Source organism: Oncorhynchus mykiss, chromosome 2, assembly GCF_013265735.2.
Source record: "Oncorhynchus mykiss isolate Arlee chromosome 2, USDA_OmykA_1.1, whole genome shotgun sequence".
NCBI classification, from domain to species: domain Eukaryota; kingdom Metazoa; phylum Chordata; class Actinopteri; order Salmoniformes; family Salmonidae; genus Oncorhynchus; species Oncorhynchus mykiss.
In genome coordinates this window covers 95,178,228-95,320,294 of record NC_048566.1, presented here as the reverse complement: position 1 = coordinate 95,320,294, position 142,067 = coordinate 95,178,228, and the positions used below count along the sequence as shown (strand labels likewise).

General features: G+C 43.7%; 3 protein-coding genes, 1 non-coding gene and 1 pseudogene across 18 annotated transcripts in view; 1 reads left to right on the top strand and 4 right to left on the bottom strand.

Moving 5' to 3' along the window:
- The window catches only part of LOC110502458 (coiled-coil domain-containing protein 136), a 63,254-nt gene extending 39,580 nt beyond the window's left edge, over positions 1-23,674 (bottom strand). For 2 of the 7 annotated variants that reach the window (XR_005039147.1, XM_036960012.1), the window contains exons 1-3: positions 23,536-23,673; positions 22,794-22,847; positions 22,334-22,393 (exon numbers count right to left, since the gene is read on the bottom strand). Coding sequence is in view for 3 of the 7 variants with exons in the window: in XM_036960012.1 (XP_036815907.1) it covers positions 22,334-22,376 (43 nt within the window). In the remaining 4 variants the exon portion in view is untranslated. Of the gene's footprint in view, positions 1-21,860; positions 22,274-22,333; positions 22,457-22,793; positions 22,848-23,535 lie in introns of those variants that run through there. The other 5 variants (XM_036959988.1, XM_036959999.1, XM_036960003.1 and 2 more) reach the window with 5 other exon arrangements.
- Positions 23,675-49,022: 25,348 nt separating this feature from the next.
- On the top strand, positions 49,023-49,202 carry LOC118944198 (annotated as a pseudogene).
- Positions 49,203-59,260: 10,058 nt separating this feature from the next.
- LOC110500415 (transmembrane and coiled-coil domain protein 3) lies at positions 59,261-99,072 on the bottom strand. Of its 2 annotated transcripts, none has more exons than XM_036959981.1 (8): positions 98,822-99,072; positions 65,385-65,605; positions 65,132-65,221; positions 64,851-64,903; positions 64,085-64,330; positions 63,098-63,547; positions 62,400-62,535; positions 59,261-61,179 (listed from the first exon to the last, which is right to left on the bottom strand). In XM_036959981.1, exons 2-8 carry the CDS (start codon positions 65,535-65,537, stop codon positions 60,877-60,879), a joined length of 1,431 nt encoding a protein of 476 aa, XP_036815876.1. In that variant the 5' UTR covers positions 65,538-65,605; positions 98,822-99,072; the 3' UTR covers positions 59,261-60,876. The 2 variants fall into 2 exon arrangements, with proteins under 2 accessions (XP_036815876.1, XP_036815869.1); XM_036959974.1 differs by having other exon boundaries at positions 65,385-65,585; positions 98,822-99,071.
- A 6,552-nt stretch (positions 99,073-105,624) lies between these two features.
- On the bottom strand, positions 105,625-135,399 carry LOC110500385 (nuclear receptor subfamily 2 group C member 1-A). Of its 8 annotated transcripts, XR_005039137.1 has the most exons (15): positions 134,825-135,398; positions 133,400-133,525; positions 130,675-130,911; positions 127,321-127,399; positions 127,038-127,217; positions 126,527-126,695; positions 122,891-122,987; positions 120,724-120,917; positions 119,941-120,094; positions 118,181-118,302; positions 117,536-117,693; positions 117,232-117,369; positions 107,237-107,342; positions 106,620-106,901; positions 105,625-106,566 (listed from the first exon to the last, which is right to left on the bottom strand). XR_005039137.1 is itself a non-coding variant. In XM_021577771.2 (14 exons), the coding sequence occupies exons 2-14, from the start codon at positions 133,466-133,468 to the stop codon at positions 106,730-106,732; spliced, it is 1,854 nt and encodes a 617-aa protein (XP_021433446.2). In that variant the 5' UTR covers positions 133,469-133,525; positions 134,825-135,399; the 3' UTR covers positions 105,625-106,729. The 8 variants fall into 8 exon arrangements, 7 of the variants coding, with proteins under 7 accessions (XP_021433446.2, XP_036815854.1, XP_021433403.2 ...); XM_021577771.2 differs by having other exon boundaries at positions 105,625-106,901; positions 126,548-126,695; positions 134,825-135,399; XM_036959959.1 differs by having other exon boundaries at positions 105,625-106,901; positions 130,795-130,911; positions 134,825-135,399.
- On the bottom strand, positions 116,727-116,858 carry LOC118944165. Its single transcript, XR_005039477.1, has one exon. It is a non-coding gene; the product is annotated as a small nucleolar RNA SNORA70 (small nucleolar RNA).
- Positions 135,400-142,067: the final 6,668 nt, after the last annotated feature.

Below are 142,067 nucleotides of genomic sequence, written 5' to 3'. Positions count from 1 at the left end.
AGATACTATTTTACGGTATCTTAGTCACTTTAATTGTGTGTAAATATTGCATCACTCATCTCATATGTATAAACTGTACTAGATACTATTTTACGGTATCTTAGTCACTTTAATTGTGTGTAAATATTGCATCACTCATCTCACATGTATAAACTGTACTAGATACTATTTTACGGTATCTTAGTCACTTTAATTGTGTGTAAATATTGCATCACTCATCTCACATGTACTGTATATACTGTATTCTATACTATGCCACTATCTTAGTCCAATGCCGCTCTGACATATATGTATATATATTCTTAATCCATGTATTACTTATATTTAGGTGTATTTTGGGTATATGTTATGAAACTGTTAGATATTACTTGTTAGATATTACTGCACTGTCGGAGCTAGAAGCACAAGCATTTGCATTATCATTAACAGCAGACTCGTACATTTCCTCAATGAAAACAATGTACTGAGCAAATGTCAAATTGGCTTTTTACCAAATTACCGTACAACAGACCATGTATTCACCCTGCACACCCTAATTGACAACCGAACAAACCAAAACAAAGGCAAAGTCTTCTCATGCTTTGTTGATTTCAAAAAAGCCTTCGACTGAATTTGGCATGAGGGTCTGCTATACAAACTGATGGAAAGTGGTGTTGGGGGTAAAACATGCAGCTTAAGCCCCACCCTCTTCAACATATATATCAACGAATTGGCGTGGGCACTAGAAAAGTCTGCAGCACCCGGCCTCACCCTACTAGAATCCGAAGTCAAATGTCTGCTGTTTGCTGATGATCTGGTGCTTCTGTCACCAACCAAGGAGGGCCTACAGCAGCACCTAGATCTTATGCACAGATTCTGTCAGACCTGGGCCATGACAGTAAATCTCAGTAAGACCAAAATAATGGTGTTCCAAAAAAGGTCCAGTCACCAGGACCACAAATACAAATTCCATCTAGACACTGTTGCCATAGAGCACACAAAAAACTATACATACCTTGGCCTAAACATCAGCGCCACAGGTAACTTCCACAAAGCTGTGAACGATCTGAGAGACAAGGCAAGAAGAGCATTCTATGCCATCAAAAGAAACATAAATTTCAACATACCAATTAGGATTTGGCTAAAAATACTTGAATCAGTCATAGAGCCCATTGCCCTACCGATCCTCGACTTTGGCGATGTCATCTACAAAATTGCTTCCAACACTCTACTCAGCAAACTGGATGCAGTTTATCACAGGGCCATCCGTTTTGTCACTAAAGCACCTTATACCACCCACCACTGCGACCTGTATGCTCTAGTCGGCTGGCCCTCGCTACATATTCGTCGCCAGACACACTGGCTCCAGGTCATCTACAAGTCCATGCTAGGTTAAGCTCAGCCTTATCTCAGTTCACTGGTCACGATGGCAACACCCACCCGTAACACGCGCTCCAGCAGGTGTATCTCACTGATCATCCCTAAAGCCAACACCTCATTTGGCTGCCTTTCGTTCCAGTTCTCTGCTGCCTGTGACTGGAACGAATTGCAAAAATCGCTGAAGTTGGAGACTTTTATCTCCCTCACCAACTTCAAACATCTGCTATCTGAGCAGCTAACCGATCGCTGCAGCTGTACATAGTCTATCGGTAAATAGCCCACCCATTTTTACCTACCTCTTTTATTTTCTGCTCTTTTGCACACCAATATCTCTACCTGTACATGACCATCTGATCATTTATCACTCCAGTGTTAATCTGCAAAATTGTAATTATTCGCCTACCTCCTCATGCCTTTTGCACACAATGTATATAGACTCTCCTTTTTTTCTACTGTCTTATTGACTTGTTAATTGTTTACTCCATGTGTAACTCTGTGTTGTCTGTTCACACTGCTATGCTTTATCTTGGCCAGGTCGCAGTTGCAAATGAGAACTTGTTCTCAACTAGCCTACCTGGTTAAATAAAGGTGAAATAAAAATACATTTAAAAAAAACCTCTACTACATATATATCAACGAATTGGCGCAGGCACTAGAAAAGTCTGCAGCACCCGGCCTCACCATACTAGAATCCGAAGTTAAATGTCTACTTTTTGCTGATGATCTGGTGCTTCTGTCACCAACCAAGGAGGGCCTACAGCTTCACCTAAATCTTATGCACAGATTCTGTCAGACCTGGGCCCTGACAGTAAATCTCATTAAGACCAAAATAATGGTGTTCCAAAAAAGGTCCAGTCGCCAGGACCTCAAATACAAATTCCATCTAGACACTGTTGCCATAGAGCACACAAAAAACTATACATACCTTGGCCTAAACATCAGCGCCACAGGTAACTTCCACAAAGCTGTGAACGATCTGAGAGACAAGGCGAGAAGGGCATTCTATGCCATCAAAAGAAACATAAATTTCAACATACCAATTAGGATCTGGCTAAAAATACTTGAATCAGTCATAGAGCCCATTGCCCTTTATGGTTGTGAGGTCTGGGGTCCGCTCACCAACCAAGACTTCACAAAATGGGACAAACACCAAATTGAGACTCTGCATGCAGAATTCTGCAAAAATATCCTCCGTGTACAACGTAAAACACCAAATAATGCATGCAGAGCAGAATTAGGCCGATACCCACTAATTATCAAAATCCAGAAAAGAGCCATTCAATTCTATAACCACCTAAAAGGAAGCAATTCCCAAACCTTCCATAACAAAGCCATCACCTACAGAGAGATGAACCTGGAGAAGAGTCCCCTAAGTAAGCTGGTCCTGGGGCTCTGTTCACAAACACAAACACACCCCACAGAGCCCCAGGACAACAGCACAATTAGACCCAACCAAATCATGAGAAAACAAAAAGATAATTACTTGACGCATTGGAAAGAATCACACAAAAAACTGAGCAAACTAGAATGTTATTTGGCCCTGAACAGGGAGTACACAGTGTCAGAATACCTGACCACTGTGACTGACCCAAACTTAAGGAAAGCTTTGAATATGTACAGACTCAGTGAGCATGGCCTTGCTATTGAGAAAGGCCGCCGTAGGCAGACATGGCTCTCAAGAGAAGACAGGCTATGTGCACACTGCCCACAAAATGAGGTGGAAACTGAACTGCACTTCCTAACCTCCTGTCCAACGTATGACCATATTAGAGATACATATTTCCCTCAGATTACACAGATCCACAAATAATTCGAAAACAAATCCAATTTTGATAAACTCCCATATCTACTGGGTGAAATTCCACAGTGTGCAATCACAGCAGCAAGATTTGTGACCTGTTGCCACAAGAAAAGGGCAACCAGTGAAGAACAAACACCATTGTAAATACAACCCATATTTATGCTTATTTATTTTCCCTTGTTCTTTAACCATTTGTACATTGTTACAACAACATATGTATAATATGACATTTGTAATGTCTTTATTGTTTTGAAACTTCTGTATGTGTAATGTTTACTGTTCATTTTTATTGTTTATTTCACTTTTGTATATTATCTACCTCACTTGCTCTGCCAATGTTGACACATGTTTCCCATGTCAATAAAACCCCTTGAATTGAATTGAGAGAGAGAGAGAGAGAGAGAGAGAGAGAGAGGGACAGAGAGAGAGAGAGAGAGAGAGAGAGAGAGAGAGAGAGAGAGAGAGAGAGAGAGAGAGAGAGAGAGAGAGAGAGACCCGAGAGAACGTTACAGAGTCGTATGGGGTGATGTCATTGCCACTGCGCTTATTATTCGAGTCACTCAAACCCCAGAGGAAAGAAAGATAGGGAAACAAAAGCCAAGCAGAGAAAGAGTTGGATTTAATGAGCCGCTGTGTTATTTAAATGGAGAATCCGTGTCTGCTCTTTTACAGGGAAACTGGGAAAGTAGGTCAGAGAGATAGAAATATTGCAGAATGGGCCTCATTATTTGAGGATGCATAAAAGTGTGTGTCGGGGTGTCACGCCCTGGCCTTATTTATCTTTGTTTTCTTTATTTTTTTGGTTAGGTCAGGGTGTCACGAGTCCGACCGAGGGTGTTTCCCTTTCCCGGGCAGGTGGCGCTCGGCGGTCGTCGTCACCGGCCTATTAGCTGCCACTGATTGTTTTTCCTTCCCCTCCTTGTATGTTGAGTGGTAGCACCTGTGAATGTGTAATTAGTTTGTCTTTATTAGACAGCCGGCCCGCCTGGTTGTTGTGCGGGATTATTTCATTGTAAACCTTCGGCTCTGTGGTATAGGCACGTTGTGTCCCATTTGTACATTTTGATTCCCTGTGTTTTGGGAACGTAACGTTTTTGTGAGCACCCTGTGGTGCATTGGTGCGATTAAAGGACGCGCAGCATTGAACTCTCTGTCTCCTGCATTTGACTCCACACCCACGACACCCGGAGCATTACAGAATCCCGCACCTATCAAATTGATGGAGTCAGCAGGAGCAGCAGCCAACCCTCTCCCATCGATGGAGGAACGGGTTCTCCACCACACCACCGTCCTTCATCGGATCGGATCCGCGATGGATCAAGTGATGGAGAGAATGGACAGATGGGAGAGGAGTGGGCTCCTCTCTCCACCTTCGGCACCCACGGTTCCGGACTCCCCATCTCCCGACTCCAGCACCCTCCGTCTGACGCTACCGAGGGCTTATGATGGAGCGGCGGCGGGTTGCCAGGGGTTTCTGCTCCAGCTGGAGCTATACCTGGCCACCGTCAGACCCACTCCCTCAGGAGAAGAGAGGGTGAGTGTCCTCATCTCCTGCCTCACGGGTCGTGCCCTGGAATGGGCGAACGCGGTCTGGAATGGTCCAGACTCAGCGCGGGAGCACTACCCAGAGTTTTCCCGTCGTTTCCGCGCCGTGTTTGATCACCCTCTAGACGGCCGAGCGGCGGGAGAACGACTATTTCACCTCAGGCAGGAGAGGAGGAGCGCCCAGGATTACGCGCTGGAGTTCCGGACCTTGGCAGCCGGATCTGGGTGGAACGACAGGGCTCTCATGGACCACTACAGGTGTAGTCTCCGAGAGGATGTCCGCCGGGAGTTAGCGTGTCGGGACACCACTCTGTCACTGGATCAGCTGATTGACATGTCCATTCGACTGGATAATCTGCTGGCTGCCCGCGGGCGTTCAGAGAGGGTCCTGTGCGTTCCACCACCCAGCCCCTCCGCTCCCATTCCGATGGAGTTGGGAGGGGCTGCGCCGAGGGGTACCGGAGGAGGAGGCCTTCCCTGCACCAACTGTGGTCGGAGAGGACACACGTCTGATCGGTGCTGGGGGGGTCCGTCTGGGAGTAGAGATGGCAGGCGGAACGCTTCTCGGTCACCCCAGGTGAGTCAGCATCAAACTCACCCAGAACCCCCTGTTGGCCACATGTTTGTCTTAACTTTTTTCCTTCGCTTTTTTCCCTCTTCCCAGCATAGGGCGCTCGTCGATTCAGGCGCAGCTGGGAACTTTATGGATCGCGGACTCGCCCTTAAGTTAGGGGTTCCGCTGGTGCCGATAGATTCTCCTTTCCCCGTGCACTCCCTAGATAGCCGGGCATTAGGGTCAGGGATGGTCAGGGAGACCACGGTCCCACTGGACATGGTGACGCAGGGGAATCATAGGGAGCGTATCAGTTTCTTTATTATTGACTCGCCTGCGTTTCCAGTGGTGCTGGGGACTCCCTGGCTGGCCCGGCACAATCCTAAAATTTCGTGGAAACAGGGGGTTCTCCAGGGGTGGTCAGAGGAGTGTTCTGGAAGGTGTTTGGGAGTTTCCATCGGTGCCACGTCGGTGGAGAGTCCAGACCAGGGTTCCACGGTGTGCATTCCCCCCCGAGTATGCCGATTTGGCAATCGCTTTCAGTAAAGTGAAAGCGACTAAATTACCACCTTATCGACCGGGAAGGGATTGTACGATAGATCTCCAGGTAGACGCTGCGCTTCCCAAGAGTCACGTGTACCCGCTGTCCCAGGAGGAGACGTTGGCAATGGAGACATATGTCACGGAGGCGCTGGGACAGGGGTACATTCGGTCCTCCATTTCACCCGTCTCCTCAAGTTTCTTTTTTGTGAGGAAAAAGGAGGGAGGCTTGCGTCCGTGTATCGATTATAGAGGTCTAAACGCCATCACAGTGGGGTATAGTTACCCTCTACCTCTCATCGCTACGGCGGTGGAATCGTTCCACGGAGCGCAGTTCTTCACAAAACTGGATCTCAGGAGCGCGTATAGTTTGGTGCGTATTCGGAAGGGAGACGAGTGGAAAACCGCATTTAGTACTACATCAGGCCACTATGAGTACCTCGTCATGCCGTATGGGTTAAAGAATGCTCCAGCCGTTTTCCAATCCTTTGTAGACGAGATTCTCAGGGACCTGTGCGGGCAGGGAGTGGTGGCTTATATCGATGACATTCTGATCTACTCGGCCACTCACACCGCGCATGTGTCTCTGGTGCGCAAGGTGCTTGGTAGACTGCTGGAGCATGACCTATACGTCAAGGCTGAGAAATGCGTGTTCTCTAAACGAGCCGTCTCTTTTCTGGGATATCGCATTTCCACCTCGGGGGTAGTGATGGAGGGTGACCGCATTAGGGCCGTGCGTAATTGGCCGACTCCGACCACGGTAAAGGAGGTGCAGCGTTTTCTGGGTTTTGCCAACTACTACCGGAGGTTTATCCGGGGTTTTGGCCAGGTAGCGGCTCCCATCACCTCACTGCTGAAGGGGGGCCCGGTGCGTTTGCAGTGGTCAGCAGAGGCAGACGGAGCATTCAACAAGTTGAAGGCGCTGTTTACTGATGCGCCCGTGTTGGCGCATCCGGACCCCTCTCTAGCATTCATAGTGGAGGTGGACGCGTCCGAGTCTGGGGTGGGTGCCGTGCTATCACAGCGCTCGGGTACGCCACCAAAACTCCGACCCTGCGCTTTCTTCTCAAGGAAGCTCAGCCCAGCGGAGCGTAACTATGATGTGGGGGACCGGGAGTTGCTAGCGGTGGTTAGAGCTCTGAAGGTGTGGAGACACTGGCTTGAGGGGGCTAAACACCCCTTTCTCATCTGGACCGACCACCAGAATCTGGAGTATATTCGGGCAGCTAGGAGACTTAACCCACGTCAGGCAAGGTGGGCCATGTTCTTCACCCGGTTCCGATTTACTTTGTCTTATAGACCGGGCTCCCAGAACGTGAAGGCTGACGCACTGTCCCGCCTTTATGACACGGAGGATGGGTCCACCGAACCTACTCCCATCCTTCCCGCATCGAAGCTGGTAGCCCCAGTGGTATGGGAGGTGGACTCGGACATCGAGCGGGCGTTACGGGCTGAACCCGCGCCTTCTCAGTGTCCAGCGGGGCGAAGGTACGTGCCGCTTGGTGTTCGGGACAAACTGATTCGGTGGGCTCACGTTCTACCCTCCTCGGGTCACCCTGGGGTGACGAGGACAGTGGGGAGCCTTCAGGGGAGGTATTGGTGGCCTACGTTGGCTAAGGACGTTAAGGGTTATGTCTCCTCCTGTTCAGTGTGCGCTCAGAGTAAGGCTCCTAGGCACCTTCCTAGAGGGAAGCTACAACCCCTCCCTGTTCCACAGCGGCCATGGTCACATCTGTCCATAGATTTCCTAACCGATCTCCCGCCATCTCAGGGGAACACCACGGTTCTGGTGATTGTGGATCGGTTCTCTAAGTCCTGCCGTCTCCTCCCGTTGCCCGGTATCCCTACAGCCCTACAGACTGCGGAGGCGTTATTCACCCATGTCTTCCGGCACTACGGGGTGCCGGAGGACATCGTTTCTGATCGGGGCCCCCAATTCACGTCCCGGGTATGGAGAGCGTTCATGGAACGTTTGGGGGTCTCTGTCAGCCTGACCTCCGGTTATCACCCCGAGAGTAATGGGCAGGTGGAGAGAGTGAACCAGGAGGTGGGTAGGTTTCTGCGGTCGTATTGCCAGGATCGGCCAGGGGAGTGGGCACGATACCTTCCCTGGGCTGAAATGGCTCAGAACTCACTACGCCACTCCTCTACTAACGTGTCCCCTTTTCAGTGTGTGTTGGGGTACCAGCCGGTCCTGGCACCATGGCATCCGAGCCAGACCGAGGCTCCTGCGGTGGAGGAATGGGTACAGCGCTCCAAGGAGACCTGGAGGGCCGTCCAGGAATCTCTACGACAAGCGAGTGGACGGCAGAAGAGGAGTGCTGACCGCCACCGCAGTGAGGCCCCCGTGTTTGTACCGGGGGACAGGGTCTGGCTCTCGACCCGAAACCTACCTCTCCGCTTGCCCTGCCGGAAGCTGGGTCCGCAGTGTGTAGGGCCCTTTAAAGTCCTGAGGAGGATAAACGAGGTGTGTTATCGATTACAACTCCCTTCCTATTATCGTATTAACCCCTCGTTTCATGTGTCTCTCCTCAGGCCGGTGGTAGCTGGTCCCCTGCAGGACAGTGAGGTACCGGAGGTCCCTCCCCCCCCCGCTGGACATCGAGGGGTCCCCGGCGTACACGATCCGGGCCATTCTGGACTCAAGACGCCGGGTGAGGGGCCTGCAGTACCTCGTGGACTGGGAGGGGTACGGTCCGGAGGAGAGGTGCTGGGTACCGGTGGGGGACATCTTGGATCCCTCCATGTTGAGGGATTTCCATCGCCTCCATCCGGATCGCCCTGCGCCTCGTCCTCCGGGGCGACCTCGAGGCCGGTGTCGGCGCGCTGCGGGAGCCACGCGTCAGGGGGGGGGTACTGTCACGAGTCCGACCGAGGGTGTTTCCCTTTCCCGGGCAGGTGGCGCTCGGCGGTCGTCGTCACCGGCCTATTAGCTGCCACTGATTGTTTTTCCTTCCCCTCCTTGTATGTTGAGTGGTAGCACCTGTGAATGTGTAATTAGTTTGTCTTTATTAGACAGCCGGCCCGCCTGGTTGTTGTGCGGGATTATTTCATTGTAAACCTTCGGCTCTGTGGTATAGGCACGTTGTGTCCCATTTGTACATTTTGATTCCCTGTGTTTTGGGAACGTAACGTTTTTGTGAGCACCCTGTGGTGCATTGGTGCGATTAAAGGACTCGCAGCATTGAACTCTCTGTCTCCTGCATTTGACTCCACACCCACGACACCCGGAGCATTACACAGGGTGTGACATGGGGGTTTTATGTGTTTTGTCTTGTCTAGGGGTTTGTATGTTTATGGGGCTGTTCCCTGTCTAGGTAAATTATATGTCTATGGTTGCCTAGATTGGTTCTCAATTAGAGGCAGCTGTCTATCGTTGTCTCTGATTGGGAACCATATTTAGGCAGCCATATTCTTTGGGTATTTTGTGGATGATTGTTTCCTGTGTCAGTGTTTGTGCCACACGGGACTGTTTCGGGTTTTCACGTTTCTTGTTTTGTAGTTGTGTTCATGTTGAGTTTTCCTATTAAAACCATGGACACCTACCACGCTGCGTATTGGTCCGATCCTTGTTTCAACTCTTCAGAGGAAGAGGAGGAAATCTGCCGTGACAGAATCACCCACTTTAACAGGACCAAGCAGCGTGGTGACAGGCAGCGGCAGGATGAGCAGCGATGTCAGGATTATTGGACTTGGGAGCAGTATCTGGACTATATAACTTGGGAAGAGATAGACAGATGGGTGGTCGACCTAGGGAGAGTGCCAGAGCCCACCTGGGATTCGCTGGAGCAGTGCGAGGAGGGTTACAGGAGAATGGAGTTGGAGAAACGAGCACGGCAGCGCGGTAGGAAGCCCGAGAGTCAGCCCCTAAAATTTCTTGGGGGGAGGCACACAGGGAGTATGGCGAAGCCAGGTAGGAGACCTGCGCCAACTTCCTGTGCTTACCGAAGAGCGTGAGAGACCGGGCAGGCACCGTGTTATGCGGTGGAGCGCACGGTGTCTCTAGTGCGGGTGCATAGCCCGGTGCGGTACATTTCAGCTCCTCGGATCGGCCGGGCTAGAGCGGTGCTCAAGAGCTCCAGTGCGCCTGCACGGTCCGGTCTATCCAGTGCCACCGACACGCACCAGCACTCCGGTGGCAGCCCCCCGCACCAGGCTTGTCCAGAGCGTGTCCAGAGACCAGTACTCCCTGTTCCTCCTCCCCGCACTCGCCCTGAGGTGCGTGTCCTCGGTCCAGTACCGCCGGCACCACGCACCAGGCCTACAGTGCGCCTCGCCTGTCCAGCGCTGCTAGAGCATTCCTCCTCTCCAGCGCCGCTAGAGTCTCCCGCCTGTCCAAAGCCGCTAGAGTCTCCCGCCTGTCCAGAGCCGCTAGAGTCTCCCGCCTGTCCAGAGCTGCTAGAGCCGCTAGAGCCGCCAGTCTGCAAGGAGCCGCCAGAGCCACCAGTCTGTCAGGATCCGCCAGAGCCGCCAGTCTGCCAGGATCCGCCAGAGCCGCCAGTCTGCCAGGATCCGCCAGAGCCGCCACTCAGCCAGGATCCGCCAGAGCCGCCATTCAGCGGGGATCCGCCAGAGCCGCCATTCCGCCAAGATCCGTCAGAGCCGCCAGTCTGCCAGGATCCGCCAGAGCCGCCAGTCTGCCAGGATCCGCCAGAGCCGCCATTCAGCCAGCATCCGACAGAGCCGCCAGTCAGCCAGGATCCGCCAGTCGTCAGCCAGTCCGGAGCTGCCCATCATTCCGGAGCTGCCCCTTAGTCCCGAGCTGCCCCTCAGTCCGGAGTTGCCCCTCAGTCCAGTGGGGCTATTTAGTAGGGTTGCCAATCCTAGGTCGGCGGCGAGGGTCGCCGTTCCTAGGATGCCAAAAAAGCGGACTAAGACTATGGTGGAGTGGGGTCCACGTCCCGCGCCAGAGCCGCCACCGTGGACAGACACATTTCTCCAAATGTCACATAAAAGTAATAACACATCCGGAGTCATGGGATTACACCATCCACCATCCCCATACACATCAACCAACCACCACCCCATACACATCAACCATCCACCCCCCCATACACATCAACTATCTACCACTTCCATACACGTCAACCAACCACCACCCCCATACACATCAACCATCCACCCCCCCATACACATCAACTATCTACCACCTCCATACACGTCAACCAACCACCACCCCCATACACATCAACCATCCACCACCCCATACACATCAACCAACCACCCCCCCCATACACATCAACCATCTACCACCCCCATACACATCAACCATCCACCACCCCATACACATCAACCAACCACCCCCCCCCATACACATCAACCATCTACCACCCCCATACACATCAACCAACCACCCCCCCCCATACACATCAACCATCCACCACCCCCATACACATCAACCATCCACCCCCCCATACACGTCAACCAACCACCACCCCCATACACATCAACCATCCACCACCCCATACACATCAACCAACCACCCCCCCCATACACATCAACCATCTACCACCCCCATACACATCAACCATCTACCACCCCCATACACATCAACCAACCACCCCCCCCCCATACACATCAACCATCCACCACCCCCATACACATCAACCATCCACCCCCCATACACATCAACCAACCACCACCCCCATACACATCAACCATCCACCACCCCATACACATCAACCAACCACCACCCCATACACATCCACCATCCACCCCCCCCCATACACATCAACCATCCACCCCCCCCATACACATCAACCATCCACCCCCCCCATACACATCAACCATCCACCCCCCCCCATACACATCAACCATCCACCCCCCCCATACACATCAACCATCCACCCCCCCATACACATCAACCATCCACCCCCCCATACACATCAACCATCCACCCCCCCATACACATCCACCATCCACCCCCCCATACACATCAACCATCCACCCCCCCATACACATCAACCAACCACCACCCCCATACACATCCACCATCCACCCCCCCCCATACACATCCACCACCCCCCCCATACACATCCACCATCCACCCCCCCCATACACATCAACCATCCACCACCCCATACACATCAACCATCCACCCCCCCATACACATCAACCATCCACCCCCCCCATACACATCAACCATCCACCACCCCATACACATCAACCATCCACCACCCCCATACACATCAACCATCCACCCCCCCCATACACATCAACCATCCACCACCCCATACACATCAACCAACCACCCCCCCCATACACATCAACCATCCACCACCCCCATACACATCAACCATCCACCACCCATACACATCAACCAACCACCCCCCTCATACACATCAACCAACCACCACCCCCATACACATCAACCATCCACCCCCCCCATACACATCAACCATCCACCACCCCCATACACATCAACCAACCACCACCCCCATACACATCAACCAACCACCACCCCCATACACATCAACCATCCACCACCCCCATACACATCAACTATCCACCACCCATACACATCAACCAACCACCCCCCCATACACATCAACCAACCACCACACCCCCATACACATCAACCATCCACCACCCCCCCCCCCATACACATCAACCATCCACCACCCCCCCCCATACACATCAACCATCAACCCCCCCCCCCCCATACACATCAACCATCCACCACCCCCCCCCCATACACATCAACCATCCACCACCCCCATACACATCAACCATCCACCACCCCCCCCCCATACACATCAACCAACCACCACACCCCCATACACATCAACCATCCACCACCCCCCCCCCATACACATCAACCATCAACCACCCCCCCCCATACACATCAACCATCCACCACCCCCCCCCATACACATCAACCATCCACCACCCCCATACACATCAACCATCCACCACCCCCCCCCATACACATCAACCATCCACCACCCCCCCCCCCCATACACATCAACCAACCACCACACCCCCATACACATCAACCATCCACCACCCCCCCCCATACACATCAACCATCCACCACCACCACCCCCCCATACACATCAACCATCCACCGCCCCCCCCCATACACATCAACCATCCACCCCCCCCCCCATACACATCCACCATCCACCACCCCATACACATCAACCATCTACCACCCCATACACATCAACCATCCACCCCCCCCATACACATCAACCATCCACCCCCCCATACACATCAACCATCCACCACCCCCATACACATCCACCATCCACCCCCCCCATACACATCAACCATCCACCACCCCATACACATCAACCAACCACCACCCCATACACATCAACCAACCACCACCCCATACACATCAACCCACCACCACCCCCATACACATCGGCCTAGCAAAACCCAATTGCTTACTTGATTGTATTACTGCTCACTGTTGCCCCTAGTGGTCGGTTTTGACGACCTCAGGAAATGGACAGGCGTCTAATTTCAAAGTCAATCTTGAGCAATCTGGCTGTGTCTATGTGTGTGTGTGTGTGTGCCTTTTCTATTCATCTGTTCTGCAGGGATGTGCAAAGCAGAGAGAACAAAGCAGAGATGTGGGAATACACGCTTTGATCAGAAATCAGCAGCTCCCAGTCACCATTCTCTAGCTCTACTTCCTTTAATTGTGGGGGAGTTAGGGAGTACCATTACATAAAAGCTGCCAAACATCTTAAATGAAGGACAGCAATGACACAGTAAAAGAAGAAAGAGAAAGACACAGAGAGAGAGAGAGAAAGATAGAGAGAGTGACAGTGAGGGAGAGAGAGAGAGAGACAGTGAGGGAGACAGAGAGAGAGAGAGAAAGAGAGAGAGAGAGACAGTGAGGGAGAGAGAGAGAGAGACAGTGAGGGAGACAGAGAGAGAGAGAGAGAGAGAGAGAGAGAGAGAGAGAGAAAGAGAGAGAGAGAATGACGAGGGCAAGATGACAAAAACAAAGTCTTAAGCACCACAGAAACCCCATCGAATGTTGATCTGCCTTTCATCTGCCGGTCATTTGGTGTGCAGTGTTTTAAGGACAACCCTCTCGCTGGTGTATGTCTGACTACCGAATGATTCTACCTGTAAAATCAGTTTGCACTCAATTTGCAAATTACGGCAAAGGCACTCTGTTCAGAGGTGCTAAGTACTCTCGGCTGGGCCTTTAAATCAAAATCAAATCCAATTTTATTTTTCACTTGCTTCATGAACAGTAGGTGTAGACTAACTGTGAAATGTACAGAGAGAAACAAAATAGAGAAATAATAACACGTAATAATAAAAGTAAAAACAAATACACACGAGCCCAGTTCTCCCCCAATAAAGGTGCCACCCACCTCCTGTGGTAGATATGTACATATAGGTAAGGATAAAGTGACTAAGCAACGTGATAAACAGTAGCAGCAGCGTATGTGATGAATCAAAAAAGTCACTGCAACAAACATTCAATGCAGATAGTCCGGGTAGCTATTTGGTTAACTATTTAACAGCAGTCTTTTAGCTACGGGGTAGAAGTTGTTCAGGGTCCTGTTTGTTCCAGACTTGGTACATACTGTCGGTACCGCTTGCTGTGCGGTAGCAGAGAGAATATTATTTGTTGACGTGGGTGGCTGGAGTCTTTGACAATTTTTAGGGCCTTCCTCTGACACCGCCTGGTATAGAGGTCCTGGATGGCAGGGAGCTGTACGCAACTACCCTCTGTAGCGCCTTGCAGTCAGATGCCAAGCAGTTGCCATCCCAAGCAGTGATGCAGCCAGTCAAAATGCTCTCAATGGTGCATCTGTAGATCTTTTTGAGGATCTGACGGTCCATGTCAAATTTCCAGCCTCCTGAGGGGGAAGAGGCGTTGTCGTGCCCTCTTCACGACTGTGTTGGTGTGCGTGGACCATGATATATCCTCAGTGATGTGGACACAGAGGAACTTGAAGATCTCAACTTGCTCCACTTTGACCGCCCCATAGATGTGAATGGGGGCGTGCTCGGACCTCAGTTTCTTGTAGTCCACGATCAGCTCCTTTGTCTTGCTGACGTTAAGGGAGAAGTTGCTGTCCTGGAACCACACTGCCAGGTAACTGACCTCCTCCCTATAGACTGTCTCATCGTCATCGGGGATCAGGCCCACCACCGCCATGTCGTCAGCAAACTTAATGAGGGTGTTGGAGTCGTACGAGGCCATGCATTCGTGAGTGAACAGGGAGTACAGGCGAGGACTAAGCATACACCGCTGAGGGGTCCCCATGATGAGGGTCAGCGTGGTTGGATGTGTAGTTGGGGGCGGCCCGTCAGGAAGTCCAGGATCTAGTTGCAGAGGGAGGTGTTTAGGCCCAAGGTCCTGAGCTTAGTGATGAGCTTGGAGTGCGGAGGAGAGGAGGGGAGGAGGAAGGAAAAGACTATGTCGTGACTCGTATAGGAATTACGTCACCGGTTGGAAAATAATGAAGGAGCAGACGAGGAGGAGAGGGGAGGAGGAGAGGAGAAAGTAGAGGAGCATTGTGTGGGTATGGTGTTGAAAGCTGAGCTATAGTCAAGACCACCATTCTCACATAGGTGATCCTCTTGTCCAGATGGGAAAGGGCAGTGTGAAGTGCAATAAAGATCGCATCATCTGTGGATCTGTTGGGGCGGTATGCGAATTAGAGTGGGTCCAGGGTGTCTGGGATGATGGTGTTGATTTTAGACATGACCAGCCTTTAAAAAAAAAAAAAATGTATGGCTACATACAGGTTACCTTGGCGTTCTAGGACACAGGGACTATGGTGGTCTGCTTGAAACATGTACAGTAGGTATTACAGACTGAGTCAGGGAGGTTGAAAATGTAAATGAAGACACTTGCAAGCTGGTCAGCGCATGCTCTGAGTACGCATCCTGGTGTCTGGCCCTGTGACCTTGTGAATGTTAACCTGTTGGTCAAATTGCCCTTACAAATTGCCCTTACAAAGCCTGGAGGCTTTGTTTTGGGTTATTGTCCTGTTGAAAAACATACGACAGTCCCACTAAGCGCAAACCAGATGGGATGGCGTATCGCTGCAGAATGCTGTGGTAGCCATGCTGGTACAAGTACGCCATGAATTCTAACTAAGTCACAGACAGTGTTACCAGCAAAGCCTCCTCCTCCATGCTTCACGGTGGGAATACCACATATGCGGAGATCATCCGTTCATCTACTCTGCGTCTCACAAAGACACAGCCGTTTGATCCAAACATCTCAAATTTGGACTCATCAAACCAAAGGACAGATTTCCTCCGGTCTTATGTCCATTGCTCATGTTTCTTGTCCCAAGCAAGTCTCTTCTTCTTATTGGTGTCCTTTAGTAGTGGTTTCTTTGCAGCAATTCGATTCACGTAGTCTCCTTTGAACAGTTGATGTTGAGACGTGTCTGTTACTTGAAATCTGTGAAGCATTTATTTGGGGTGAAATCTGAGGCTGGTAACTCTAATGAACTTATCCTCTGCAGAAGAGATGACTCTGGGTCTTCCTTTCCTGTGGAGGTCCTCATGAGGGCCAGTGTCATCACAGTGCTTGATGGTTTTTGCGATTGCACTTGAAGAAACGTTCAAAGTCCTTGAAATGTTACGTATTGAATGACCTTCATGTCTTAAAGTAATGATGGACTGTCGTTTCTCTTTGCTTGCTTGAGCTGTTCTTGCCATAATATGGACTTGGTCTTTTACCAAATAGGGTTATCTTCTGTATACCACACCTACATTGTCACAACACAACTGATAAGCTCAAACGCATTTAGAAGGAAAGAAATTCCACAAATGAACTTTTAAGAAGGCACACGTGGTAATTGAAATGTATTCCAGGTCGCTACCTAATGAAGCTGTTTGAGAGAGGAGAGAGGGAGAGGAGGAGCGGAGGAGAGGAGGGGAGGAGGAGAGAGGGAGAGGAGGAGCGGAGGAGAGAGGGAGAGGAGGAGCGGAGGAGAGAGGGAGAGGAGGAGCGGAGGAGAGGAGGGGAGGAGGAGAGAAGGAGAGGAGGAGCGGAGGAGAGAGGGAGAGGAGGAGCGGAGGAGAGAGGGAGAGGAGGAGCGGAGGAGAGGAGGGGAGGAGGAGAGAGGGAGAGGAGGAGCGGAGGAGAGAGGGAGAGGAGGAGCGGAGGAGAGAGGGAGAGGAGGAGCGGAGGAGAGGAAGGGAGGAGGAAGGAAAAGACTATGTCGTGACTCGTATAGGAATTACGTCACCGGTTGGAAAATAATGAAGGAGCAGACGAGGAGGAGAGGAGAAAGTAGAGGAGCATTGTGTGGGTAGAGTGAACACTGGAAGCAGGTACCACTGTGTGTGGGTGATAAACAGAGCGTGGGACTACTGAGAGAGAGACAGAGAGAGAGAGAGATAGAGAGGGGGCAGAGAGAGGGAAGAGAAGGAGAGAGAGTTGGAGAGGGAGAGAGAAAGAGACAGAGAGAGAGAGAGAGAGAGAGAGAGAGAGAGAGAGATGGAGGTGGCAGAGAGAGGGAATAGGAGGAGGAGAGAGAGAGAGAGAGAGAGAGAGAGAGAGAGAGAGAGAATGATTGATTAATGGTGGGCTAGTGTGTGTGGGAGTAAGAGGTGGTGGGTGAGGATGGTGGGGTACACACAAATCATGACTTTGTATGTGCTCCTGTATGTGTGTGTGAGTGTGTATGGGTGTTTGAGTGTGTGCTTGTGTGTGTGAGTGTGTGCTTGCTTGTGTGCATACCTCACTGGTGTGTCTTGAGGTTATATTCTACATACTCAGTGCAGTATTCAGAATAGCCCACAGGTAGAACTAGACAAACGAAAAACCGAAATGGAAAGTCACTAAAACAGTACCATTACCACTGCACTCCACTTGAGCTCTCTCTCAAGCAAGCTTTTTTCATACTATATTGGCTAAAATAATGTCAGAGAAGTGTCAGGCCTGAGCCTGAGAGGAGTGGCCTGACATGAGAGAAGTGTCAGGCCTGAGGCAGAGAGAAATAGCCTGACAGGAGAGACGTGTCAGGCCTGAGGCTGAGAGATGTAGCCTGACAGTCAGTCTGGTTTAGCCAGGCAAGAAGAGCAGTCCCAGGAGCTGAGGTAACAGAAGAACCACTGACCTGCGTCAAGATCCATCTTCCTCCTCTAATTGACACGAGTCCTCTGTTTGAGATAGAGTTCCCCTTAGCATTACTAATTAAATGTGTAGATGCATTTACACTCTAGTTAACATTCGACTTGACTTGATATTCCTTTTAGCTAGTGAAGCAAAGAGACAAAGAGTGCATCTCTGTCAAACCCTGTTCTGGGTTCTGAGTCTGGATCCAAAGTAGTGGGTCAAACCCAGTTCTGCGTTCTGAGTCTACATCCAAAGTAGTGGGTCAAACCCAGTTCTGGGTTCTGAGTCTGGATCCAAAGTAGTGGGTCAAACCCAGTTCTGCGTTCTGAGTCTGGATCCAAAGTAGAGGATCAAACCCTGTTCTGTGTTCTGAGTCTACATCCAAAGTAGTGGGTCAAACCCAGTTCTGCGTTCTGAGTCTACATCCAAAGTAGAGGATCAAACCGGTGGTGTGAGGAGAATGATATAAGTATGACTTAACCCACATTAAACTCTGCAGGCCCCAGTTCAGTCAAGCGACAACAACAACAAGACATGGGAGAACAGGAATCACCACTCTGGCAAACCTAACAGGGGTCAGAAGGAGCCAACGGAACAACATCCAACTGACAACAACAAGACTTGAAACAGGAAGCTCCAATCTCAGCGGTGGCCAGAAGGAGCTTGAGCTGTCTGCTTCGAACCTCTGTATCTGATCATTTCCTGTGCGTGTGTGTGTGTGTGTGTGTGTGTGTGTGTGTGTGTGTGTGTGTGTGTGTGTGTGTGTGTGTGTGTGTGTGTGTGTGTGTGAGTGCGTGCGTGTGTGTGTGTGTGTGTGTGTGTTCTCCCTGTGGTGTAGAGACACAGACCTCCAGTGAGACAGTGTCTTCACTGGCCCATCTAACACACTGGGACTGGTCTGTACGACATGGAGAACAACAAAAGCATTCTCGGCATTCTTCTCATGATGAATAATTCATTAAGCAATAAGGCCCGAGGAGGTGTGGTATATGGCCAATATACCACGGCTAAGGACTGTTCTTATGCATTACGCAACTCGGAGTGCCTAGATACAGCCCTTAGACGTTGTATATTGGCAATATATCACAAACCCCTGAGGTGCCTTATTGCTATTATAAACTGGTTACCAATGTAATTAGAGCAGTAAAAATAAATGTTTTGTCAAACCCGTGGTATACGGTCTTATGTACCACGGCTGTCAGCCAATCAGCATTCAGTGCTCGAACCACCCAGTTTATAGTAAATACTATATCACTGTTATCCTGCTGCTCTTCTCCGTTTCATGTGACAGTTGAAGAGAGTCGTTGTACATGTACAAAACATGTATATTTTAGTCGTTAAGCAGACGCTCTCATGCAGAGTGACTCAAGTCAGTAACACGCATGAAACTTCAGGCTGGTACCAGCAGTCTGACACGGCCTCTTGAGGTAAAAATAAGTTTCAAAATAGAATGGGTTTTCATTGTGTGGTTTCATTATTTCTCATCAGTCCACATACGCTTGACAGATCCTACAGCTTCTGATAAATGTTACAACTGAAAAACACATGACTATTTAAAGTAGCCTAACATCACATCGAATCAAATGAATCACATCGAATCAAATGAATTATATAGAATCACGTCAAATCAAATGAATCACTTCAAATCAAATGAATCACATCGAATCAAATTAATTATATTGAATCACATCAAATCAAATGAATCACTTCAAATCAAATGAATCACATCGAATCAAATGAATCACATCAAATCAAATGAATTATATCGAATCACATCAAATCAAATGAATCACTTCAAATCAAATGAATCACATCAAATCAAATGACTCACATCAAATCCCAGTCATTGTCCGTTCACTTGTAAATACTGACAATATACACTTCTGTAACATGCTATACTACTACCCATCCATTAAAACGTGATGCTGTCACAACACATTGCATCAAATCACAGTCATCGTTAATAATTGACCGTTCACTTCTACTAATGGCCATGTTATCCCCAGTTTAAAACCCTGGCCATGTTATCCCCAGTTTAAAACCCTGGCCATGTTATCCCTAGTTTAAAACCCTGGCCAGTTTAAAACCCTGGCCATGCTATCCCCAGTTTAAAACCCTGGCCATGTTATCCCCAGTTTAAAACCCTGGCCATGTTATCCCCAGTTTAAAACCCTGGCCATGTTATCCCCAGTTTAAAACCCTGGCCATGTTATCCCCAGTTTAAAACCCTGGCCATGTTATCCCCAGTTTAAAACCCTGGCCATGTTATCCCCAGTTTAAAACCCTGGCCATGTTATCCCCAGTTTAAAACCCTGGCCATGTTATCCCCAGTTTAAAACCCTGGCCATGTTATCCCTAGTTTAAAACCCTGGCCAGTTTAAAACCCTGGCCATGCTATCCCCAGTTTAAAACCCTGGCCATGTTATCCCCAGTTTAAAACCCTGGCCATGTTATCCCCAGTTTAAAACCCTGGCCATGTTATCCCCAGTTTAAAACCCTGGCCATGTTATCCCCAGTTTAAAACCCTGGCCATGTTATCCCCAGTTTAAAACCCTGGCCATGTTATCCCCAGTTTAAAACCCTGGCCATGTTATCCCCAGTTTAAAACCCTGGCCATGTTATCCCCAGTTTAAAACCCTGGCCAGTTTAAAACCCTGGCCATGTTATCCCCAGTTTAAAACCCTGGCCAGTTTAAAACCCTGGCCATGTTATCCCCAGTTTAAAACCCTGGCCATGCTATCCCCAGTTTAAAGCCCTGGCCATGTTATCCCCAGTTTAAAACCCTGGCCATGCTATCCTCAGTTTAAAACCCTGGCCATGTTATCCCCAGTTTAAAACCCTGGCCATGTTATCCCCAGTTTAAAACCCTGGCCATGTTATCCCCAGTTTAAAACCCTGGCCATGTTATCCCCAGTTTAAAACCCTGGCCATGTTATCCCCAGTTTAAAACCCTGGCCAGTTTAAAACCCTGGCCATGTTATCCCCAGTTTAAAACCCTGGCCAGTTTAAAACCCTGGCCATGTTATCCCCAGTTTAAAACCCTGGCCATGCTATCCCCAGTTTAAAGCCCTGGCCATGTTATCCCCAGTTTAAAACCCTGGCCATGCTATCCTCAGTTTAAAACCCTGGCCATGTTATCCCTAGTTTAAAACCCTGGCCAGTTTAAAACCCTGGCCATGCTATCCCCAGTTTAAAACCCTGGCCATGTTATCCCCAGTTTAAAACCCTGGCCATGTTATCCCCAGTTTAAAACCCTGGCCATGTTATCCCCAGTTTAAAACCCTGGCCATGTTATCCCCAGTTTAAAACCCTGGCCATGTTATCCCCAGTTTAAAACCCTGGCCATGTTATCCCCAGTTTAAAACCCTGGCCATGTTATCCCCAGTTTAAAACCCTGGCCATGTTATCCCCAGTTTAAAACCCTGGCCATGTTATCCCCAGTTTAAAACCCTGGCCATGTTATCCCCAGTTTAAAACCCTGGCCAGTTTAAAACCCTGGCCATGTTATCCCCAGTTTAAAACCCTGGCCAGTTTAAAACCCTGGCCATGTTATCCCCAGTTTAAAACCCTGGCCATGCTATCCCCAGTTTAAAGCCCTGGCCATGTTATCCCCAGTTTAAAACCCTGGCCATGTTATCCTCAGTTTAAAACCCTGTCCATGCTATCCCCAGTTTAAAACCCTGGCCATGCTATCCCCAGTTTAAAACCCTGGCCATGTTATCCCCAGTTTAAAGCCCTGGCCATGTTATCCCCAGTTTAAAACCCTGGCCAGTTTAAAACCCTGGCCATGTTATCCCCAGTTTAAAACCCTGGCCATGTTATCCCCAGTTTAAAACCCTGTCCATGCTATCCCCAGTTTAAAACCCTGGCCATGCTATCCCCAGTTTTAAACCCTGGCCAGTTTAAAACCCTGGCCATGTTATCCCCAGTTTAAAACCCTGGCCATGCTATCCCCAGTTTAAAACCCTGGCCATGTTATCCCCTATATTCTCATTCCTTCATACCTGATGCTGTGAGTTCTCCATTAAATCTCCTGTAATCCCATAGCACACAGTAACTGCCACTCTGTCCAATCTCCACTCTGTACAATCTCCACTCTGCAGTCTCTCCACTCTGCAGTCCTGAAGCCTGACAACTCAGATATGGAATATGGCTCTCTTTTATCTGACACAAGAAAAACAGACTATCTCTCTCCTCCTCCTCTTCCCTCTCCTCAAACCACCTGACCACTTGTCCTTTCTCCTCCTCCTCCTCAGTTCAGCAGTTCATCCCTCTCTAATGACTGTTCAAGAACTTTCTCTGTGTTCCCCTGATTCTACACTTACCACTGACCTGTACAAACAAAGCAATTATCATATCATTTGATCATATCTGCTCTTTGGCCTAGTGCTGTTAAAGTAGGTTATACACACACACACACACACACACACACACACACACACTCATGAACACACGCACCGACAGCGGGTGCACAGACCTGTAGAGTCCAGCGCCTCCTCTATGAGGTCATCACAATCCATCTATGACCTCCCTGCAGCTGTAGAGATACAGAGAGGGAGACAGAGGGAGAAAGAGAGAGAGAGAGAGAGAGAGAGAGAGAGAGAGAGAGAGACAGACAGACAGACAGACAGACAGACAGACAGACAGACAGACAGACAGACAGACAGACAGACAGAGAGACAGCGAGAGAGAGAGAGACAGAGAGAGAGACAGAGAGACAGAGAGAGAGACAGAGAGAGAGAGAGAGACCGAGCGAGAGAGAGAGAGAGAGAGAGAGAGAGAGAGAGAGAGGGATAATAAAGGGGGAGGAGAGAAAGAGTAGGCGAAAGGGTCAGAAAACTCCTCCACACGCCCACCTTAGCTGCAGGCAAAGACAAAACACAGAGAGCTGAAAGTCCGTGCAACAACAGGCAAGCACACACACACACACACAGTACCTGGGGAGTAGTGGAGGGTAGTGGAGGGTCCCAGATAGCTGAAGAGTCTGCCCTCTTCTCGGGAGCGTGGGAGAGAAAGATGCGGAGAGAAAAGAGGTCGAGAGAAAAGTCTGTCTCTCTCTCTCTCTGAGTTGTTGCAGCACAGCCCTGTCTGTCTCTCTCTCTCTCGGAGTTGTTGCAGCACAGCCCTGTCTCTCTCTCTCTCTCTCTCTCTCTCTCTCTCTCTCTAAGTTGTTGCAGCACAGCCCTGTGTCTCTCTCTCTCTTTCTCCCTCTCTCTCTCTCTCTCTCCCTCCCTCTCTCTCTCTCAATTCAATTCAATGTAAGGGCTTTATTGGCATGGGAAACATATGGTAACATTGCCAAAGCAAGTTAAGTAGATAATAAACAGAAGTGAAATAAACAATACAAATTAACAGTAAACACTCACAGAAGTTCCAAAATAATAAAGACATTTCAAATGTCATATTATCTCTCTCTCTCTTTCTTTCTCTCTCTCTCTCTCTCTCTCTCTCTCTCTCTCTCTCTCTCTCTGTGTGCTCTCTCTCTCTCTCTCTCTCTCTCTGTGTGTCTCTCTCTCTCTGTCACTCCATCCCTTTTTCTACAACTGACTCTGGACAAGTGCTGTGTGTGACCAAGTTCTCAAAGCTTTTCTGTGCTCCCTCTTGCTCTCTCCTGCTCAAGCACACACTACCTTACACAGACGTACTCACACACATGTCCCCTCTGCCAAGTATATTTACCTTTAATGAGATCCAGACTGCGTGTGTGTGGCTCTGGAGGCTGGCAGTAACCTCTGTAGATTACTGATCATTTCCCCTTCATTGTTCTTTTCCCCTCCCCTGGGCTCTCTCTCTCTCTCTCTCTCTCTCTCTCTCTCTCTCTCTCTCTCTCTCTCTCTCTCTCTCTCTCTCTCTCTCTCTCTCTCCAGTGTTCACTACTAATGAACAGCTCTCAATCTAAAAACAGTGTCTTATGTATCCGCCCTCCCCTCACCCCCCGCTCGTCTTCTCTTTCTTCTTCTCTTTCTTCTTGCCTCCTTTCTTCATCTCTTTCTTTCTCTCTCTCTTTCTCTCTTTCTCACATCTGGTAGCTTATCTACGCAACAAGCCAGAAATGCATTATGCTGTGAGACAGAGTCCGAATACATGACTCTAGAGGACAAGAGGAGAGTAGAAGAGAAGAGAGAAGAGGAGAAGAGAGGAGCGAGGCACTTCCTTAACCTCTCGCTGGCCTCCCCCTACCTCTCCCTCCCCTCCCCTCCCCTCCCCCTCCTTCCCTCCCTCCCCAGAGGATGTTCATACCACTACACTGTCACAGAGCAGGAAGTGCTTACACATGAATCAAGTAGCATGTTTTAATCTGAACGATAAGTTGTTTTCCTATATTTGGACAGCACAGAGAAACCAACTCATGCATGTGATGTGACGAAACTGACAAAGTGCAAAGAATATTTTTGGTAAGTGACGATGGGTGCAATTGTGCTCTGTGTTTGTGTGTGACAAAAAGAGCGAAAGAGAGAGCGAAAGAGAGATAAACAACAAACAGACAGAGTCAGTAAGATAAGATAAACAACAAACAGACAGACAGAGTCAGTAAGATAAGATAAACAACAACAGACAGGGTCAGTAAAATAAGATAAACAACAACAGACAGGGTCAGTAAGATAAGATAAACAACAACAGAAAAAGTCAGTAAGATAAGATAAACAACAACAGACAGAGTCAGTAAGATAAGATAAACAACAAACAGAGTCAGTAAGATAAGATAAACAACAACAGTGTCAGTAAGATAAGATAAACAACAACAGACAGGGTCAGTAAGATAAGATAAACAACAACAGACAGAGTCAGTAAGGTAAGATAAACAACAACAGACAGGGTCAGTAAGATAAGATAAACAACAACAGACAGAGTCAGTAAGATAAGATAAACTACAACAGACAGGGCCAGTAAAATAAGATAAACAACAACAGACAGGGTCAGTAAAATAAGATAAACAACAACAGACAGAGTCAGTAAGATAAGATAAACAACAACAGACAGGTCAGTAAGATAAGATAAACAACAACAGAAAAAGTCAGTAAGATAAGATAAACAACAACAGACAGAGTCAGTAAGATAAGATAAACAACAAACATAGTCAGTAAGATAAGATAAATAACAACAGAGTCAGTAAGATAAGATAAACAACAACAGACAGGGTCAGTAAGATAAGATAAACAACAACAGACAGAGTCAGTAAGATAAGATAAACAACAACAGACAGGGTCAGTAAGATAAGATAAACAACAACAGACAGAGTCAGTAAGATAAGATAAACAACAACAGACAGGGTCAGTAAGATAAGATAAACAACAACAGACAGGGTCAATAAGATAAGATAAACAACAACAGACAGAGTCAGTAAGATGAGATAAACAACAACAGACAGGGTCAGTAAGATAAGATAAACAACAAACAGACAGAGTCAGTAACATAAAATAAACAACAACAGACAGGGTCAGTAAGATAAACAACAACAGACAGGGTCAGTAAGATAAGATAAACAACAACAGACAGAGTCAGCAAGATAAGATAAACAACAACAGACAGAGTCAGTAAGATAAGATAAACAACAACAGACAGAGTCAGTAAGATAAGATAAACAACAAACAGAGTCAGTAAGATAAGATAAACAACAACAGAGTCAGTAAGATAAGATAAACAACAACAGACAGGTCAGTAAGATAAGATAAACAACAACAGACAGAGTCAGTAAGATAAGATAAACAACAACAGACAGGGTCAGTAAGATAAGATAAACAACAACAGACAGGGTCAATAAGATAAGGTAAACAACAACAGACAGAGTCAGTAAGATAAGATAAACAACAACAGACAGGGTCAGTAAGATAAGATAAACAACAAACAGACAGAGTCAGTAAGATAAGATAAACAACAACAGACAGGGTCAGTAAGATAAGATAAACAACAACAGACAGAGTCAGTAAGAATAGATAAACAACAACAGACAGGGTCAGTAAGATAAGATAAACAACAGCAGACAGAGTTAGTAAGATAAGATAAACAACAACAGACAGGGTCAGTAAGATAAGATAAACAACAAACAGAGTCAGTAAGATAAGATAAACAACAACAGACAGAGTAAGTAAGATAAGATAAACAACAAACAGAGTCAGTAAGATAAGATAAACAACAACAGACAGGGTCAGTAAGATAAGATAAACAACAAACAGACAGGGTCAGTAAGACAAGATAAACAACAACAGACAGGGTCAGTAAGATAAGATAAACAACAAACATAGTCAGTAAGATAAGATAAATAACAACAGAGTCAGTAAGATAAGATAAACAACAACAGACAGGGTCAGTAAGATAAGATAAACAACAACAGACAGAGTCAGTAAGGTAAGATAAACAACAACAGACAGGGTCAGTAAGATAAGATAAACAACAACAGACAGAGTCAGTAAGATAAGATAAACTACAACAGACAGGGTCAGTAAAATAAGATAAACAACAACAGACAGGGTCAGTAAAATAAGATAAACAACAACAGACAGAGTCAGTAAGATAAGATAAACAACAACAGACAGGTCAGTAAGATAAGATAAACAACAACAGAAAAAGTCAGTAAGATAAGATAAACAACAACAGACAGAGTCAGTAAGATAAGATAAACAACAAACATAGTCAGTAAGATAAGATAAATAACAACAGAGTCAGTAAGATAAGATAAACAACAACAGACAGGGTCAGTAAGATAAGATAAACAACAACAGACAGAGTCAGTAAGATAAGATAAACAACAACAGACAGGGTCAGTAAGATAAGATAAACAACAACAGACAGAGTCAGTAAGATAAGATAAACAACAACAGACAGGGTCAGTAAGATAAGATAAACAACAACAGACAGGGTCAATAAGATAAGATAAACAACAACAGACAGAGTCAGTAAGATGAGATAAACAACAACAGACAGGGTCAGTAAGATAAGATAAACAACAAACAGACAGAGTCAGTAACATAAAATAAACAACAACAGACAGGGTCAGTAAGATAAACAACAACAGACAGGGTCAGTAAGATAAGATAAACAACAACAGACAGAGTCAGCAAGATAAGATAAACAACAACAGACAGAGTCAGTAAGATAAGATAAACAACAACAGAGTCAGTAAGATAAGATAAACAACAAACAGAGTCAGTAAGATAAGATAAACAACAACAGAGTCAGTAAGATAAGATAAACAACAACAGACAGGTCAGTAAGATAAGATAAACAACAACAGACAGAGTCAGTAAGATAAGATAAACAACAACAGACAGGGTCAGTAAGATAAGATAAACAACAACAGACAGGGTCAATAAGATAAGGTAAACAACAACAAGACAGAGTCAGTAAGATAAGATAAACAACAACAGACAGGGTCAGTAAGATAAGATAAACAACAAACAGACAGAGTCAGTAGGATAAGATAAACAACAACAGACAGGGTCAGTAAGATAAGATAAACAACAACAGACAGAGTCAGTAAGAATAGATAAACAACAACAGACAGGGTCAGTAAGATAAGATAAACAACAGCAGACAGAGTTAGTAAGATAAGATAAACAACAACAGACAGGGTCAGTAAGATAAGATAAACAACAAACAGAGTCAGTAAGATAAGATAAACAACAACAGACAGAGTAAGTAAGATAAGATAAACAACAAACAGAGTCAGTAAGATAAGATAAACAACAACAGACAGGGTCAGTAAGATAAGATAAACAACAAACAGACAGGGTCAGTAAGACAAGATAAACAACAACTGACAGGGTCAGTAAGATAAGATAAACAACAAACATAGTCAGTAAGATAAGATAAATAACAACAGAGTCAGTAAGATAAGATAAACAACAACAGACAGGGTCAGTAAGATAAGATAAACAACAACAGACAGAGTCAGTAAGATAAGATAAACAACAACAGACAGGGTCAGTAAGATAAGATAAACAACAACAGACAGAGTCAGTAAGATAAGATAAACAACAACAGACAGGGTCAGTAAGATAAGATAAACAACAACAGACAGGGTCAATAAGATAGGATAAACAACAACAGACAGAGTCAGTAAGATAAGATAAACAACAACAGACAGGGTCAGTAAGATAAGATAAACAACAAACAGACAGAGTCAGTAACATAAAATAAACAACAACAGACAGGGTCAGTAAGATAAACAACAACAGACAGGGTCAGTAAGATAAGATAAACAACAAACAGACAGAGTCAGCAAGATAAGATAAACAACAACAGACAGAGTCAGTAAGATAAGATAAACAACAACAGACAGAGTCAGTAAGATAAGATAAACAACAAACAGAGTCAGTAAGATAGAAAAAACAACAACAGAGTCAGTAAGATAAGATAAACAACAAAAGACAGGTCAGTAAGATGAGATAAACAACAACAGACAGAGTCAGTAAGATAAGATAAACAACAACAGACAGGGTCAGTAAGATAAGATAAACAACAACAGACAGGGTCAATAAGATAAGGTAAACAACAACAGACAGAGTCAGTAAGATAAGATAAACAACAACAGACAGGGTCAGTAAGATAAGATAAACAACAAACAGACAGAGTCAGTAAGATAAGATAAACAACAACAGACAGGGTCAGTAAGATAAGATAAACAACAACAGACAGAGTCAGTAAGAATAGATAAACAACAACAGACAGGGTCAATAAGATAAGATAAACAACAGCAGACAGAGTTAGTAAGATAAGATAAACAACAACAGACAGGGTCAGTAAGATAAGATAAACAACAAACAGAGTCAGTAAGATAAGATAAACAACAACAGACAGAGTAAGTAAGATAAGATAAACAACAAACAGAGTCAGTAAGATAAGATAAACAACAACAGACAGAGTCAGTAAGATAAGATAAACAACAAACAGAGTCAGTAAGATAAGATAAACAACAACAGACAGGTCAGTAAGATAAGATAAACAACAGCAGACAGAGTTAGTAAGATAAGATAAACAACAACAGACAGGGTCAGTAAGATAAGATAAACAACAAACAGAGTCAGTAAGATAAGATAAACAACAACAGACAGAGTAAGTAAGATAAGATAAACAACAAACAGAGTCAGTAAGATAAGATAAACAACAACAGACAGAGTCAGTAAGATAAGATAAACAACAACAGAGTCAGTAAGATAAGATAAACAACAACAGACAGGTCAGTAAGATAAGATAAACAACAACAGACAGAGTCAGTAAGATAAGATAAACAACAACAGACAGGGTCAGTAAGATAAGATAAACAACAACAGACAGGGTCAATAAGATAAGGTAAACAACAACAGACAGAGTCAGTAAGATAAGATAAACAACAACAGACAGGGTCAGTAAGATAAGATAAACAACAAACAGACAGAGTCAGTAAGATAAGATAAACAACAACAGACAGGGTCAGTAAGATAAGATAAACAACAACAGACAGAGTCAGTAAGAATAGATAAACAACAACAGACAGGGTCAGTAAGATAAGATAAACAACAGCAGACAGAGTTAGTAAGATAAGATAAACAACAACAGACAGGGTCAGTAAGATAAGATAAACAACAAACAGAGTCAGTAAGATAAGATAAACAACAACAGACAGAGTAAGTAAGATAAGATAAACAACAAACAGAGTCAGTAAGATAAGATAAACAACAACAGACAGGGTCAGTAAGATAAGATAAACAACAAACAGACAGGGTCAGTAAGACAAGATAAACAACAACAGACAGGGTCAGTAAGATAAGATAAACAACAAACATAGTCAGTAAGATAAGATAAATAACAACAGAGTCAGTAAGATAAGATAAACAACAACAGACAGGGTCAGTAAGATAAGATAAACAACAACAGACAGAGTCAGTAAGGTAAGATAAACAACAACAGACAGGGTCAGTAAGATAAGATAAACAACAACAGACAGAGTCAGTAAGATAAGATAAACTACAACAGACAGGGTCAGTAAAATAAGATAAACAACAACAGACAGGGTCAGTAAAATAAGATAAACAACAACAGACAGAGTCAGTAAGATAAGATAAACAACAACAGACAGGTCAGTAAGATAAGATAAACAACAACAGAAAAAGTCAGTAAGATAAGATAAACAACAACAGACAGAGTCAGTAAGATAAGATAAACAACAAACATAGTCAGTAAGATAAGATAAATAACAACAGAGTCAGTAAGATAAGATAAACAACAACAGACAGGGTCAGTAAGATAAGATAAACAACAACAGACAGAGTCAGTAAGATAAGATAAACAACAACAGACAGGGTCAGTAAGATAAGATAAACAACAACAGACAGAGTCAGTAAGATAAGATAAACAACAACAGACAGGGTCAGTAAGATAAGATAAACAACAACAGACAGGGTCAATAAGATAAGATAAACAACAACAGACAGAGTCAGTAAGATGAGATAAACAACAACAGACAGGGTCAGTAAGATAAGATAAACAACAAACAGACAGAGTCAGTAACATAAAATAAACAACAACAGACAGGGTCAGTAAGATAAACAACAACAGACAGGGTCAGTAAGATAAGATAAACAACAACAGACAGAGTCAGCAAGATAAGATAAACAACAACAGACAGAGTCAGTAAGATAAGATAAACAACAACAGAGTCAGTAAGATAAGATAAACAACAAACAGAGTCAGTAAGATAAGATAAACAACAACAGAGTCAGTAAGATAAGATAAACAACAACAGACAGGTCAGTAAGATAAGATAAACAACAACAGACAGAGTCAGTAAGATAAGATAAACAACAACAGACAGGGTCAGTAAGATAAGATAAACAACAACAGACAGGGTCAATAAGATAAGGTAAACAACAACAGACAGAGTCAGTAAGATAAGATAAACAACAACAGACAGGGTCAGTAAGATAAGATAAACAACAAACAGACAGAGTCAGTAGGATAAGATAAACAACAACAGACAGGGTCAGTAAGATAAGATAAACAACAACAGACAGAGTCAGTAAGAATAGATAAACAACAACAGACAGGGTCAGTAAGATAAGATAAACAACAGCAGACAGAGTTAGTAAGATAAGATAAACAACAACAGACAGGGTCAGTAAGATAAGATAAACAACAAACAGAGTCAGTAAGATAAGATAAACAACAACAGACAGAGTAAGTAAGATAAGATAAACAACAAACAGAGTCAGTAAGATAAGATAAACAACAACAGACAGGGTCAGTAAGATAAGATAAACAACAAACAGACAGGGTCAGTAAGACAAGATAAACAACAACAGACAGGGTCAGTAAGATAAGATAAACAACAAACATAGTCAGTAAGATAAGATAAATAACAACAGAGTCAGTAAGATAAGATAAACAACAACAGACAGGGTCAGTAAGATAAGATAAACAACAACAGACAGAGTCAGTAAGATAAGATAAACAACAACAGACAGGGTCAGTAAGATAAGATAAACAACAACAGACAGAGTCAGTAAGATAAGATAAACAACAACAGACAGGGTCAGTAAGATAAGATAAACAACAACAGACAGGGTCAATAAGATAGGATAAACAACAACAGACAGAGTCAGTAAGATAAGATAAACAACAACAGACAGGGTCAGTAAGATAAGATAAACAACAAACAGACAGAGTCAGTAACATAAAATAAACAACAACAGACAGGGTCAGTAAGATAAACAACAACAGACAGGGTCAGTAAGATAAGATAAACAACAAACAGACAGAGTCAGCAAGATAAGATAAACAACAACAGACAGAGTCAGTAAGATAAGATAAACAACAACAGACAGAGTCAGTAAGATAAGATAAACAACAAACAGAGTCAGTAAGATAAGATAAACAACAACAGAGTCAGTAAGATAAGATAAACAACAAAAGACAGGTCAGTAAGATGAGATAAACAACAACAGACAGAGTCAGTAAGATAAGATAAACAACAACAGACAGGGTCAGTAAGATAAGATAAACAACAACAGACAGGGTCAATAAGATAAGGTAAACAACAACAGACAGAGTCAGTAAGATAAGATAAACAACAACAGACAGGGTCAGTAAGATAAGATAAACAACAAACAGACAGAGTCAGTAAGATAAGATAAACAACAACAGACAGGGTCAGTAAGATAAGATAAACAACAACAGACAGAGTCAGTAAGAATAGATAAACAACAACAGACAGGGTCAGTAAGATAAGATAAACAACAGCAGACAGAGTTAGTAAGATAAGATAAACAACAACAGACAGGGTCAGTAAGATAAGATAAACAACAAACAGAGTCAGTAAGATAAGATAAACAACAACAGACAGAGTAAGTAAGATAAGATAAACAACAAACAGAGTCAGTAAGATAAGATAAACAACAACAGACAGGGTCAGTAAGATAAGATAAACAACAAACAGACAGGGTCAGTAAGACAAGATAAACAACAACAGACAGGGTCAGTAAGATAAACAACAACAGACAGGGTCAGTAAGATAAGATAAACAACAACAGAGAGAGTCAGTAAGATAAGATAAACAACAACAGACAGAGTCAGTAAGATAAGATAAACAACAACAGACAGAGTCAGTAAGATAAGATAAACAACAACAGACAGAGTCAGTAAGATAAGATAAACAACAACAGACAGGGTCAGTAAGATAAGATAAACAACAACAGACAGAGTCAGTAAGATAAGATAAACAACAACAGACAGGTCAGTAAGATAAGATAAACAACAACAGACAGAGTCAGTAAGATAAGATAAACAACAACAGACAGGGTCAGTAAGATAAGATAAACAACAACAGACAGAGTCAGTAAGATAAGATAAACAACAACAGACAGGGTCAGTAAGATAAGATAAACAACAACAGACAGGGTCAGTAAGATAAGATAAACAACAAATAGAGTCAGTAAGATAAGATAAACAACAACAGACAGAGTAAGTAAGATAAGATAAACAACAAACAGAGTCAGTAAGATAAGATAAACAACAACAGACAGGGTCAGTAAGATAAGATAAACAACAAACAGACAGGGTCAGTAAGATAAGATAAACAACAACAGACAGGGTCAATAAGATAAGATAAACAACAACAGACAGTGTCAGTAAGATAAGATAAACAACAAACAGACAGGGTCAGTAAGATAAGATAAACAACAACAGACAGAGTCAGTAAGATAAGATAAACAACAAACAGACAGAGTCAGTAAGATAAGATAAACAACAACAGACAGGGTCAGTAAGATAAGATAAACAACAACAGAAAGGGTCAGTAAGATAAGATAAACAACAACAGACAGAATCAGTAAGATAAGATAAACAACAAACAGACAGAGTCAGTAAGATAAGATAAACAACAACAGACAGAGTCAGTAAGATAAGATAAACAACAACAGACAGAGTCAGTAAAATAAGATAAACAACAACAGACAGAGTCAGTAAGATAAGATAAACAACAAACAGACAGAGAGATTGATGTCTCTTTATGATCCATTTTCATCAGTTTCAGAAATATCTGTGATACCATCAGATGAGGAACTGGTGACCTAATGTTGCCCACACACAAAAACAGGAAAGGAACAGTCACATGTAGAGTGAGTTCTGAGATGAAGTGATGCCCGTCGCTCACAGCGTCAGTTAAATCAAATCAAATCAAAGTGTATTTGTCACGTGCGCTGAATTCAACAGGTGTAGACCTGACAGTGAAATGCTGAATACAACAGGTGTCAGAGATCTGACAGTGAAATGCTTAGTTCTCACTGCAGTCAAGTTGAACTGAAACATAGATTTATCTAGCCTGAGTGCCCGTCTGTTTGTGCTATCACACATCTTGTTACTCCTTGTCATGCTAAAAATGACATGTGTGGCTTGAAAATTACATTAGTTAAGTTGGCAAGAGCGCAAACGGATCTGACACCAGGCTAATATTCAAAACAACAGATCTGGTGCCTTCTGAGTGGCACAGCCTTCTAAGGCACTGCATCACAGTGCTTGAGGCGTCACTACAGACCCGGGTCCGATCCCAGGCAGTGTCACAGCCGGCTGTGACTGGGAGGCCCATCAGGCGGCGTACAATTGGCCCATCGTTGTGGCAAGGATTTGATGTCTTTCTCCCATCGCGCTCTAGTGACCCCTTGTAGCGAGCCGGGTGCCTGCAAGCTGACTTTGGTCGCCAGTTTGTGTTTCCTCTGACACATTGGTGTGTCTGGCTTCTGGGATAAGTGAGCAGTTTGTCAAGAAGTAGTGCGGCTTGCCAGGGTCATGTTTTGGAGGGCGCATGGCTCTCGACCTTCGCCTCTCCCGAGTCCGCATGGGAGTTGAAGTGATGGGACAAGACTGTAACTACCAATTGGATATCACGAAAAAAGGGGTAAAAACACACACACAAAAACAGCAGATCTGACATCAGGCTGATATTCAAAACAACAGATCTGACATCAGGCTGATATTCAAAACAACAGATCTGACACCGGGCTAATATTCAAAACAACAGATCTGACATCAGGCTAATATTCAAAACAACAGATCTGACATCAGGCTGATATTCAAAACAACAGATCTGACATCAGGCTAATATTCAAAACAACAGATCTGACATCAGGCTGATATTCAAAACAACAGATCTGACATCAGGCTGATATTCAAAACAACAGATCTGACATCAGGCTAATATTCAAAACAACAGATCTGACACCGGGCTAATATTCAAAACAACAGATCTGACATCAGGCTAATATTCAAAACAACAGATCTGACATCAGGCTGATATTCAAAACAACAGATCTGACACCGGGCTAATATTCAAAACAACAGATCTGACATCAGGCTAATATTCAAAACAACAGATCTGACATCAGGCTAATATTCAAAACAACAGATCTGACATCAGGCTAATATTCAAAACAACAGATCTGACACCGGGCTAATATTCAAAACAACAGATCTGACATCAGGCTAATATTCAAAACAACAGATCTGACGTCAGGCTAATATTCAAAACAACAGATCTGACACCGGGCTAATATTCAAAACAACAGATCTGACACCGGGCTAATATTCAAAACAACAGATCTGACACCGGGCTAATATTCAAAACAACAGATCTGGTGCCTCCCGAGTGGCACAGCCGTCAAAAGCACTGCATCGCAGTGCTTGAGGCGTCACTACAGACCCGGGTCCGACCCCAGGCGGTGTCACAGCCGGCTGTGACTGTAATTCATATCGAAATAGATGACAGACATCCACAAATTAATTCACACCAAACCAAACGTAACATATAGTGTTTTTTGTTTATTAGATAGACAATTGTATTAGTCAAATGCACAGATGTATTTGCAGGGTACAGTGAAAACAGTACAATACATTCACAACAGATTTCCCGACACACTAAGTGTGTGAACTCAGGCCTCTACTCCACTACCACATATCTACAACACAAAATCGTATGTTATCGTGGGTTTTGGATGCATGTGTCTACGTTTGTGTTGCTTCACAGTCCCCGCTGTTCCATAAGGTGTATTTCTATTTGTTTTTTAAATCACATTTTACTGCTAAGTAGTACTTTGTGCCTCCCATAGTCTGTTCTGGACTTGTGGACTGTGAAGAGCCCTCTGGTGGCACGTCTTGTGGGGTATGCATGTCTGAGCTGTGTGCTAGTCGTTTAAACAGACAGCTCTGTGTTTTCAACATGTCAATACAACTCATGAATAAAAGTAGCGATTGAGTCAATCTCTCTTCCACTTTGAGCCAGGCAAAATTGACATGCATATTATTAATATTTGCTCGCTGTGTACATCCATGGGCCAGCCGTGCAGCCCTGTTCTGAGCCAATTGCAATTTTCCTCAGTCCCTGTTTGTGGCACCTGACCACACGACTGAACAGTAGTCCAGGTGCGACAAAACTAGGGCCTGTAGGACCTGTCATGTTGATAGGGCTGTTAAGAAGGCAGAGCAGCGCTTTATTATGGACAGACTTCTCCCCATTTTAGCTACTGTTGTATCATTATGTTTGACCATGACAGTTTACAATTCAGGGTTACTCCAAGCAGATTAATCACCTCAACGTCCTCAATTTCCACATGATTTATTACAAGATTTAGTTGAGGTTTAGGGTTTAGTGAATGATGTGTCCGAAGTACAATGTTTTTAGTTTTTGAAATATTTAGGACTAACTTATTTCTAGCCACCCATTCTGAAACTAACTGCAGCTCTTCGTTAAGTGTTGCAGTCATTTCAGTCGCTGTAGTAGCTGACGTGTATAGTGTTGAATCATCCGCGTACATAGACACACTGGCTTTACTCAGAGCCAGTGGCGTGTAATTTTTAAAGACTGAAAAAGTAAGGGGCCTAGACAGCTGCCCTGTGGAATTCCTGATTCTACCTGGATTATGTTGGAGAGGCTTCCATTAAAGAACACCCTCTGTGTTCTGTTAGATAGGTAACTCTTTATCCACAATATAGCAGGGGGTGTAAAGCCATAACACATACGTTTTTCCATCAGCAGACAACGATCGATAATGTCTAAAGCCGTACTGAAGTCTAACAAAACAGCTCCCACAATCTTTTTATCATCAATTTCTCTCAGCCAATCATCAGTCATGTGTGTAAGTGCTGTGCTTGTTGAATGTCCTTCCCTATAAGCGTGCTGAAATTCTGTTGTCATTTGTTTACTGTAAAATAGGATTGTCTGGTCAAACACCATTTTTCCCAGAGGTTTACCAAGGGTTAGTAACAGGCCGATTGGTCAACTATTTGAGCCAGTAAAGGGAGCTTTACTATTCTTAGCTAGCGGAATGACTTTTGATTCCCTCCAGGCCTGAGGACACACGCTTTCTAGTAGGCTTAAATTGAAGATATGGCAAATAGGAGTGGCGATATCGTCCGCTACTATCCTCAGTAATTTTCCATCCAATTTGTCAGACCCCCGGTGGCTTGTCATTGTTGATAGATGACAATCAGTTTTTCACCTCTTCCTGACTCACTTCACAGAATTCAAAATTACAATTCTTGTCTTTCATAATTTGGTTGCATATACTTAGATGTGTAGGGTCAGCATTTGTTGCTTGCATGTCATGCCTAAGTTTTCTAATCTAGCCAATGAAAAAAATCATTAAAGTAGTTCAGTGGGTTTTGTGATGAATGAGCCATCTGATTTAATGAATGATGGAGCAGAGTTTGCTTTTTTCCCCAACATTTCATTGAAGGTGCTCCAAAGCTTTTTACTGTCATTCTTTATGTCATTTATCTTTGTTTCATAGTGTAGTTTCTTATTGTTTTTATTCAGTTTAGTCACATAATTTCTCAATTTGCAGTACGTTTGCCAATCGCTTGTGCAGCCAGACTTATTTGCCATTCCTTTTGCCTCATCCCTCTCAACCATACCATTTTTCAATTCCTCGTCAATCCATGGGGATTTAACAGTTTTTACAGTCATTTTCTTAATGGGTGCATGCTTATTAATAACTGGGATAAACAATTTCATAAATGTGTCAAGTGCAGCGTCTGTTTGCTCCTCATTACACACCACGGACCAATAAATATTATTTACATCATCAACATAAGAATCATTACAAAACGTATTGTGACCTCTTATACACTAAATCAAATCAAATAAAATGTATTTATATAGCCCTTCGTACATCAGCTGATATCTCAAAGTGCTGTACAGAAACCCAGCCTAAAACCCCAAACAGCAAGCAATGCAGGTGTAGAAGCACTATATTAGGCCCAGCCTGTGGAACTTTGGTTTTCCTACATATGGTTAATCTATTGTGATCACTACATCCAATGGATCTGGATACTGCTTTCAAGCTCATTTCTGCAGCATTAGTAAAGATGTGACCAATACATGTTGATGATTTCATTCCTGTGCTGTTTATAACTACCCTGGTAGGTTGACTGAGGCACTGGTTTCAGTTTGAAGCTTTTTCTTGATTTAAATCACCCAGAAAATATACCTCTCTCTTGATATCTCATACATTATCAAGCATTTCACACATCACGCTCCCATTGTGCGGTGGGGGCAGGGTAAATGTCCCGAGCAGCAATGTGGGGGTAGAATGTCACAGGCGCAGGGAAAGCAGATAACTGCCGAGTGGTGGCCATTTATCAGATGGTCTGGAGGAAGAAGCTATTGGCCAGTCTGACCGTTTCTGCCATGATGCTCCTATACTGCTCTCGTCAAAGTGATGGAAGCGGGGAGAACAGGCCTTGGCTCGGGTGGTTGAGGTCCTTGATGATCTTACATTTGACATTTTAGTCATTTACCAGACACTCTTATCCAGAGCGATTTACAGGAGCGATTAGGTTTAACTGCCTTCCTTAAGGGCACATCGACAGTTTTTCACCTAGTCGGCTCGGGGATTGGAACCAGCGATACAGCCTGACAGTAGGCTCTCGATGGTGCTCCTGTAGAACACTGTGAGGGCCCTCTGGGATTGGAACCAGCAATACAGCCTGACAGTATGCTCTCGATGGTGCTCCTGTAGAATACTGTGAGGGCCCTCGGATATTGGAACCAGTGATACAGCCTGACAGCATGCTCTCGATGGTGCTCCTGTAGAACACTGTGAGGGCGCTCTGGGATTGGAACCAGCGATACAGCCTGACAGCATGCTCTCGATGGTGCTCCTGTAAAACACTGTGAGGGCCCTCAGGGATTGGAACCAGCGATACAGCCTGACAGTATGCTCTCGATGGTGCTCCTGTAGAACACTGTGAGGGCGCTCTGGGATTGGAACCAGCGATACAGCCTGACAGTATGCTCTCGATGGTGCTAATAGACTGAGGTACTATAACACTATAACAAACCCTGCTATTGATAATAGACTGAGGTACTATAACACTGCTATTGATAATAGACTGAGGTACTATAACACTGCTATTGATAATAGACTGAGGTACTATAACACTGCTATTGATAATAGACTGAGGTACTATAACCCTGCTATTGATAATAGACTGTGGTACTATAACACTACTATTGATAATAGACTGAGGTACTATAACCCTGCTATTGATAATAGACTGAGGTACTATAACCCTGCTATTGATAATAGACTGAGGTACTATAACACTGCTATTGATAATAGACTGAGCTACTATAACCCTGCTTTTGATAATAGACTGCGGTACTATAACACTGCTATTGATAATAGACTGAGGTACTATAACCCTGCTATTGATAATAGACTGCGGTACTATAACCCTGCAATTGATAATAGACTGAGGTACTATAACCCTGCTATTGATAATGGACTGAGGTACTATAACACTGCTATTGATAATAGACTGAGGTACTATAACCCTGCTATTGATAATAGACTGCGGTACTATAACACTGCGATTGATAATAGACTGAAGGACTATAACCCTGCTATTGATAATAGACTGAGGTACTATAACCCTGCTATTGATAATAGACTGAGGTACTATAACCCTGCTATTGATAATAGACTGAGGTACTATAACCCTGCTATTGATAATAGACTGAGGTACTATAACCCTGCTATTGATAATAGACTGAGGTACTGCAGTTTTGATAATAATACATGTAATCCAACATCTGTGTTCAATTATACAGTGATTTACATTCACCCAACATAGGATACAATCTACTGCTTGGAAACAGCTGCATCTGCTGTGTTTTAACCTCGAGCATGGCAGTGGCACTGGACTGTTGCTAAGCAACAAAAGAAGCGAATCTGAGGTGCCTTTGAATTAGGGCATTTGAAAGTGCTTGGCTGGCTTACGTAACTGATCAAATACTTGGACAGGAAGCAGAATTAGGCATCATATGTGTTTGGTTGAGGAAGATAACCCATGATCCTTGGGAAATTGTGAAATGTAAATCTTTTGTGTTTCAAAGTGCGTTGATACGTTGTATCCCTAGTGAACAGACCCAGGATCTACATTCTGTTATTTATAGTTCTATGGAGTGTGAGGTGAAGATAGAAATGTACTGTTGCCATGACAGCAGCAACAGGAAATGGTAAGTCATTTACTGCCAGAAGATAATAAATAATGTAAATAATGGCCTGAAAGTTTCTGCAGGACTTTCTCATCTTGGAAATAAACACACATAGATGAGAACACACACACACACACACACACACACACACACACACACACACACACACACACACACACACACACACACACACACACACACACACAATATGATATCAAGGTAACATAAAATGATTTTGTGATGTTGCACACATGATTATTTAATTTATCTCTATGCAAATATAGTCTCACCCTCACAATCCCCCTCCTCTAGCATCCCTTTTCAGCCCCCTCTTCCCCGTCCCATCCCCCTGTCCTGCTGTCCTCTTCCCCATCCAATCCCCCTGTCCTGCTGTCCTCTTCCCCGTCCCATCCCCCTGTCCTGCTGTCCTCTTCCCTGTCCCAACCCCCTGTCCTGCTGTCCTCTTCCCCATCCCATCCCCCTGTCCTGCTGTCCTCTTCCCCGTCCCATCCCCCTGTCCTGCTGTCCTCTTCCCCGTCCCATCCCCCTGTCCTGCTGTCCTCTTCCCCGTCCCATCCCCCTGTCCTGCTGTCCTCTTCCCCATCCCATCCCCCTGTCCTGCTGTCCTCTTCCCCGTCCCATCCCCCTGGTCTGCTGTCCTCTTCCCCGTCCCATCCCCCTGTCCTGCTGTCCTCTTCCCCGTCCCATCCCCCTAGCCTGCTGTCCTCTTCCCCGTCCCATCCCCCTAGCCTGCTGTCCTCTTCCCCGTCCCATCCCCCTGTCCTGCTGTCCTCTTCCCCGTCCCATCCCCCTGGTCTGCTGTCCTCTTCCCCGTCCCATCCCCCTGGTCTGCTGTCCTCTTCCCCGTCCCATCCCCCTGTCCTGCTGTCCTCTTCCCCGTCCAATCCCACTGGTCTGCTGTCCTCCACTTGGAAGCAGTGAATAGAACACACTCAATGATGAGATTACGTAAAAAGACAGCTCTCTCTCTATGTATCTCTATGTATCTCTCTCTCTCTCTCTATGTATCTCGCTCTCTCTCTATGTATCTCCATGTATCTCTCTCTCTCTCTCTATGTATCTCTATGTATCTCTCTCTCAATTCAATTCAATTCAAGGGCTTTATTGGCATGGGAAACATGTGTTAACATTGCCAAAGCAAGTGAGGTGGACAACAATCAAAGTGAATATATAAAGTGAAAAACAACAAAAATTAACAGTAAACATTACACATACAGAGGTTTCAAAACAGTAAAGACATTACAAATGTCATATTATGTATACAGTGTTTTAACAATGTACAAATGGTAAAAGGACACAAGATAAAATAAATAAGCATAAATATGGGTTGTATTTACAATGGTGTGTGTTCTTCACTGGTTGCCCTTTTCTTGTGGCAACAGGTCACAAATCTTGCTGCTGTGATTGCACACTGTGGAATTTCACCCAGTAGATATGGGAGTTTTTCAAAATTGGATTTGTTTTCGAATTCTTTGTGGATCTGTGTAATCTGAGGGAAATATGTGTCTCTGATATGGTCATACATTGGGCAGGAGGTTAGGAAGTGCCGCTCAGTTTCCACCTCATTTTGTGGGCAGTGAGCACATAGCCTGTCTTCTCTTGAGAGCCATGTCTGCCTACGGCGGCCTTTCTCAATAGCAAGGCTATGCTCACTGAGTCTGTACATAGTCAAAGCTTTCCTTAAGTTTGGGTCAGTCACAGTGGTCAGGTATTCTGCCGCTGTGTACTCCCTGTTCAGGGCCAAATAGCATTCTAGTTTGCTGTTTTTTTGTTAATTCTTTCCAATGTGTCAAGTAATTATCTTTTTGTTTTCTCATGATTTGGTTGGGTCTAATTGTGCTGTTGTCCTGGGGCTCTGTGGGGTGTGTTTGTGTTTGTGAACAGAGCCCCAGGACCAGCTTGCTTAGGGGACTCTTCTCCAGGTTCATCTCTCTGTAGGTGATGGCCTTATTATGGAAGATTTGTGAATCGCTTCCTTTTAGGTGGTTGTAGAATTTAACGGCTCTTTTCTGGATTTTGATAATTAGTGGGTATCGGCCTAATTCTGCTCTGCATGCATTATTTGGTGTTCTACGTTGTACACGGAGGATATTTTTGCAGAATTCTGCGTGCAGAGTCTCAATTTGGTGTTTGTCCCATTTTGTGAAGTCTTGGTTGGTGAGCGGACCCCATACCTCACAACCATAAAGGGCAATGGGCTCTATGACTGATTCAAGTATTTTTAGCCAGATCCTAATTGGTATGTTGAAATTTATGTTTCTTTTAATGGCATAGAATGCTCTTCTTGCCTTGTCTCTCAGATCGTTCACAGCTTTGTGGAAGTTACCTGTGGCGCTGATGTTTAGGCCAAGGTATGTATAGTTTTTTGTGTGCTCTAGGGCAACAGTGTCTAGATGGAATTTGTATTTGTGGTCCTGGTGACTGGACCTTTTTTGGAACACCATTATTTTGGTCTTACTGAGATTTACTGTCATGGCCCAGGTCTGACAGAATCTGTGCATAAGATCTAGGTGCTGCTGTAGGCCCTCCTTGGTTGGTGACAGAAGCACCAGATCATCAGCAAACAGCAGACATTTGACTTCGGATTCTAGTAGGGTGAGGCCGGGTGCTGCAGACTTTTCTAGTGCCTGCGCCAATTCGTTGATATATATGTTGAAGAGGGTGGGGCTTAAGCTGCATGCCTGTCTAACCCCACGACCCTGTGTGAAGAAATGTGTGTGTTTTTTGCCAATTTTAACCGCACACTTGTTGTTTGTGTACATGGATTTTATAATGTTGTATGTTTTACCCCCAACACCACTTTCCATCAGTTTGTATAGCAGACCCTCATGCCAAATTGAGTCGAAGGCTTTTTTGAAATCAACAAAGCATGAGAAGACTTTGCCTTTGTTTTGGTTTGTTTGGTTGTCAATTAGGGTGTGCAGGGTGAATACATGGTCTGTTGTACGGTAATTTGGTAAAAAGCCAATTTGACATTTGCTCAGTAGATTGTTTTCATTGAGGAAATGTACGAGTCTGCTGTTAATGATAATGCCGAGGATTTTCCCAAGGTTACTCTTGACGCATATTCCACGGTAGTTATTGGGGTCAAATTTGTCTCCACTTTTGTGGATTGGGGTGGTCAGTCCTTGGTTCCAAATATTGGGGAAGATGCCAGAGCTAAGGATGATGTTAAAGAGTTTTAGTATAGCCAATTGGAATTTGTTGTCTGTATATTTGATCATTTCATTGAGGATACCATCAACACCACAGGCCTTTTTGGGTTGGAGGGTTTTTATTTTGTCCTGTAACTCATTCAATGTAATTGGAGAATCCAGTGGGTTCTGGTAGTCTTTAATAGTTGATTCTAAGATCTGTATTTGATCATGTATATGTTTTTGCTCTTTATTCTTTGTTATGGAGCCAAAAAGATTGGAGAAGTGGTTTACCCATACATCTCCATTTTGGATAGATAATTCTTTGTGTTGTTGTTTGTTTAGTGTTTTCCAATTTTCCCAGAAGTGGTTAGAGTCTATGGATTCTTCAATTACATTGAGCTGATTTCTGACGTGCTGTTCCTTCTTTTTCCGTAGTGTATTTCTGTATTGTTTTAGTGATTCACCATAGTGAAGGCGTAGACTCAGGTTTTCCGGGTCTCTATGTTTTTGGTTGGACAGGTTTCTCAATTTCTTTCTTAGATTTTTGCATTCTTCATCAAACCATTTGTCATTATTGTTATTTTCTTTGGTTTTCTATCTCTCTGTCTCTCTCTGCTGTCTCTCTCTCTGCTGTCTCTCTCTCTGTCTCTCTCTCTGCTGTCGCTCTCTCTGCTGTCTCTCTCTCTCTACGTCTCTCTCTCTGCTGTCTCTCACTCTCTGCTGTCTCTCTTTCTCTGCTGTCTCTCTCTCGGCTGTCTCTCTCTCTGATGTCTCTCTCTCTGCTGTCTCTCTCTCTGCTGTTTCTCTCTCTGCTGTCTGCTGTCTCTGCTGTCTCTCTCTCTGTCTCTCTCTCTCTCTACGTCTCTCTCTCTGTCTCTCTCTCTCTACGTCTCTCTCTCTGTCTCTCTCTCTACGTCTCTCTCTCTGTCTCTCTCTCTCTACGTCTCTTTCTCTGTCTCTCTCTCTCTACGTTTCTCTCTGTCTCTCTCTCTCTACGTCTCTCTCTGTCTCTCTCTCTCTACGTCTCTCTCTCTGTCTCTCTCTCTCTACGTCTCTCTCTCTCTGTCTCTCTCACTCTACGTCTCTCTCTCTACGTCTCTCTCTCTCTATGTCTCTCTCTCTGTCTCTCTCTCCCTGCGTCTCTCTCTCTGTCTCTCTCTCTCGCTATGTCTCTCTCTCTGTCTCTCTCTCTACGTCTCTCTTTCTGTCTCTCTCTCTCTACGTCTCTCTCTCTACGTCGCTCTCTCTACGTCTCTCTCTCTGCTGTCTCTCTCTCTCTCTACGTCTCTCTCTCTGCTGTCTCTCTCTCTCTGCTGTCTCTCTCTCTCTACGTCTCTCTCTGCTGTCTCTCTCTCTACGTCTCTCTCTCTGCTGTCTCTCTCTCTCACTGCTGTCTCTCTCTCTACGTCTCTCTCTGCTGTCTCTCTCTCTCTACGTCTCTCTCTCTGCTGTCTCTGTCTCTCTGCTGTCTCTCTCTCTATGTCTCTCTCTGCTGTCTCTCTCTCTCTACATCTCTCTCTGCTGTCTCTCTCTCTCTACAACTCTCTCTCTGCTGTCTCTCTCTCTCTACAACTCTCTCTCTGCTGTCTCTCTCTCTCTACGTCTCTCTGCTGTCTGCTGTTTCTCTCTCTGCTGTTTCTTTCTCTCTCCTGTCTCTCTCCCTCTCTCGCTTGTTCTCTCTCTTTATGTCTCACTATGTCTCTCTCTCTCTCTGTGTCTCTCTCTCTCTAAAAGTACTTATTTTAACATATCATAATGTTTAAATGCAGTTTTTATGCATTTTACGCCATTTTAATGGTGTACAAATGATTATGTAAAAGTATGAGGTATTTTAAGAAAAAAAATTCTCAAATAAAATAAATCTGTTCTTTTTATTTATTTATTTTTTATTTTACCTTTATTTAACCAGGTAGGCAAGTTGAGAACAAGTTCTCATTTACAATTGCGACCTGGGGACCATATATCTGGGGACTGTATATTAGATATATTTTTCCACAGTGAAATAGGATATAAATAGCTGTGCCATTATTCTGAATGCATTTTGTAGGGCTAAACCTGTAGGGCTAAACCTGTAGGTCTAAACCTGTAGGGCTAAACCTGTAGGGCTAAACCTGTAGGGCTTAAACTGTAGGGCTAAACCTGTAGGGCTTAACCTGTAGGGCTAAACCTGTAGGCCTAAACCTGTAGGGCTAAACCTGTAGGGCTAAACCTGTAGGGCTTAACCTGTCGGGCTAAACCTGTAGGGCTTAACCTGTCGGGCTAAACCTGTAGGGCTAAACCTGCAGAGCTTAACCTGTAGGGCTAAACCTGTAGAGCTTAACCTGTAGGGCTAAACCTGTAGAGCTTAACCTGTAGGGCTTAACCTGTAGGGCTTAACCTGTAGGGCTTAACCTGTAGGGCTAAACCTGTAGGGCTTAACCTGTAGGGCTTAACCTGTAGAGCTAAACCTGTAGGGCTAAACCCGTAGGGCTAAACCCGTAGGGCTAAACCGGTAGGGCTAAACCTGTAGGGCTTAACATGTAGTGCTAAACTTGTAGGGCTAAACCTGTAGGGCTAAACCTGTAGGGCTAAACCTGTAGGGCTTAACCTGTAGGGCTACACCTGTAGGGCTTAACCTGTAGGGCTAAACCTATAGGGCTTAACTTGTAGGGCTAAACCTGTAGGGCTAAACCTGTAGGTCTAAACCTGTAGGGCTTAACTTGTAGGGCTAAACCTGTAGGGCTAAACCTGTAGGGCTAAACCTGTAGAGCTAAACCTGTAGGGCTAAACCTGTAGGGCTAAACCTGTAGGTCTAAACCTGTAGGGCTTAACTTGTAGGGCTAAACCCGTAGGGCTAAACCCGTAGGGCTAAACATGTAGGGCTTAACCTGTAGGGCTAAACCGGTAGGGCTAAACCTGTAGGGCTTAACCTGTAGGGCTAAACTTGTAGGGCTAAACCTGTAGGGCTAAACTTGTAGGGCTAAACATGTAGGGCTTAACCTGTAGGGCTACACCTGTAGGGCTTAACCTGTAGGGCTTAACTTGTAGGGCTAAACTTGTAGGCCTAAACTTGTAGGGCTAAACCTGTAGAGCTAAACCTGTAGGGCTTAACTTGTAGGGCTAAACCTGTAGGGCTAAACCTGTAGGGCTAAACCTGTAGGGCTTAACTTGTAGGGCTAAACCTGTAGGGCTAAACCTGTAGGGCTAAACCTGTAGGGCTTAACTTGTAGGGCTAAACCTGTAGGGCTAAACCTGTAGGGCTAAACCTGTAGGGCTAAACCCGTAGGGCTACACCTGTAGGGCTTAACTTGTAGGGCTAAACCTGTAGGGCTAAACCTGTAGGGCTAAACCTGTAGGGCTTAACTTGTAGGGCTAAACCTGTAGGGCTAAACCTGTAGGGCTAAACCTGTAGGGCTAAACCTGTAGGGCTTAACCTGTCGAGCTGATGTATGCGCTTTAGAATGTTTTTATTTTTATTTATTATTTTATTGAACCTTTATTTAACCAGGCAAGTCAGTTAAGAACTTAAGAACAAATTCTTATTTACAATGACGGTCTATTGGTCTATGGGCCAATTGTGCAGCGCCTTATGGGACTCCCAATCACGGCCGGTTGTGATACAGCCTGGATTCGAACCAGGGTGTCTGTAGTGACGCATGTAGCACTGAGATGCAGTGCCTTAGACGCTTGTTGTACAGCTTGGACAGGGCGACGGTCGGTGGATCTCTGGCGTCACCAAGTGGACAATTACTTCCGTTACTTTGTTTTACTGATACCAGAGATATTTGAAAAAAATCAAATGTTATTGTCAATATAATTATCTCCAAATTGTTTCCCCCACCAGTATTTCATGTATTATTATTCCAATTTAGCTGTTAATCTGGTTTTAATTCAACAAGGCTTTCTCTCGTGTCCGATTGGAGGGTGGATGACGCCGTGACTGAGGAACCTCCCAATGTGTTACTTTGTAACAGTCAAAAGTGATTATTTCCGACGTTGATCAACTCCCAGTTTATGTCACCGTTTTTAACAGTATGATCTTTGATATTTGGTTGAAAGTTTACAGAGTTCATTTTGGTATAACCATTAACGACTTTGACGTGTCCGAGAATCGGACCTACCCCCCGGAAACGTTACGGTATCGCTTCTCGGCCTGTTGGCTAAGATCAAATGTTGCCATTTAAAATGTGTACTACTCATCTAACAAAGGTGAAACATTTTTTAGACATGAAAAACATGTTAAAAAGCCACTTTGTTAAAAGGCTGTCTTCAGTCCCTTGTACAGGAGCGGGGTGAGTCTTTATCAAACTCGCCTCATCCTGCTCTTCTGAATAAATTACCGTCCCTTCCTTCGGGGCGCAGAGGAGATCCCTCTCCTAGGCGCATCGCCTTAGGCGCCGCAGCGCTGTCAGGCCGTGGCCGCCGGGACCTATGGTGTTGTGGGGGACCCTTCGCCTGGGGTGGAGGCCCCCCTTCCTTCCGTACCACCCCAGGGCTTCCGTGGCTACCATGGCCACTGCCTGGGGGGTGGTCTTTACGGTTTTCCCTACCAGCAGGTTGCGGGAGGACCACAGTGCTTCCTTCAAGCACGTGAGGGTGGGCCATACAGCACGAGCTGAGGCGTTAGGTCCTCCCCTGCTGGCAGACACGGGGTGATCAAGGGGCCTGCTTCCTTCCACAGGTCCCTGGCAGCTCTGCACTCCCAGAGCATGTGCCTCACCGACTCTTCTTGGCCGCAGCCTGGTCGGGGGCACACGGATGTCCTCGCCATGCCCCGTGAGTGCATAAACGGCCCTGACCGGGAGGATCTCGTGGGCGACCATCCAGGACAGGTCCCGATGCCGATTCAGGAGAGCAGGATGGGCCACGTTGCGCCAAACCGTTGTGTGCTCACCTATAGTGAGCCCGCGCACTGGACACACTGGTTCCCGATCCTGCACAAGAGAGAGAAGAGAGCGGTGTTTTGTTAAGACCGTGACTGTTTCTTTTTCCAGTTGAAAATGTCTTAAAAACTTCTGGAGCTGGACGTAGTGCGTGGGTAGCAGGAAAGAGACTGGGCCTCGCAGGTCGACTGGGATCAGCCTCAGGGTCCTGATGTAAGATCCCAGCCAGAACCGTGCGAGGGCCTGAGTCTTGTTGTTGGCCGGGGAGGTGGCAAAAGTCAGATGTAACGCTGTGTAGTGGCTGCCCAGGAGCTCTCCTGAATCGGCATCGGGACCTGTCCTGGATGGTCGCCCACGAGATCCTCCCGGTCAGGGCCGTTATGCACTCACGGGGCATGGCGAGGACATCCGTGTGCCCCCGACCAGGCTGCGGCCAAGAAGTGTCGGTGAGGCACATGCTCTGGGAGTGCAGAGCTGCCAGGGACCTGTGGAAGGAAGCAGGCCCCCTGATCACCCCGTGTCTGCCAGCAGGGGAGGACCTAACGCCTCAGCTCGTGCTGTATGGCCCACCCTCACGTGCTTGAAGGAAGCACTGTGGTCCTCCCGCAACCTGCTGGTAGGGAAAACCATAAAGACCACCCCCCAGGCAGTGGCCATGGTAGCCACGGAAGCCCTGGGGTGGTACGGAAGGAAGGGGGCCTCGACCCCAGGCGAAGGGTCCCCCACAACACCATAGGTCCCGGCGGCCACGGCCTGACAGCGCTGCGGCGCCTAAGGCGATGCGCCTAGGGGAGGGATCTCCTCTGCGCCCCGAAGGAAGGGACGGTAATTTATTCAGAAGAGCAGGATGAGGCGAGTTTGATAAAGACTCACCCCGTTCCTGTACAAGGGACTGAAGACAGCCTTTTAACAAAGTGGCTTTTTAACATGTTTTTCATGTCTTAAAAATGTTTTACCTTTGTTAGATCATTAGTACACATTTTAAATGGCTTTTACAGATTTGATGTTTTTACAAGGAAAGTACTTTTATTCATGGTTGTTTTCATTGGTTTTAACAACATGTACTTTTTAGCTAATTTAAATGTAACTTTCAAATGCTGTGTTTTATGCCTTATTGCCGTTTTTATGTGTATGAAATGATGTATAAAATGAATGAGCTGTTTTTAAAGGAATTGTGTCAATAAAACTTAAAAAAAAAAAAAAAAAAAATCTGTTCTTATCAGTTTCATATCTGATACGTCCCCTATCTGGGGACCATATATTACATTGATTTTTGGAATAGGGAGATGGAATAGGGGCTTGCTCCGTCCACTCCACGCATCGACCTGGTATTGCAGTACCTCCAGGAACGGTGCACCACCTGCCGTTGTAAAGGAAAAGTAACATACTTCTCTAGTGTTCATTTATCAGGACCGTGATGAATAATTACATTTAAGGTAGTTCATCTTAACGCCAATGATGACTAGATCGTGGTGGTCAAGTCAGTCAACTATTCTATTGACCACGACAGCTGATATGAATGGTGAGTTGCATCAAAATCAAAGTTAATTTGTCGCATGCACAGGATACAGGGTGTAAACTACAGTGAAATGCTTACTTGCAAGCTCTCCTAAACAATAATATACACGAATAGCTAAATAATAAAGTCGTTAAAAAAAATAGTTATGATTGGAAATATATACACAATAACAATATACAGTATAAACTATGAAATGTGCTTTAAGTCATGTACTGGTAAACATGGACTGTCACTCATACAGGTAACGTTATCTGATGTTTTGTCATGTTGTGTTGTTGTCTCAGGTCTCTCTTTATGTAGTGTTGTGTTGTCTCTCCTGTCGTGATGTGTGTTTTGTCCTAGATTTTTATTTATCCCAGTTCCTGTCCCCGCAGGAGGCCTTTTGCCTTTTGGTAGGCCGTCATTGTAAATAATAATTTATTCTTAACTGACTTGCCTAGTTAAATCTCTCTCTGTGCTCTCTCTCTCTCTCTCTCTGCTGTCTCTCTCTGTCTCTCTCTCTCTCTCGCTCAGCTGTTTCTCTCTCCCTCTCTATGTCTCTCTCTCTCACTATCAATTCAAGGGCCTTTACTGGCATGGGAAACATGTGTTGACATTGCCAAAGCAAGTGAAGTAGAGACTATACAAAAGTGAAATAAACAATACAAATGAACAGTAAACATTACACTCATTGAAGTTCCAAAATAATAAAGACATTACAAATGTCATATTATATACAGTGCCTTGCGAAAGTATTCGGCCCCCTTGAACTTTGCGACCTTTTGCCACATTTCAGGCTTCAAACATAAAGATATAAAACTGTATTTTTTTGTGAAGAATCAACAACAAGTGGGACACAATCATGAAGTGGAACGACATTTATTGGATATTTCAAACTTTTTTAACAAATCAAAAACTGAAAAATTGGGCGTGCAAAATTATTCAGCCCCTTTACTTTCAGTGCAGCAAACTCTCTCCAGAAGTTCAGTGAGGATCTCTGAATGGTCCAATGTTGACCTAAATGACTAATGATGATAAATACAATCCACCTGTGTGTAATCAAGTCTCCGTATCAATGCACCTGCACTGTGATAGTCTCAGAGGTCCGTTAAAAGCGCAGAGAGCATCATGAAGAACAAGGAACACACCAGGCAGGTCCGAGATACTGTTGTGAAGAAGTTTAAAGCCGGATTTGGATACAAAAAGATTTCCCAAGCTTTAAACATCCCAAGGAGCACTGTGCAAGCGATAATATTGAAATGGAAGGAGTATCAGACCACTGCAAATCTACCAAGACCTGGCCGTCCCTCTAAACTTTCAGCTCATACAAGGAGAAGACTGATCAGAGATGCAGCCAAGAGGCCCATGGTCACTCTGGATGAACTGCAGAGATCTACAGCTGAGGTGGGAGACTCTGTCCATAGGACAACAATCAGTCGTATATTGCACAAATCTGGCCTTTATGGAAGAGTGGCAAGAAGAAAGCCATTTCTTAAAGATATCCATAAAAAGTGTTGTTTAAAGTTTGCCACAAGCCACCTGGGAGACACACCAAACATGTGGAAGAAGGTGCTCTGGTCAGATGAAACCAAAATTTAACTTTTTTGGCAACAATGCAAAACGTTATGTTTGGCGTAAAAGCAACACAGCTGAACACACCATCCCCACTGTCAAACATGGTGGTGGCAGCATCATGGTTTGGGCCTGCTTTTCTTCAGCAGGGACAGGGAAGATGATTAAAATTGATGAAGATGAATGGAGCCAAATACAGGACCATTCTGGAAGAAAACCTGATGGAGTCTGCAAAAGACCTGAGACTGGGACGGAGATTTGTCTTCCAACAAGACAATGATCCAAAACATAAAGCAAAATCGACAATGGAATGGTTCAAAAATAAACATATCCAGGTGTTAGAATGGCCAAGTCAAAGTCCAGACCTGAATCCAATCGAGAATCTGTGGAAAGAACTGAAAACTGCTGTTCACAAATGCTCTCCATCCAACCTCAGTCTCTCGATGTGCAAAACTGATAGAGACATACCCCAAGCGACTTACAGCTGTAATCGCAGCAAAAGGTGGCGCTACAAAGTATTAACTTAAGGGGGCTGAATCATTTTGCACGCCCAATTTTTCAGTTTTTGATTTGTTAAAAAAGTTTGAAATATCCAATAAATGTCGTTCCACTTCATGATTGTGTCCCACTTGTTGTTGATTCTTCACAAAAAAATACAGTTTTATATCTTTATGTTTGAAGCCTGAAATGTGGCAAAAGGTCGCAAAGTTCAAGGGGGCCGAATACTTTCATAAGGCACTGTACAGTGCTGTAACGATGTGCAAATGGTTAAAGGACACAATATAAAATAAATAAGCATAAATATGGGTTGTATTTACAATGGTGTTTGTTCTTCACTGGTTGCCCTTTTCTTGTGGCAACAGGTCACAAATCTTGCTGCTGTGATGGCACACTGTGGTATTTCACCCAGTAGATATGGGAGTTTATCAAAATTGGGTTTGTTTGTGTATCTGTGTAATCTGAGGGAAATATGTGTCTCTAATATGGTCATACATTGGGCAGGAGGTTAGGAAGTGCAGCTCAGTTTCCACCTCATTTTGTGGGCAGTGAGCACATAGCCTGTCTTCTCTTGAGAACCAGGTCTGCCTATGGAGGCCTTTCTCAATAGCAAGGCTATGCTCACTGAGTCTGTACATAGTCTTAAGTTTGGGTCAGTCACAGTGGTCAGGTATTCTGCCGCTGTGTACTCTCTGTTTAGGGCCAAATAGCATTCTAGTTTGCTCTGTTTTTTTGTTAATTCTTTCCAATGTGTCAAGTAACTATCTTTTTGTTTTCTCATGATTTGGTTGGGTCTAATTGTGCTGTTGTCCTGGGGCTCTGTGGGGTGTGTTTGTGTTTGTGAACAGAGCCCCAGGACCAGCTTGCTTAGGGGACTCTTCTCCAGGTTCTTCTCTCTGTAGGGGATGGCTTTGTTATGGAAGCTTTGGGAATCGCTTCCTTTTAGGTGGTTAAACAGCTCTTTTCTGGATTTTGATAATTAGTGGGTATCAGCCTAATTCTGCTCTGCATGCATTATTTGGTGTTTTACGTTGTACACAGAGGATCATTTTTGCAGAATTCTGCATGCAGAGTCTCAATTTGGTGTTTGTCCCATTTTGTGAATTCTTGGTTGGTGAGCGGACCTCAGACCTCACAACCATAAAGGGCAATGGGTTCTATAACTGATTCAAGTATTTTTAGCCAGATCCTAATTGGTATGTTGAATTTTATGTTCCTTTTGATGACATAGAATGCCCTTCTCGCCTTGTCTCTCAGATCGTTCACAGCTTTGTGGAAGTTACCTGTGGCGCTGATGTTTAGGCCGAGGTATGCATAATTTTTTATGTGTTCTAGGGCAACGGTGTCTAGATAGAATTTGTATTTCGGGTCCTGGCGACTGGACCCTTTTTGGAACACCATTATTTTGGTCTAACTGAGATTTACTGTCAAGGCCCAAGTCTGGCAGAATCTGTGCAGAATATCTAGGTGCTGCTGTAGGCCCTCCTTGGACAGAAGCACCAGATCATCAGCAAACAGTAGACATTTGACTTCAGATTCTAGTAGGGTGAGGCCGGGTGCTGCAGACTGTGCTGGTGCCTCGCCAATTCGCTGATATATATGTTGAAGAGCTGCATCCCTGTCTCACCCCACGGCCCTGTGGGAAGAAATGTGTGTTTTTTGCCAATTTTAACCACACACTTTTTGTTTGTGTAAATAGATTTTATAATGTTGTATGTTTTTCCGCAATGCAGAGGATTTTCCCAAGGTTGCTGTTGACACATATCCCACGGTAGTTATTGGGGTCAAATTTGTCTCCACTTTTGTGGATTGGGGTGATCAGTCCGTGGTTCCAAATATTGGGGAAGATGCCAGAGCTAAGTATGATGTTAAAGAGTTTTTGGAATGTGTGGTCTGTATATTTGATAATTTTTGGGTTGGAGGGTTTTTATTTTGTCCTGTAGCTCATTCAAGGTCATTGGAGAATCCAGTGGGTTCTGGTATTCTTTAATAGTTGATTCTAAGATCTGTATTTGATCTTGTATATGGTTTTGCTGTTTGTTCTTTGTTATAGAGCCAAAAAGATTGGAGAAGTGGTTTACCCATACATCTCTGTTTTGGATGGATAATTCTTTGTGTTGTTGTTTGTTTAGTGTTTTCCAATTTTCCCAGAAGTGGTTCGAGTCTATGGATTCTTCAATTAAATTGAGCTGATTATTTTTTTTTGCTGTTCCTTCTTTTTCCGTAGTGTATTTCTGTATTGTTTTAGGGATTCACCATGGCGATGGTGTGGACTCAGGTTTTTGGGGTCTCTATGTAGTTGGTTGGACAGGTTTCTCAATTTCTTTCTTAGGTTTTTGCATTCTTCATCAAACCATTTGTCATTGTTGTTCATTTTCTTCGGTTGTCTGTTTGACATTTTTAGCTTTGATAGCGAAGCTGAGAGGTCAAATATACTGTTTAGGTTTTCTACTGCCAAGTTTACACCTTCACTATTACAGTGAAACATTTTGTCCAGGAAGTTGTCAAGAAGAGATTGAATTTGTTGTTGCCCAATAGTTTTTTGGTAGATTTCCACACTACTCTCCTTCCATCTATAGCATTTCTTAATATTGTTCATCTCTTTTGGCTTTGATGCCTCATGATTTAGTATTGCTCTGTTCAAGTAGACTGTGATTTTGCTGTGATCTGACAGGGGTGTTAGTTGGCTGACTGTGAACGCTCTGAGAGACTCTAGGTTGAGGTCAGTGATAAAGTAGTCTACAGTACTACTGCCAAGAGATGAGCTATAGGTGTACCTACCATAGGAGTCCCCTCGAAGCCTACCGTCGACTATGTACAGACCCAGCGTGCGACAGAGCTGCAGGAGTTCATTCATGACTATCTGTAATCATGGTAGTATCTACATTAATGTAGAAGTGTTTAGAAACATATTCTATTCTCATTAACAATATTTTAAAAGTGACTCCAAAATGACACAATACATTATTTAACATTATTTTCTATTGGTCACTAATTAATCTGAAACACAACCTGAACAAAAAACAAATGCATCCAACAAGTGTGCTGAGTCAGAAGGTTGATGTTGTCACTGGACCAAATACTACACTTTTTATGTAAACAAATATTTAGGAGTGTCATTAATTTGAGGCCTACCTTTTTGAGGAAAAAAATGTATTATTTGTTAAACAAAATATTTCAAATGTGTAAATGTATTAGTATAAAATAATAATATAATAATATATAATATATATAATAATTTCCATACAATATAGCTCAGTATATGAATTGTTTACTGTACACAGTCATTAGTGTGTGTGTGTGTGTGTGTGTGTGTGTGTGTGTGTGTGTGTGTGTGTGTGTGTGTGTTTTGCACTGTCAGTTAGGGGCAGGGGTCATCTGTGTTTTCCCCCATTGCAGATGGGAGAGAACTTAACAATCATGTCATGAATTATATATTATGACCAGTAGAGGCCGCTGTTGCACCACCAAAGTAACTATGCTTCATGATCTATGATGAAGCACTTACTCCACCTGGTGGGGTAGATCATATTAATCCATGCAAAAAGTCAGACATTAATAAACTACCAATTACTTCATTTAATTTAATTTAATCAATTAATTCATTATTTTGACCATTATTGTCCTCCACACCACTAAGGTAGTATTCACAACTTTTTCCCAAGCAAATCAAACCGTCAACCACAACACGTCCACACTCATTCAAACACATGGGGCAGGTAGCCTAGCGTTGGGCCAGTAACCGAAAGGTTTTTGGATCGAATCCCCGAGCTGACAAGGTAAAAACAAATCTGTCGTTCTGCCCCTGAACAAGGCAGTTAACCTCACTGTTCCCCGGTAGGTCCGTCATTGTAAATAAGAATTTGTTCTTAATTGACTTGCCTAGTTAAATAAAGGACAAAAATCATGGAATGGGTTTGTTAGATTAAAAATGTTTGTTTAATTTAAACAGAATTGTCACATACAGAAAGGCACATAATACATGAGAACAAAACAACAAGTCAAATCAAATTCATCATCATTGCATGAACATGTCCAGGTGCATCAAAACGGAGAAACAAAGAATCTCAGTAATGCTTCATTTTAACAACCCACCGTTTAGCAGGAAGTGTAGTTTACTTACAAATTAAAACGGTAATTACGTGATAATTGCATATCATACTTCGGTTTCGTTGAGATTCATTGAACCAATCAAGTACCATCTAAGGGTTGCAAAATTCCACTTCTGGAGTGACCTGAATATTGTAACCCTGGTTGTAAAATGAAACATTACCAGAATCCCATATTGTAAATAGTCAGCAGCAGATGAACAACAACACAAACAAACCAACAAACTAGAGGTGAAAGGTTATTAAAACAAACAAATATAAGATATGGTCCGTATTTGAAATGGAAAGTCCTCACACCAGTCTCTCCTCTCCTCACACAGATACCAGTTAGATACTAGTCCTCACACCAGTCTCTCCTCTCCTCACACAGATACCAGTTAGATACTAGTCCTCACACAGGTACCAGTTAGATACTAGTCCTCACACCAGTCTCTCCTCTCCTCACACAGATACCAGTTAGATACTAGTCCTCACACCAGTCTCTCCTCTCCTCACACAGATACCAGTTAGATACTAGTCCTCACACAGATACCAGTTAGATACTAGTCCTCACACAGGTACCAGTTAGATACTAGTCCTCACACCAGTCTCTCCTCTCCTCACACAGGTACCAGTTAGATACTAGTCCTCACACCAGTCTCTCCTCTCACAGATACCAGTTAGATACTAGTTCTCACACCAGTCTCTCCTCTCACATATACCAGTCCTCACACAGATACCAGTTAGATACTAGTCCTCACACCAGTCTCTCCTCTCCTCACACAGATACCAGTTAGATACTAATCCTCACACCAGTCTCTCCTCTCCTCACACAGATACCAGTTAGATACTAGTCCTCACACCAGTCTCTCCTCTCCTCACACAGATACCAGTTAGATACTAGTCCTCACACCAGTCTCTCCTCTCCTCACACAGATACCAGTTAGATACTAGTCATCACACCAGTCTCTCCTCTCCTCACACAGATACCAGTTAGATACTAGTCCTCACACAGATACCAGTTAGATACTAGTCCTCACACAGGTACCAGTTAGATACTAGTCCTCACACCAGTCTCTCCTCTCCTCACACAGGTACCAGTTAGATACTAGTCCTCACACCAGTCTCTCCTCTCACAGATACCAGTTAGATACTAGTTCTCACACCAGTCTCTCCTCTCACATATACCAGTCCTCACACAGATACCAGTTAGATACTAGTCCTCACACCAGTCTCTCCTCACACAGATACCAGTTAGATACTAATCCTCACACCAGTCTCTCCTCTCCTCACACAGATACCAGTTAGATACTAGTCCTCACACCAGTCTCTCCTCTCCTCACACAGATACCAGTTAGATACTAGTCCTCACACAGGTACCAGTTAGATACTAGTCCTCACACCAGTCTCTCCTCTCCTCACACAGATACCAGTTAGATACTAGTCCTCACACCAGTCTCTCCTCTCCTCACACAGATACCAGTTAGATACTAGTCCTCACACCAGTCTCTCCTCTCCTCACACTCCTCACTCATCTTGAAGTACACCTGTATAGTGTCCTCTGACCACTGTGGAGTACACCTGTATAGTGTCCTCTGTCCACTGTGGAGTACACCTGTATAGTGTCCTCTGACCACTGTGGAGTACACCTGTATAGTGTCCTCTGTCCACTGTGGAGTACACCTGTATAGTGTCCTCTGTCCACTGTGGAGTACACCTGTATAGTGTCCTCTGACCACTGTGGAGTACACCTGTATAGTGTCCTCTGTCCACTGTGGAGTACACCTGTATAGTGTCCTCTGACCACTGTGGAGTACACCTGTATAGTGTCCTCTGTCCACTGTGGAGTACACCTGTATAGTGTCCTCTGTCCACTGTGGAGTACACCTGTATAGTGTCCTCTGTCCACTGTGGAGTACACCTGTATGGTGTCCTCTGTCCACTGTGGAGTACACCTGTATAGTGTCCTCTGACCACTGTGGAGTACACCTGTATGGTGTCCTCTGTCCACTGTGGAGTACACCTGTATAGTGTCCTCTGTCCACTGTGGAGTACACCTGTAGTGTCCTCTGTAATAGAGGAGCTGGGCCATTCCACAAAATCAGTGTCTTTTGCGTCCAGTTGAAAGTCCCAGTTATTTTGTTGCTTTGGCAATCATTTCTGAAGATGATTATTTATTGTAATTAGTGATTCCTTTAGGTCTGTCCCTCATTTTAAGGAAAAGTTAGTTGTCCAACTGAAATGTGTCTCCCGTATTGAACCCAAACCCTCTGAATCAGAGGTACGGGGGGCTGCTGTACTCAACATCCACGTCGCCCGGGGAACAATGAGTTAACTGCCTTCCTCAGGGGCAGAATGACATATTTGTATCTTGTCAGCTCGGGGATTTGATCCAGCAAGCTTTCGGTTACTAGTCCAACACTCTAACCACTAGGCCGCCTGCCGCTCTAACCACTAGGCCGCCTGCCGCTCTAACCACTAGGCCGCCTGCCGCTCTAACCACTAGGCCGCCTGCCGTTCTAACCACTAGGCCGCCTGCCGCTCTAACCACTAGGCCGCCTGCCGCTCTAACCACTAGGCCGCCTGCCGCTCTAACCACTAGGCCGCCTGTCGCTCTAACCACTAGGCCGCCTGCCGCTCTAACCACTAGGCCGCCTGCCGCTCTAACCACTAGGCCGCCTGCCGCTCTAACCACTAGGCCGCCTGCCGCTCTAACCACTAGGCCGCCTGTCGCTCTAACCACTAGGCCGCCTGCCGCTCTAACCACTAGGCCGCCTGCCGCTCTAACCACTAGGCCGCCTGCCGCTCTAACCACTAGGCCGCCTGCCGCTCTAACCACTAGGCCGCCTGCCGCTCTAACCACTAGGCCGCCTGCCGCTCTAACCACTAGGCCGCCTGCCGCTCTAACCACTAGGCCGCCTGCCGCTCTAACCACTAGGCCGCCTGCCGCTCTAACCACTAGGCCGCCTGCCGCTCTAACCACTAGGCCGCCTGCCGCTCTAACCACTAGGCCGCCTGCCGCTCTAACCACTAGGCCGCCTGCCGCTCTAACCACTAGGCCGCCTGCCGCTCTAACCACTAGGCCGCCTGCCGCTCTAACCACTAGGCCGCCTGCCGCTCTAACCACTAGGCCGCCTGTCGCTCTAACCACTAGGCCGCCTGCCGCTCTAACCACTAGGCCGCCTGCCGCTCTAACCACTAGGCCGCCTGCCGCTCTAACCACTAGGCCGCCTGCCGCTCTAACCACTAGGCCGCCTGCCGCTCTAACCACTAGGCCGCTTGCCGCTCTAACCACTAGGCCGCCTGCCGCTCTAACCACTAGGCCGCCTGTCGCTCTAACCACTGTCACCGCCTGTCGCCCGGTCAACCCTGTTACATGAACCGAACTCTCGTTGTATGGCTGATTTAAAACCTGTTGGGGCTAGAGGGGCACAAGGAGATGTATGGCTGATTTAAAACCTGTTGGGGCTAGAGGGGCACAAGGAGATGTATGGCTTATTGTAAACCTGTTGAGGCTAGGGGGGCACAAGGAGATGTATGGCTGATTTAAAACCTGTTGGGGCTAGGGGGGCACAAGGAGATGTATGGCTGATTTAAAACCTGTTGGGGCTAGGGGGGCACAAGGAGATGTACGGCTGATTTAAAACCTGTTGAGGCTAGAGGGGCACAAGGAGATTTATGGCTGATTTAAGAAGAAATCATCAACCCTGTTACTTTATCTGGTACTTAATATAGTAAAACCCCCAAAAAATGTAAACTCTTGAGATGGTAAAACATGTTTGTTTTTATTAAGTTGAACATGTGCTCTTTATGACAGAATGTAAACATTTGTTGAAATCAAAGTTTTTTAGTTTAGTTTTTTAACCAAATGACACTTCTCAGAAGTCACTGAATCGGTGGAACGACCCAACTATCACAAGATGGTAAAATAACCCTGATATCACAGTGTTGTAGACTGTCCACTCTTCTCAGCTATTCAAATGATTTATTACTACTGGAATTCCGGTAAAAGCGCATGAATAAAATCCCGTGAGATATTTGAGTTTTGTAAGAGACTGAAGAAGTGACACCGTTCACGTCTTTATATTGTCTTGATGTTTATGGAGCGATAACCTGGTGGGAATACAAACTGATAACCTCATCGGATTGATTTTGTCTCAGGCAGAAGTCTTATCACAAAACCTCAGTGGCCCCCCCACCCCCCTCACCCCACCCCACCCCCAGACAGCACCTCCTCACTTCTCTATAAATTATTTTCTAAATAAAAACAACAACAAAGTCATAAAAAAAACATGTATCAAACAACATATTGCACTTTTAAAATGTATCCAATAAAAGAAGTAAACAAACCAAGTCAGTTTTAAAAGATGACAAACGTGTGACTGCAGGCAATAAGGAAGTCTGTCTGTAAGACCTGAAACAGAGTCCACAGGGTACATCCCAAATGGCATCCTCGCTATATAGTGCACTACAGGCCCCATAGGGCTCTGGTCTAAAGTAGTGCACTACAGGCCCCATAGGGCTCTGGTCTAAAGTAGTGCACTACAGGCCCCATAGGGCTCTGGTCTAAAGTAGTGCACTACAGGCCCCATAGGGCTCTGGTCTAAAGTAGTGAACTATAAAGGGAATAGGGTGCCTTATGGGACACAACCATTAAAAACAATAAAGCAAGATATATGTGTGTGTGTGTGTGTGTGTGTGTGTGTGTGTGTGTGTGTGCGTCCATGAAGACCGATGAACATCTCCGACCATGAGACGACAGTGAGGCAACAGAACTGTGCAGGCTTGATGATTATGTTCCGTGACCAATCCACCAATCCCATCAGAGACAAGGGAGATTGAGATCCTATTGTATAATGAACAGTAAGTCAGTAACCAATCCCCTTGTCTAAAACCATCAGGCTCGATCCCACCTCTTCTGATCTTCATCACTTACAAATACACCATTCTGATGGAGTTCTGACTGAGCCCGGAGATCATTTGTTGCAGTGTGACGCTGTGGACTGCATCATCCTCTTCTGACCAATGGAAATCTTAGGAGTGAACAGGAAGTAGACTCTCGTGATATGACTTAACATTGGGAGAACCAGCATTAATCAAGGATTACAACATTCTCGGCCTTCTCATTCGTGTTATGATGTCTGTTCTTGCACCTCACATTGACTTGATATTCAGTGTTATTCTGGCTGGTGAGATTAACCAGTCAGTGACCATGTTTTCACAGACCCATTCTCCCCTACCAGACAGCACCAGGACCAACGCTATACTGAAGAACCTCCCCACTGTAGGTTCTAATCACTTATAAATATACTATTTTGATGTTCTGCGCTCTGAGATCCGCCCGGAGATAATTTGTTGCTGTGTGTGGTTGTGGACAGCATTAGGCTGACACCAGGACACTCTCCACAGCACGCTGAAAATTCTCCCAATTCCTCCAGAATAGCGCCAGCAGACACATGCCCAGGAAGGTGCCCATCACGTGGCGTCGGCTCCTCAGGAGGGGTGCGGCGAACTTGGCGGCCGTGGAGACGCACACGAGGATCACGGTGACGAGGGCGAGCATGATGTTGATGCTCTTACCCAGAAGCACCCTGGCGTCACTGGACTCGAGCTGTACAGTTTGTTGTTGCTGCTGCTGGAGCTCTAGTTTAGAGACCCGCGTCTGACACGACTCTAGAGCTTCCTATAGGTCGGAGAAAGAAGGAGGGAGGGAGGGAGGGAGGGAGAAGGGGGAGGGAGAAGGGGGGTGAGGGGGAAGGAGAGAGAAGGAGGGTGGGGGGGGGCGAGGGAGGGAGAAGGAGGGGGGGGGGAGGGAGGGAGGTAGGGAGGGAGGTAGGGAGGGAGGTAGGGAGGGAGGGAGGGAGGGAGGGAGGGAGGGAGGGAGGGAGGGAGGGAGGGAGGGAGGGAGGAGGAAGGGGGGAGGGAGGGAGAGAGAGAGAAGAGTGGGGGAGGGAGAGAGAGAAGGGGGGGGTAACAGTGGTCAATAAAGCCTGTCTAGCAAACATAACCTTGGGTTTAAACAGAGGAGCAATGGGATTGATTTCATATTAAAGGAGTTTAATATGTCTAGTCCTCCTTCTCCTAGAATAGATGAGTACTTTATTGTTCATCTTGGAAAGCAAATAATTTGTCTCCCAACCCTCCCAGACACACTCATGACACATTTATGTAAGCACAGAGTGAACTGTAGTGCAGAGCCTCTGCCACAGTTTAGCCTTGCTCAAGGGCACATTGGTAGTTAAGTAAGTAGTAACTTGTCTCAGCCAAAAAAGCCCATAACAATGGCCCATAACAATGGCCCATAACAATGGCCCATAATGCAGGAGCTGTTTCTGTAGTGGGAGGCAGCTTGACGTTACAAGTTCACCACCAGGACAGGACGCTGTCTATCGTTTATTACCAGACCTTGGTAAAGGATTGTATGTAGCTATTATCCAGGGTGAAAGTACATTTCTTCCAGCTACAGGACCTCCTAGGCGTAACATGTTGAGCGGTCTAATCACTGAATCCCTATTTGAACCACAACCAGTCATGATGTTTTTATCTGTCAAATAATCACTTTAAAGGGCCCCAGTACAGTTTGGCTGCCTGCCCACTTTCGTTCCCACTCTAAAATAATTCTCGCAGCCATACAGTGCACTGTGCACCCTGCATTTGATGAATGAAAAGAGATCTCCCTGATTATCCATCTCCCTCTAGTAGGCCCGGTAGACTACTCTCTCCTCTCCTCTCCACCTCCCCTCTCCTCCCTTTCCTCCTATAGTACCTGTGTATCCCTCTCCTCTCCTCTCCTCTCCCCTCCTCTCCTCTCCTCTCCTCTCCTCTCCTCTCCTCTCCTCTCCTCTCCTCTCCTCTCCTCTCCTCTCCTCTCCTCTCCTCTCCTCTCCTCTCCTCCTATAGTACCTGTATATCCCTGGCTCTCTCGTAGGCCTGGTAGGCTACTCTCTCCTCGATGCTTGCCAGCTCCTGTTTCAGGTCGGCTGTTTCCGCCTGGTGGAGCTCTGTCAGGTCATTCAGCTGGTCCTCCAACCGCTCATACCTATCAGAAAATAGAAGAAGAATGGGTTATTCACTCATACCTAACAGGAAATACAAATGTATACACAATGGCGCTTGCTCATTCACCGGCAATTTAGGTACATAGCAACATGAACTGCTGGGGACAAGCAGAACAAAACAGCCAAATAAACATCTGTTTTCCCAGCTTGGCATTTAGAGGACATGATCTGTGTATTATACACGTACCACGCAAGGTGCTGAGCATGCCAGCCATGTTGTTCCAGCTGTTGTAGCTGATACTACTGTGTTTAAATGGAGGTTCCCAATGCTGTGTGTTCTGAACCTGTAGCTCACCTCCAGTAACATTCCTACAACATTCCTACAACATTCCTACAACATTCTTACAGCATTCTTACAACATTCTAACAGCATTCTTACAACATTCCTACAACATTCTTACAGCATTCTTACAACATTCCTACAACATTCTTACAGCATTCTTACAACATTCCTACAACATTCCTACAACATTCCTACAACATTCCTACAACATTCATACAACACTCTATAATGGGATCCAATTGCTGCTATAGTAACCCCACCTGTATCTTTCCTCCTGTAGCGTCTGGGTGATGAAACCGTAGTCTTTCTTGAACTGGGTCCTGAGTGTCTCCATGTCCTCCTCCAGCTGCCCCTGGGTCTCCCTGATCTCCCTCACCTCCTCCATGGTCATGTCAAGCCTCCCCTGGCCGTCCCCAACCTCCAGGCTCTGTCCAGGAGTCACTGCAGCCCCCGAACCCCCTTCTAGACCCAGCCCAACCCCATGAGCCAAGGTGTTCCCGTTGCTGTCCGCAGACAGGGACGTGCCAGAGGAACACTCGTCGTCGCTGGTGTACTTGGGGGTCGTTGTGGCGGCGGGGGTCGCGGTCTTCCCATCCCCGATGGTGGCACTGCCGCTCAGGGTCCGCCCAGTGCCTTCACAGCGGAAGGAATTGGGCGTGTCCAGGGAGGTCTTGAGGTGGGCGATGTTGTCGGCACTGCCAAACTTGTTCCTGGAGGAGAAGATTAACTTTTAATTATTTATCGTCATAGAAACACAGAGGTCAATGTATGATGTCATGGTGATTCCATATCCACTGAGACAAGCTGTCACTTCTGTCTGAGACCCAGAATCAATCCCAGGGGGCTTTGTTAGCTCACACACACACACACACACACACACACACACACAGATCAACGAATGGTGGCCTGATAAATCTGTATCCCTACACACACACACACACATGTCAATGAATGGTGGCCTGATAAATCTGTATCCACACACACACACACACACACACACACACACACACACACACACACACACACGTCAACGAATGGTGGCCTGATAAATCTGTATCCCTACACACACACACACACACACACACACACACACACACACACACACACACACACACACACACACACACACACACACACACACACACACACACACACACACGTCAACGAATGGTGGCCTGATAAATCTGTATCCCTACGCACACACACACACACACACACACACGGTTGGAGCAGCACAGCATCAGTACCTGAGGAGGTTGGCAAAGTCCCGGGGCTTGCTGAAGAAGAATGGCGGTGAGAGTGAGACGCCAGGCCCTACAGTCTTGATCTTGTCTGTGGGGTGTCGGCCACTACCGCTGCTCACGTTGGTGAGACTCAGCCTGTCCTTGGAGGTCTCCTTGGGACCGCTGTGGTGTTTGGAGCTGGCGTCCTTCTCACTGCTGTCCTTCATCTTCTTATGATACTGCTCCAACTTCTTCTGCATGTTGGCGATGCTGTGTCACAACACAAGTCACAAAAGACGGTATCAAACGCACGGTTGGTTTTGGTTAAAAAGAGGTATCAAGAATCCGGGGAATGTTTTCAACGTTTACAGTGTATTGGTGTGCTTGTTTCTGAAAGACCACTGTAGGTATTCAACATGCTTCTGACATATAGTTATTTAAGCAATAAGAGGAGGTGTGGTATATGGCCAATATACCACGGCTAAGGACTGTTCTCAACGCGGACTTCCCTGACACAGCCCTTAGACGTGGTATATTGGCAATATATCACAAACCCCAGAGGTGTCTTGTTGCTATTATAAACTGGTTACCAACATAACTAGAGCAGTAAAAATAAATGTTTTGTCAAACCCGTGGTATATGGTCTGATATACCACAGCTGTCAGCCAATCAGCATTCAGGGCTTGAGCGGTCCCGTTTATAATTGGATTTAAAGTGCATTTTGCCCAAAGTCACAACAGCACTTTACAACATAAAAACAAGGTTACAGAGAGGTAATATAAAACAGTACCTGTGGGCTGACTTCTGGTTCTTCTTCTCAAACACCTGCTTGATGCGTCCCACCTGCATTTTCACATTTAAATAATTAGACTTTCAGCAATCAGACGCTACTATCCAGAGTGACTTGCTATCAGTGCTTTGATCACAGGTAGGTTTAACAAACGCTTATCGCAATCATTGCTAAATTAAACTTTCTTCAGTACTTCTTCTTCAGCCACTATATTCATCAAAATCAGCGCTAGCAAGAAATTAAAAGTGTTAGTCGGAGTAAGAAAAAGTTGAGTTATACACCTGCTGCTTGTCGGCACTGTTCACCAATTTCAGGTACTCAGCCACATTGTCGTCACGAGCCTCCTGCTCAATCTTCAACTCTTCAGTCACCTAAAATAACAGAAGGAACTTTATTATCCCCATAAGGACATTCTGCTATGGCCTTGTGCATACATTAAGAAATATCAAGATGATCAAGATGATCAAGACAAGACATTCAATGAAAAATAATAGTTCAGTCCAAGTGTGATTCACCGAGGACTTCCTCATTTACCCGGAGGATCTTCTGCTGCAGGCTGTTGAGTCCCGGGGGCAGGGAACGGTAGGAGGAGTCTAAGCTGCGGTGGGAGGAGTCTAGGTAGCGTTGGGAGTCTGGGATGCCGCTCAGATCTAGATCTAGGTTGTTCTCCGAGCTGCCTCGACACATTGACTCCGGAATGTTCAGGCTGTTCCCTTCGCCACTGCTCCTTTCAGCCTGGAACACAACCACAGAACCTTCAGTCAGACAGACACAGGAAGGAACACAACCACAGAACCTTCAGTCAGACAGACACAGGAAGGAACACAACCACAGAACCTTCAGTCAGACAGACACAGGAAGGAACACAACCACAGAACCTTCAGTCAGACAGACACTGGAAGGAACACAACCACTGTAAATGTGTCTTCCATATTTAACCCAACCCCTCTGAATCAGAGAGGTGTGGGCCTTAAATCGACATCCACGGCGCCCGGGGAACAGTGGATTAACTGCCTTGCTCAGGGGCAGAACGACAAATTTTTACCTTTCTGGCCCAACACTCTAACCACTAGGCTACCATACTTAATAAAGGACTGAAAGGGTTTGTAAGTAATTTATAAACTGGTAACCATTAGTTTATATATCATTTATGAACCTGCTTAAACCTGCTTGAACTACAGTACCGAAAGTCAATCAGACACTCAGAGAAATGGATTTCAAAACCAAAAGTATATTTACTGGGAATGAGAAACTGTCTGACTCATGATACCAACTAAGCCACAGAGAGCTGTGGAGGACAGCTGGCCAACATCTAGACAATAATACAATGTCACATTCAATCCCCTGACTGACGAAACATACTCCAAACTCCACTGGAAAGCTTACCCATATCTAGATTGACACAAAGGCTATTCCAAATATGTGTTCCAAATACCTACTTTTCTGCGTGTGTGCTCTCTGTGTGTGTGTGTGTGTGTTCTCTGTGTGTGTGTTCTCTCTGTGTGTGTGTGTGTGTGCTCCCTGTGTGTGTGTGTGTGTGTGTGTGTGTGTGTGTGTGTGTGTGTGTGTGTGTGTGTGTGTGTGTGTGTGTGTGTGTGTGTGTGTGTGTGTGTGTGTGTGTGTGTGTTGTGTGTGTGTGTGTGTGTTCTGTGTGTGTGTGTGTGTGTGTGTGTGTGTGTGTGTGTGTAAATCCCTTATTAGTCACATCTGTTATATTTTTGGGACCCAGCTCCTAATTTGTTTACGCTGTAGCGTCCAGGTGACAGGATGATGGCCATAGCATGAGTAATGATTGAGAAATGGAGCCCGTACATCTAGGTCAAAGATAATGACAGAGCAACACACACACACCCAGCGACACACTCAGAAAATCCCCCTACTGTACTAGACAGTAAGCCATGGGTTTTACTGTGCTGATGCACCACTCTCCTATGACATCGACATGTTTCTCATGAATGCACCACACTCAGAAAACCTCTACTAGAAAGTAGCTAGTCATTGGTTTTACTATAATGCACCATTTTCCAATGACAACAACACAATGTACTTATATTCCTATGACAACAACACAATGTACTTATATTCCTATGACAACAACACAATGTACTTATATTCCTATGACAACAACACAATGTACTTATATTCCTATGACAACAACACAATGTACTTATATTCCTATGACAACAACACAATGTACTTATATTCCTATGACAACAACACAATGTACTTATATTCCTATGACAACAACACAATGTACTTATATTCCTATGACAACAACACAATGTACTTATATTCCTATGACAACAACACAATGTACTTATATTCCTATGACAACAACACAATGTACTTATATTCCTATGACAACAACACAATGTACTTATATTCCTATGACAACAACTCATTGTTATATTTCTCTATGGCATAAAGTCAACTCATCCTTTTCAAGTTCCTATGGCATCAACACATACAACCCCCCCCCCCCCCTACTAGTACTAGTAAGTGTTTTTCATTTGTTTTTACTGTAATGCACCATTTTCCTATGGTATCAACACACTCTTATCATGCCGATCCAGTTGTTATTTTAGGGAAGTGAAACAGTGGTACTAATCTGATATTTACATACCATGCTGACACTGGCAACTTAGAAAGAGAATATACATCACAACTGACTAGAAACAAACATGGGCCTACATTTAAGAAATCGCTCAATTAATATTGTTTGGGATTAGGGTTTCTGTTGCAGTGTGGGGTTCACGTGGTCTTCACTAAAGTACAGCCTGCTACAGAGCTAATCAAGATGAAGTGGACCATCTTTGCAAACCGTTGAGTGAGAATATTACACGATGTGTAAATATTAAACTTCATAAATTACGAGAAGAAAAACAAAGCTTTAACACTTCTTGTAAGGGTTTCAACTATTTTATAACATTGACTATCGTGTGAGGTGAAAAATGCCGAAACTATAGAAACCACAGTACGTTCTAATTACGAGTGAAGACAAAAACACACCACCAACAAAGCTGCTAAATCTTCATCAATGGAGGTTCACAGCAGCACGTACTGTTAGCCTGACCTTTTGCAACACAGAAATCATAAAACATATGACTGTAGGAGAAATGTTTTAACTTAACCCCTCGATCAATGTACAAATGGCACTCTGTGCCCTTTATAATACAACTTATTTCGCCAGGACCCAAAGGAAGAAGAGCACTACGAAGGGAATAAGGTGCCATTTGGGACGACACAATGTGAGGTAAGGGCAGACAGAACAACAACACAGCCTTATCCTTGATCAATGAACTGTCACACAGTTGGCTGGTTCTCAGACCAGCACTTAGGCTAACAATCACTAAACGCGTGGTTTTGGGTGTGTGTGTGTGTGTTTGTGTGGGTGTGTGGTGGTGGCCCAACCAGACTCACCAGTCTTTCACTACTGCTTAACATTATAAGTTACATGACAGCTTTACCCGCCTGCCTCATGACTGTCTGTCAGGTGAAACATTGAGAAGGTACGAGTTACAGAAACAGACTGGGTAAGTAGTTTTGACACACACACACACACAAGCACACAAACAGTCACATTCAGATAGACACATTCAGCTCAACGCTTCTTCTTTTCATTCCTGTCACTGTCAGTACCCGTATTTTGGTATTTTATAAAACTGTATCAAGCTCTTGGCAGCCTATATTTAGTAACACCAAATTGCTGGAACTCTGAAATGTGTGTTCATAGAACATTTATACTGCCACACAAGGGTTAGACGTGTTTTACAAGGCCACAACAAAGGCATACTAATATAAAAATGACTCAAGTCATCATTCACCAATCAGTTACTATCGGGCAAAACATAAGCCAAAACACAACCCAAAACATAACCCAAAACACAACCCAAAACACAACCCAAAACATAACCCAAAACACAACCCACAAACACAACCGAAACAAACTGCAAATGCATCCAATGAGTTTGTAGAGTCACAAACTTGATGTAGTCATTACATGCAAGAAATATGTGAGAGAGAAAAAAAAGCAACTTTAGACGAATTTGATAAACTATTTGTCCAAATACACATGGGGAAATAGATACACTATATATACAAAAGTATGTGGACACCCCTTCAAACTAGTGGATTCAGCTATTTCAGCTACAATCGTTGCTGACATGTGTATAAAATCGAGCACACCGCCATGCAATCTCCATAGACAAACACTGGCAGTAGAATGGCCTTACTAAAGAGCACAGTGACTTTCAACAATGCACCGTCATAGGATGCCACCTTCCCAACAAATCAGTCCGTCAAATTTCTGCCCTGCTAGAGCTTTCTTGGTCAACTGTAAGTGCTGTTATTGTGAAGTGGAAACGTCTGTGAGCAACAACGACTCAGCCGCAAAGTGGTAGGCCACACAAGTTCACAAAACGGGACCTCCGAGTGCTGAAGTGCTTAATGCGTTAAAATTGTCTGTCCTCGGTTGCAACACTCACTGCCTCTGGAAGCAACGTCAGCACACAAACTGTTCGTCGGGAGCTTCATGAAATTGGTTTCCATGGCCAAGCAGCCGCACACAAGCCTAAGATCACCTAGCGCAATGCCAAGCATCGGCTGGAGTGGCGTAAAGCTCGCCGCCATTAGACACTGGAACAGTGGAAACACATTCTCTGGAATTATGAATCACGCTTTACCATCTGGCAGTCCAACGGACAAATCTGGGTTTGACGGATGCCAGGAGAACACTACCTGCCCCAATGCATAGCGCCAACTGTAAAGTTTGGTGGAGGAGCAATAATGGTCTGGGGCGGTTTTTCATGTCTCTGGCTAGACCCCTTAGCTCCAGTGAAGGGAAATCTTAACGCTACAGCATATAATGACATTCTATCCCATTCTGTGCTTCCAAATTTGTGGCAACAGTTTGAGGAAGGCAATTTCCTGTTTCAGCATGACAATGCCCCCGTGCACAAAGCAAGGTCCATACAGAAATGGTTTGTCGAGATCAGTGTGAAAGAACTTGACAGGCCTTTATAGAGCCCTGACCTCAACCCCATCAAACACCTTTGGGATGAATTGGAACGCCGACTGCGAACCAGACCTAATCACCCAACATCAGTGCCCGACTTCACTAATGCTCTTGTGGCTAAATGGAAGCAAGTCCCCCGCAGCAATGTTCCAACATCGGATGGAAAGCCTTCCCAGAAGAGTGGAGGCTGTTATAGCAGCAAAGGGGGGACCAACTCCATATTAATGCCCATGATGTTGGAATGAGATGTTGGATGAGCAGTTGTCCACATACTTTTGATAATGTGCTGTACATATAGTACTTTAATTTCTAAACGGTAAAATAGATATGTATGAAAATACCCATAAATAAAAGGTGACATTCTGTACTGTCGCCTCATATGAAACATTTGATTTCAAAGCCAAAAATGCTGGAGTATAGAGACACATGTATAATTTTAGCTTCATTGTCCAAATACACTTGAGTGTACAAAACAGTAGGAACAGCTACGCTTCCATGACAGACTGACCAGGTGAATCCTTATTGATGTCACCGTTCACCACCCAAAGGACATCCAGCCAACTTGACACAACTTGGGAAGCATTGGAGTCAACATGGGCCAGCATCCCTGTTGAACGCTTGACACCTTGTAGAGTCTATGCCCTGAAAAATTGAGGCTGTTCCGAGGACAAAAGGGGGAGCAACTCAATATTAGGAAGGTGTTCCTAATGTTTTGTAGCTACTATTTTTCTGTCTATCGTAGCATGTAGCTACTGTATCTGTCACTCTATCGTAGCATGTAGCTACTGTATCTGTCATTCTATCGTAGCATGTAGCTACCGTATCTGTAGCATGTAGCTATTATAGTAGCATGTAGCTACCCGATCTGTCATTCTACCGTAGCATGTAGCTACTGAATCTGTAGCTACTGTATCTGTCATTCTATTGTAGCATGTAGCTACTGAATCTGTCATTCTATCGTAGCATGTAGCTACTGAATCTGTCATTCTATCGTAGCATGTAGCTACTGTATCTGTCATTCTATCGTAGCATGTAGCTACTGTATCTGTCATTCTATCGTAGCATGTAGCTACTGAATCTGTCATTCTATCGTAGCATGTAGCTACTGTATCTGTCATTCTATCGTAGCATGTAGCTACCGTATCTGTAGCATGTAGCTATTATAGTAGCATGTAGCTACCCGATCTGTCATTCTACCGTAGCATGTAGCTACTGTATCTGTAGCTACTGTATCTGTCATTCTATCATAGAATGTAGCTACCCTATCTGTAGCATGTAGCTCCTATAGTAGCATGTAGCTACTGTATCTGTCATTCTATTGTAGCATGCAGCTACCGTATCTGTAGCATGTAGCTCCTATCGTAGCATGTAGCTACTGTATCTGTCATTCTATCGTAACATGGAGCTTTTTATTTTTTATTTAAACCTTTATTTAACTAGGCAAGTCAGTTAAGAACAAATTCTTATTTACAATGACAGCCTACCAAAAGGGCTCCTATGGGGAAGGGGGATAGAAACTAGAAAATACATACAATATAAATATAGGACAAAACACACATCAATCACAACAAGAGAGACAACACAACACTACATAAAGAGATACCTAAGACAAGAACATAGCAAGGCAGCAACACATGACAACACAGCATGTTAGCAACACAACATAACAACAACATGGTAGCAAATCAAATTGTTTGGAGCCAGACTTAGTGGGGACAACTGAGCACTGAAGGTGATCCTTGGTAAAGATTGCCACTCCCCCACCTTTGGAAGATCTGTCTTGCCAAAAAAGGTTATAACCAGAAAGGTTAACATCAGTACTCAAAACACTCTCTTAACCACGTCTCAGTAATGACCAACACACCTGGATTGGAGCTGTGAATCCACACTTTCAATTGATCCATTTTAGGTAATAAGCTTCTAGTGTTAACGTGCAGAAAACCCAGGCTTTTACGAGAGCAGAAATCAGTGAAGCAGATATCAGAGCACAAGTCAGAAATGGGGCTAGAAACAGTAGATGGGCCAGGGTGTACATGCACATTTCCAGATATAATCAGCAGTAATACAATCAAGGCACGGCAGAAGACAGGGAGAGCTCTGCAGTGCTGATTTATGACATCTGAATGTGCATCAGATGGTAACAAGATCATATTGTACAGCAATTTCATCAGGAAACATGAATACAAAGCCGGCGAGAGGTGGTTAGAGTAGGATGGGAGGCCAAACGTCTGTGTAACCAATAGAGTCAGAGTCCTGAGTGTGGGAACAAACAGTCTGTCCCACGGTTGGGTAAAGAAAGTTTGTAGTCAACAAAGTATGAAGGAGCCATGAGGCAAATAGCAAAATGCACAATAAAACAATAAAATATATAACGACTTGAGGCAAGCCATTGTCAGTTCAGAGTCACTCGCCCCTACGAGGTGAGAGAAAGGTGAGGAGGTGATAGAAAGCTCAGGAGAGAGGGGTGAGTGTGGTGGAGGTACCTGTACCAGACAGGGGGAGACAGGCCAGGGAGAGAGGGGTGAGTGTGGTGGAGGTACCTGTACCAGACAGGGGGAGACAGGCCAGGGAGAGAGGGGTGAGTGTGGTGGAGGTACCTGTACCAGACAGGGGGAGACAGACCAGGGAGAGAGGGGTGAGTGTGGTGGAGGTACCTGTACCAGACAGGGGGAGACAGACCAGGGAGAGAGGGGTGAGTGTGGTGGAGGTACCTGTACCAGACATGGGGAGACAGACCAGGACAGACGGTGAACAGAGAGGGGTGAGTGTGGTGGAGGTACCGGTACCAGACAGGGGGAGAGAGGCAGTAATCTCTCCGGTTAATTTTGGTCAAAATTAGGTTGTAGGTTTGGAGTTCTGATCTAGAGTGAAGTCCATGCAGTTGAGGGTAGCATCCAGCATATGTACCCGCCAAAAAATCCAAGTTTATCTAACTTCAAAACTATCCTTTTGTAAAAATACAAATAAAAACATGTTAAAAAACGTGAGAGCTCCCATTAAGCTGTGCCTCTCTCTCTCTGAGGGGGGCTTGTCTCTCTGTAGCTACTGTATCTGTCTATCGTAGCATGTAGCTACTGTATCTGTCATTCAAATGTAGCATGTAGCTACTGTATCTGTCATTCTATCGTAGCAAGTAGCTACTGTATCTGTCATTCTATCGTAGCATGTAGCTACTGAATCTGTAGCTACTGTATCTGTCATTCTATCGTAGCATGTAGCTACTGAATCTGTAGCTACTGTATCTGTCATTCTATCGTAGCATGTAGCTACTGAATCTGTCATTCTATCGTAGCATGTAGCTACTGAATCTGTCATTCTATCGTAGCATGTAGCTACTGTATCTGTCATTCTATCGTAGCATGTAGCTACTGTATCTGTCATTCTATCGTAGCATGTAGCTACTGAATCTGTAGCTACTGTATCTGTCATTCTACCGTAGCATGTAGCTACTGAATCTGTCATTCTATCGTAGCATGTAGCTACTGTATCTGTCATTCTATCGTAGCATGTAGCTAATGTATCTGTCATTCTATCGTAGCATGTAGCTACGGTATCTGTCACTCTATCGTGGCATGTAGCTACTGTATCTGTCATTCTATCGTAGTGTGTAGCTACTGTATCTGTCATTCTATCGTAGCATGTAGCTACTGAATCTGTCATTCTATCGTAGCATGTAGCTACTGAATCTGTCATTCTATCGTAGCATGTAGCTACTGAATCTGTCATTCTATCGTAGCATGTAGCTACTGTATCTGTCAGTCTATCGTAGCATGTAGCTACTGTATCTGTCATTCTATCGTGGCATGTAGCTACTGAATCTGTCATTCTATCGTAGCATGTAGCTACTGTATCTGTCATTCTATCGTAGCATGTAGCTACTGTATCTGTCATTCTATCGTAGCATGTAGCTACTGTATCTGTAGCATGTAGCTACTGTATCTGTAGCTACTGAATCTGTCATTCTATCGTAGCATGTAGCTACTGTATCTGTCATTCTATCGTAGCATGTAGCTACCGTATCTGTCATTCTATCGTAGCATGTAGCTACTGAATCTGTCATTCTATCGTAGCATGTAGCTACTGAATCTGTCATTCTATCGTAGCATGTAGCTACTGAATCTGTCATTCTATCGTAGCATGTAGCTACTGTATCTGTCATTCTATCGTAGCATGTAGCTACTGTATCTGTCATTCTATCGTAGCATGTAGCTACTGTATCTGTCATTCTATCGTAGCATGTAGCTATTGTATCTGTCATTCTATCGTAGCATGTAGCTACGGTATCTGTCATTCTATCGTGGCATGTAGCTACTGAATCTGTCATTCTATCGTAGCATGTAGCTACTGTATCTGTCATTCTATCGTAGCATGTAGCTACTGTATCTGTCATTCTATCGTAGCATGTAGCTACTGTATCTGTAGCATGTAGCTACTGTATCTGTAGCTACTGAATCTGTCATTCTATCGTAGCATGTAGCTACTGTATCTGTCATTCTATCGTAGCATGTAGCTACCGTATCTGTCATTCTATCGTAGCATGTAGCTACTGAATCTGTCATTCTATCGTAGCATGTAGCTACTGAATCTGTCATTCTATCGTAGCATGTAGCTACTGAATCTGTCATTCTATCGTAGCATGTAGCTACTGTATCTGTCATTCTATCGTAGCATGTAGCTACTGTATCTGTCATTCTATCGTAGCATGTAGCTACTGAATCTGTCATTCTATCGTAGCATGTAGCTACTGAATCTGTCATTCTATCGTAGCATGTAGCTACTGAATCTGTCATTCTATCGTAGCATGTAGCTACCGTATCTGTCATTATATCGTAGCATATAGCTACTATATATCTGCCTATCGTAGCATGTAGCTACTGTATAATATGTAGAAATACTGAAGAACAAGAGGCAGAACAGACAACCACAACTATGCCCGTCTCTCTCTCTCCAGCCTCCCTCTCTCAACATCTCGCTCTCCCTCGCTTTCTCCAACCTCACACTGTGTGTCAAGCCTCGCTAAACAGAAACCTCTTTCTCTGCAGAGAACAACCCATTGTCCAGCCTCCAGCCTCTGGCCCGGGATTTGGACTGCAGTCCAACGGACCACCTAATGCATATGGATCATCTGTGCTGAATCAGTCATTCAGTGTCCTGAATCCTGTGAGTGTCCTGAATCCTGACATATGGGCCCTGGGAGGGACGAGTTTAATCTTATTGTAATATCTAAGATGGCGCCTATGTGACAACTCCAACAGAACACTGTATTTTAAATCCTTCGGAAACTCAAAATGGTCCACTCAGTCAGACTCCGAGAGAGAAGCTGGTCAAGTCGTCTTTGATGAGGAATTGCAGAAAAGTGTGTGTGTCTGTGTGTGTGTGTGTGTGTGTGTGTGTGTGTGTGTGTGTGTGTGCCTGTGTTTGCCTGTGTGTGTGTGTGTGTGTGTGTGTGTGTGTGTGTGTGTGTGTGTGTGTGTGTGTGTGTGTGTGTGTGTGTGTGCCTGTGTGTGCCTGTGTTTGCCTGTGTGTGTGTGTGTGTGTGTGTGTGTGTGTGTGTGTGTGTGTGTGTGTGTGTGTGTGTGTGTCAGTCTGGTCCGACTACAAGAGGTGCATTTGAGTTCAGAGAGCAACACAAACACTTGTCTGTGTCAGCCTCAGAGTTACCCAGAACGCATTGCATGATAGTCTGACTCTGGCACTACTGGAAAATGCTTGTGGCAACAGTTCTTTGATTTCATGCCTTTGGTTCGAAACAAATCGTTTTGGCTATTTTAGGTTTATATTAAAGCTGCTAATGGGGTGAAAGTACTGAAAGGTGCTATGATATGGAACATAGAAACAAACATAGATTAATTGAAGGGAGAGGTTTGGTACTCGGATGACTGCTATATTGACGACGCTTGGCTCGACACTAATGGTATAGCCTGCAGCTGAGGCAAAGCCCGACATGACTGGGTCGGAGAGAATAATAGGTTCAGTACATTGACATTTACTGAGGCACTTGTTCCTTGTCACGCTAGAACTTATACTGCTGTTCATCTCACGTTCCTACTTTCTGTTTTTACAATCTGTACTTTTCCCTGGATGAGAGGCTCTTCTAACTGAATTAAAGCTCATAAGAAAGTGCACCGACTGTACTTTCAAGTTGCCGTGGGGACGCCCTAATTTTCACATGAGCTGTGCGGGCATATAGCCGATACCAGGGTTAGTCAACTCTTACCCAACAAGGTCCGGAGACTGCTGCTTTTCTGTTCTACCTGATAATTAACTGCACACCTGGTGTCCCAGGTCTAAAGCAGTCCCTGATTAGATGGGAACAATGAAGAAATGCAGTGAAACTGGCTTCCAGGTCCAGAGTTGAGTTTGAGGGGCCTATACTCTTGGGAGGCAGAGGCCAGAGGGAGAGGAGGGTGGTGTGGAGTGGGGTTCATATGGTCAGGTGCCCCCGGCCTGAGGACTCCTGGCCCAACAAACAGAGAGGAGTGGAAAGAGGATTCTGAAAATGTAAGGAGAAATTATGGGGGCGTGCAATGTTTGGGTCTCACAGGGTAGTCTCATGGGCCATTTCCACTGTAGAGATTTACACCGGTGCTTGGCCTAAAAAGTGTCAGACATTTGTGTTACCACACACACACGCACACATGCCAATCTGAGTCATCTATCCTGAGTTCTTCAGTTTAGTGTGTCAGTCAAAAGAGATTGACAACCCATCCTAACACAACTCAACCCACCCCCAACACAACCCACCTCTCCCCTCCCCAACCAACCAACCCAACCCAACACAACCCAACCCCACCCAACACAACCCCAACCCAACACAACCCCAACCCAACACAACCCCAACCCAACACAACCCAACCCCACCCAACACAACCCCACCCAACACAACCCTAACCCAACACAACCCCAACCCAACACAACCCAACCCCACCCAACCCAACACAACCCACCCCTCCCCAACCAACACAACCCAACCCAACACAACCCAACCCAACACAACCCCACCCAACCCTCCCCAACACAACCCAACACAACCCCACCCAACCCAACACAACCACATCCCAACACAACCCAACCCAACACAAACCCAACCCAACACAACTCCACCCAACACAACCCCACCCAACACAACCCCACCCAACCCTCCCCAACACAACCCAACACAAACCCAACCCAACACAACTCCACCCAACACAACCCCACCCAACACAACCCCACCCAACACAACCCCACCCAACACAAACCCACCCAACACAACCCCATCCCAACACAACTCCACCCAACACAACCCCACCCAACACAACCCCACCCAACACAAACCCACCCAACACAACCCCATCCCAACACAACTCCACCCAACACAACCCCAACCCCATCCCAACACACATCATCATCCAGGCCCAAAGAGGTATATCTTCAAATCAAATGTATACAACAGGTGTAGACCTTACAGTGAAATGCTTACTTACAAGCCTTTAACCAACAATACAGTTTTAATACAAATAAGAGTTAAACTCTTCACCTTGTGACTTCCTCTCTTGGTGCCCAGGAAATAAAAAAGGTACCCAATGAAATAACAATAACGAGGCTGTACAGTGTATGTATAATATATTTATTACTGTATATATATATATATATATACATCTGCAAAGTGGTAGGCATGTTATGTAAATCAAATGATACAAACCCCCAAAAAATATATTTTAATTCCAGGTTGTAAGGCAACAAAATAGGAAAAATGCCAAGGGGGAGAAGACTTTCGCAAGCCCCTGTATATACAGGGGGTACCGGTACCGAGTCAATGTGCAGGGGTATGGGTTACTTGAGGTAATATGTACATGTACACTACCGTTCAAAAGTTTGGAGTCACTTAGAAATGTCCTTGTTTTTGAAAGAAAAGCACTTTTTCCCCCATTAAAATAACATCAAATTGATCAGAAATACAGTGTAGACATTGTTAATGTTGTAAATGACTATTGTAGCTGGAAATGGCAGATTATTTTTTTAAATGGAATATCTACATAGGCGTACAGAGGCCCATTATCAACAACCGTCATATTTTACTTAAGCCATATGTTTGACACCCCTGATGTAGAACCAACCAACAACTCACACCCCCTGCCAGACAACTTGTTGTTTGGCCATGGTCAGGGCCAATAGAGCACTCTGTACTAATAGAAGATATTGTTCTAATACCTTGCGCTGCGAATCCCTTGGATCAGTGATCTGAGTTATAATCCAATTTGATATATTACCTAACATAAGGCTCATATGTACACTACAATGGGGGCAGGGCCAGTTATACTGCTGTTATAATTGGCCATAGACTTGGATGGGTATCTGTATTACAATCTGCCTAACACTTCCAGTTCTTATGCCTGAACTATGGAGTTAAGCACGCCGATTCTAGATTACGACAATGGAAGCTCCAAAACTGGAATCAGTCAGCAAGCAAAGTTTGAAATATGTTGTACTCTCTTGTGGTTTTGAGTCTCTAGCGACTCCTTGACAGGAGGGTAGAACACATGGCAAACTTTGCTCGTTAAATTGCATTTATTTGGGTTAAAAACATATACAGCTAGAAGCACACTGTATTCCCAGAGTTAAGCACTGTATTCCCAGAGTTAAGCACTGTATTCCCAGAGTTAAGCACTGTATCCCCAGAGTTAAGCACTGTATTCCCAGAGTTAAGCACTGTATCCCCAGAGTTAAGCACTGTATTCCCAGAGTTAAGCACTGTATCCCCAGAGTTAAGCACTGTATTCCCAGAGTTAAGCACTGGATTCCCAGAGTTAAGCACTGTATTCCCAGAGTTAAGCACTGTATTCCCAGAGTTAAGCACTGTATTCCCAGAGTTAAGCACTGTATTCCCAGAGTTAAGCACTGTATTCCCAGAGTTAAGCACTGTATTCCCAGAGTTAAGCACTGGATTCCCAGAGTTAAGCACTGTATTCCCAGAGTTAAGCACTGTATTCCCAGAGTTAAGCACTGTATTCCCAGAGTTAAGCACTGTATTCCCAGAGTTAAGCACTGTATTCCCAGAGTTAAGCACTGTATTCCCAGAGTTAAGCACTGTATTCCCAGAGTTAAGCACTGTATTCCCAGAGTTAAGCACTGTATTCCCAGAGTTAAGCACTGTATCCCCAGAGTTAAGCACTGTATTCCCAGAGTTAAGCACTGTATTCCCAGAGTTAAGCACTGTATTCCCAGAGTTAAGCACTGTATTCCCAGAGCTAAGCACTGTATTCCCAGAGCTAAGCACTGTATTCCCAGAGCTAAGCACTGGATTCCAAGAGTTAAGCACTGAATTTCTATTTATTTCCTTATCTTACCTCATTTGCACTCACTGTATATAGACTTTTTGTTTTCTTTTGTTCTACTGTATTATTGACTGTATGTTTTGTTTATTCCATGTGTAACTCTGTGTTGTTGTTTGTGTCGAACTGCTTTGCTTTATCTTGGCCAGGTCGCAGTTGTAAATGAGAACTTGTTCTCAACTAGCCTACCTGGTTAAATAAAGGTGAAATTAAAACATTTAAAAAAATTAAATTCCAAAGTGGTCCTTCGATGGTAAATAACTAGGAGTTATGTCATACATAATGTGAATAAGCCATATATTAAAGAGAGTTAAACTGATGAATAAGGGACAGACATTTTACCTTATTGAGCTGTGTGTGGTTAGGTAGCTAGAGGAGGAAGGATTAAGTTAAACTGATGAATAAGGGACAGACATTTTAACTTATTGAGCTGTGTGTGGTTAGGTAGCTAGAGGAGGAAGGATTAAGTTAAACTGATGAATAAGGGACAGACATTTTAACTTATTGAGCTGTGTGTGGTTAGGTAGCTAGAGGGGGAAGGATTAAGTCAGATCCACACTGAACCCATTGCGCCTCCACAGGGAATGTTTTAGTAACATACACACACACAGACATTTTTTTAAGCAAACAGGAAGCTATGGCCCTTTGTTGTTACAAGGATGTATATTCTGCTAGTCCACACAATAGACACAGGCCACCTTATCTGTTCGATCATAACAACCTTAATGCAAACACATAATTTTTTGATTCATTGCAAGTGGGTAAAGGTAGGACAGGGACTCTCTCTCTCTCTCTCCCCACCCACTCTCTCTCTCTCCCCCCCTCTCTCCCCCTCTCTCTCTCTCTCTCCCTCCTCTCTCTCTCTCTGTCCCCCCCTCTCTCTCCCCATCTCTCTCTCTCTCTCTCTCCCCTCTCTCTCTCTCCCCTCTCTCTCTCTCTCCCCCTCTCTCCCCCCTCTCTCTCTCTCTCTCTCTCTATCCCCCTCTCTCTCCCCCCCTCTCTCTCTCCCCCCTCCCCCCCTCCCCCCCCCCCCCCTCTCTCTCTCTCTCTCTTTCCCTCTCTCCCCCCCCTCTCTCTCTCCCTCTCTCTCCCCCTCTCTCTCTCTCTCTCTCTCTCTCCCTCTCCCTCTCTCTCCCTCTCTCCACCTCTCTCTCTCTCCCCCTCTCTCTCTCTCTCCCTCTCTCTCTCCCCCTCCCCCTCTCTCTCCCCCTCTCTCCCCCTCTCTCTCTCTCCCCCTCTCTCTCTCTCCCTCTCTCTCTCTCTCTCTCTCTCTCTCCCCTCTCTCCCCCTCTCTCTCACTCCCCCTCTCTCTCTCTCCCCCTCTCTCTCTCTCTGAGAACAAAACAGCCCTTCATTTCACACCACTGCAGAGAAGAAGAACACACACTATGAGAGAGAAGAAGGATCCTGTGGTGCTTTATTGGTATTCCTTCCAGGCAGCTGGTCAAAACTGATCCTCATGGAGACAGACACACCACTCTGCCCTGCTGCTAGAGACATCCCTCTAGCTAGCCTCAGTGGAACGAGGGAGAGGGGGAAGGAGAGAGAGACAGACACACCACTCTGCCCTGCTGCTAGAGACATCCCTCTAGCTAGCCTCAGTGGAACGAGGGAGAGGGGGAAGGAGAGAGAGACAGACACACCACTCTGCCCTGCTGCTAGAGACATCCCTCTAGCTAGCCTCAGTGGAACGAGGGAGAGGGGGAAGGAGAGAGAGACAGACACACCACTCTGCCCCGCTGCTAGAGACATCCCTCTAGCTAGCCTCAGTGGAACGAGGGAGAGGGGGAAGGAGAGAGAGACAGACACACCACTATGCCCTGCTGCTAGAGACATCCCTCTAGCTAGCCTCAGTGGAACGAGGGAGAGGGGGAAGGAGAGAGAGACAGACACACCACTCTGCCCCGCTGCTAGAGACAGCCCTCTAGCTAGCCTCAGTGGAACGAGGGAGAGGGGGAAGGAGAGAGAGACAGACACTCCTCTGCCCTGCTGCTAGAGACATCCTGCAAACTAGCGATGGGGGAAAAATAGATACAGTTACATATCAATACTATTTTGGACAATATTATATTGATATTTTGATCGATTTGCTAGGTAGTGTTAGCTCGCGCTAATCGGCTGTACCTGCACCAAAACTGGTATTTGTCATCCTATAACTTGTCCTCCATCTTCTTTAAAAAAAAATGTTAGCCAACATGATTTCAGCACTTTTATTTCCCTTACTTTTATGGCTCTCTTGTCTCTCCGCAGCAGACATATACTGAGCAATATGTTAGGAACAAGGGACATGGACTAGACCTAACACACATGGGACGTGGACTAGACTTAACACACATGGGACGTGGACTAGACCTAACACACATGGGACGTGGACTAGACCTAACACACATGGGACGTGGACTAGACCTAACACACATGGGATGTGGACTAGACTTAACACACATGGGACATGGACTAGACTTAACACACATGGGACGTGGACTAGACCTAACACACATGGGACGTGGACTAGACCTAACACAGATGGGATGTGGACTAGACTTAACACACATGGGACATGGACTAGACTTAACACACATCGGACGTGGACTAGACCTAACACACATGGGACGTGGACTAGACCTAACACACATGGGACGTGGACTAGACTTAACACACATGGGACGTGGACTAGACTTAACACACATGGGACGTGGACTAGACTTAACACACATGGGACGTGGACTAGACCTAACACACATGGGATGTGGACTAGACTTAACACACATGGGACGTGGACTAGACCTAACACACATGGGACGTGGACTAGACCTAACACACATGGGATGTGGACTAGACTTAACACACATGGGACATGGACTAGACTTAACACACATGGGACGTGGACTAGACCTAACACACATGGGACGTGGACTAGACCTAAAGCACACATGGGACGTGGACTAGACCTAAAGCACACATGGGACGTGGACTAGACCTAAAGCACACATGGGACGTGGACTAGACTTAACACACATGGGACGTGGACTAGACTTAACACACATGGGACGTGGACTAGACTTAACACACATGGGACGTGGACTAGACTTAACACACATGGGACGTGGACTAGACCTAACACACATGGGACGTGGACTAGACTTAACACACATGGGATGTGGACTAGACCTAAAACACACATGGGACATGGACTAGACCTAACACACATGGAACGTGGACTAGACTTAACACACATGGGATGTGGACTAGACCTAACACACATGGGACGTGGACTAGACCTAAAACACACATGGGATGTGGACTAGACCTAACACACATGGGATGTGGACTAGACCTAACACACATGGGATGTGGACTAGACCTAACACACATGGGATGTGGACTAGACCTAACACACATGGGATGTGGACTAGACCTAAAACACACATGGAACGTGGACTAGACCTAACACACATGGGACGTGGACTAGACCTAACACACAGACAGACAACCTGGTTCATTCAGGAACTAATCAATAGCATATTAACAATACATATGTAGGGTGACCTTTCAACACATAGCCCTGCCAGAAGCCCTGCCAGAAGCCCTGCCAGAAGCCCTGCTCTCCCCTGTGGACTGACAGAGGACAGAGTGGAATCTCTTTTAGACCTGGTTAAATACTGCTATCTCTATTAGACTAAATGAAGTGGAAAATACTTCTTAAAGGGGGTGAACTCAACTTTAATATGTCTCCTCCATGGTCGACAGCATCCTCATTTTCCAAACTTGCTGGCCTACATATAGGATCTACATATAGGCCTACATATAGGGCACATGGCTGGATATAGGGCCTACATATAGGATCTACATATAGGGCCTACATATAGGATCTACATATAGGCCTACATATAGGGCACATGGCTGGATATAGGGCCTACATATAGGATCTACATATAGGGCCTACATATAGGATCTACATATAGGGCCTACATATAGGATCTACATATAGGGCCTACATATAGGATCTACATATAGGGCCTACATACAGACCTACTGTAGACCTCCAGCCATGTGTATCATATAGACTAGACCTACTGTAGATCTCCAGCCATGTGTATCATATAGACTAGACCTACTGTAGACCTCCAGCCATGTGTATCATATAGACCAGACCTACTGTAGACCTCCAGCCATGTGTATCATATAGACCAGATATACTGTAGACCTCCAGCCATGTGTATCATATAGACTAGACCTACTGTAGACCTCCAGCCATGTGTATCATATAGACCAGACATACTGTAGATCTCCAGCCATGTGTATCATATAGACTAGACCTACTGTAGACCTCCAGCCATGTGTATCATATAGACCAGACCTACTGTAGACCTCCAGCCATGTGTATCATATAGACCAGACCTACTGTAGACCTCCAGCCATGTGTATCATATAGACCAGACCTATTGTAGACCTCCTGTCATGTGTATCATATAGACTAGACCTACTGTAGATCTCCAGCCATGTGTATCATATAGACCAGACCTACTGTAGACCTCCAGCCATGTGTATCATATAGACCAGACCTACTGTAGACCTCCAGCCATGTGTATCATATAGACTAGACCTACTGTAGATCTCCAGCCATGTGTATCATATAGACCAGACCTACTGTAGACCTCCAGCCATGTGTATCATATAGACCAGACCTATTGTAGACCTCCAGTCATGTGTACAGTCTGAAATGATTGACACCCTTGATAAAGATGAGCAAAAATTACAGTATAAAATATAATTCAAACACTGAGCTACGTATATTGTATGCAAAAAAAATACTACTACTAATACAATTGTTCAGAGACATTTTTTGTTTAACAAGCAATTTTTTTCACTCGAAAAGGATTGGGGTCAAAATTATTGGCACGCCTGTTTTTCCAATACCTCACCTTGCGAGGATAACGGCACTGAGCATTTTTCTCAATGTTTTATGAGTTGGAGAACCCATTGGGAGGGATTGTAGACCATTCCTCAGTACAGAATACTTCTATATCATTGATATCCTTTGTCTGTACTTATGGACTGCCCTCTTCAATTCAAACCACAGGTTTTCAATGGGTTTCAAGTACGGAGACTGAGATTGGCCATTACAAAAATGTAGATTTAGTGGATTTTGATGTGTGCTTGGAGTTATTGCCTTGCTGGAAGATCTACTTATGGCCAAGTATAAGCATCCTGGCAAACAGGTTTTGGAGCAAAAATAACCTGGTAGTGGATAAAGATACCATAAACATGGGCCCCAGGACCGGTGGAAGCAAAATAGCCCCATAACATCAAAGATCCACCATATTTTACAGTAGGTATGGGGTTATTTACTGCTCATACATTCTCAACCACCATATTTTACAGTAGGTATGGGGTTATTTACTGCTCATACATTCTCATCCACCATATTTTACAGTAGGTATGGGGTTATTTACTGCTCATACATTCTCATCCACCATATTTTACAGTAGGTATGGGGTTATTTACTGCTCATACATTCTCATCCACCATATTTTACAGTAGGTATGGGGTTATTTACTGCTCATACATTCTCATCCACCATATTTTACAGTAGGTATGGGGTTATTTACTGCTCATACATTCTCATCCACCATATTTTACAGTAGGTATGGGGTTATTTACTGCTCATACATTCTCATCCACCATATTTTACAGAAGGTATGGGGTTATTTACTGCTCATACATTCTCATCCACCATATTTTACAGTAGGTATGGGGTTATTTACTGATCATACATTCTCATCCACCATATTTTACAGTAGGTATGGGGTTATTTACTGCTCATACATTCTCATCCACCATATTTTACAGTAGGAATGGGGTTATTTACTGCTCATACATTCTCATCCACCATATTTTACAGTAGGTATGGGGTTATTTTCTGCTCATACATTCTCATCAACCATATTTTACAGTAGGTATGGGGTTATTTACTGCTCATACATTCTCATCCACCATATTTTACAGTAGGTATGGGGTTATTTACTGCTCATACATTCTCATCCACCATATTTTACAGTAGGTATGGGGTTATTTACTGCTCATACATTCTCAACCACCATATTTTACAGTAGGTATGGGGTTATTTTCTGCTCATACATTCTCATCCACCATATTTTACAGTAGGTATGGGGTTATTTACTGCTCATACATTCTCATCCACCATATTTTACAGTAGGTATGGGGTTATTTACTGCTCATACATTCTCATCCACCATATTTTACAGTAGGTATGGGGTTATTTACTGCTCATACATTCTCATCCACCATATTTTACAGTAGGTAGGGGGTTATTTTCTGCTCATACATTCTCATCCACCATATTTTACAGTAGGTATGGGGTTATTTTCTACTCATACATTCTCATTTTAACACCGAACCCACCACTGGTGTGCGTGGCCAAAGAGCTCTATTTTCATGTCATTCAACAAATGTAAATGCCTGGGGTATGCTAAACAGCAGTGGCTCTTGGATTGAAACTGGTGTTTCGGTCATGAAAATAGAGGTGTTTGGCTACGCTCACCAGCGTTGAGATTGGCATCTAAATATACAGTCATTTTTGTTCATTTTTTGTCAATGGTGCCAATGTACTGTAGGGCCAAATCAGTTAAAAACAAGAGCCACAGTTCTAAAGGAAGCTGGAAACATGGACACTTTGTCAAACAGCTCAAAAAAAATATGGTGAGCAAAAAAAGTCTGAGTTCAAGTAGGGACATTCCATCAATCTTCTGAGAAAGCGATGTACTATAGACCTCAGAGCCACAGCTGTAAGGAGGCTGTGGAAATGTTAAATAAGCCGTACTGCAGTTTACAGCACCAGCTGAAGGAGCGCTTGTATCAGTGCTGGGCCCCCCCGATCCCTGCATCTAGTTGAAGTTGGCGATTTCAAGGCAAAGTGCAGTCGTTTTCTACAGAAAGAAGGAAGGAAAGAAAGAAGAAAGGGAAGGAGGAAAGCAAGTTTCATGTTTAAATTAGCGGTCGACCGATTATGATTTTTCAACGCCGATACCGATTATTGGAGGACCAAAAAAGCCAATACCGATTAATCGGCCGATTTTTATATATATATATATATATATATATATATATATATATATATATATATATGTAATAATGACAATTACAACAACACTGGATGAACACTTATTTTAATTGGATATAATACATCAATAAAATCAATTTAGTCTCAAACAAATAAATGTTCAATTTGGTTTAAATAATACAAAAACAAAGTGTTGGAGAAAAAAGTAAAAGTGCAATATGTGCCATGTAAAAAAGTTAACATTTAAGTTCCTTGCTCAGAACATGAGAACATATGAAAGCTGGTGGTTCCTTTTAACATGAGGTAAGAAGTTTTAGGTTGTAGTTATTATAGGAATTATTGGACTATTTCTCTCTATTCCATTTGTATTTCATATACCTTTGACTATTGGATGTTCTAATATGCACTTTAGTATTGCCAGCCTAATCTCGGGAGTTGATTGGCTTGAAGTCATAAACAGCGCAATGCTTGAAGCACAGCTAAGAGCTGCTGGCAAATGCAGGAAAGTGCTGTTTGAATAAATGCTTACGAGCCTGCTGCTGCCTACCACCGCTCAGTTAGACTGCTCTATCAAATCATAGACTTAATTATAATATAATAATACACAGAAATACGAGCCTTAGGTCATTAATATGGTCAAATCTGGAAACTATGATTTCGAAAACAAAACGTTTATTCTTTCAGTGAAATACGGACCGTTCTGTATTTTATCTAACGGGTGGCATCAGTCTAAATATTGCTGTTACATTGCACAACCTTCAATGTTATGTCTTAATTATGTACAATTCTGGCAAATTAATTACGGTCTTTGTTAGGAAGAAATGGTCTTCACACAGTTCGCAACGAGCCAGGCGGCCCAAACCGCTGTATAGACCCTGATTCTGCACAAGAGAAGTGACACAATTTCCCTAGTTAAAATAAATTCCTATTAGCAGGCAATATGAACTAAATATGCAGGTTTAAAAATATATACTTGTGTATTGATTTTATTAAAGGCATTGATGTTGATGGTTTGGTACACGTTGGTGCCACAACAGTGCTTTTTTCAAGAATGCGCTTGTTAAATCACCCGTTTGGCGAAGTAGGCTATGATTCAATGATACATTAACAGTCACCGCATCGATTATATGCAACGCAGGACAAGCTAGGTAAACTAGTAATATCATCAACCATGTGCAGTTAACTAGTGATTATGTTAAGATTGATTGTTTTTTATAAGATACATTTAATGCTAGCTAGCACCTTACCTTGGCTCCTTGCTGCACTCGCGTAACAGGTAGTCAGCCTGCCACGCAGTCTCCTCGTAGAGTGCAATGTAATCGGCAATAATCGATGTCCAAAAATGCCGATTACCGATTGTTATGAAAACTTGAAAATCGGCCCTAATTAAATTAAATGTTTTTTTTAAATTTGATTTAACCTTTATTTAACTAGCCAAGTAAGTTAAGAACAAATGTTTATTTATTTACAATGACGACCTACCCCCGGCCAAACCCGGACGACACTGGGCCAATTGTGCGCAAAGCTACGGGACTGCCAATCACGGCCAGATGTGATGCAGCCTGGATTCGAACCAGGGACTGTAGTGCGCACAAGTATAGGGAAATGCCTTTCTTGCCATCTCTAAACCCAACAATGCAGTAATCAATATCAATGCAGTACTAAAAATAAGGTAGAACAAAAACACAAGACAAATAGAAAATAGAAATCAGATTTGTTGTCTTATATGACCTTGAAGAAGACACAGGTCATCCTGTTCCTCGTCAGACTGCCTCCTGAGTGGATTTTCCACTACACAGGGTTTGCTCCAATACCATATTTACAATATGCAGGGATACTGGAGTGATGGAGGTAGATATGTACAGGGGTAAGGTGACTAGGCATCGGGATATATGAAAAAACAGAGTAGCAACAGCGTACATTTGTGTTTATTATGGATCCCCATTCATTCCTGCCAAGGCAGCAGCTACTCTTCCTGGTGTTTATTATGGATCCCCATTCATTCCTGCCAAGGCAGCAGCTACTCTTCCTGGTGTTTATTATGGATCCCCATTCATTCCTGCCAAGGCAGCAGCTACTCTTCCTGGTGTTTATTACGGATCCCCATTCATTCCTGCCAAGGCAGCAGCTACTCTTCCTGGTGTTTATTATGGATCCCCATTCATTCCTGCCAAGGCAGCAGCTACTCTTCCTGGTGTTTATTATGGATCCCCATTCATTCCTGCCAAGGCAGCAGCTACTCTTCCTGGTGTTTATTATGGATCCCCATTCATTCCTGCCAAGGCAGCAGCTACTCTTCCTGGTGTTTATTATGGATCCCCATTCATTCCTGCCAAGGCAGCAGCTACTCTTCCTGGTGTTTATTATGGATCCCCATTCATTCCTGCCAAGGCAGCAGCTACTCTTCCTGGTGTTTATTATGGATCCCCATTCATTCCTGCCAAGGCAGCAGCTACTCTTCCTGGTGTTTATTATGGATCCCCATTCATTCCTGCCAAGGCAGCAGCTACTCTTCCTGGTGTTTATTATGGATCCCCATTCATTCCTGCCAAGGCAGCAGCTACTCTTCCTGGTGTTTATTATGGATCCCCATTCATTCCTGCCAAGGCAGCAGCTACTCTTCCTGGTGTTTATTATGGATCCCCATTCATTCCTGCCAAGGCAGCAGCTACTCTTCCTGGTGTTTATTATGGATCCCCATTCATTCCTGCCAAGGCAGCAGCTACTCTTCCTGGTGTTTATTATGGATCCCCACTCATTCCTGCCAAGGCAGCAGCTACTCTTCCTGGTGTTTATTATGGATCCCCATTCATTCCTGCCAAGGCAGCAGCTACTCTTCCTGGTGTTTATTATGGATCCCCACTCATTCCTGCCAAGGCAGCAGCTACTCTTCCTGGTGTTTATTATGGATCCCCATTCATTCCTGCCAAAGCAGCAGCTACTCTTCCTGGTGTTTATTATGGATCCCCATTCATTCCTGCCAAGGCAGCAGCTACTCTTCCTGGTGTTTATTATGGATCCCCATTCATTCCTGCCAAGGCAGCAGCTACTCTTCCTGGTGTTTATTATGGATCCCCATTCATTCCTGCCAAGGCAGCAGCTACTCTTCCTGGTGTTTATTATGGATCCCCATTCATTCCTGCCAAGGCAGCAGCTACTTTTCCTGGTGTTTATTATGGATCCCCATTCATTCCTGCCAAGGCAGCAGCTACTCTTCCTGGTGTTTATTATGGATCCCCATTCATTCCTGCCAAGGCAGCAGCTACTCTTCCTGGTGTTTATTATGGATCCCCATTCATTCCTGCCAAGGCAGCAGCTACTCTTCCTGGTGTTTATTATGGATCCCCATTCATTCCTGCCAAGGCAGCAGCTACTCTTCCTGGTGTTTATTATGGATCCCCATTCATTCCTGCCAAGGCAGCAGCTACTCTTCCTGGTGTTTATTATGGATCCCCATTCATTCCTGCCAAGGCAGCAGCTACTCTTCCTGGTGTTTATTATGGATCCCCATTAATTCCTGCCAAGGCAGCAGCTACTCTTCCTGGTGTTTATTATGGATCCCCATTCATTCCTGCCAAGGCAGCAGCTACTCTTCCTGGTGTCCGGCAGAATTAAGACAGTTATACAGTTATACAGAATTAAGAAAGTTATATTTTAAAAACATCACAATAAATTCATTATAGGCCCATACTCCACTACCACATATCTACAACACAAAATCCATGTGTCCGTGTGTGTCTAGTGCGTATGTCATCATGTTATCGTGTGTGTGTGTGTGTGTGTGTGTGTGTGTGTGTGTGTGTGTGTGTAGACTCCTGTGAGTGTACATGAAGACAGAATAAATAAAATTTCTAAAATATAAATACAATTCAAGGCTCAACTCAGATAGAGCGGGTAGCCATTTTTTTATAGCTATTTAGCAGTCTTATGGCTTGGGGATAGACGCTGTTCAGGAGCCTGTTGGTGTCAGACTTGATGCACTGGTACTGCTTGACGCGCGGGAGCAGAGAGAACAGTCTATGGCTTGGGTGGCTGGAGTAAACATGAATGAAGTGTGAGGAACTTAAAGAAATAAGTAAGCCCCAGTCCGACAGCTTGTGAATGTTGAAGCTGTAGTAGTATAGTATAGGAGTAGGTATAGTTATAAAGGCTTGTGAAAACCTGACTTAGCATAGATTAAGTACAGGTAATTCATTATCGGCAGAAAGAAGGAAGTTAAGCATAAACGCAGGGTAAAGAAGTAAGGAGGTAACGAAGAAGAAATGAGAACCAGTCAGACAACTAACGAATGTGAAACTTTAATCAGTGTCATTAAGTATAACCGCTAGTTGAGTTATGACGTCTTAATATGTTGAGCTCTTAGTCAGTGGGGGACTATCAAGGTACATAACCACAGTTTGAGTTATAGGCCTCATAATGTTCAGCAATATTGCATCCTGGTTAAAGGTTGTCTGACTGGCAAGAACAGGAAAGATAAGTATTATTATTAGGGTTATTATAGTAAACAAAAACTGAAACTAAAAAAATATAAATTGGAAAAACTATTTAGTGAACTGAAATTGAAAAATAAAATAAAAAAGTTCAAAACTAAAACAATCCTGAAACTATTATCTTTGGGTGCAAAAATACAACAAAAAAAGCATAATAAATTATGTTTAGTTTGAGTTTTTCTTCATTCTAAACTTTGAGGAAAATCTAGAGAACGTCCTCTTGCTCAGTTGTGCACCGGGGCCTCCCACTCCTCTTTCTATTCTGGTTAGAACCAGTTTTCACGGTTCTGTGAATGGAGTAGTACACAGCGTTGTACGAGATCTTCGGTTCCTTGGCAATTTCTCGTATGGAATAGCCTTCATTTCTCAGAAGAAGAATAGACTGACGAGTTTCAGAAGAAAGGTCTTTGTTTCTGGCCATTTTGAGCCTGTAATGGAACCCACAAATGCTGATTCTCCAGATACTCAACTAGTCTAAAGAAGGCCAGTTTAATTGCTTCTTTAATCAGAACAACAGTTTTCAGCTGTGCTAACATAATTGCAAAAGGGTTTTCTAATGATCAATTAGCCTTTTAAATTATAAATTGGATTAGCTAACACAACGTGCCATTGGAACACAGGAGTGATGGTTGCTGATAATGGCCTCTGTACACTGTCATGACGTTGGCCTGGGGGTAGGTTTATGACAGTCATAAATACCTCTCCCCCCTTTTTCCTCTCTCTACCCTACTGATTTGACATTTGAAAATCCTTTGGTTAACATAGAGATTCTGGGAACATCAGAAGGTGGGGGGAAATGAACTATATTCTGGTAATCCGACCAATTGAACATATGCGGTGGTACTTAATGAATATGACGTCAGTTCGGTTGTCATCTGGGACATTCTCATTGATGATAGGATGACATAAACTCTACAGTGGAAAGTCTGCACATTGTAGTTATCGGATTCACATGGAATTGTTGTTCAATTTAAATGTTTGAATATAAAAGTATTGGTGAAGAGATTAAATGTAATTTTAGCTTCCAAATGAGAGATTTGGGTTTTCATAAGGTTAGGGCTCTGCTCAATCAGTGGCCCGCCCCTGTGAAAGAGACATGGGTTATAAAACGTTTCAAACACACCACTATATAAAGCCTTGACGAAAATGTAACCTCCTGTTCCAAGTACGTGAAGTCTGCAGCCTCTGCGTTAAAAGGACTAACATGTCAACTACAGAACTAAGCCAACATCAGCGTGAGCTTTGGTTGCGAATGGTATGAACTTTGAACATTTATTCACTACAGAAGTGATACCTCCTAGCCGTTGAGTTAGCAACAGCAGCTGCAAACGTGGGCTAGGAAAGAACAGACAGAGTACCCCGTCTACCACACAACCACGTTACTACAACGTATCCAATTGACCACCAGAGACATAGGACTCGGTTGGGCAACACAGCCTTCCATCTACCACCAACCTACCGAAGCGCAGCTCAGAGTGAATATTTATTGCCTTTTCCTTTTCCAAATGGGCGGTAATTTAGAATGCATCAGATACTGTATTTACGATAGCACAGCTTCTTCCTTTGTTCTTCAGTCTTCCCGCTCTTTCACTCAAACCCAGCCCCTTTTCTTTTGTGTAACAAGCTGTCATATCTGTTCCGCCCGCTAGGGACGCTTTCCTTTATGACCTAATTTGTAATCAAGGTATGATTCATTCTTTGTATATGTAATTCTGTGTGATTAGTTAGGTATTTAGTAAATAAATAATTAAACCCAATTTTGCATTGCTGGTTCAACTTGTTAGCCAGGGTTCTTGAAGATAACCAAGAATTTGCAACTTTCAGATGAGACTGAATTAAGGTGACGATTAATATTGACTGCTATTGATATAAAATATTACTAGGTGTTTAAGAGTTTATTCGGAAGATAACAGCTCTATACATATTATTTTGTGGTGCCCCAACTCTCTCGTTAATTACATTTACATGATTAGCTCAATCAGGTAATATTAATTACAGAGAAAGGATTTTATAGAATAGCATGTCATATCACTTAATCCGCCATAGCCAAAGACACGACAACGCCCATGTAGATATTTCATAAGAAATCAGCCGTTTCCAGCTACAATAGTCATTTACAACATTAACAATGTCTACACTGTATTTCTGATCAATTTTATGTCATTTTAATGGACAAAAAAAATGCTTTTCTTTCAAAAACAAGGAAATATCTAAGTGACCCCAAACTTTTTAATGGTAGTGTATATATTCTTATTCCATTCCTTTACGTAGATTTATGTGTATTAGGTTGTTGTTGTGGAATTGTTAGATTACATGTTAGATATTGCTGCACTGTCGGGAACTAGGAGCACAAGAATTTCGCTACACTCGCAATAACATCTGCTAATGTGTATGTGACCAATACAATTTGATCTGATTGCGTCTGAGGTCACTGTCCATTTGAAAGGTCAACCTGGCAGGGCATTAAGTGACCTGTGTGAGCTAAATACCTGGAAAAGATCAAAGGGGGAAATGTTTACTATGTCACCTCTCCAGTTCTGGCAGGTAAGAATGGTTGTTTATTCTAATCTGTTGTCTGTGGCAGTGGATCTGGTTTCTGTCCCTGCATCCCAAGCATTTGTGGAGAGAATATTCAGCCTGTCATCAGACTTGAGAAACAGAACATCCACCTCTCTGGAACACAAGAGTCTTCTTGAAGATAAACCAGAAAATCGTGTTTGGTTGAACAGAAACACCCCCCCCCCCCCCCCACACACACACACAAACACCCCCCCCCCACACACACACACAAACACAAGCTGGCTGTGACATGATAGATTTGTGAAGAAGTGTTGTATTGTTTTTTGCCGTTGTTGCAGGTGTTTTCATAAACCCTATTTGAAGGGGTTAGTCAGTGATACATGTTTAATATTACATAAACATAGCTTTACATAACATAACTTAATTTGTTGTTTCCTCTGTCAGATAAAGGCACTTGATTATTCTTACATCTTCTACTAAAGTAAAAACAAAGAGTGCTTATCCTTTAAATCCAAGTCACATTAGGATAGTTTTCATATTTAAACCTAACCAAACCTATGTCCTGGCCATGGAGTTGTATGGAGTCCTCTAGTGGCCAAAAGTCTGTGTTAGCATGTGTAGTGTCATTGAGGACTTTCGCCATTTTGATTTAGTCAACTGGGCGGGACTTCCAACTTCATTGGCTAATCCCTCCTGATGTCCCTGTTGGCATGACTTGATGTCTCGGCTGGCATGACTTGATGAGCCAGTTGGCATGACTTGATGAGCCAGTTGGCATGACTTGATGAGCCAGTTGGCATGACTTGATGAGCCAGTTGGCATGACTTGATGTCCTGGTTGGCATGACTTGATGTCCTGGTTGGCATGACTTGATGAGCCAGTTGGCATGACTTGATGTCCCGGTTGGCATGACTTGATGTCCCGGTTGGCATGACTTGATGTCCCGGTTGGCATGACTTGATGTCCCGGTTGGCATGACTTGATGACCCGGTTGGCATGACTTGATGACCCGGTTGGCATGACTTGATGACCCGGTTGGCATGACGTGATGACCCGGTTGGAGTCGTGACAGCCTGGTCATCAGGAGGGATCAGCCAATTCATTTTACTTGTGAAGAAGAAAATTGACTATTTAAGACAGCGATGGCCGCCTCAATGGCGCTGCCCATGCTCTCATAGACACCATAATGACACAGATACAGAGATTTATGTCTATTGCCTTATGTCTTACTGACCCCCCAGTGGCGAGAAGTGGCATCCTAAAAACACATAAATGGCTCCTCCCTCCCCCTCCTCCCTGCCTCCCTCCTCCTCCCTCCCCCTTCCTCCCTGCCTCCCTCCTCCTCCCTCCCCCTTCCTCCCTGCCTCCCTCCTCCTCCCTCCCCCTTCCTCCCTGCCTCCTTCCTCCCTGCCTCCCTCCTCCTCCCTCCCTGCCTCCCTCCTCCTCCCTCCCCCTCCTCCCTCCCGCTCTGCCCTCTCTCCCCCACTAAGTAGCATATGCTAATTTCTGTCATTAACACTAAAACTGAAACTAAGCAATATACAAAATAAATATAAATGGGTTTTTTTAATTAAACTTAAACTAAATAACAAATTGTAAATCATGTCTGAAAATATTAAATCACAAAACTATATTAACCTTGGTAGGTTAAGGAATAAAACATGTATATCAATGCAGATACATTTGCCTATAAAGCATAAAAAGCATAGGCCTACAGTTGGATTGCAGCCCAGTGCAATGCATTAAGGACATTGGTGTTAGACAGATCCACAGATGATGCAATCTCAATCGCATTCCACCCTTTCCCACACTGGACAAAAGGAACACCTATGTGAGAATGCTGTTCATTGATTACAGGTCAGCGTTCAACACCATAGTGCCCACAAAGCTCATCACTAAGCTAAGGATCCTGGGACTAAACACCTCCCTCTGCAACTGGATCCTGGACTTCCTGACGGGCCGCTCCCAGATGGTAAGGGTAGGCAACAACATCTGCCACACTGATCCTCAACACAGGGGCCCCTCAAGGGTGCGTGCTTAGTGTTCTCCTGTACTCCCTGTTCACCCACGACTGTGTGGCCAAGAAAAACTCCAACACGATCATTAAGTTTGCTGACGACACAACAGTGGTAGGCCTGATCACCGACAATGATGAGACAGCCTATAGGGAGGAGGCAGTGTGGCAGTGTGGTGCCAGAACAACAACCTCTCACTCAACATGAGCAAGACAAAGGAGCTGATCGTGGAATACAGGAAAAGGAGGGCCAAACACACCCCATTCACATCAACGGGACTGTAGTGGAGCGGGTCAAGAGTTTCAAGTTCCTTGGTGTCCACATCACCAACAAACTATCATGATCCAAACACACCAAGACAGTCATGAAGAGGGCACGACAAAATATTTTCCCCCTCAGGTGACTGAAAAGATTTGTCATGGGTCCCCAGATCCTCAAAAGGTTCTACAGCTGACTGGTTCTACTGGTTGCATCACCGCCTGGTATGGCAAATTCTCAGCATCCGACCGTAAGCCACTACATAGGGTAGTGCGTACGGCCCAGTATATCACTAGGGCCAAGCTTCCTGCCATCCAGGACCTATATACTAGGCGGTGTCAGAGGAAGGCCCAATTTGTTTTCAAAGACTCCCGTCACCAGTCATAAACGTTTCTCTCTGCTACCTCACGGCAAGAGGTATTTGTTTACCAAACTCCCTAACAAAAGAAGCTATTTGGACATAATTGATGGACTTTATGGAACAAATCAAATCGAACTGGGATTCCTGGGAGTGCATTCTGATGAGGATCAAAGGTATGTGAATATTTATAATACTATTTCTGACTAATGTTAACTGCGCAACATGGCAGATATTTATTTTGGCTGTTTTGAGCTCTGAGCGCCATACTCAGATTATGCTTTTTCCGTAAAGTTTTTTTAAATCTGACACAGCGGTTGCATTAAGGAGAAGTTTATCTATATTTCCATGGAAAACACATGTATTTTCATCAACATTTATAATGAGTATTTCTGTAAATTAATGTGGCTCTCTGCAAAATCACTGCATGTTTTGGAACTACTGAACATAACACGCCAATGTAAAATGGGATTTTGGGATATAAATACGAACTTTACCGAACAAAACATACATGTATTGTGTAACATGAAGTCCTATGAGTGTCATCTGATGAAGATCATCAAAGGTTAGTGATTAATTTTCTCTCTATTTGTGCTTTTTGTGACTCCTCTCTTTGGCTGGAAAAATGGCTGGGTTTTTCTGTGACTTGGTGGTGACCTAACATAATCGTTTGTGGAGCTTTCGCTGTAAAGCATTTTTGAAATCAGACACTGTGGCTGGATTAACAATAATTGTATCTTTAAAATGGTGCCTAATACTTGTATGTTTGAGAAATTTGATTTATGAGATTTCTGTCGATTTGTATTTGGCGCCCTGCAATTTCATTGGCTGCTAGCGGAACCCCGTTCCCAGACAGGTTAACAGCTTCTAGCCCCAAGCCATAAGACTGCTGAACAATTAATCAAATGGCCACCCAGAATATTTACACAGACCCCCCCCCCCCCCCCTTGTTTTTATGCTGCTGCTACTCGCTGTTTATTATCTATGCATAGTTACTTTACCCCTACCTTCATGTACAAATGACCTCGACTAACCTGTACCCCGCACTCGGTTCCCGGTACTCAATGTTTATAGCCTCGTTATTGATATTTTATTGTGTTACTTTTTATTTTATTTTTTTTACCTTAGTTTATTTAGTAAATATTTTCTTAACTCTATTTCTTGAACTACATTGTTGGTTAAGGGCTTGTAAGTAAGCATTTCACAATAAGGTCAACTACACCTGTTGTATTCGGCGCATGTGACTAATAAAATTTGACTTGAAGTGGGATCTGTGTAGCTATAATTGAGGTGATAAATTTCAACAGATGAACCATGTGGATGTTCATTTATTACTCATATCGTGAAGGAGAGACAGTGAGTGATGTAATAAAGGGAACTTGGACTTGACACCTTTTAACAACCAGGTCAAGACATCACTCAGGTTCAAACATGATAAACAGCCTGGAAATAACCAGTCAGTCAACAATCAGTCAACAGTCCGCCAACAGTCCGCCAACAATCCGGCAACAGTCCGCCAACAATCCGTCAACAGTCAGTCAACAGTCCGCCAAGAATCCGTCAACAGTCAGTCAATAGTCCGTCAACAGTCCGCCAACAATCCGTCAACAGTCTGCCAACAATCCGTCAACAGTCTGCCAACAATCCGTCAACAGTCATACAAATCAGTTAATCCATTAAATGTAATTTGCCCTGAGGGCACGATCGCTACAGCAGAAAGATAAATAACTTGCTCTCGCTTTAACAGTTGAGTGATTTTCTGGTTTGTAATGTCTCCATAAACAATCACGAGACACACCGTGCTCCAGGCAGGAGGAAACAGTGTGTGTGTGTGTGTGTGTGTGTGTGTGTGCGTGGCCTATAAGAGAAGACTGGTTTTGTTTTAGATTTGCATGATGGCCTAGTATTAGGATCAGTGTTCAACAATGACTTCCTTAATTGTGCCACTCTGATATTTACAACCATTTAAATGCATCTTGAAACATAAGGTTGTTTTATCCTCTACTGCGAATAAGGTGTAAACTATCAAGACATTTACCAAAGTGCTCAAGTCGTTTACATAATGTGCACAAGTCCATGTTATTCAATAAGACCCTGGGGGATTTGAGTATCCTTGTACAGCTGTAACATTGTAATAACATGGAATGAGCTAAAACTATCCAGCTGTTAAAACATTTATCTGACTCATAACATGTCTATCCAGCTGTTAAAACAATTATCTGACTCATAACATGTCTATCCAGCTGTTAAAACATTTATCTGACTCATAACATGTCCATCCAGCTGTCATTTGGAGCAGTAACCATTGTAAGAGATCAGAGCAGAAGAACAGAAAACGGAACAGAGAAGAGAGAACAGAACATTGCTTTGGACAACAGGAGAAGGGCACATTGCATTGAACCAAAACCATTCTACTATGTGTTTTTTTGTTGTTGTTTTTTTTACTGTTAAAAAATTCAATCATAGTTAAATACAATTTTATTATTTTCTCAAATATTAACCAAACATGTATTTGGCAATTCTGAATGGTATGATTGTGTTTAAAATATATATATATGTTAAAAATATGAATAGGGCTGAAAATAATAGAAGACTAAATGAAAATGAGGCAAACACCTCCAAGTTACCCTAAAATGTAATGAACACAAGCAATGGTACACAATGTAGCCTACATTCTAGAGAGCCTCAATACGCTAAGATAGCAGACCAATTCATGCGCGCAAAAGCCTACGTAAGAAATGAATGACCCAGTGAGTAAAATCAGATTCGATCAGATTTGAACGAAAACTGGGACACAGCAGGTGTTCGCATATTGATGCTTTCGCTGCATTATGTTGACGATTACAGTACAATGCCTCCAACGTTTGAGCAGCGTAGGCTATGTGGAGTAGAATAAATAATGAAAAAAAAGTCGTTATTACCATTTCGTTCCGGCTGTTAAGGTATTTTTCGACTTCTGATAAACTTCTCACTGCTGAGTCAGCGGTGGCCATAATCATCGAGTCGGTCTCGCGGTTGGGTTTAGGAATTTGAGTCGGTGTAGTGTTCCGTTCACGATGTTTCATCATTTGTAGTCTGACACGATCCTTGTCGACCGACCCTTCACACAGACTGATATGACCATTCCCTCTCTCTCCTTCCCAAGCCGAAAACACTAAACAATGTGCACTCAGACTCCGCCCAGTTGAAGGTCTGCCGAGCAGGAGGAGGAGGTTAACCCTATCGTTCTACCGTGGGTGAGGTTAAGGACACAACCGACGCTTAAACTGATCAACCAAAACCTACAACTGACCTTTACCTTAACCCTAACCTTAACCAAACCCTTGCCCCAAAAATTCAGAAATTAAATATCAGTTTGGGCGTCATTAATGTCCTTATAACATTTTCCTGCTATCATTCCACCCTCCACCATACTGGAGACAGTGACTTGAGCAGTTTGTCAAACGTCTCAGCCTATCACAATCCTATCACTACTCCAACCATTCCAAACGTGTTAAACAACAGAAACTGATGTCACCATAATACAATCTGAAAGGACAAATGTAGGCTGCCAGTCTCTCTTCTCTCTCTCACACACACACACACACACACACACACACACACACACACACACACACACACACACACACACACACACACACACACACACACACACACACACACACACACACACACACACACACACACCTACCTTATCTAACCCATTCCCCCTGGAGCCAGTATGAAACCAAACAAAGCTAGCCCTCAAAGCAATTAAGGACTAGAAACAAAAAGGACAAAGGACAGTGCCTTGAGTGTTTACTCTTTGCGCAAATAGATCCACCCTACCAGGACCAGAGGCCCTGGGATTGGGAACAGGCCAACCATTCTAGTCTTGGCCGAGTTCCACAAGCCTTTTTCATTAACGTATTCACGTAGATTGCTTAGTGTTTACGACTAGTTTCATCCGCCCAACTTGGTGGTTCTCCAACTGTGAAACTGTGAAAATATAAATGAGCTTTTAAAAGGTGTTGGAAGTCTTCCTTACCTGAATAGAATACCTTATCTGTTATCCACACAGGCGTGTTGTTGCTGTAATCCTTCCTCTCTTGATTTGTTGGTGATGCTTGGGTTGTGCCTGAAATGACACCATATTCCCTATATAGTGCACTACTTTTGACCAGAGCCCTGGTAGTGCACTATATAGGGAATAAGGACCAGAGCCCTGGTAGTGCACTATATATAGGGAATAGGGACCAGAACCCTGGTAGTGCACTATATAGGGAATAGGGACCAGAGCCCTGGTAGTGCACTATATAGGGAATAGGGACCAGAGCCCTGGTAGTGCACTATATAGGGAATAAGGACCAGAGCCCTGGTAGTGCACTATATAGGGAATAGGGACCAGAGCCCTGGTAGTGCACTATATAGGGAATAGGGACCAGAGCCCTGGTAGTACACTATATAGGGAATAAGGACCAGAGCCCTGGTAGTGCACTATATAGGGAATAAGGACCAGAGCCCTGGTAGTGCAATATATAGGGAATAAGGACCAGAGCCCTGGTAGTGCACTATATAGGGAATAGGGACCAGAGCCCTGGTAGTGCACTATATAGGGAATAGGGACCAGAGCCCTGGTAGTGCACTATATAGGGAATAGGGACCAGAGCCCTGGTAGTGCACTATATAGGGAATAAGGACCAGAGCCCTGGTAGTGCACTATATAGGGAATAAGGACCAGAGCCCTGGTAGTGCACTATATAGGGAATAAGGACCAGAGCCCTGGTAGTGCACTATATAGGGAATAGGGACCATATTCCTGTAGTGACACCTCTTGCACTGAGATGCAGGGCCTTAGACCACTGCGCCACTCAGGAGCCTTGCAGACTTGGTACAATCAGATATGAGGATATTGGATCCCTGGCTACCTGACAAACACAAGCCAGCAACGTATTCACTAGGTCATCAAGTTTTAATGTGCTTACCAATGAGTTTCATTAGTAGGACGCGTTCACCAGGTGGCTACAGCAAAGCAGGGATTAGGGCTACAGTCAGTGTGCGTAGACAGGGTCATAGTGACACACACACACACACAGGGGTGTATAAGGGGTTGCGTGTGTGTGTCTGTGTGTCCCTGCTACCCCCTCATAAAATATTGATCGACAAATACGACTAACTGTAAGTCTATGCCCTCCCTTTCACTGACGCTTCTTCCACCTTTAGACATCAGACGGATAATAAACACCAGAAGAAGCCATCAGATACCTTGAGATATATACGTTTTGCATTATTGAAAAGATTCAAGGTACAGATATGGAAATAGTCTGTCGTGGATAACAGATGAGCTATAATAATAGTGTTTCCCCTATTTATATATATATATTTTTAATCGTGGCCACCACTGCAAAACCTTTTAAATAGAAATGATGCACCAAGAAGACCCAATCTACCAGAAATAGCATCGGGGACTCTGGAAGACTGCATTGTGGGTAAATAATAGTCCCTTTTCTGATCCTCACAGAGAGAACATTGATGCAGATTGGTGATCTTCCCAATTTAAATAAACATCAGCAGTCCAGCAGTATGATCAATTGAAATTGAAATTCTCATGTCGTGTATCACCTACTAAAACTATGTAATTAAGCAATATCACTTCTTTCAAATTCTATTACAATTTAAATGCTTATAGCCTTTGCGCTATAGACTCTTTTAGCGGCTATACATAGCCTATATAAAGCTGCTTATAAACAGATCTCTTAGCTTTATAGCTTATAGCCTCTCAGAATACAAGTGGGGGTATGGGTTGGACAGGCTGATGGGACACTTGATGTAACCATTTAGCTGAGAGCATGTGTTTACCTCCAATTCACCTCATCTACAGATCAATATCAGTGAAATTCCATGGTAACAGAGTGATGCAGACTCAGATTTTTCACTTTAAAATGTACGTCAGACAAAAACCAATGATTGCAAAGTTGAACAAACCAACTCTATGCATAAGGATTCATTTTAAGAATATCCACAAAAAAATGTTCATAAAAACACATTTACAGTGCATTCGGAAAGTATTCTGACCACTTGACTTTTTCTACATTTTGTTACGTTACAGCCTTATTCTAAAATGGATTTTAAAAAAATGTAAAATACGCATCAATCTACACACAACATCCATAATGACGGCAGGATAGCCTTGTGGCTAGAGCATTGGATGAATAACTAAAAGGTTGCAAGTTCGAATCCCCCGACCTGACTAGGTACGAATCTGTCGGTCTGCTCCTGAACAAGGCAGTTAACCCACTGTTCCTAGGCCGTCATTGAAAATAAAAATTTGTCTTTAACTGACTTGCCTAGTTAAATAAGGGTTTAATAAAATGTTCGTTTTTTTTTTTTTTTTATAAACAGAAATATCACATGTACATAAGTATAAGTGACCCTTTACTCAGTACTTTGTCGAAGCACCTTTGGCAACGATTACAGCCACGAGTATTCTTGGGTATGACGCTACAAGCACATCTGTATTTGGGGAGTTCCCCCATTCTTCTCTGCAGATCCTCTCAAGCTCTGGCAGCTTGGATGGGGAGCGTCGCTGCACAGCTATTTTCAGGTCTCTCCAGAGATGTTCGATTGGGTTCAAGTCCGGGCTCTGACTGGGGCACTCAAGGACATTCAGAGACTTGTCCTGAAGCCACTCCTGTGCTGTCTTGGCTGTGTGCTTGGGTTATTGTCCTGTTGGAAGGTGAACCTTCACCCCAGTCTGAAGTCCTGAGCACTCTCCAGCAGGTTTTCATCAAGTATTTCTCTGTACTTTGCTCCATTCATCTTTCCCTCAATCCTGACTAGTCTCCCAGTCCCTGCAGCTGAAAAACATCCCCACAGCATTATACTAGAGGCAACCATGCATCACCATAGGGATGGTGCCAGGTTTCCTCCAGACGTGACGCTTGGCCTTCAGGCCAAAGTGTTCGATCTTGGTTTCATCAGACCAGAAAATCTTGTTTTTCATGGTCTGACAGTCCTTAAGGTGCCTTTTGCCAAACTACAAGCGGGCTGAGGTTCTTTAACTGGTAACCTCCCTGACCAAGGCCCTTCTCCCCCAATTGTCAGAGTGACCATGGGGTTGTTGGTCAACTCCCTGACCAAGGCCCTTCTCCCCCAATTGCTCAGTTTGGCCGTGTGGCCAGCTCTAGGAAGAGTCTTGGTGGTTCTAAATTTATTCCATTTAAGAATGATGGAGGCCACTGTGTTCTTGGGTACCTTCAATGCTACATAAATGTTTTGGTAACCTTCCTCAGATCTGTGCCTCGACATAATCCTGTCTCGGAGCTCTACGGACAATTCCTTCGACCTCATGGCTTGGTTTTTGCTCTGACATTCACTATCAACTGTGGGACCTTATATAGACAGGTGTGTGCCTTTCCAAATCATGTCCAATATATTGACTTTCCCACAGGTGGACTCCAATAAAGTTGTAGAAACATCTCAAGGATGATAAATGGACACAGGACGCACCTGAGCTCAATTTAGAGTCTCAAAGGTTCTGAATACTTATGTAAATAAGGTGTGTTTTTTATTTGTAATACATTTACAAACATTTCTGAAAACCTGTTTTTGCTTTGTCATTATGGGGTGAATGTGTGTAGATTGATGAGGTAAAAAAATTATTGAATACATTTTATAATAAGGCTGTAACGTAACGAAATGTGGAAAAAGTGAAGTGGTCTGAATACTTCCCGAATGCCCTGTACTTGAAGAATAGTGCAGATGTAACGTTTGGTAACAGAATGACAGCAAAAACAGAGCAAACCGTCATTCTGCACTGTTCTTCAAGGAAATGTGATTTTGCACCATTTTTTTGTGTGGAAAAGGTTCAAATTCATCCTTGTGCATTGAGTTGTACGGTTTGTGTAACTTTGCAATCATTGTTTTTTGTTTGACATACATTTTAAAGTGAAAAATCTGTTACCTTGGAATCTATTACCATGGAATTGCCCTGATATTGATCTGTAGATGGGGTGAATTGGAGGTAAACACAATCTCCGCTTAATGGTTACATCATCAAGGGTGCGTTCGTAAATTCACTCTGGCTATCTACTCCAATTTCAGAGCACTCGTCTGAGCGTGCTAGAGCACAGAATAATTGACACATTTACAAAACGCTGAACCCCCGTTGAACATGGCCGATGTCAGTAAATGTCGGCAAAAAAAAGCGTCATTAAATTGTTGGCAGCAGCAGTTAATCACCAACGCTCTGGATAACATGAACGGCCTAACCAGCTCTGTTAGGGAGAGTAAAATGGTCAGAGTGAGGTGTTCTCTCATGTGTCTGGAAGTAGCTAGAAAGCTAGCCAACATTAGCCAGTTGGCAGTCAAGCACCCAAGCTGTTGTGAGGTCAGAACGCTCGGATCAACACTACTCCTCGACCAGAGCGTCCAGTGGGCGTTCTGAACGCTCTGCATTTACGAACACCCAGTGGGCACTCTGAGCGCACTCTGTCACTCCAGATTGAATTTACGAACACACCCCAAATGTCATCATCATTCTTTTACCATGGAATTGCAACACAGGCATTCCATAAATTAGTTATCAAACTTTTTGAATACGAATAAAAGCTTGGACGGGGGGGGGGGTTCACCATCAATAAATCTTAAAGTCAGGTTTCCCAGACTCAGATTAAGCATGGTCCTGGACAATAAAGCACTTCAAATGTAGAATCGTTTGAATTTTGAATCCAAGACTTTGATCAGTATCTGGGACCCATATGTAAAGTCATTGAACTCTGGAATTCTCTCTCCCTCCTAATTGACCCTGAATGTAGCCTAACCTACCTGTACAGACCAGTTGAACCACCATCGTACACTACATGACCAAAAGTATGTGGACACCTGCTCGTCGAACATCTCATTCCAAAATCATGGGCATTAATATGGAGTTGGTCCCCCTTTTGCTGTTATAACAGCCTCCACTCTTCTGGAAAGGCTTTCCACTAGATGTTGGAACATTGCTGAGAGGACTTGCTTCCATTCAGCCATAAGAGCATTAGTGAGGTCAAGCACTGATGTTGGCCGATTAGTCTTGGCTCGCAGTCGTTCCAATTCATCCCAAAGGTGTTCATTGCACATGGTGATCTTATACTTGTGTACGGCTGCTTGGTCATAGAAACCCATTTCACAAAGCTCCCGACAAACAGTTATTGTGCTGACGTTGCTTCCAGAGGCAGTTTGGAACTCAGTAGGGAGTGTTGTAACAGAGGACAGACGATTTTTACACGCTACACGCTACAGCACTCGGCAGTCCCCGTTCTGTGATCTTGTGTGGCCTACCACTCCGCAGCTGAGCCGTTGTTGCTCCTAGACGTTTCCACTTCACAACAACAGCACTTACAGCACTTGTTGGAAAGGTGGCAGCCTATGATGGCGCCACATTAAAAGTCACTAAGCTCTTCAATCAATAAGGCCACAACTACTGCAAAAATGTTTGTCTATGGAGATTGCATGGCTTTGTGCTCGATTTTATACACCTGTCAGCAACGGGTGTGGCTGAAATAGCCGAATCCACTAATCTGAAGGAGTGGCCACATCCAGTACGTACACAGAAGTATCTTGTGTCGCTCAAGTGACGCCATAACACGATTCCCCTTCGATGTGAAAAGCTAATGCAGATATCATAAAAAAGAAACACCTCATTGAAAAGGTGATTTTTTTTTTTTTTTTTTGAAATTTATTGTAAAATAAATGTGATTGACCATTGAAAGTTTCAATTTTATTTTCAACTGACTTCACAAATGTTTTAGTAACTACATGTACATGTCCAAAAGCTGGAATTATTGTAATAAGCTATTGCCCATGATAGCTTTTTCTTCATTTCTTTCTATATACATATTTATATATATACACACACACACACACACACACGATTCTATGAGTTCCACATGTCGCATATTCCATATGTTCCACGTTCAAGAAGAGAGGACTCATGATGCAAGCCTGTTCCTTCGGACTGGCAAACAAACTATAACATCTAAAAAAAACGGTTATAACCTTAATACACTGACCAAATATCATCATCATCATCATCATCATCATCATCATCATCATCATGACAACCGCAATTCAAATTTTTACAAAAAAAAAAAAAAAAAACGCAAGTTGAAAGCAAACGAGGGAGCGGTTGAAAGAAACAAAAAAGCAAACGGCTCCTCTGTCCGTTCACTCATCAAAAGACAAAACACAAAATGAAAGGAGGAAGAATAAAATAATGCTGTACACATGAATAATAAAAAAAAGCCCTACGATGCTTGACTGGATTCAAAGTTTCTTTTCGTGAAAGGACAACGCTAAGCAAGCCAGCTATAACCTCGATCTGTGTGTACTAAATAGTCTTCTGAGCTATTCAGGAGGAGGGGGGGGGGGGGGGGGGGACAAAGAGGAGGATTGTTTCAGCATTGAGGAAGTAAATCATCAGATTCCATTGAGAAAAACTTTAGATTCTGTTGAGGGAGGCTGGTCAAAATGCAACCAAACTGGTTCCTGTTCAGTTGGCACCAAACGGAAAAGAAATTGTCAAAAACAGGGGGAAAAAACAAAACAAAAAACAGGCAGGTATTACCTGAACTTGTCCAATAAAATAAATGTCCCTTTTCATTGTCCATCGCAACACGTTTTGCTAATGGTGTGCCCTACAGAACGACACTGCAGTTTTACCCCCTCCCCCCCTTAAGAATGTTAACATTTCCATGGCCGTTTGCCTACGATGGGCCTGCAGGTGATGTTGCCATGGTGAACACGGGGATGCTGTTACCATGGTGACGTCGGTGGTTGCCGTGTTAAACCAGGGTCGGCGTGGGGTCAGGTCAGACGCCAGTGGCCACCTGGCTGTTGTAGTCGGTGGTCTCCATCTTGAGGATGTAAGGGATGATGCTGTCTATCTGAACGTTGCCGATGAGGCCAGTGAAGAAGAGCTCCTCGGTCACCACTGAACTCATAAGCCGCAGGGCAGGGAGACGAAGCAACAGCTTGGATAACCTGAGGGGAATGAGGGAGGGACATTATTAAATGGACAATATATCCATACATTCCATGCCAATAAAGCATTCGAATTTGACAATTTAATAGAGGAGAGACAGAGACACAGAGAGAGAGAGATACAGAGAGAGAGCACAATGCTTTGCCAGTGATGTACAGTGAGACATAGTGATGCGTAATGAGATGTTATATTGAGATGTAGTGATGCGTAATGAGATGTTATATTGAGATGTAGTGATGCGTAATGAGATGTTATATCGAGATGCGTAATGAGATGTTATATTGAGATTCGTAATGAGATGTTATATTGAGATTCGTAATGAGATGTTACTGACCGATACGAGTCTTCAGGGTAGGTCCGAGTTACATAATCCTGTAACTCCATGTAGGCTTTCTCCTGGAAACGCTCAATCTGTAGGGTGTTGTCTATACCTGGGTGGTCTATGACACACACACACACACACACACACACACACACACACACACACACACACACACACACACACACACGTTAAATAGAAGGAAATGTGGTCTACAGCAAAGAGAAACGCAGAATCAGTCACCACAGTTACCAAACAACTGTCCCTGACAGTGTGCATGTTTCCATTTCACCGCTATTATAGTTTTATAGTTGTCCTTCATGACAGTCCGGGGCGCAACCGCTGTTTTTAGAATTCGGGGGGACGGGGACATAATTATTTCATTTTTTTTATTCAGTTGGATAAACTCCAAACAGCCTACCCAACCGCTCGGCACACTGTCGCCTCATTTTGTATCACATACCAATAATAAAACCGGGGGGGGGGGGGGGGACAAAAATGTAATTTCAGAATGTGTGTGTGTGTGTGTGGGGGGGGATAGTCGTATATTATATTTTGCAGTAGGCGTTTTCATATCAAACATTTCTTGGCAAAGACACACAGAACAATTAGATTCAACAAAAGGAAAGGGCGCAACTCTCCCTTTATGTACATAGTTAACCCACAGACCTGAGTTACTTGACTGTTTAAATAGTTAACCCACAGACCTGAGTTACTTGACTGTTTAAATAGTTAACCCACAGAGAGACCTGAGTTACTTGACTGTTTAAATAGTTAACCCACAGACCTGAGTTACTTGACTGTTTAAATAGTTAACCCACAGGGAGACCTGAGTTACTTGACTGTTCAAATAGTTAACCCACAGAGAGACCTGAGTTACTTGACTGTTTAAATAGTTAACCCACAGACCTGAGTTACTTGACTGTTTAAATAGTTAACCCACAGAGAGACCTGAGTTACTTCACTTTGTTTAAATAGTTAACCCACAGGGAGACCTGAGTTACTTCACTGTTTAAATAGTTAACCCACAGACCTGAGTTACTTGACTGTTTAAATAGTTAACCCACAGAGAGACCTGAGTTACTTGACTGTTTAAATAGTTAACCCACAGGGAGACCTGAGTTACTTGACTGTTTAAATAGTTAACCCACAGACCTGAGTTACTTGACTGTTTAAATAGTTAACCCACAGACCTGAGTTACTTGACTGTTTAAATAGTTAACCCACAGGGAGACCTGAGTTACTTGACTGTTTAAATAGTTAACCCACAGGGAGACCTGAGTTACTTGACTGTTTAAATAGTTAACCCACAGACCTGAGTTACTTGACTGTTTAAATAGTTAACCCACAGAGAGACCTGAGTTACTTGACTGTTTAAATAGTTAACCCACAGACCTGAGTTACTTGACTGTTTAAATAGTTAACCCACAGACCTGAGTTACTTGACTGTTTAAATAGTTAACCCACAGGGAGACCTGAGTTACTTGACTGTTTAAATAGTTAACCCACAGGGAGACCTGAGTTACTTGACTGTTTAAATAGTTAACCCACAGACCTGAGTTACTTGACTGTTTAAATAGTTAACCCACAGAGAGACCTGAGTTACTTGACTGTTTAAATAGTTAACCCACAGACCTGAGTTACTTGACTGTTTAAATAGTTAACCCACAGACCTGAGTTACTTGACTGTTTAAATAGTTAACCCACAGGGAGACCTGAGTTACTTGACTGTTTAAATAGTTAACCCACAGGGAGACCTGAGTTACTTGACTGTTTAAATAGTTAACCCACAGACCTGAGTTACTTGACTGTTTAAATAGTTAACCCACAGAGAGACCTGAGTTACTTGACTGTTTAAATAGTTAACCCACAGACCTGAGTTACTTGACTGTTTAAATAGTTAACCCACAGAGAGACCTGAGTTACTTGACTGTTTAAATAGTTAACCCACAGGGAGACCTGAGTTACTTGACTGTTTAAATAGTTAACCCACAGGGAGACCTGAGTTACTTGACTGTTTAAATAGTTAACCCACAGACCTGAGTTACTTGACTGTTTAAATAGTTAACCCACAGACCTGAGTTACTTGACTGTTTAAATAGTTAACCCACAGGGAGACCTGAGTTACTTGACTGTTTAAATAGTTAACCCACAGGGAGACCTGAGTTACTTGACTGTTTAAATAGTTAACCCACAGACCTGAGTTACTTGACTGTTTAAATAGTTAACCCACAGAGAGACCTGAGTTACTTGACTGTTTAAATAGTTAACCCACAGACCTGAGTTACTTGACTGTTTAAATAGTTAACCCACAGAGAGACCTGAGTTACTTGACTGTTTAAATAGTTAACCCACAGGGAGACCTGAGTTACTTGACTGTTTAAATAGTTAACCCACAGGGAGACCTGAGTTACTTGACTGTTTAAATAGTTAACCCACAGAGAGACCTGAGTTACTTGACTGTTTAAATAGTTAACCCACAGAGAGACCTGAGTTACTTCACTTTGTTTAAATAGTTAACCCACAGGGAGACCTGAGTTACTTGACTGTTTAAATAGTTAACCCACAGAGAGACCTGAGTTACTTGACTGTTTAAATAGTTAACCCACAGGGAGACCTGAGTTACTTGACTGTTTAAATAGTTAACCCACAGGGAGACCTGAGTTACTTGACTGTTTAAATAGTTAACCCACAGGGAGACCTGAGTTACTTGACTGTTTAAATAGTTAACCCACAGGGAGACCTGAGTTACTTGACTGTTTAAATAGTTAACCCACAGACCTGAGTTACTTGACTGTTTAAATAGTTAACCCACAGACCTGAGTTACTTGACTGTTTAAATAGTTAACCCACAGGGAGACCTGAGTTACTTGACTGTTTAAATAGTTAACCCACAGGGAGACCTGAGTTACTTGACTGTTTAAATAGTTAACCCACAGACCTGAGTTACTTGACTGTTTAAATAGTTAACCCACAGAGAGACCTGAGTTACTTGACTGTTTAAATAGTTAACCCACAGACCTGAGTTACTTGACTGTTTAAATAGTTAACCCACAGAGAGACCTGAGTTACTTGACTGTTTAAATAGTTAACCCACAGACCTGAGTTACTTGACTGTTTAAATAGTTAACCCACAGGGAGACCTGAGTTACTTGACTGTTCAAATAGTTAACCCACAGAGAGACCTGAGTTACTTGACTGTTTAAATAGTTAACCCACAGACCTGAGTTACTTGACTGTTTAAATAGTTAACCCACAGAGAGACCTGAGTTACTTCACTTTGTTTAAATAGTTAACCCACAGGGAGACCTGAGTTACTTCACTGTTTAAATAGTTAACCCACAGACCTGAGTTACTTGACTGTTTAAATAGTTAACCCACAGAGAGACCTGAGTTACTTGACTGTTTAAATAGTTAACCCACAGGGAGACCTGAGTTACTTGACTGTTTAAATAGTTAACCCACAGACCTGAGTTACTTGACTGTTTAAATAGTTAACCCACAGACCTGAGTTACTTGACTGTTTAAATAGTTAACCCACAGGGAGACCTGAGTTACTTGACTGTTTAAATAGTTAACCCACAGGGAGACCTGAGTTACTTGACTGTTTAAATAGTTAACCCACAGACCTGAGTTACTTGACTGTTTAAATAGTTAACCCACAGAGAGACCTGAGTTACTTGACTGTTTAAATAGTTAACCCACAGACCTGAGTTACTTGACTGTTTAAATAGTTAACCCACAGACCTGAGTTACTTGACTGTTTAAATAGTTAACCCACAGGGAGACCTGAGTTACTTGACTGTTTAAATAGTTAACCCACAGGGAGACCTGAGTTACTTGACTGTTTAAATAGTTAACCCACAGACCTGAGTTACTTGACTGTTTAAATAGTTAACCCACAGAGAGACCTGAGTTACTTGACTGTTTAAATAGTTAACCCACAGACCTGAGTTACTTGACTGTTTAAATAGTTAACCCACAGGGAGACCTGAGTTACTTGACTGTTTAAATAGTTAACCCACAGGGAGACCTGAGTTACTTGACTGTTTAAATAGTTAACCCACAGGGAGACCTGAGTTACTTGACTGTTTAAATAGTTAACCCACAGACCTGAGTTACTTGACTGTTTAAATAGTTAACCCACAGAGAGACCTGAGTTACTTGACTGTTTAAATAGTTAACCCACAGACCTGAGTTACTTGACTGTTTAAATAGTTAACCCACAGAGAGACCTGAGTTACTTGACTGTTTAAATAGTTAACCCACAGGGAGACCTGAGTTACTTGACTGTTTAAATAGTTAACCCACAGGGAGACCTGAGTTACTTGACTGTTTAAATAGTTAACCCACAGGGAGACCTGAGTTACTTGACTGTTTAAATAGTTAACCCACAGACCTGAGTTACTTGACTGTTTAAATAGTTAACCCACAGACCTGAGTTACTTGACTGTTTAAATAGTTAACCCACAGGGAGACCTGAGTTACTTGACTGTTTAAATAGTTAACCCACAGGGAGACCTGAGTTACTTGACTGTTTAAATAGTTAACCCACAGACCTGAGTTACTTGACTGTTTAAATAGTTAACCCACAGAGAGACCTGAGTTACTTGACTGTTTAAATAGTTAACCCACAGACCTGAGTTACTTGACTGTTTAAATAGTTAACCCACAGAGAGACCTGAGTTACTTGACTGTTTAAATAGTTAACCCACAGGGAGACCTGAGTTACTTGACTGTTTAAATAGTTAACCCACAGGGAGACCTGAGTTACTTGACTGTTTAAATAGTTAACCCACAGAGAGACCTGAGTTACTTGACTGTTTAAATAGTTAACCCACAGAGAGACCTGAGTTACTTCACTTTGTTTAAATAGTTAACCCACAGGGAGACCTGAGTTACTTGACTGTTTAAATAGTTAACCCACAGAGAGACCTGAGTTACTTGACTGTTTAAATAGTTAACCCACAGGGAGACCTGAGTTACTTGACTGTTTAAATAGTTAACCCACAGGGAGACCTGAGTTACTTGACTGTTTAAATAGTTAACCCACAGGGAGACCTGAGTTACTTGACTGTTTAAATAGTTAACCCACAGGGAGACCTGAGTTACTTGACTGTTTAAATAGTTAACCCACAGACCTGAGTTACTTGACTGTTTAAATAGTTAACCCACAGACCTGAGTTACTTGACTGTTTAAATAGTTAACCCACAGGGAGACCTGAGTTACTTGACTGTTTAAATAGTTAACCCACAGGGAGACCTGAGTTACTTGACTGTTTAAATAGTTAACCCACAGACCTGAGTTACTTGACTGTTTAAATAGTTAACCCACAGAGAGACCTGAGTTACTTGACTGTTTAAATAGTTAACCCACAGACCTGAGTTACTTGACTGTTTAAATAGTTAACCCACAGAGAGACCTGAGTTACTTGACTGTTTAAATAGTTAACCCACAGGGAGACCTGAGTTACTTGACTGTTTAAATAGTTAACCCACAGGGAGACCTGAGTTACTTGACTGTTTAAATAGTTAACCCACAGAGAGACCTGAGTTACTTGACTGTTTAAATAGTTAACCCACAGAGAGACCTGAGTTACTTCACTTTGTTTAAATAGTTAACCCACAGGGAGACCTGAGTTACTTGACTGTTTAAATAGTTAACCCACAGAGAGACCTGAGTTACTTGACTGTTTAAATAGTTAACCCACAGGGAGACCTGAGTTACTTGACTGTTTAAATAGTTAACCCACAGAGAGACCTGAGTTACTTGACTGTTTAAATAGTTAACCCACAGAGAGACCTGAGTTACTTGACTGTTTAAATAGTTAACCCACAGGGAGACCTGAGTTACTTGACTGTTTAAATAGTTAACCCACAGAGAGACCTGAGTTACTTGACTGTTTAAATAGTTAACCCACAGACCTGAGTTACTTGACTGTTTAAATAGTTAACCCACAGGGAGACCTGAGTTACTTGACTGTTTAAATAGTTAACCCACAGACCTGAGTTACTTGACTGTTTAAATAGTTAACCCACAGGGAGACCTGAGTTACTTGACTGTTTAAATAGTTAACCCACAGACCTGAGTTACTTGACTGTTTAAATAGTTAACCCACAGGGAGACCTGAGTTACTTGACTGTTTAAATAGTTAACCCACAGAGAGACCTGAGTTACTTGACTGTTTAAATAGTTAACCCACAGGGAGACCTGAGTTACTTGACTGTTTAAATAGTTAACCCACAGAGAGACCTGAGTTACTTGACTGTTTAAATAGTTAACCCACAGGGAGACCTGAGTTACTTGACTGTTTAAATAGTTAACCCACAGGGAGACCTGAGTTACTTGACTGTTTAAATAGTTAACCCACAGGGAGACCTGAGTTACTTGACTGTTTAAATAGTTAACCCACAGAGAGACCTGAGTTACTTGACTGTTTAAATAGTTAACCCACAGGGAGACCTGAGTTACTTGACTGTTTAAATAGTTAACCCACAGAGAGACCTGAGTTACTTGACTGTTTAAATAGTTAACCCACAGGGAGACCTGAGTTACTTGACTGTTTAAATAGTTAACCCACAGAGAGACCTGAGTTACTTGACTGTTTAAATAGTTAACCCACAGGGAGACCTGAGTTACTTGACTGTTTAAATAGTTAACCCACAGAGAGACCTGAGTTACTTGACTGTTTAAATAGTTAACCCACAGACCTGAGTTACTTGACTGTTTAAATAGTTAACCCACAGGGAGACCTGAGTTACTTGACTGTTTAAATAGTTAACCCACAGACCTGAGTTACTTGACTGTTTAAATAGTTAACCCACAGGGAGACCTGAGTTACTTGACTGTTTAAATAGTTAACCCACAGACCTGAGTTACTTGACTGTTTAAATAGTTAACCCACAGACCTGAGTTACTTGACTGTTTAAATAATTAACCCAGAGAGACCTGAGTTACTTGACTGTTTAAATAGTTAACCCACAGAGAGACCTGAGTTACTTGACTGTTTAAATAGTTAACCCACAGGGAGACCTGAGTTACTTGACTGTTTAAATAGTTAACCCACAGAGAGACCTGAGTTACTTGACTGTTTAAATAGTTAACCCACAGGGAGACCTGAGTTACTTGACTGTTTAAATAGTTAACCCACAGGGAGACCTGAGTTACTTGACTGTTTAAATAGTTAACCCACAGGGAGACCTGAGTTACTTGACTGTTTAAATAGTTAACCCACAGAGAGACCTGAGTTACTTGACTGTTTAAATAGTTAACCCACAGAGAGACCTGAGTTACTTGACTGTTTAAATAGTTAACCCACAGAGAGACCTGAGTTACTTGACTGTTTAAATAGTTAACCCACAGAGAGACCTGAGTTACTTGACTGTTTAAATAGTTAACCCACAGAGAGACCTGAGTTACTTGACTGTTTAAATAGTTAACCCACAGGGAGACCTGAGTTACTTGACTGTTTAAATAGTTAACCCACAGACCTGAGTTACTTGACTGTTTAAATAGTTAACCCACAGAGAGACCTGAGTTACTTGACTGTTTAAATAGTTAACCCACAGGGAGACCTGAGTTACTTGACTGTTTAAATAGTTAACCCACAGGGAGACCTGAGTTACTTGACTGTTTAAATAGTTAACCCACAGAGAGACCTGAGTTACTTGACTGTTTAAATAGTTAACCCACAGGGAGACCTGAGTTACTTGACTGTTTAAATAGTTAACCCACAGACCTGAGTTACTTGACTGTTTAAATAGTTAACCCACAGAGAGACCTGAGTTACTTGACTGTTTAAATAGTTAACCCACAGAGAGACCTGAGTTACTTGACTGTTTAAATAGTTAACCCACAGAGAGACCTGAGTTACTTGACTGTTTAAATAGTTAACCCACAGAGAGACCTGAGTTACTTGACTGTTTAAATAGTTAACCCACAGAGAGACCTGAGTTACTTGACTGTTTAAATAGTTAACCCACAGACCTGAGTTACTTGACTGTTTAAATAGTTAACCCACAGGGAGACCTGAGTTACTTGACTGTTTAAATAGTTAACCCACAGAGAGACCTGAGTTACTTGACTGTTTAAATAGTTAACCCACAGGGAGACCTGAGTTACTTGACTGTTTAAATAGTTAACCCACAGAGAGACCTGAGTTACTTGACTGTTTAAATAGTTAACCCACAGACCTGAGTTACTTGACTGTTTAAATAGTTAACCCACAGAGAGACCTGAGTTACTTGACTGTTTAAATAGTTAACCCACAGAGAGACCTGAGTTACTTCACTTTGTTTAAATAGTTAACCCACAGAGAGACAGACCTGAGTTACATTTTTTATTTTTTTATTTTACCCCTTTTTCTCCCCAATTTCGTGGTATCCAATTGTTGTAGTGGCTACTATCTTGTCTCATCGCTACAACTCCCGTACAGGCTCGGGAGAGACGAAGGTTGGAAGTCATGCGTCCTCCGATACACAACCCAACCAAGCCGCACTGCATCTTAACACAGCGCGCATCCAACCCGGAAGCCAGCCGCACCAATGTGTCGGAGGCTACACCGTGCACCTGGCAACCTTGCGCGCACTGCGCCCGGCCCGCCACAGGAGTCGCTGGTGCGCGATGAGACAAGGACATCCCTACCGACCAAGCCCTCCCTAACCCGGGCGACGCTAGGCCAATTGTGCGTCGCCCCACGGACCCAGTCGCGGCCGGTTACGACAGAGCCTCGGCGCGAACCCAGGGACTGATGGCACAGCTGGCGCTGCAGTACAGCGCCCTTAACCACTGCGCCACCTGGGAGGCCAGACCTGAGTTAATTGACTTTGTTTACATAGTTAACCCACAGAGAGACCTGAGTTACTTGACTTTGTTTGCATAGTTAACCCACAGAGAGACCTGAGTTACTTGACTTTGTTTAAATAGTTAACCCACAGAGAGAGACCTGAGTTACTTGACTTTGTTTACATAGTTAACCCACAGAGAGACCTGAGTTACTTGACTTTGTTGAAATAATTTGCTGAGAATCTGGGCACTGTTGTCTGAAAGGGCAGCACCTAGCTACACTAAGAAGTGATGTGTAACAGAGAACAAGTCGCCATGTCAACGCAACGTTTTAAACCAGTTACAGCACTTTTCCCCCTGACAATTAATTAATTCCCCTTCACATCACATATCCTTCATTTTCTCTTTCATCAGCACTTTCCCCCTCATCATTTACATAATGAAACTACTCCAATCCCACAACCAGTACTGAAGACAACTAGGTCTTTGAGGTAGTTACAGAACTGAAAAAAAGAATGGCTCGCCTGTTGTTTTCTTCTCTTCCCACTCTCCCTCCTTGCTGACTGGCAGCACCCAGCTACACTAAGAAGGTGTGAATGTACAGAGGCACCTTCTCTTTTGTTTTCCCATCAGACACCAGGGTAAGACGAAGCAGCCCAACAGTCATGGTCATCTTGACTCATCTTTCTCGAAGTGTGATAGAAATCTAGCCAGTCAGCGTGTCGTCTCAGCGGGTCCCTTAAAAAGCAGCCAGCACCTCCCAGCTGGCCACATACACAACCAGAGTCACTGTCTGCAGCCATGGCACAGCAGAACCGCACCGGCAGCGAGACTGGGCAGCTTAATATGCCACAGGGATACACACACACTGTTTTTTTTATCCACAGAACAATTCGTCATGTCGCTGCATAAGAGTCACTGTCTGCATGTTTAAACCAATGGCCGTGTTCCAGACCAATCTTCAAAGCAGTCACACTGTATCCTATGGATGCGGTTAGTGCCGTGTTAAACACTTGGCCGGGCCGGGTGGGCGTCGTGTGATGATTTTGTGCGCGGTTGTTTTTTTTCTTCTTTGCAAACGCTCTGGGACGTGGCCAACGATTGCACTTTTTTTTCTCCCTCGCAGCTGTGAGTTGCATCACGCGTCGTTCTTTCATGACAACATCCCATAGTTAACCTCTAAAGCTCCTCTCTTCGTCCCTTCTCCCCTCTTCCCCCTACTCACCAGGGCTGAAGAGGATGATGGCTTTCAGGTAGGCGTATTCGTAAACGTCAGGGGATAGCTTGGCCATGCTGTTACAGAACTCCTGCATTCTCCAGATGTGTTCCATCACCAGCTTCACTCTCTCTGGGGACAGCTTCTCTGTAGGGGGGGGGACAAGTCAATGAAACATGATAATACATGCTGCTTTGTAGACACTTCAAAAATAAAAATAAAAGTAATCAATCTTTTATTCAACAATAATAAAATCCTCAGCCAACAGAAATACATAGAAAATGAAGTTTTAAATAATTGTATTGATTTTCACCATCACCTCCTGTACCATCTTGCAGGCTGGTCTGAAGGTGGTTGATGATGGCAGCCAGGATAGTGGAGACATTCATGACATTGGAGCATTGAGCCAGGCCCAGAGCAAACAGCTCGTTCCAACAGGCCTTCATCAGGTTAATGTCATTATCCTGACCACTGGGGAGATAGAAATTAACAGGATTTATCAGTAAAACTTGTATAAAAAACTGGGGTGGTTTGAGCCCTGAATTCTGATTGGCTGAAAGCCATGGTATATCAAAACGTTTAGTTTTACTGCCGTTATTACATTTGTAACCGGTTTATAATAGCAATTAGGCACCTCTGAGGTGTGTGATAATCGGTCAATATATCACACCTCCTTGGGCCTTATTTCTTAAGTATATATAATATGATGTATATTTTTACTTGATGATTTAGCATTGTATTTGATAATTTAACAGATACAAAACCAGTGGGGACACTATTTTTTTTAAATCATGGAGGATAACACATTATACAATTTATCTGCATTTTGGTTCACTGGCTTTGGTCAGTAGGCAGGAAAAGACTTAGTGATAAACAGATATATAAGGTTACAACTACATTAGATAGATGAATGTAGACTAATAGAATCACAGCGGTACGCATGTAGCTAGGTACTCACCCCAAGGCTTGGAAGGCAGGTATGGAGCGTGCCCAGTGCATGGACAGGAAGAGGAGCCGTGAGGCTGACTCACAGATGTAGTTCACATTAAGGTACTCCGGCATGGGTAACGGCATCATCAGCTAGAGAGAAAGAGAGAAAGAGAGAGAAAGAGAGAGAGATAAATAGATGGGAGTCTTGAACAGTTTCTAAACATCTCAGCCTATCACTCCAACCATTCTAAACATGTTAAACAAGAGGTAGCAATAGAGAGAGAGACTGCATGACATGAGAGAGAAAGAATGGGCCTAGACATTAGAGAGAGACTGCATGACATGAGAGAGAAAGAATGGAAAAGAAAAGAGTCATTCAAGAATCATGAGGGACTAAACCAGGATTAATAAAGTGTACTTAATTAATCAATCAACTTTCAGACTTGTCTCTAATGTTAGAGACATTAGAAACAAGTCTGAAAGTTGATTGATTAATTAAGTACACTTTATTAATCCTGGTTTAGTCCCTCATGATTCTTGAATGACTCTTTTTAAAAAGACACACAGACTAGATCTACCTTTCTTCAAGATAACTTTAACTGCTCGGCCTCCGACCGCAAGGCACTACAGAGGGTAGTGTGTATGGTCCAGTACATCACTGGTGCTAAGCTGCCTGCCATCCAGGACCTCTACACCAGGCGGTGTCAGAGGAAGGCCCTAAAAATGGTCAAAGACCCCAGCCACCCCAGTCAGACTGTTCTCTCTACTACCGCATGGCAAGCGGTATCGGAGTGCCAAGTCTAGGACAAAAAGGCTTCTCAACAGTTTTTACCCCAAAGCCATAAGACTCCTGAACAGGTAATCAAATGGCTATCCGGACTATTTGCATTGTGAGTCCCCCCAACCCCTCTTTTACGCAGCTGATACTCTCTGTTTATCTTGTATGCTTAGTCACTTTAACTATACATTCATGTACATACTACCTCAATTGGGCCGACCAACCAGTGCCCCCGCACATTGGCTAACCGGGCTATCTGCATTGTGTCCCACCACCCGCCAACCCCTCTTTTTACACTACTGCTACTCTCTGTTCATCATATATGCATAGTCACTTTAACCATACCTACATGTACATACTACCTCAATCAGCCTGACTAACCGGTGTCTGTATATAGCCTCTCTACTGTATATAGCCTCTCTACTGTATATAGCCTCTCTACTGTATATAGCCTCTCTACTGTATATAGCCTCTCTACTGTATATAGCCCCTCTACTGTATATAGCCCCTCTACTGTATATAGCCCCTCTACTGTATATAGCCCCTCTACTGTATATAGCCCCTCTACTGTATATAGCCCCTCTACTGTATATAGCCTCGCTACTGTTATTTTTCACTGTCTTTTTACTGTTGTTTTATTTCTTTACTTACCTATTGTTCACCTAATACCTTTTTGGCACTATTGGTTAGAGCCTGTAAGTAAGCATTTCACTCTAAGGTCTACCTACACCTGTTGTATTCAGCATTTCACTGTAAGGTCTACCTACACCTGTTGTATTCGGCGCACGTGACAAATAAACGTTGATTTGATTTGAATGAACTTTCAAATCAGGTGTTATGGTAAGCTCCTGTCCCGCTGAGTAGTGTGGTGTCCCAAATTTCACCCTATTCCCTATACAGTGCACTACTTTCAACCCAGACCCATTGGACTCTGGTCAAAAGTAGTGCACTATATAGGGAATAGGGTGCCATTTGGGATGGACCCTGGGTGTTACGCCCCAGACCCTCACCTTGAAGGGGACGTGGCTGTCTGAGAGTAGAGGCCCCTCCAGCTCCACCACAGGGCCAGACTGGTCTCCTGACATCAGCTGCATGGTGGCTTCCAGAGAGTCTCCTGCTGAGCCGTCCCCAGGGTTCAGGGCCTTGGCCAGAGTGTCAAATGCTCTGGGGTGGTGGGGGAGTCAAAATGGACAGGTCAGTTCACGATTTAGGACCCTTAATTATTCCTAAGGGGGCTCCACTGTCTAGTCTTTTCCTGGAACTTGATTGGTCCAAAACCCCCCATCATCTCCTCAGCTACATCTCAACCGTTCGCTCCCCTCAGACCTCCTTCAATACATTTTGAGAAGGAGGTGAGGAGAGAGGGATTAAGGAAAGAGGAATAGATTAAAAGAACAGATCTGATCCGTATGTGGTTCCTCTGTAAACCTGAGATTCAACAAGTGAAGAAGAAACACAGTACCTAAGAACACAAGCTTGACAGTCAGGTTATCCTGATGGCAAATCTGAACCCAGCGAGTCTTGCACAACCTAACTAAGCATGCGCCCCCCCCCCCCCCCCCCCCCCCCTCCCATCCCTCCGGCAAGTCAAACTAGGAACGTTAAAGGGCAATTCCACCACTTTTCAACCTTACATTCATTATTTCCAGCACAGTACCAGTGTCTATGTGAAAACAGAAAATGTATATTAAGTTAAAAAGATCTACCCCACGTGTTAAAACATTTTACAAACAGCGATTTTCAAGAAAATACCCTCCCCCAGGCTAGAAACTCTGTATGAAACCTCTCCTCACCGGGTGATGTCACAGGCAGTCTGTTCGTCTCCTTGGAGATCCGTCATGGAGCTGTCTCCATTGCTAAGGGTGTCTTCCGCGCCCATCAGGTCATTGCTGTCGGTGACATCGTTCATCTCCCGGGCCTTGTTCAAGTGGGCCAGTGACGTCACCACATTGGCCAGCGTGCTCAGGTCGTCCTGACACGGGTCATTCTAAGGAGGGGCACCAGGGACAATCAGCTCCATTATTAATAATCAAAAAAGGTCTATTAATCTCCTCATTAAATGTCTATTAATCTCCTTGAAGTCAGAAGTTTACATACACCTTAGACAAATACATTTAAACTCAGTTTTTCACTTCCTGACATTTAATCAGAGTAATAATTCCCTGTCTTAGGTCAGTTAGGATCACCACTTTATTTTAAGAATGTGAAATGTCAGAATAATAGTAGAGAGAATGGTTTATTTCAGCTTTTATTTCTTTCATCACATTCTCAGTGGGTCAGGAGTTTACATACACTCAATTACTATTTGGTAGCATTGCCTTTAAATTGTTTAACTTGGGTTAAACATTTTGGGTAACCTTCCACAAGCTTCCCACAATAAGTTGGGTGAATTTTAGACCATTCCTCCTGACAGAGCTGGTGTAACTGAGTCAGGTTTGTAGGCCTCCTTGCTCACACACACACTTTTCAGTTCTGCCAACAAATGTTCTATAGGATTGAGGTCAGGGCTCTGTGATGGCCACTCCAATACCTTGACTTTGTTGTCCTTAAGCCGTTTTGCCGCAACTTCGGAAGTATGATGGGGTCATTGTCCATTTGTAAGACCAAGCTTAAACTTCCTGACTGATGTCTTGAGATGTTGCTTCAATATATACACATAATTGTCCTTTCCTCATGATGCCATCTATTTTGTGAAGTGCACCAGTCCCTCCTGCAGCAAAGCACCCCCACAACATGATGCTGCCACCCCCGTGCTTCACGGTTGGGATGGTGTTCTTCGGCTTGCAAGCCTCTCCCTTTTTCCTCCAAACATAACAATGGTCATTATGGCCAAACAGTTCTATTTTTGTTTCATCAGACGAGAGGATATTTCTAAAAAAATTGGCGGTTTTGGAACAGTGGCTTCTTCCTTGCTGAGAGGCCTTTCAGGTTATGTCGATATAGGGCTCGTTTTACTGTGGATATAGATCCTTTGTACCCGTTTCTTCCAGCATCTTCACAAGGTCCTTTGCTGTTGTTCTGGGATTGATTTGCACTTTTCGCACCAAAGTACGTTCATCTCTAGGAGACAGAACGCGTCTCCTTCCGGAGCAGTATGATGGCTGTGTGGTCCCATGGTGTTTATACTTGCATACTATTGTTTGTACAGATGAACGTGGTACCTTCAGGCGTTTGGAAATTGCTCCCACGGATGAACCAGACTTGTGGAGGTCTACAAATTTTTTTCTGAGGTCTTGGCTGATATCTTTTGATTTTCCCATGATGTCAAGCAAAGAGGTAGGCCTTGAAATACATCCACAGGTACACCTCAAATTGACTCAAATGATGTCAATCAGAAGCTTCTAAAGCCATGACATCATTGTCTGGAATTTTCCAAGCTGTTTAAAGGCACAGTCAACTTAGTGTATGTAAACTTCTGACCCACTGGAATTGTGATACAGTGAATTATAAAAGTGAAATAATCTTGTCTGTAAAAAATTGTTGGAAAAATTACTTGTGTCATGCACAATGTAGATGTCCTAAGCAACTTGCCAAAACTATAGTTTGTTTGTTAAAAATAAATTGGTGGAGTGGTTGAAAAACAAGTAGTAGCCCCAGCCCTGGTCCTCCAGTAGCCCCAGCCCTGGGCTTCCAGTAGCCCCAGCCCTGGGCTTCCAGTAGCCCCAGCCCTGGGCTTCCAGTAGCCCCAGCCCTGGGCCTCCAGTAGCCCCAGCCCTGGGCCTCCAGTAGCCCCAGCCCTGGTCCTCCAGTACCCCCAGCCCTGGTCCTCCAGTACCCCCAACACAGTGTTGTAGCCTTGGACAAGCACACCTAATTTAACTCATTGAGGGTTTGAGGATTATCATGTGTGCTTGTAAGAATGTGCACTGTTGGGGGTACTGGAAGACCAGGGTTGGGAAAAACTGCCTTAGCAATTACCAAATGAAAGCGAGCCATCTGTTGTGTGCTGCAGTTACTCACCGATTCAGGGGATGTGGGGACCAGGATGGTGTTCTCTAGCTTGGGAAAAGGCTGCTGGATGTTCAGGAGCATGCTCGACTCCAGCAAACTGGCTGACCTGCAAACACAAACAACACACTTCAATTCTACCTTCCAATCACAGAGATCTCAAACGGCTGTACAGTTGGTTGGTGAAAATAGGTGGTCCTCATTCTGTTTACGCTCTCCACATCTCCTGGTCTTCATCTGCAATGATCTGAATGAAAACCACCAAGTGAACCCCAGTCTAACTGGTGAGCTACTACCACCATATTGTTTTCACCTGTCAAGTATTGTCCAATCAGATGAAGGGGAGGAGAGACCTATTATGCCAATTGCCACTGCTGAAGCAGGGGTCAGCCACGGGTCGAGCCTTTCTTGGGTGGATTTTCGGGGGGCCGGAAAGTAATGACTAATAATATATACACTGCAAAATTGACCGCAAGAAGCCCAAACAGATATAATATTTAAACCATAATCATTTCAAATGTTTATTTTTGGCTCTGAAAACTTGGGGGGGGACGGGGGACAAATAACCATAGCATCAGAGCCTAAAATTAACACCCGCCACCTGCCAAAACGCGGGTAGATTTTGGCATTGGCGGTAAAGAATGTCTAATTCGCCAGCCACGTTGGCGTGGCAACACTCTGGGCTCTACAGTGCAAGGCTTTAATAAAAAAAATAGTCAAGTATGGGCAGTGACAGTTGTGATTTATTTGCTAAATAAATGCTGCAGATAGCTGTTCTCAAAGTATTTCTGACATTTTGGTAATGCACAAAGAAATCTGAATCCTAACATTAGAGCTATCCCACCTCGCGGAGCAACACTGCCTTTGTGGGGGGCAGTGAGCACTGAAAGATTCAATTTTTCTTTTAGACACAATGGGCACAGGCATAAAAGTTGGTCTAATTTACTCGAACAACTTCTAAAGTGAGACTTGGTCCTCGTGTTCCTTGGCTAATTACATTGTTTTGTTCACAAGCTTGGTTGATTTTCTGTTTTGAGTATGCTCCCACTGCTAGCAAAAAAGAGACATCGTTGGCCTCTACTAGCGACATTCTCACAGGCACACATGATGACTCAAGTGGCCTTGTTACCAAGGTAACGTTAAAGGAGCAGGTAGACATTTGTGTCTAATATTTTTGTTAAAAATACTTAGGTCACAGAATATTAAATACAATCTAACAATATTACTTCTTACTAGAAATACATTACTTGTTTTAGAAACATCACTAAACATGCTCATCCATTTTGTGTGTAATTATGGCAAAACAAATATTTTGAATGGTAAAAAAAAAAAAATCAGTGGTTGGTAGATTGTTTAATCTACCTGCCTCAGTGGCTGTTGTAAAAAAATATATACATATTTTAGGCCCTGCCTGACACAGAGAATGAAAGAGGCCTCTTATTTGCATGTGTCCCATTATGGCTCCTGTGAGAACATTTAGGCCATCTCCATTTTTAAGTACTCAATGTTCTTCTTCTACTACTACTTCTAAGAGTTGGTAAATAAACAAAGCGTGCATTACTGCCACCTGGAGTGTCTTGTCAGAACATGTATAAAGCCAAGGTTGGCAATTTACTGCCACCTACAGTTATGGAATGCTGGCTCACGAGCTAAAATTGGCTGATACCTCCTGATGACCTGGGCCCAGTTTTTCAAAAGTGATCCAGCTCGCCGATAAGATTAAATGTCTAACAGACTGTTAAGCAGCCACCACTAACATTGAGTGGCTGCTGCCAACACACTGACTCAACTCCAGCCACTTTAATAATGGGAATTGATGGAAATTGATGTAAAATATATCACTAGCAACTTTAAACATTGCTACTTAATATAATGTTTACATACCCTACATTATTCATCTCATATGTATATAGTGTACTCTATCATCTACTGCATCTTTATGTAATACATGTATCACTAGCCACTTTAAACTATGCCACTTTGTTTACATACCCTACATTACTCATCTCATATGTATATACTGTAATCTATACCATCTACTGCATCTTGCCTATGCCGTTCTGTACCATCACTCATTCATATATATTTATGTACATATTCTTTATCCCTTTACACTTGTGTGTATAAGGTAGTAGTTTTGGAATTGTTAGGTTAGATTACTCGTTGGTTATTACTGCATTGTCGGAACTAGAAGCACAAGCATTTCGCTACACTCGCATTAACATCTGCTAACCATGTGTATGTGACAAATAAATTTGATTTGATTTTGAAATGCATAGAAATAGAATGACAGAACGGACAAATCATTGACTTGAATGGGGACTCCCGTTCTATTCATTCTATGCAATTAATCCTGTCCAATAAGCAAAATCCAGATAAATAACTTTGGAAAAACTGTGCCCTAGATGGAATTCTCACCTAACCCGGCAATGCATCCCACATAGGGCATACTCCTCCGTTAGCTCTATGTGCGTTTTGAGGCAGTGTTTGGTACGACCCTCATGCGCCTATATTCAGCCACTTCAACCCAACTTCCTAATTGAAATACATTTGAGTTTTTTTACATTTTATTTCACCTTTATTTAACCAGGTAGACCAGATGAGAAAAAGTTCTGATTTACAACTGTGACCTGGCCAAGATAAAGCAAAGCAGTGCGACAGAAACAACACAGATGGGATAAACAAACATATTTTTCTATTGCGTTATTGACTGTATATGTACAGTGTGTGCAAATGTAGTAAGATTAGGGAGGGAAGGCAATAAATAGGCCATAGTGGCAAAATAATTTAAACTTAGCCTTAACACTGGAGTGATAGATGTGTAGATTATGATGTGCAAGTAGAGAATACTGGAGTGCAAAAGAGAAAAATATATATATATAACAATATGGGGATGAGGTAGGTGGGTGGGATATTTACAGATGGGCTGTGTACAGGTGCAATGGTTGGTATAAACTGCTCTGACAGCTGATGTTTAAAGTTGGTGAGGGAAATATAAGTCTCCAGCTTCAGTGATTTTTGCAATTTGTTCCAGTCATTGGCAGCAGAGAACTGGAAGGAAAGGCAGCCAAAGCAGGTGTTGGCTTTTGGAATGACCAGAGAAATATACCTGCTGGAGCTCTTGCTACGGTTGGGTATTGCTATGGTGACCAGTGCGCTGAGATAAGGCGGGGCTTTACCTAGCAAAGACTTATAGATGACCTGGAGCCAGTGGGCTTGGCGACGAATATGTAACAAAGGCCAGCCAACGAGAGCATACAGGTCGCAGATGTGGGTAGTATATGGGGCTTGGGTGACAAAACGGATGGCACTGTGATTGACTGCATACAATTTGCTGAGTAAAGTGTTGGAGGCTATTTTGTAAATGACATCGCCGAAGTCAAGGATCGGTAGGATAGTCAGTTTTACGAGGGCATTTTTGGCAGCACGAGTGAAGGATGCTTTGTTGCGAAATAGGAATCCGATTCTAGATTTCATTATGGATTGGAGATGCTTAACGTGAGTCTGGAAGGAGAGTTTACAGTCTAACCAGACACCTATGTATTTGTAGTTGTCCACGTATTCTATGAACCGTCCAGAGTAGTGATGCTAGTCGTTGGCCCAGTCATCGCTCAGTGTGAATGGGGCCCTTTAAGCCAGCTGTAGTACCTGGCTGTCTCCTTGTAGTACCTGGCGGTCTCCTTGTCAGTGACGAAGGTGGGCGTGGCAGCCAGGGGACTACACAGGTTCTTCCTGATGTAGATCTTTTCTGTAGACGCAGCACAGTTGATAGACTTCTCTCTAGAGACTTCCACCGGCTTCCTCTCACACTGGACAGCTACACAGACAGAGAAGGGGGGGGGGGGGGTTGATCCACCATGCTAGCTAATGTGCATGCTGATTCTCAGATTGACTACATTACAGTCAGACTGGGCAGAATTACTGATTTACAAAAAACCCATCCCAAATAATGGCATCAATATTAGCGATTCTGCACCTCAACCTTTCTCAAAACCGATCCCTCTCAAACATGTTGTCTAATAAAACAACTCAGGGTGTTGTGGAACACTGCAGATGTTGACACAAACAGAGAGGACACGACTCCCTGATTTCCACGTTTGATCGACATGATATTTCAGTATGCGAACGTCAGTAAGTGATTGAGGCAGGTATAACTCACAGTCCTGTTTCATGCCCAGGAACATGCAGCGCTGCAGTCTGCAGCACTGGCAGCGGTTCCTGTGGTGCTTGTTGATGACACACTCTCCAGACCCCCGGCATGTATACACCAGGTTCTTCCTGATGCTGCGCTTGAAGAAACCCTTACAGCCCTCACAGCTCACTGCCCCATAGTGACGGCCTGGGTAAAGAGGAGAGGGAACAGAGTCAGTCACACAAGGAGAAGAGAGGGTGTGTGTGTGTGTGTGCATGCGTGTACAAGTTCAACTGTATTTCCTTCCTACCTGAGGCCCTGTCTCCACACACCACACAGTACTCCACCACAGGCTTGGCAAGTGCCTGGTCTGACCCTTCTGTCACAAACTGGAAATACAACACACATAAAAAAAAAGAAGCAAAAACAGGCATTCATATCAGATGTTAACGGTACTTTTAGGGCCTGTTTCCCTGACACAGATTAAGCATAGTCCTGGACTAAATGGACTGCCAGTCTCATCCAGAACGCTGGCTAATTTGGATTAGAGAGGCGTGACCCCATCCATCAGCTGTATTACCAAAACGGCCAGATTGTAGCTTTAATCTGCCCTAGGGAAACCAGCCGTTTGTGACTAACAGCAATGGTCTAAGTATGTACAAAGTAAGACTAGACCAGGGGTGTCAAACTCATTCCATGGAGGAACTAGTGTCTGCCGGTCTTATTATTCCCTGTCAAGTTGTGTCCAATTAACCATTTCTCTACACACGGGTAGGGGCCTATACGGATAGGGCTACAATGAAAATGTTTCTTCACACACACACACACACACACACACACACACACACACACACACACACACACACACACACACACACACACACACACACACACACACACACACACACACACACACACACACACACACACACACACACACACACACATTTTACTTCAGTTCCTTTTCTTCTTTTTACAATAAAAACATACATAGACAAAACAACAGACAACTTTACATTTACAAACATTTCAACAAACATTAATGACATCACACTTCCTCAGACCCACATGTTCCCACTGTATCCACACACCCAATCAATGTTTGTTTCTAATGGCTTGTAAGGACCTTGCCCCAAAGGACTTCAAATTGTGTTGTTGCTTTAAATTTATTTTACCAGGTAAGTTGACTGAGAACACATTCTCTCATTTACAGCAACGACCTGGGGAATAGTTACAGGGGAGAGGAGTGGAGGTATGAACGAGACAATTTGAAGCTGTTTTGGCACTTGCAAACCCAGGGTTGTTGGTTCAATTCCCACGGGGGACCAGCACAAACAAATATGAAAATGTATGCACTCACTACTGTATGTCGCTCTGGTAAATTACATAATTGTAAAAGTGTAAATGTCTGTAGCCAGATTATTAAGTATTTGATTCTTCCATTCTATTAATGTTAGAGTATCATTTAACTTCTAGCATTACATTTAAATGTTTTTCTTACAGAAGAAATAAGAAAAGTAGTAATTGAAAGTGAAGAGTTTGGAGATGATTGGGAAAATGAGTAAAGTTCACCTGAAAAGACTGAATCCAAACATTACACAAGTTGGTTTTGTGCATTTTACATTTACTGTATTTTTCGCCACATTTGTTGATAACGAAATGTGAAAATAATCTCATATATATATATATATATATATATATAAAGGTGATAAGAATATTCCTGGAAAATGTGGTGTAGATTTGTAGACACAAAAAAAATGACACGGGTTTGAGTCAGAGGAGAAACTGGTGTCTTCAAGTGGCCACACACACACACTTCTTGAAAGTGTGCACAGTCCCTACATAATTTCAATGAACTTTTATGATTTAAAGAAGAGTCTTCAACCATAAGGTGTTTTTTTTTAAGCTATCCTAGCTGTGCCGTTGAGGAACTAGAGAAAGCAAACTTGTAGTTGTTTAGGTTGGAACACAACCCTGCATTCCCACCATCACACAATTACTGTTGTTGTTAACGCAATCCAAAAACAGCCCATTATAAATCCCAATCTGAGTCAGGTGGGCATCATTTGAAAGCTTGTTCTATTGGCAACATGACTAGCTAAGTTATAAAATCCAATCTTATAGTGTTAGGCTTTGAATGGGCAATTCAGAGAAACATCATTTTGGTGCTCATAGAAAGGAGTCATGCGATCATTCAGGTCCGTGTTCCACGGAGAATGTTCTTCACGATAAACAAACATAGGCTCATTCTGTTCAAGAACAACACAGGGTATGAAGTACCACAGTATGAGTCACAATACCCATAAAACCCAGGGGGCCAAATAAGGAAATTGTTCTATTGTTCATTTTTCCCATAGGAGATTTTAGAAACCCTATAAATAAGGGCTGTGTTTGGTGTAGGCGGAACGGATGTGAAACGGCTAGGGGACGGTCTAAAGTTATACTGTTACATAGGCTTACCCTGGCATGACGTTTTGAGAACTGTTAACCTCTCTAGGACAAGGTCACCTGTATTTTCCACGCAAAAACAAAATGCAAATTATCTGCTAATGTGGCTATCATAAAGAACTACAAATACCATGATGATCTGGAGGAGACTGCCGAATCGAGACAAAGGTAGGAATCTCTGGATCATCTAATGCATCTAATTCATCTAATGTTAGCTAAATTTAGTAATGAATAAGGAATAATTGGCTACATTTCTTTAAATTGACAATTCTGTGAACAGTCTTGTGCACATTTTAAATTGACACAAATACCTGTTAGAAAAGGTGTCTGCTCGAGGTGACGTGCAGGAGCCTGCAGGGATTTATAGTCTTGCATGTTGTCAACATTGATGCTAATTAGCATTTTCGAATCTGAGAGTATATTAGAGCTAAATATATTGATAAAAGTCACCTTGTCTGAGAGATTTACATGGTTATCAAAACATCACGCCAGGGTAAGCCCACACTAAACACAGCCCTTATTTTAAGTGTTTCCTAAACTCCCTATGGGAAAAATGAATGGTGGAAAAACAAATGGAACCATTTTCCCTGTTTGACCACTAGGTTTTATGGGTATTATGACATCTCCACTGTGTCATAACACCATGTCATCTTGTAACTAACTATACATCAAACATAGTGATCATAAACATTGACACTGTGTATGACATGAGTTTTATGATATGGAAATGTAAAGTGCACATTTGGGCTTACGGGTGTTTGGCTTGCTTGTATGACAGCAAAGCGGTATTTATTATAATCCTTGTCTCATCTTTCAAAATACCCAGAGTCCTCTAAATTTACAGCATTTCCCCCTCACTCAGACAACAAGAAAGGTGCAAAAGAAGTCCAATTAGCAGGACGGATGGGGGCAACTTCTTGTTGCACGGTGCTCAAGTTCAGAATGGCGGTCAATCAAAACCCATACAGAGCTGTGAAGCACAGAGCCAGAGTTCTGAGGTCATTTACTGTACAGTCACTACGGTCCAACTTATGCGCTTATCAGTGCCCAAATCTGACATTTTCGACCCGTTTACGGGTACGAGTGTAAAGGGCTATGACTTAAACAACCAGGTGCGTTCCAAACTAGTCAGTGACGTTAATTGATAAATCAAGTACAAGGGACTTTGACGTTTGCTGACTAGATCATCATTGGTGGTGCAGGTCAAGGCCTCTACCTGGATCTGCTGGCTGGACAGGTCAGGTGAGGCAAACAGCAGCTGGTTGACCCCTGAACCGTCTTGGGCCGCCAGGATCACCTTTCCCGGGGACGAGGCCTCTTGCTTGGCTAAGATTACCTTGCCTGGCGTAGAGTAGTCTGCATTAGCCAGGATAAACTGCTGCTTGCCACCAGAACCCTGCTCCAACGCTGTCACGATCTGGATCTTCTGGCCCGTCGACTGGTCCGTCACGATCTGGAGGGGAAGGGGAGGAGAAAAGTCAAGTCAAATGAGAATTACAGAAACCAACAAGGTTGGATTGCATCTGAAGCTAATATGTTCCGGTTATTTTTTTTTACTTGTTTCATTCTGAACAGAACCACTATTTTTGGGGTCCGTTCCACTGTTCTGACCAGCAAAATAAAGTTCTGAACCAGTTTGAAACCCAAAAAATAAATTACTTCACCAATCAGTACAGATAGAGCAGGCAAGCTAGTTGTTTACATGCGTGATGGACAGACAAGTGTAACCTATGGCGCAAGATGCGACTGACATTTTGTGGGTGGGGAAAGAGCGAGAGAGGGTTGAGGAGGCTTGAAACACTGGGCATCGTGTTAACTTGTGGGTGAAGAGCGGCACCAGAATTAAAAACAAGTTTTACCTTTTTTTAGTTAATAAAACCAACGTGAAACGCGACAACTTGGGCTACAGTAAATAAATTAAATTTGTCAATGCTAAGTTAATACATTTTTTCTGTAGCTAAATTCCCTCCCCATCTTATGAATCACGTTAGCAATGTCACCCACGACTGCGTGGCCACGCACGCCTTCAACTCAATCATCAAGTTTGCGGATGATTACCAACAACGACAAGACGGCCTACAGGGAGGAGGCGAGGGCCCTCGGAGTGTGGTGTCAGGAAAATAACCTCACACTCAACGTCAACAAAACTAAGGAGATGATTGTGGACTTCAGGAAACAGCAGAGGGAACACCCCCCTATCCACATCGATGGAACAGTAGTGGAGAGGGTAGCAAGTTAAGTTCCTCTGCGTACACATCACAGACAAACTGAAATGGTCCACCCACACAGACAGCATCGTGAAGAAGGCGCAGCAGCGCCTCTTCAACCTCAGGAGGCTGAAGAAATTCAGCTTGTCACCAAAAGCACTCACAAACTTCTACAGATGCACAATCGAGAGCATCCTGGCGGGCTGTATCACCGCCTGGTACGGCAACTGCTCCGCCCACAACCGTAAGGCTCTCCAGAGGGTAGTGAGGTCTGCACAACGCATCACCGGGGGCAAACTACCTGCCCTCCAGGACACCTACACCACCCGATGTCACAGGAAGGCCATAAAGATCATCAAGGACAACAACCACCCGAGCCACTGCCTGTTCACCCCGCTATCATCCAGAAGGCGAGGTCAGTACAGGTGCATCAAAGCTGGGACCGAGAGACTGAAAAACAGCTTCTATCTCAAGGCTATCAGACTGTTAAACAGCCACCACTAACATTGAGTGGCTGCTGCCAACACACTGACTCAACTCCAGCCACTTTAATAATGGGAATTGATGTAAAATATATCACTAGCCACTTTAAACAATGCTACCTAATATAATGTTTACATACGTATGCATATGAGATAAATAATGTAGGGTATATACTGTACTCTATATCATCTACTGCATCTTTATGTAATACATGTATCACTAGCCACTTTAAACTATGCTACTTAATATAATGTTTACATACCCTACATTATTCATCTCATATGTCTACGTATATACTGTACTATATATCATCTACTGCATCTTTGTGTAATACATGTATCACTAGCCACTTTAAACTATGCCACTTTGTTTACATACTCATCTCATATGTATATACTGAACTCGATACCATCTACTGCATCTTGCCTATGCCGCTCTGTACCATCACTCATTCATATATCTTTATGTACATATTCTTTATCCCTTTACACTTGTGTGTATAAGGTAGTAGTTTTGGAATTGTTAGCTAGATTACTCGTTGGTTATTACTGCATTGTCGGAACTAGAAGCACAATCATTTCGCTACACTCGCATTAACATCTGCTAACCATGTGTACGTGACAAATAAAATTTGATTTGATACAGTAGCCTATGCTTCGGACGGGGGAGGGTCAGGTAGCCTAAACACACACACACCGGCAAAGATTTTCAGCTTGCAGACAGATACTGGAATACATTTTTGAGTGACAAAGTGAGGGCTTTGCATAGGTGCTTTGTTGCGTTTTTACATTGGATTAGAAAAATGCCTCTAACGTAAAAGAATGTTATTAACCAGTTCCCATTATTTTTTAAATTACGGTTCTTTTCCAGAACAGTACGGATCACTTTTTTTCCAGGTACCATTTCTGTTCCTTGAAAATGTGCATTATTTTTCTGTTTTCCAATCTGTTCCCTAAACCGGTTCCAACCCCTGGTTAGGATACTGCCTGAAGCTAATATGCTCCATTAAGGGTTGTTGAATGCTGATGATAAACAGTATTCTGTTTATAGTGTCCCATACCTTCCCAATGGATTCCAACCCTGAAGCTATTAGTTCTGCTACTTGCTAACCTTGAAGTCATACGAAGCTACTAGCCATGCATATGTTGACTCATAAAAGCCTTGACCCGGGGAGAAGAGATGACCTGAGACATGGATGTCAAGCCATAGGAGTCTACAGCCATGTCTCAGGGTCCTGGTCCATTATATTACCTGGATACGATGTCCCATCATGCCACCGTCAGCTGAGACCAGCTGAATCCTCTGAGTGTGTCCGTCCATGAAGCCAATTCTGTTTCCTTCTGCTGCTCACATCAAAGCCCCATGAGGCACATCAAACTGCAGTAGAGGGAAGGAATGTTTCACACAGTTAGTAGTTCCTTAAGGGTATGTATTCATAATCAAAAATAAATATGTTGTGATCAGAGCAAGGTTTCAGTAGAGTCAAGGGTGATAAAATCTGCATTGAAAGCTTTTGGTTGTGCATTGCATAAGGAAGACAACATCAGGAAACAGTATGTTTATGCATACAATGAATGGGACTCATACGGGGATCCTTACATGTGTTTGAACATGGGCCAGTTCTAGCAACATTTGTCTCACTGTACTTGTGCACGTGACATTAAAATGTGACGGTGAAACATGTTGAGGTGCCCATGTCCTAACTTCAGCTAGCTATCTAGCTAACTTAGCTAGAAAGAGTCAAATACGGGAAGCTACCTAGGAAGTGCATGGCTTCTTATGTGAGCAAAGAGAGTGGAGTTAAAGTAAATGTTGAGTAGCTATTTAACTTTTGGGAGATGCAGGTTTATTTGAGCAACTTGGTATACTATTGACACGTTAGCTGGCTAACGTTAGTTAACTGTGTCGCACACCGTGAAGTGTAATGTCGCACGGCCTAGCGTGCTAAGCTAACGTTAGCTAGCTTCTGCATTGTTGGCCTTCTACGCCAAGTTTAATAAATATCACACAAAATGTAGCTCGTTAACCATAAAAAGCCATGGGTGTAAGCACAACAAATAAGCTCCGGTCTAGTAGATATTTAAAATCGATGCGGAAGATAAAAGGTATTTCTTTTCCTGTCGGTGAAAGGTCAACATTGAAGGGTTAAAGAACGCTATAGGGTTCAAGGCCCATAAGGACAACGCAGCGAACGGCGGGACTATCGCGTTTGGCAAACAAGGCTCAGATCGCACACATTTGCAACGATTTAGCGTTGTTAGTCCGTTACAATTCAACATTTAGCTAGCTGGTTGTGTTCTTACTTAGAAAAATTAGTTCGGTAAAATCGGGACGCCTTATTCGCGCTGGTCTGAATATCGCTAACGTTACTTAGCATCTGCGCACAGGATTCACACTGAACACTCGCTACCCCAGCCAATACCTGGCACACGAATAGCGATTTGTTTGATTTAAGGTCAGATTTTAATTACGTTTAGTGTCATAACACCGACTTTTTCCGTGTGGTTTTGATATAATATCCTTACTTGCCGGTTTTGGTGCACTGTCTTGGTCCGGAACCGTTAGCTAATGGCTGCTGGCTTGGAAATGTATTCTTCCTCCTTGTGTTACATGACGGCGCTGACCAACGTGTCGTTTTTGATATGAGCTTTTACGCGCACAATCCAGTTGTCTTACCTGTTATTGTGTGTCGATGTATAATCAATTTAATGTTTTTTTTCTGTCTGCTGCTGCTTCAGGGAGGGTCAGAGTTCGTGACCTTTTTTTTCTCAAAACACGTTGTGGTGCTCACGCGCAGTAGCTTGGACACACCGGCATGGCTAGACGGAAGGTCCGTGCTATCCAATGATGCGTTTATACCATGGATGACTGACAGGGGGCGCTGTATCGAAGGCATCTTGGTACTCCTCAATTGTAAAAATATTTTGGGAGCTATAGAAAATGCATTTATTGACGTCTTTATTCGTTTTGACGCATTAATGTTCTATCCTTGTGACATGGATGTCGATTAAGGCAGCCCAAGGCTCAGATCGCACACATTTGCAACGATTTAACGTTATTGTTAGTCCGTTACAATTCAAGATTTAGCTAGCTGGTTGCGCTCCTCTCTGATTCAGAGGGGTTGGGTTAAATGCGGAAGACACATTTCAGTTGAGTGCAGTTGTACAACTGACTAGGTATCCCCCATTCCGTTTCCCTTAATTCATAGTTCTAAATTGTGTTATGTAAGCTAAACAAACATAAGCAAGTAACATGTTACCTAAATATATATATTTTTTAGAACTGATGTTATATATTTTTTAGAACTGATGTTACTTTCCCCACTACAACTAAGGTATGAACGCCAAATCGTTATCAAATGTACTTTCTTTAAAGATAAAATAATGGTTAAAAGCCTGTGTAAAAGGGAAAATTGGCATGAATGACCAGTTCCAGAAGGAAATTGCAGAACGGCGTGAAGTTCTGTATCCAATTTAAGGAAAATAGATTGAAAGGGAAACGCGTAGCTCTCGTCGATAAACTGTATATTGATAACCAGTTGTTCAGAGACAGACTACTGCATGGCTATTTTTTTAAAATTACAAAGTTCTCAGAGGCAAGTAAGGAAACACGATTCTAGTCTGGTTATGGATTGTAATAATAAACTCAGCCAAAAAAGAAACGTCCTCTCACTGTCAACTACATTTATTTTCAGCAAACTTAACATGTGTAAATAAGATTCAACAAATAAGATATAAACTGAACAAGTCTCAAAGACATGTGACTAACAGAAATTGAATAATGTGTCCCTGAACAAAGGGGAGGGGGGGGGGGGGGGGGGGGGTCAGAATCAAAAGTAACAGCCAGTATCTGGTGTGGCCACCAGCTGCATTAAGTACTGCAGTGCATCTCCTCATGGACTGCACCAGATTTGCCAGTTCTTGCTGTGAGATGTTACCCCACTCTTCCACCAAGGCACCTGCAAGTTCCCAGACATTTCTGGGGGGAATGGCCCTAGCCCTCTGATCCAACAGGTCCCAGACGTGCTCTATGGGATTGAGATACGGGATCTTCACTGGCCATGGCAGAACACTGACATTCCTGTCTTGCAGGAAATCACGCACAGAACAAGCAGTATGGCTGGTGGCATTGTCATGTCAGGATGAGCCTGCAGGAAGGGTAACACATGAGGGAGGAAGATGTCTTCCCTGTAACGCACAGTGTTGAGATTGCCTGTAATGACACGCTCAGTCCGATGATGCTGTGACACACCGCCCCAGACCATGACGGACCCTCCACCTCAATCCCGCTCCAGAGTACAGGCCTCGGTGTAACGCTTATTCCTTTGATGATGAACGCGAATCTGACCATCACCCCTGGAGAGACAAAACCGCGACTTGTCCATGAAGAGCACTTTTTGCCAGTCCTGTCTGGTCCAGCAACAGTGGGTTTGTGCCTATAGGCAACGTTGTTGCCGGTGATGTCTGGTGAGGACCTGCCTTACAACAGGCCTACAAGCCCACAGTCCAGCCTCTCTCAGCCTATTGTGGACAGTCTGAGAACTGATGGAGGGATTGTGCGTTCCTGGTGTAACTCGGGCAGTTGTTGTTGCCATCCTGTACCTGTCCCTCAGGTGTGATGTTCAGATGTACCGATCATGTGCAGGTGTTACACGTGGTCTGCCACTGCGAAAATGATCAGCTGTCCGCCCTGTCTCCCTGTAGCGCTGTCTTAGGCGTCTCACAGTATGGACATTGCAATTTATTGCCCTGGCCACATCTGCAGTCCTCATGTCTCCTTGCAGCATGCCTAAGGCACGTTCACGCAGATGAGCAGGGACCCTGGGCATCTTTCTTTTGGTGTTTTTCAGAGTCAGTAGAAAGGCCTCTTTAGTGTCCTACATTTTCATAACTGTGACCTTACCTGCCTACCATCAGCAAGCTGTTAGTTTAAACAACCGTTCCACAGGTGCATGTTCATTAATTGTTTATGGTTCATTGAACAAGCATGGGGAAAAAGTGTTTAAACCCTTTACAACAAAGATCTGTGAAGTTATTTGGATTTTTACTTATTATCTTTGAAAGACAGGGTCCATAAAAAGGGACGTTTATTTTTTATAAATTTGCAAACATTTCTAAAAACATATTTTCGCTTTATTTATTAAACCTTTAATTGACTAGGCAAATCAGTTAAGAACAAATTCTAATATACAATGACGATCTAACCCGGATGACGCTGGGCCAATTGTGCGCCGCCCTATGGGACTCCCAATCACGGCATTATGGGGTAATGTGTGTAGATTGATGCCTTTTTAAAATGTAATACAATACAGCCTTATTCTAAAATGTGAAAAAAGGGAAGGGGTCTGAATACTTAACGATTGCACTGTATATACAGTACCAGTCAAAAGTTTGGACACCTACTCATTCCAGGTTGTATTTTAATTTTTTTACTATTTTCTACATTGTAAAATAATTGTGAAGACATCTAAACAATCAAATAACACATGGAATCATGTCATCAACCAGTCTCATGAGGTAGTCACCTGGAATGCATTTCAATTAACAGGTGTTCCTTTATTAAAAGTTAATTTGTGGAATTTCTTTCCTTATTAATGCTTTTGAGCCAATCAGTTGTGTTGTAAAAGTCAGGGGTGGTATACAGAAGATAGCCCTATTTGGTAAAATAAGTCCATATTATGGCAAGAACAGCTCAAATAAGCAAAGAGAAACAACAGTCCATCATTACCTTAAGACATGAAGGTCAGTGAATACAGAACATTTAAATAACTTGTCTTCAAGTACAGTCACAAAAACCATCAAGCGCGATGATGAAACTGTCTCTCATGAGGACCGCCACAGGAAAGGAAGACCCAGAGTTACCTCTGCTGGAGAGGATACATTCATTAGAGTTAACTGTCTCTCATGAGGACCGCCACAGGAAAGGAAGACCCAGAGTTACCTCTGCTGGAGAGGATACGTTCATTAGAGTTAACTGTCTCTCATGAGGACCGCCACAGGAAAGGAAGACCCAGAGTTACCTCTGCTGGAGAGGATACGTTCATTAGAGTTAACTGTCTCTCATGAGGACCGCCACAGGAAAGGAAGACCCAGAGTTACCTCTGCTGGAGAGGATACGTTCATTAGAGTTAACTGGATCTCATGAGGACCGCCACAGGAAAGGAAGACCCAGAGTTACCTCTGCTGCATTGGGAACTTATCCAATTAGAGGTACCAGCCTCAGAAATTGCAGCCCAAATAAATGCTTCAGAGTTCAAGTAACAGACACATCTCAACATCAACTGTTCAGGGGAGACTGCGTGAATCAGGCCTTCATGGTCGATTTGCTGCAAAGAAACCACTACTAAAGGACACCAATAAGAAGAGACTTGCTTGGGCCAAGAAAGACGAGCAATGGACGTTAGACCGATGGAGTCCAAATTTGAGATTTTTGGTTCCAACCGCCGTGTCTTTGTGAGACAGAGTAGATGAACGGATGATCTCTGCATGTGTCGTTCCCACCGTGAAGCGCGGAGGTGTGATGGTGACACTCAGTGATTTATTTAGAACTCAAGGCAGACTTAACCAGCATGGCTACCACAGGATTCTGCAGCGATACACCATCCCATCTGGTTTGCACTTAGTGGGACTATTATTTGTTTTTCAACAGGACAATGACCCAACACACTTCCAGGCTTTGTAAGGGCGATTTGACCAAGGAGAGTGATGGAGTGCTGTATCAGATGACCTGGCCTCCACCATCACACAATTGAAAGGGTTTGGGATGAGTTGGACAGCAGAGTGAAGGAAAAGCAGCCAACAAGTGCTCAGCATACGTGGGAACTCCTTCAAGACTATTGGAAAAGCATTCTTTATGAAGCTGGTTGAGAGAAATGCGAAGACTGTGCATAGCTGTCATCAAGGCAAAGAGCATCTACTTTGAAACATCTAAAATATATTTTGATTTCTTTAACACTTTTTTGGTTACTACATGATTCCATATGTGTAATTTTGACGTATTCACTATTATTCTACAATGTAGAAAATAATAAATAAAGAAACCCTTGAATGTGTAGGTGTGTCCAAATTTGACTGGTACTGTACATATACACTACCGTTCAAAAGTTTGAGGTCACTTAGAAATTTCATTTTTTTTAATTTAAAAGCACATTTGTCCGTTAGATTAACATCAAATTGATCAGAAACAGTGTAGACATTGTTAATGTTGTAAATGACTATTGTAGTTGGAAATGGCAGATTTTTTATGGAATATCTACATAGGTGTACAGAGGCCCATTATCACTAATCATCACTCCTGTGTTCCATTGGCATGTTGTTAGCTAGAAAACCCTTTTGCAATTGTTAGCACAGCTGAAAACTTGTTCTGGTTTTAAAAAGCAATACAATTGTCCTTCTTTAAACTAGTTGAGTATCTGGAGCATCAGCATTTGTGGGTTCGATTACAAGCTCAAAACCTTTCTTCTGAAACTCGTCATTCTATTCTTGTTCTGAGAAATGAAGGCTATTCCATGCAATAAATTGCCAATAAACTGAAGATCCCATACAATGCTGTGTACTACTCCATTCACATAAAAGCATTAACTAGCTCTAACCAGAATAGAAAGAGGCCATGGTGCACAACTGAGCAAGAGGATAAGTGCATTAGAGTGTCTAGTTTGAGAAACAGACGCCTCACAAGTCCTCAACTGGCAGCTTCATTAAATAGTACCCGCAAAACACACGTCTCAACGTCAACAATCCCTGATGTCACTGGAGCGAGACTGCGTTTTGTAAACTTGACCTTTTGCACACGTACTTCACAGAGTAGGGCAACCCTAACGGAAAGATGCAAATAAAGAAAGTGACAAATCACAAATATACAGCCATCGTTATACTGTTGTCCTGCACATGTAATGTGCTTCCTTGTGTCTATCGTCAGAATAAACACCAATCAACTGGCCTCGCTGGCTGGACAGTCCTTTCTTTAAAAACACAAGGCAAGAGATTTACGAAGTAAGATCACAGATGTTACACTTGTGCTGAGACCAGTCTTATTGTCTAGACGGAATCCTTGGGATGTCCCTACCCCATGGCCATGGCTAGAAGGGATCCAGCTGTTGTCAAATTCACATCAGATTTGATTTTTCATTCAGTGGAGGCTCCTCAGAGGACCATCCTAAGTGAATTTCATAAAAATTGAAATAGTGAAACATAAAAAAATCATAACTATACTAAATATATTAATGTCAGCAAATAATTGATTACCACACACTGTTGTGCAATGGTCTACAATAGCCTCAACAGCACTCTCTGGGGTAGCACCATGGTGTAGCCGGAGGACAGCTTGTTTCCGTCCTCTGGGTATATTGACTTCAATACAAAACCTAGGAGGCTCGTGGTTCTCACTAGAGGTCTTCATGGATCCACCTGTACCCAAAAACCCGAGACCCGATCCGGGACCCGAGCGAGTCCAGATCCAGAATTCTAAATGCGTGTCACAGGTCTTGGTCGGATCTGATAGAATTGTCTTGGGTATGTGAAAATTTAACTGGCCAGTACAGACCAGAATGCAACGGCTGAAGTAGAGAGAGACATTTGATCATTTATGCTGATGCTTTTCACAAGCATGAAGCCTGTGGATCCAGCAAGTTGTTGGCCAATAGCTTGTGGTTGGCCAATAGCTTGTTGTTGGCCAATCATAAGTCATCAAAGTGGTATTAGGTTGCAGTCATAGAGCCTCTGTGTGTCAAAAGTTAGGATATCTAATCGATGGAAGATGGAATTAAATTGACTTAATTAAAAGTCGGAGAAGGATAGGCTACAACGACCAAGAGCCAACAGGTAGGCAGGCTGCTACTTAATATTCTGAATGGAGTAGTTATTTGTAACTGTAGTATGACAAAGCACATGCATTGCAGCCTCAGTTAGCCTAGCTAGCTAGCATTAGCTAGCTTAACTAGCTTCTCCCGGCTTGATGCAGTCCAACAGGTACTACATAATCATATTTGATGATGAATAAAATAACCTAGCTACGGCAGTTAGTCTACTATAGCACGCGTCGGCTTTTTGTCGGTTGCTGTCTCTCCCTCCCTCCTACCTGTGTCACTCGCCCCCAGTACGGCCTCTCTCTCCTCTCGCACTTTATCAGCTCCAGTTAATAAAGTAGCTTTTAAAAAAATTTTTTTTTTTAATTCTGCTGCTTCCCCCACTCTGATCGGGTCTGGATCTGACCAGATCTATACGGAATGGGTCTAGCTGTCCTCGGGTCCGTTCAGGAGGGATCTAGTTGTCCTCGGGTCCATTCAGAAGGGATCTAGTTGTCCTCGGGTCCATTCAGAAGGGATCTAGTTGTCCTCGGGTCCGTTCAGGAGGGATCTAGTTGTCCTCGGGTCCATTCAGAAGGGATCTAGTTGTCCTCGGGTCCGTTCAGAAGGGATCTAGTTGTCCTCGGGTCCATTCAGAAGGGATCTAGTTGTCCTCGGGTCCGTTCAGAAGGGATCTAGTTGTCCTCGGGTCCATTCAGAAGGGATCTAGTTGTCCTCGGGTCCGTTCAGGAGGGATCTAGTTGTCCTCGGGTCCATTCAGAAGGGATCTAGTTGTCCTCGGGTCCGTTCAGAAGGGATCTAGTTGTCCTCGGGTCCATTCAGAAGGGATCTAGTTGTCCTCGGGTCCGTTCAGAAGGGATCTAGTTGTCCTCGGGTCCGTTCAGAAGGGATCTAGTTGTCCTCGGGTCCATTCAGAAGGGATCTAGTTGTCCTCGGGTCCGTTCAGAACGGGTCTCTATGTAAAAAAAAAAAAAAAAAAAAGTATAGCCACGAAGGGTCCAGTTGGGAAAGCCCCAGGTCCATTTAGGAACGGGTCCAAAACGTGGTAAACACCTATAGTTCTTCTTCTCACCCCCTTCAATAGACTTACACAGTAATTATGATGACTTCCAAAGG

Coding starts and splice junctions, on each gene's coding strand:
- LOC110500415 (XM_036959974.1), bottom strand. CDS start 98,968: ATGATGAAACATCGTGAACGGAACACTACACCGACTCAAATTCCTAAA. Junction 65,222..65,384: donor TGCAGCAGAAGATCCTCCGG/GTAAATGAGGAA, acceptor CTGTTATTTTAG/GTGACTGAAGAGTTGAAGAT. Junction 61,180..62,399: donor AGAGAGCCAGGGATATACAG/GTACTATAGGAG, acceptor TCCGACCTATAG/GAAGCTCTAGAGTCGTGTCA.
- LOC110500385 (XM_021577728.2), bottom strand. CDS start 133,468: ATGGACGGACACACTCAGAGGATTCAGCTGGTCTCAGCTGACGGTGGC. Junction 127,218..127,320: donor GTGTGGAGACAGGGCCTCAG/GTAGGAAGGAAA, acceptor CTCTTTACCCAG/GCCGTCACTATGGGGCAGTG. Junction 120,918..122,890: donor TCCCCACATCCCCTGAATCG/GTGAGTAACTGC, acceptor GCCCCTCCTTAG/AATGACCCGTGTCAGGACGA.